This window comes from Phaethon lepturus, unplaced genomic scaffold (genome assembly GCF_000687285.1).
Source record: "Phaethon lepturus isolate BGI_N335 unplaced genomic scaffold, ASM68728v1 scaffold422, whole genome shotgun sequence".
In the NCBI taxonomy this organism is placed as follows: domain Eukaryota; kingdom Metazoa; phylum Chordata; class Aves; order Phaethontiformes; family Phaethontidae; genus Phaethon; species Phaethon lepturus.
Window position 1 is genome coordinate 9,248 of NW_010525299.1, and position 144,179 is coordinate 153,426.

The 144,179-nt window shown below is 36.5% G+C and overlaps 1 protein-coding gene across 2 annotated transcripts; it reads right to left on the bottom strand.

The window, feature by feature from the left end:
- Nucleotides 1-15,628: 15,628 nt before the first annotated feature.
- Nucleotides 15,629-116,193, bottom strand: DOCK9 (dedicator of cytokinesis 9). 2 transcript variants are annotated; one of them, XM_010282684.1, is made up of 55 exons: nucleotides 116,080-116,193; nucleotides 107,048-107,164; nucleotides 103,501-103,590; nucleotides 101,777-101,859; nucleotides 100,623-100,692; nucleotides 96,554-96,649; nucleotides 95,786-95,920; nucleotides 91,291-91,465; nucleotides 89,881-89,948; nucleotides 85,914-85,988; nucleotides 85,676-85,816; nucleotides 85,119-85,319; nucleotides 84,868-84,990; nucleotides 82,324-82,406; nucleotides 81,761-81,883; nucleotides 79,424-79,503; nucleotides 79,155-79,342; nucleotides 78,968-79,033; nucleotides 78,296-78,388; nucleotides 77,890-78,013; nucleotides 77,380-77,501; nucleotides 75,909-75,995; nucleotides 75,168-75,257; nucleotides 70,271-70,386; nucleotides 70,067-70,136; nucleotides 69,803-69,928; nucleotides 69,602-69,673; nucleotides 63,530-63,676; nucleotides 62,746-62,829; nucleotides 62,010-62,121; nucleotides 57,967-58,145; nucleotides 57,046-57,162; nucleotides 55,494-55,614; nucleotides 54,496-54,629; nucleotides 51,116-51,230; nucleotides 49,465-49,531; nucleotides 46,723-46,770; nucleotides 44,753-44,820; nucleotides 40,795-40,910; nucleotides 36,535-36,672; nucleotides 36,039-36,221; nucleotides 35,265-35,378; nucleotides 34,909-35,124; nucleotides 33,153-33,210; nucleotides 31,206-31,312; nucleotides 26,392-26,514; nucleotides 25,926-26,039; nucleotides 25,666-25,671; nucleotides 25,234-25,269; nucleotides 24,278-24,424; nucleotides 22,005-22,215; nucleotides 20,281-20,471; nucleotides 18,984-19,084; nucleotides 18,637-18,775; nucleotides 15,629-15,898 (listed from the first exon to the last, which is right to left on the bottom strand). In XM_010282684.1, exons 1-55 carry the CDS (start codon nucleotides 116,191-116,193, stop codon nucleotides 15,776-15,778), a joined length of 6,243 nt encoding a protein of 2,080 aa, XP_010280986.1. In that variant the 3' UTR covers nucleotides 15,629-15,775. The 2 variants fall into 2 exon arrangements, with proteins under 2 accessions (XP_010280986.1, XP_010280985.1); XM_010282683.1 differs by lacking the exons at nucleotides 25,234-25,269; nucleotides 25,666-25,671 and having other exon boundaries at nucleotides 44,753-44,889.
- Between the last annotated feature and the right edge of the window lie 27,986 nt (nucleotides 116,194-144,179).

A 144,179-nucleotide genomic window follows, 5' to 3' on the forward strand; every position in this document is an offset into this window, starting at 1 on the left:
TAGTTATAGGTACAAGCTCTAAAAAAAGTAGCCTAAAATGGAAGGGCTCATTATTATGGGAAGGCCTTAAGACACTTAGTGTCTTACTTTAGTGTTACTTACTTTAGTAACAGGCTGTAAAATACAAAACCTGGTCTAGTTGAAGATGTCCCTGCTCACTGCAGGGAGGTTGGACGAGATGACCTTAAAAGGTCCCTTTCAGCCCAAAGATTCTATGATTCCATGACTCTAAAATCATCTTCCAGAGAACAAGTGTAGCATAAACCACACAAATCACTTGAACCGGAGTAGTTGAGAATCAGTTTGTGTATCGGAAGTTAATCCGGGTTTATCCCTCCAGCACACAGATGCTTCCGATGAAGCATAGAACAGGGCCCACATTTATCTGTTTCCATATTGGAGTTAAACTTACATATATATAACTTAAAAGTATGCAAGTTAAGCATGTATACTGTTATTAGAAAGCAGTTCTTTATTAATACCAGTTTCTAGTACATTACCTTCCTTTTTATGAATGTAATATTGATCAGAAATGCTTTCTTTACAAAGTCCTGCTACTGCTGCAGTAACCACTGTCTTTTGCTTATGGTAAAAAAGTCAAGCCTGTCCAGGCAGAAAAGTTTTATCTGCATCCCCTCTGTAAGAAACAGGAATACCCGTTTCATTACGCTGTACGTACCGAACAGCTTTGTACTTTGTGATCTCCTCTCTGATAAAATCAAGTTGCTTATTTATTACAACCTCTTTAATACTTATTGGTGTGTCCCGATAAGAGGTATCCACAGCTAGATTCGTCCTCGTATTGAAAAAGATTAATTTTGTTCTCCTTTTGAGAGCATTTTCTAGAAGTGGATGAGAAAACATGGTCGAAGAACAAGGTTATCATCCTCTTGCTCCCACATCCATTCACTCACAGTTCCTGGAGACAACGAGCAGTTCCTGGTTTTGCATCCCACTAAAACGACTTCCTTTGCTTTCTGTTATCAGATAACACAACCTCCTAACGAGGCCTCTCGGCTATAGCTGGTTTTGTTAATATTCACATTGAACTTTCCTTTATGGTTCACTTGGGAACAGCTGACGCCGGGTGTATCTGCATGAGACTTGACATACTCCAACCAGTAACCCTTGGTGAGCTTCTCTGGAGCCCTGCAAGACCTTCCAGAAAAGGTGTCTAATTGCACTCAGCTGAAACCACAGATTTTTCATGGGGCAAACATTGCCTACTGCAGAAAAAATCCAGTATCCTCAGAAAGCTTGTACAGAGACGGGCGCTGCTCCACCAAAGATCCTCAATGACGCTCCACCTTGTTGCGTGGGGTCATTAATGAGCAGGAAGACAGATCTCTGGTGCAAGATGACCCTGGTAAGGATGGATTGAGATGAGATTTAGGATACCATTTTAGCACATGTGCACAGTTCAAAACATTTGTGTCTGGCTCACCTTGAACATGATGAGCTGGACCATGACATGGGAACTACAGACAAGAATTTTTCTGTCTGGTGCTGATCGCAACACTTTTCTGAGCCTGAACACTGCTGATGTGTGCTATGAAAGAGGAGCTGAACACAGTCAAATACTTTGGCTCAATGGCTTATTTGCAGGGAAGACAACTATTTTTTATTTTTTTTTTTCCCAGAACAAGGCCACCAGACCTGAAGAGGATGGAGAATGGCCAAAGAGTTGAGTTCAGAGACTGGGCCTTGCGGGTGGACTGGTGAGGAGAAAGACCAGCGAGCAGTCTCCTAAAGGGAGACCTTCTCTACAGGAAGCTATGGTACAGACAGAACCAAGCACCCACAGTATCTCAGCAGTCAAACAGCTGAAAATTAACTGGCACAAAAGTCAGGTTGAAAGGTGAGTCCTGGCAGGAGGGATATACTGCGTCTGACTTATCTTCTCCCTTCTCACGACCAAACATGTATTTTTCACTCCTGCTGTTATGCAACGCGGTTGTACATTATGAAACCATTGCCACATCCTCCTAACAGGTGTTGCCACATTTTGTATCGGGGTGAAGTTGGAATCATGTAAATTGTCTTTTAAATTGTTTGGAATAGAGAGGTGCTATTTAGCTTGCCATTTAACTTTCATTGGAGTAACCCAATTTTTTTTTTTTTTTCCACAGCAGTCTGACATATTTTGTAATCAGGACAGAGAGAAGGAATAGATGATAAAATGCAGAAAATTTTTTTATTTAGTGGCTCAGTTCTCCTAGTGAAGAGGTTCTCAAGAATCAAGATTTCAGTAAGGGAGAAGCTAGACCTGAGGCAAGGTCAGGAAGTTGGATGACACTGTAACTTAACCCAAGATTTTATCTTCTTAAATCACTAAGAAATAAATAAAATAGCAGTTATTGTCAAATACAGGATCTGAAAAGCGGTTCTGATGACAACTGTACACATAAATTGCATACAATAGATACAAAAAGGGAAAGGACAGTTTAGTGCAGGTTTTGGGCAAGAATTTGTCATCTTCAATGACAATGTAATACATCCTGCTAGGAAAAGAGGGAGATCTGTTCATGTCTTAATTTACACATAGTGCTATAACTAGCTAAGGATAGAGTCAAGCTGATGTGTATTAACATCTTAATTGAAAGGAAACAATTGAATAAAATAGACAAACAAGACAAGTAGATTAAGATTAAGGGGGTTGAAACAGGTCTAACTGAAATGCTTTCTATCAAATATTTAACTGTTTGACCAATAACTCCAATGTAATTTAATCATATGTAGGTGACTTGCTATTTGGTAAAAGGAAAAGGAAAAAAAAAAAGCCAAAAATTAAAGACTTGCAAGCTCCAGGAGGACCACAGCTCCATAAATGATTTTGACATTTGAAAAGGACAACAAAGTATATTGTAGAATTTTTCACATGCTTATTAATTTAAATTAACGCCGTTTTCAGTAGAATCCCAGTCAGACATCTGCAACTTGAGCGAGAATGTTTTTAGTAGAGTCCCAGTCAGACATCTGCAACTTGAGCGAGAAGAGCTGTCAGCCAAGACACGGGAAAAGGTTTAAGCCTGTAGCTGTTCCCAGTGCCTCACCAAACGGCTCTATGAAGTTAGAACAGCCTAAAACTGACAAATTAGGACACATGACATCTTGTGTACGAAATCGGATTGAGGAATTCCAGGTTCTAAGAATTTCAACCCAGGGACTTGTTTCTTTTAACAGGATTAGAAAAAAAATCCAGCTTTCATGCTGCGTGGACCAAATGGCTTAACTGTCTCGGAGAAGCTGATACGGAGCCCCCAAAAGTGAGAGAAAGTAACTTTCTCACTGGTACCTGAAAGGTGGTGGCAGAGGAAAGAACGAGACCGAAGCTCTTGGCCATTCCTACAAGACACCACTCTCTCAAACAAGCATTTCTTCACTCACAAGCATTTCAAATTGCTTCAAACCCGAGAAATATTAGCATGTAATTGCTTGTCAGCTGCTTCACTACTGCTTGCAGTACTGGCTTCTGCTGTGGCTCACGACTGGCTGAAATCCGGCAGCTGAACACAAGGCTTCTGACGAGTAACAACGTGCTGTCCCAAACGAAGACCCAGCTAACAATAAGACCGCTTCCTAAAATTACTGTGTTAGAGACTGCATGCATCTGTTTTTTTTCCAGAATGCTGTTATAAAATAGCCATGAAACAGAACAAGCTAGCAGTAAATCATATTAGCTTAAACCAGCTGATTATTTCACACTGTTTTTCAAATTTTGGCTTCAGCATTTAGACTTAAGAGAGACCTTAGCTCTGAGCTAATGCGCATGGCCTGAGCTTTCTACCCCAGGTTACCTACATGCGAAATAAAGAAGTAATTAACTAAACAACATCTCCGTACTGTAAAGAATATCTGACAGAAAACGCCAAGACCTTTGAAACTCAGCACCAGCAGTAGCGTTCAGTGTAGTGGTTGATGGGGATTAAGAGCCTGATTTGAATTTCCAATCTAAATTTGCCTGGTTTCAGCATCCAATCTCTGTTACGTCTTCCTTAGCGAGATTAAAAACGCCGCGCAGCATCCACTATGCTCTTTGTCGAGATTGGTTTTTTATTTTACACCCCTTCTCGATTTTCTACTTGGTAAGTCGAAGCGCTCTCCCCCAGATCGCCCACCGTATAAGATTTTCCTGTATCCCTCAAATTTGGTTTTTTTTTTTTTTGTAGAACCGAATAATTTATCCAAGGGTCACATTTTAAAACTTTAGCCCCAGCGTCTTCCCAGTAGCAGAGTGTTTTCATAGTGGTTTCACAGGTGCTGTAGGGCAGGGGGTAAAGCCACCACGATAGATAGATCCTGTTGACCCCCACTTGCTGCATTAGTCCTCTTTACCACAGAATTACATTGGGAGTTTGCTTATGGGAAGCTGGATGTTCAGAACAGTCCTTAAATCTTTTTGACTGGTGCTATTTTCCGAGAGACAACGTGTACAATTCATTTTAATTTCCTGTTCCTAGAAGTATGACTTTGTAGGTGGCAACACCAGCATGCTGTGTTTAAAGGTCCTAGTTTGGAGCAGTTTGAATGGGAGAGACCCACCTCTCTCCTAAGTTTTCATGCAATTTAAATCAGCAGAGTTTTTTAAAAATTTGTTTCTGGAATACCAGTGAAAATGTTGAATAGTATCACTATGACACCAATACTTTTGGGAAGTCTTCTAGGAAGCACCTCCATTTGATTTTTGATCAGTGGTCCCTAAAAGCATTTGCCAGGCGGCACTTCAGCACCGGGACGCGTGCTCTATCATGGCGGCCCGCTCGCGTCGAGCTGTTGCGCGGTGCTGCAGGGAGCTGAAGCGCACAGAATCACAGAACCATTAAGGTTGGAAAAGACCTACAAGCTTATCAAGTCCAACCACCAACCCAACACCACCATGACCACTAAACCATGTCCTGAAGTGCCACGTCCACACATTTTTTGAACACCTCCAGTGACGGTGACCCCACCAGCTCCCTGGGCAGCCTGTGCCGATGCCTGACCACTCTCTCAGTAAAGACATTTAGCCTAAGCCTTCCCTAGAGCAGAAACATTAGGACTGGTTTGAATGAAAGATGAGTGGGAATTATTGATGTGGCAGCACGAGCAGCAGCACGGGTTGAAGGAGCAGCGTGAATCGATAACCGAGGACGTGATTAACAGCAACTAAACTGGTAAGCGCCGAGAAATGTGCTGTTTACATCAAGACCAGGAGGCCTGAGCTCCGATACGGCCACAGCAGGATGACTTGACAGCAGAAGACCTGAGCTCCCATCACAGGAGGGTGGCGGCGGGGTTGCACCGGTCCGCTGCTTGTTATCCCAGCAGGAGGAAAGGCTGTAGCCACATGGATACCCTAACGAGGAAACACAGGCAACAGGTAGCAACCTCTCCTACCGTTTATGGGGGATGAGGTAAGCAGGATTAGGATGAAAAAATCACGTTGTAGTAGCTGAAGGATATAGCTGGAGGATTGTTGTGGGTTAACACCAGCCGGCAGCTCAGCCCCACACAGCTGCTTGCTCATCCCCCACCCAGGGGGATGGGGGAGAGAATCAGAAGGGTCAAAGTGTGATAACTTGTGGGCTGAGATAAAGATAGTTTAATAATTAAAATAAACACCCCCCCCCCAAAGAAAGGGGGGGAAAAAAAAAAGATACCTCTCCCCCCCCAAACCAACTAAAACAAGTGATGCCGAAAGCCCAACTACTCACCACCAACCAACTGATGCCCAGCCAGTCCCTGAGCACGTGCTGCCCAGGCCAACCTCCCTCCCTACAAGTTTTATTGCTGAGCATGACATCACATGGTATGACATATCCCTTTGGTCAGTTGGGGTCAGCTGTCCCGGCTGTGTCCCCTCCCAGCTTCTTATATGCCCCCAGGCTGCTCGCTGGTGGGGTGGTGTGAGGGGCAGAAAAGGCCCTGGCTCTGTGTAAGCACTGCTCAGCAACAGCTAAAACATCCCTGTGTTACCAACACTGTTTCCAGCACAAATCCAAAACACAGCACTATACTAGCTACTACGAAGAAAACTAACTCCATCCCAGTTATCCCAAACCAGCACATTGAAAAAGCTCTCTGCGGCCAAGGAAGACCCCCAGTGACACGGCGTTTACTCAAGATCCACCGCTCCTTGTCTTCCATGGGCATCTCCAGCCTGCCTGGCTTCGCTGCTTGGATTTGGGGCTCATGAGCATGTGGGTGTTAGAATATGACTGGGTGGAATCTATGAGAGAGTCAGTGTGAGTGACAGAAATCGGTTTTGTTTAAAATAAATACCACCTTCCCTTTCCTTCTAGGTCTCGACTTGAATTTCGTCACATTAATTTCCTACTGCACGCAATCAATGAGCTACGAAATAAGCCTCTCAATTTATAGTTCCTGCAAAGGAGGATAGCAGTTTGACCAGACCTCTTTTCTGTATAAGCCCATTTTGGTTCTTTGTGATTTAAATCTCACAATACATCTCCCAGAGTGTTGTTTCACACCAGCACCATGGCAACAAGCGTATCATCATCCCACGTGCCTTCTCTGAATATTGGGCCAACATGAACATTATTCCAAAATTTCTGCGCTCTGAGGTCTCTTCTGCAGGAACATTAGCAGGCCAGCGTCTTTTGGTCAACCCTTACTACACCCGGTTTCAATTTTTAGGCCTGTAGATACTGAATATTTGATAGAAATAAACTTCCTGCTGGATTACAAGGGAGCTATGAAATTTAACATTATCTTCATGCAGAAACATGGTTTTGTCACCGTTTCTAAAGATAGAATATAATCACTTCGAACACATCTCCACACTTAACAATTTGACCTTTGACCACCTGCCTAGTAATGAGGGTATATTCATAGAGTCATAGAACCTTTGGGTTGGAAGGGCCCTTTAGTATGTTGTAGCTAGCAAGTATTTCAGCAAAATGCCTTGATATCTTCAGCTGTGTGAGGCAGATTTTTCCACTCAACATCTTAAATGACTTAGCAATTTACTGTACTTTAACTTCTATTTGTTCTTCTTTCCACTTAAATATTTGATTTTTTAAGTGTCAGTATTTCATCACTATCCTCAGTTTGTCAAAAAGCAAAAGCATTTTCTCTCTTGCTGTCATAGCTTTGTATCCATCTGGTCAATTTTTTTTTTTTTTTTTTAAAAAGCTTCTAGTTTTTACCAATTTATTTAACTAGCAAGCTGAACAGGTTTACTTTTTTGGAATAAAATGTAAATCTCATTTTAGGGTTTTCTCTGCCAGTTGGTAACGAATATTGTCAAGTTTTGATCACTGGTTCCTAGACATGCACCCAAATTCGGTACGGTAATTATTTAATTATAATAACCTATAATCCAAACCAGCCGTGTATTGTTAGATGCCATGGTTTTCTACAAGCATATTACAAAAAGCGTATTTTACTACTGGCTGTGAGTCACCTTCCCCCACAGATGTGGGTGGCAAGTTAATCATTTAGTTCTGAGCTTTAACAGCACAGCTCTTTGCCAACACATTGCTGCCTCATGCTTTACCAGTTAAAGTGCATTCCTTCAGTTCTATTTCAGTTCCTATGGGTCTGAGTTATCTGTATCTCCAAAACAGATAACAATTTTAGTGTAGGGTGTCGCCTCCCCTATTTTATCTTTCTCAAGTAAATAAGTGATTAAAAATACCCAACCCCAGTCACATAAGTACTCTAGGCACATTTAAATAAATTGTTTCAAGGCTTTATTATGTATTTTTACAGCCTACTAGCACACTGTAATGAGTAAATATTCAGCTGTTTCAAATTATGGATGCAGAGCAAGAATCCATCACTGGCGGTGATGAAAGAAAAAAGTTCTAAGCAATGTGAACAAAAACCTCAACAGGCTGCTGATGGATGAACAGCAATGTTCTTTTTTGTCACAAGCCTTTTAAAAGTCTAAATAGTTATGTTGACAATTCTTCCATTTTATTAGACCAATTATAAAAGGTGCTTGTCCTCTTACATGCCTTGTAATTGATTAGTATGGTTAAGGTGGCTACTAAAGCTTCACTAAACCAAATACAGCTCTGGACGCGTCTCTCCCCAAGCAATGTTCACAGAGTTCTCAGTTACGGAATGAGCAATGGATTGAATAGTTTTGCTTAACTAAGGTTTTTTTCCTTGCAGTTATCTGTACGCCCTTGCGAACTTCTTATCTCTTCTATTTACAGTTCGGGCCATTGAAAAAAATCACATTACTTAACAGCTCTGTCGGGAGTTTCAGCTCTCTTGGTAGTTGAGCCAATAATGTCAACTAATGCAAAACAATGCAGCCAATTTCTGTTCAGAATTCTTCCAGGCTTCAGATTCCATTTTTTCAAACTCTGAATGCCAGCTCAAACTTACTTATTCATCAGTTATCGGCATTTTCTTGTATGTAGTCTGATAGCTGTTCTAGGCTGGTAGACACCTTTTTTTCCTCATACACTTGAAAAAAATCTGACGTCTCACTTGCATTAATTTGAAAATTATGTCTCTGTTAAGCTGGTTAAACCTTATACCAATTCTTAAAATGGAAACTAAACTTACCTAAAAGAATATTTATTCTAGGACATGAGTCTGTATTAAAGATCTCAGCTGCAGTTCTGTCTATTTTGTTCACAATATTAATGTTCCCCATCTTAATTCGTTCAGTCAAACATTCACATTTTTGGCAGTCTGATATCACAGACATAAAAAGTTTATATAGCCAGAAAAAACACCACCCTAAGAAGCTACATTTGCTGTTCAGGTGTCAATGGATCTTGCAGGAGAGAGACAGACACAAAGTTTAAAAAAAGGAAAAAAAAAAGGGGGGGGGGGCAATTTAAAGCCAAGCGCACATTAGCTGAATTCATGCAGTATTGTATCAAACTGGATGCAGCAAACCTGCAGTCTGGGGCTGCATTATCCAGTATTTGGGGGAAGAAATAATAGAAACGTCATCCCAAGACAGAAGGGAAGATCCTCCACCCAGATGTTAGCTTTAAAAGATCCAGTATCCCTTTAGCTACAGCTGCACAGCATTGAAAGTCATCCAAGCCCTCAAGCTTGATCAAAGTAGAAGTTTAATCAGCCCACACATACAAGAAGAAAGATGCTCTAAGGATTCACAGTGAAAGATTATTTACCTAAATCCCTTCGGAGTCCTCTCTTCTGTCTTTCCAGCTAGCTAATCTTTTATAGCCTAATCCAAAGACCAAAACAGAACTACACAGCTAAACAAAGTTCTCGGTGCTTTTTCATCTTCACAACATGTACCAATTAAACAAGGTGTACCATTCCCCAGGTACTTCACTAATATCAATTACACCTTGTTCTTGCAGAAAAAAAACAATTACAAGTTTTGCATAGAGAGAAGAAATTATAAAACTCCTCCTTAAGCAGGAAATGCCAGCAAAATACCCAGTATCTACTACAGTTAACTTGAAAAGGCAATACTGCTTAATCACTAGATATAATTTAAACTAATTAATTGTGTCAAGACTAAAAGATAAAGTCTAAATGGCTTTTAAATAACTCATTATACATTCAATATAATATTTCAGAAGGAAAAAGCCATCATCAAAATATTTTAAAGGTGCTAAAAATGCTCACTTTTACAAGTATCATAGCGACAACTGAAGTTAGTCATAAGCTGCCTCATGTTTCAGGTTTTTCTGCCCCTTGCCCAAGAAGCGCCAGGACTCCTAGTTTGAGCACAGTGAAATACAGTTTTTCAGTTCACTAAGAAACAGAGAACACTAGTTTTCCCAAACTTCACCAGAGAGCCTTCATGACAGGCAGTGACTTGCATGTCTCCTCTTTACTGAAAATAAGTCTTCTCACAAAGAAAACAAAGATAAAAGAAACTGGGTATTAGAAAAAAGCATTCTTGAATTACTAGACTAGGTGTTTCCATTAAGACCCAGGTTTGTCTAAATACACTGGTTTATTTTAAATCATTCCTTTTGATTAAATACTATTTTAAAAATATTTCTAACATTACGGTTAGGTTTAACATTACGTTTACCATGTCCAGCCTGAGAACTAACTGCAAAGACTTCCAAGACCACATTATTGCTATCACATATGTAACTGGGGCAAACAGCAAAATAAAGCATGCTCAGCATCTTGAAAAAACTACTTTTGTAGCGCGTGTATCGGAGAGGCCAGGTTTCCCAATTTGTCCATACACACCCTCATCTCCCCTTGCCTTAAGCCCAACTTGCCTCCTCAGTCCTGCGACTTTACCTCCTCTCCTCTGCAGTACATGTAGTTTTCCTTCCACAGTACGCTACCTTCCCACAGTACGCTAAGGAGTATATTATCGTCTGGGGAAGGAAGCTATATTATCACTTATTTGGAGTTAAACTGATGCTAACTCACTGGCCACCCTGTGCAGACCGACTGGCCATTAGGAGAGCAAGTCACATTCAGATTGCTGCGCTTCCATAAGCAATATTATCAATGTCAATTTATCACCTCTGCCAGTCAATTTTTTCATTAAGCATGTAGAAACTCTTCAGCCAAATTTGGCAAAGATCAAGACTGGTCAAAAGCTTTAAAACTTACTAGGGAGAACACCAAATTGTTGGATGAATGGAGTGAACTGCATAAAGCGAAATTTTCTTAAGGAATCAGGCTAAAAAGGAAGAAGAATTAAAAATATCCTCACATCTCATGGGTAGGCAAAAACCCTGTATCATAATAATCACCTGAAAAACATCATAGTATCTGCTGGTGAAGTATGCAAGAAAGTTGCCCTCCCCAGATTTTCTGAAACTGTGCCCATATTAAATATCTTGCCTGTACAAAAGTTTAATGCATGTTGACATTTTTAAAACTTCAGGAACCAATGCATTATGATCACCCAGAGTAGCCTAAGTATTTTTAACAAGAAATAACGGAGAAATGGATTAGAATACTGTGATACACAAAGAAGAAAACTATACAATTATTATACCGTATAGACAGAAAAAAAATACAAGAAACCAAGGCAAGGTAGACAAGCAATTGTATTTAGACAGCTTGGCTTTAGCTAATTAATATTTATATCCGTATAAGACACTACAAATGTGTGTTACAGATGTCATATATACACAGATGTCATTCTCTTAGTCTATGGGCCACAGCTGCAAAATGTCTATAAAATGTCCATTGAGTTCATTTAGTCCATGACTGGGCTCCATCTGGTTACGGTGGTCACTCAGGACCTTCTAATTCCTGACTACTGGTCCCAGCATCCCAGCACAGGAGAAAACAGCTGATAATTTGCTCAGCTGGATGATGGCTGGAATCTTTTTGCTGATCTCGCAGCTTGCTTAGTGATCAGGTAGTTTCTGACTTTATGATTTCTGTCTCTTCCCCTTCCCGTTCTTGTGACTGTTCTGCTGCAGAACAGGCTGCCTCTTTTGATTCTCCCTCCTGCTCTCAGGAGAAGCTTCTTCCTCCCTTACTAAATAAGTTGACTTCCACTTCCATTGTTTCTCCTTGACTATCGGGGTGACTGATATGGTCGAGGGCTGGGTCTCTGGTTTAGCCAGGGCTGGCTGTTTGTCTTCAGATCCAGAGACACCCACCCTTCCCCTTGAGGCTGCTGAAGAGTGCGCAGCAGGCATAAGTTGTGTCTAGCACAGCCAAGGCATCCTTTTTTCAAACATTCTATCACTTCATCAAGATCCTGCATTTGTTCAGGGATGAAGTCCCAGACCATCAGAAATGACAACCCTTCTAGGTACATGCCCATAATTCTCACACGTGCCCCGCTACCCATAACCATACTGCCTTGCGACATATCCCTATACGTTATTCCCAAAGAGCTGGTTAACCTTTGGAAAAGCTGGAAACATATTCTTGAAACATGCTAATAGGAGTATTTTGGTTACTCAAGGATGTTCAAGATACTGAAGAGTTATCGTAAAAAGGGAGAAAACATCTACCTGGCAGGAAAAAAAGAGGAAGGTGCCATTCTTCATTCCTTCCACCGACTGGTTCTTGGCGGAGAAAAGGGAAAAAGCGTAATTGTTAATTGTCTTTCATGAGATGGTTCCTGAAGGGAAGGCAACAATGCAGGGGCCAAATATCAGATTAGGCTGAGGGCCAATGCTTTTCTCATAGTTCTCCCACGCAAAACACAACCAAGTGCAATCAGGCTCCCCGACTGCCCAGCAAATGGCAAAAGTCAAATACAGCCTTCAACAAGCTCTCAAATTTGATGTTCAGCAGAAGACAAGGGAGCATGGCATTGATCGAATAAACCAATGCTGAGAACAAGTAAATCAACATTGCAACCAGCAACTGCTAAACACATAATAATTGTAAGTTCCCTCTAACACGCTGTGGTCTGATCTGTTTTCTTAAACCCTTCAAGCCCCACACTGGGTGCCAAAAAGGACTGTAGTGGTTTAACATCATGCAGCCACTCGCTCACTCCCTAGCAGTGGGATAGGGAAAAGAATCAGAAGAGTAGAAGTGAGAAAATGTATGGCTTGAAAGACAGTTTACTATGTAAAAAACAAACAAACAAACAAACAAAAAACAAGAAAAAGAAACAATGCAAAAAAACTCCACCTGCTCACCACCAGCTGACCAATGCCCAGCCAGTCCCTGAGCAACTGCTGCCCTGGCAAACCTCCTTCACAGTTTTATTGCTGAGCATCGAATATCCCTCGGGTCAGTCGGGGTCACTGTCCCAGCTGTGTCCCCTCCCAACTTACTACGTGCACCCCCAGCCTGCTCACTGGTGGGCTGGTGTGAGAAGCAGGAAAGGCCTTGACTGTGTGTAAGCACTGCTCAGCAATACCTTAAACATCCCTGTGTTATCAACACTCTTTTCATCAAATTCAAAACATAACATCATGCCAGCTACTGTGAAGAAAATTAACTCTACCCCTGCCAAACCCAGTACAGAGTCCAAGTCTTTATAAATAAAATAACGCATATTAGATACTTAATTTACATGTTGCAGAAGTTTAACAGCAGAAAAGGGAGGCTGGCACAGAGTGAACTATACAGGACGAACACCCCAACAATTATAATCTTGGCATATCTAAAACCAAAACAATATATTAGAGGGTGTGTTCTCCATAGAAATGCATCATGTAAGATTATAAACAAAATGTCTATGTACTTAGAGTTGAGCACATGCTAATCATTAATACTACCCTACGTAAACCTACAGCAACCATTTGTCAACTACATTGTACTATTTTTCAAAGGCCAATTTTCAGTAAGCAGAACAGTTACACATATACTTAGATCTATAGAAATACACACAGATACGTATTCAATTATGAATATGAATACATTTTACATTTATAGGTTGGTTAGCAGATACAACTCTGACAAATTGAGGTCTCAGTGCAAAAGGTGTTGTACAACTGTAGGAAACTGTCAGTTCTGCTCTGTTGTGAATGAGTGCAAAGGGGAAAAATTCCCCAGGGCAAAGGGGAAATGTGAAAAAGTGGGGTAATTACAAGAAGCCACCATGATGTACACAATTTCTATTAATATATTGATATAGAAACTTCCCAAATGGCAAAACAACTTTACAGGATATTTTCTCCAAATAATAAAATACCCTCTAAGACTAACTACATTGATACGTAACAGAATATTCCTACATCCATTTCCACAAACAAACAAAAAAGTGAAAGCATATAGTATAGAGTGGAGAGCGAAAGAGGGGACTGTCTCTTGTCACAGCATTATAGCTTCACTATCTAGGAGTATTTATCTGGGTTTTGGGGGGGGTCCTCTTTTTTTTTTTAAGGAAAAGAATTGTGTTTCAGAAACACAATTGGAAAAAGCAGAGTTATCCAGCATTTTACTGCCAGGATGAGCTGTTTTGGAAAAACAGTAATGGCAACATATGAGTTTCATGCCATGCTACAGAAAATAACAGTAAACCTTATGTCTTAAGGAAAAGATGATTTCTACTGTCATTTGACATACTGTCAAATGCCCTCACTACAAAAAGGACATTTTGTTGCTGGAGCACGTCCAGAGAAGGTCAACAAAGCTGGTGAGGGGTCTGGAGCTCCAGTCTTATGAGGAGCGGCTGAGGGAACTGGGGTTGTTCAGTCTGGAGAAAAGGAGGCTGAGGGGAGACCTTATCGCTCTCTACAACTACCTAAAAGGAGGTTGTGGTGAGGCGGGTGTTGGTCTCTTCTCCCAAGTAACTAGTGATAGGACAAGAGGAAATGGCCTCAAGTTGCGCCAGGAGAGGTTTAGATTGGACATTAGGAAAAATTTCTTCACTGAGAGAGTGGTCAGGCATTGGCACAGGCTGCCCAGGGAGGTGGTGGAGTCACCATCACTGGAAGTGTTCAAAAAACGTGTAGACGGGGAGCTTCAGGACATGGTTTAGTGGGCTTGGTGGTGTTGGGTTGATGGTTGGACTTGATGATCTTCAAGGTCTTTTCCAACATTAATGATTCTATGATTTGATGAAAAGTTTTGAAGACTTCCTAATATTAACTGTACTGGTGAGTAACAACCTTTAGTTACTCTAACATGCTACTTGAGTCAAACAGGATAGATCCAAAACCAATGTCTTAACTAATAACCTAAAATCCCTTTACTGACAAGGTATATGAAATACACCCTATAAGTGTCTGCATGTAATACTTAAGCTGCAAAAAGCAGGGTTTTTTTTTGATCAAGCTTTCATCTTTGGGGACATATCCAAAATAAAAACCAGAGTACACAGTGAGAAAAGTAACTACTTTTTTCCTTTTAATGTAGATGTAGTACAGAATGTTTAATTACAGCAGGACAGTGCTTCCAGTTAAATAAAATTAAAAACCTTTATTTTCCCCAAATATAAAATTACTAAATTAATGTCTTAAAAGAATAAGAATATGGAAAAAGCTTTAAATTATACCACCATTTACCACAGTAACCATGATCACCAATTACATACTCCATTGCTTTGGCAAAATTTTTTTTTCTTTTAATAACTGCATATAAACCTAACATAGCAAAGACTGTATACATCTTTATATTGCACTTATTTATGTACAGGAATAAATGAACTGGAAAGTCTGCATATACTTGGAATGAACAAATTTTCACAATAAACTGAAAGCAGAAGGATAAGAGCTGGTATGAATATTAAAAAATGCTTAGAAATGTAATACATTTATGTACAGACTGCATGGACTGTATTAACAAACAATATGTACATAACAATTTACTACTATTGATATTTTAGTGTAACTCAGTGTTTATTAATACAGACCTTTGGTTGTATCTAGTTGTTTAATAAGATCTAAGCTCACATACCTCCAAAATACAACAAGGTATAAAATAAAGCACAACAATTTGCCAAATGGTACAAAAACTACTATTGTCAGTTCCATTAAACCCAAAAAACTAGTGTCTCTGTCTAGCCCCAAAATAGTTCTTGTACTTGGAATCAACCTCTATGTGCCATACACAAAAAGAACATCTGAATGTTACGTATCTGCAAAATGACATCCCACAATACTTTTTTGTAATGTGCAATTCATTTTAATAATACTTTCTAATGAAAAAGAGAAATTACCTTCAACTTTATAATTTTCAACATGGACTTCTGCAATGATGTTCTGAATACTTTTAAACGTTACCAGCAAGATTAAAAAAATGTATGTGTGCCTCCCTTACTCTAAAAGACTATTACCAGTAACTGCTAAGTGTGCTCAGACATTTCTATGAATTATGCAGCTTGAACGTGCCCAACATCTAGCTTCAAAATCGTCCTGAGTTTGCACACAATGAAGCAAATCCACATACTTTAAAAAAAAAGAAAAAGAACATACTTTCCTTTACAAAACAATCATGCAACTGAAGAAGAACTGGGCATCCCATGAACTGTTGTGCTTGTTGGTGTTCCACTTATGGCGTTGAAAATGTGTAGTGAATTAGGCATAACACTGGCCTTTTCTTCAACCGGAGTAATCTTAAAATGGAAAACATGTATTTACCAAAATGCTACAAAACGACACAAGCATTTATAAAACAGCTAACCAATTTCATAATGTGCTGCTTATCAAGTCAACTTTTTAGTACTTTCTCATTTGCACAGAACTTCTTTTTGGGGACGGTTGCTCTTTTCAGCCATCCTCTACTAGACTTAGGAGGGCAGTAGTTATTTCTCCAACATCAGTTCTCCTCATTTAAGCATTACGCTGTCCTCTCTAAAGGAAGTTTGAAATTCTCTTGCTAACTTTCTCATTTCTCTTGCTAACTTTCAAAAGGAGTTTCACCAAGACAACAGGCTTGCTTTTTGTCCTTTTTTTGTTTGTTTCCTTTTTTTGACTTAGAGGTATGATTTGAGCATTTCTTATCGAAAGCCTTTGAAGCACCAAAAAGACTTCATTCTTAAAAGCTATAAACTTACTAACGCTAAGATTAGAAATATTGGAAAGAAATATAAAGGTTAGACAAACTAAGCGCAGAAGTAAAGAAAACTAATTACCATCCCATCTGATCATATTGGCAAGCAGCAGAGGAGAAAAAAGAAAAATCTGTTAAGATTCTTTTCTATATTTTTTCATAACAAAATTTTTGCAATTGTTTAAAATCCACACTATTATATGACAGCTAATAGTTATTTTTCAATGACATTAGAACATTGTGAGGAGTTCTTTTTCCAAATACAGTAATAGGCAGGCACACAAAGGTGACATTTAAAGATTTCAGTGAAGAGCCTCATGATTCTAAGTCTTTAGGGGAATGATCAATCTATTTAAAAAAAACCCCAAACAACCCAACAACATAGCATGTTTTTAATTATTTACAACTAATTACATTTATATAAAAAGAACACAGCGGTAGGCTAATAGAACCCACTACTGTACTTTCATATTCTGTTCACACTGTCTTACAGGTATCAGTTGTTTGCCCCTTCTTCTCTTTGTTTACTTTTAGACAACGTGATTTACTCCTGAAGTTTCAATCATTATGTGCGTTTTCTTACCGTCAATCTTTAGAAACTCACAACCCTGAGCATTTTTTTAAACATACATATCGTGCATTGAGTTCAAATTATTTTTTCTTGTGTACATACTGTCATTATATCCTTTTACTTTTTCCTACACCAGGGGAGTATGAATCTTTCATTTATTATCCTTATTAAATAATTTGACCAAAACATTTTCCTGTCTTTTCTGAAGGGGTCTTCTGTATAGCTGTAATTCTCCCATATACCTCATTCACCTTAATCAGCTGTCCAATCAGTTATCCTCCTTTCTGAAACTTTCCACTGCTTTCTCCTTTTCAATACATTACATTGAAATACAGTCAAACTCTCCCATTTTTGTCAGCTAAGCAATATCTTTTCCTGTTCCAAGGACCTTTCAAAACCGTCTTCCTCTACGAGGGTATCTGAAAGACACTTGTTTTGTTTTTTAGAAAACAACACATGGATAGGACAATGGGGAATGGTTTTAAACTAAAATAGGGTAGATTTTGACTAGCTATAAGGAAGAAATTTTTTACCATGAGAGTGATGAAACACTGGACCAAGTTGCCCAGAGAGGTGGCAGATGCCCCATCCCTGGCAACATTCCAGGTCAGGTTGGACGGGGCTCTGAGCGACCTGATCTAGTTGAAGATGTCCAACCCCCCTGCAGTGAGCAGGGACTAGATGAACTTTAAAGATCCCTTCCAACCCAAACTATTCTATGATTCGGACAAAATGGTATCAGTCCCTACAAACCTTGTTTCACAATATTCTCTGTCGCTGGTGGTTAGAAAAAGTTAGTTTTGTGGTAAGCTTTTCCCCGTGACAGTGTAACAAAAGAATAAAAGGACAAAAATAAAGCATATGTGCTTGCTGTATTCTTGTGTTTCACCATAATTACATCATAGCCCAGAGCTACTCACAGCACAGTACCTGAGAAAACCACAGGAGGAAATAACGGAGAGGAAGTAAGCGTGTGAAGTAAGCTTCAGATAATTGACACATTATCAAACAGAAAAAAATCACCATAAAAGTTTTGGATACCATCTAAAGCAAGGATAGAATAAAGGCAAATCTTTCTTAGAAAAGCATACAGGTAAGCTGTTATACTGGCAAGCTGATTAGCTTTTTGAGCAAGTATTTCCTGAGTAATAAGAGAGTAAATTAGAGATGTCAAAAAATAGTAAATGGGTAAAGTCATTGTACATCTAAAGGATGCAATCCTGAAAAAAAGCTGGAAGATTGCAAGAGCATTTAAATGCCAGCTAGACTGAACACCTCAGGTAGGTTTCAAGTTTGATTCTTCCTGATATTTGATTTCTAAGTAAAGCCTGGAGTTTTTGCATGGACAGGAGAAACTCAGAGCTCCTCTTTGTATCAACTGGTTATCCAGACAAGGATGCATTGGTTCCTAGACCAAGAAAAGTTGCTATTATGGTCATATATCTCAGGAAGTCTCAAAGACGTGTATTTGTAATGTATAATATTATCAGAAAACAAAGGTATTTCTTGTGGGCCAGAAGACTTAATTCTGAAGGTCAAGAAAGCATCTACAGAAAATCCACAAAGATGAAGTTCCACAATTTCATTATATTCTTATACTCTAACAGAAAACAAACAAACAAAAAAGAAACAATCCTTTTGTGTAAAGCATTACATACACTTTTCCTAGTGGTTTCACATTACAGCTACATTCTGAATGCTGGTATGTATAATTTAATTTCAGCACATACTTGTTCATGCATTATTTCAGAAAGCTCTTTTGCCATTTCTCTGTAGTTGGCCTTCATTTCTTCTTGATATTCCAACTGATCTTCTTTTATAAGTCGTTCATTTACACCCAGAGCATGCCCGCAAGCTTCAACAAATTGCCTGATTTAGATAAAATAGTAAAAAAAAAAAAAAACAAAATCAAAAACCACAAAACTCAATCAGGAATATAAAATCCAAAAGTTTAATTCAAAATGCCAGCTTAAAGTATTTTTTTAATGCAGTCAGGACACTATAAAAGTTAAAAGTTTTTTTAAAAATTCTTATTATATCAGTCTTGGAAAAAAAATTTTCCATTTTATAAACATACCTAAAAACTTCCTTTAGTAGCTTTACTTTATTGTCTGGATATCTTTTGGTGTTTGTGTCATCTAAGAAAGCTCTTGCGTACGCTAATGGACCAGCATTAACCTAAAAAGAACAAGAATTACACAATAAAGTCAGTTCTCTGACATAGTGTCTTAGCACGTACTAGAGGTGTCTGTCAGATTTACTTTTCTTAGAACACATTGATTGCAAAAAAGCTGGACTTATGAAATAAGAGGACTGCTGGAGTTGGAACATAAGAGCAGGGGAGGTCTGTACAGCACTCTCTATGAACCTGTTGGGGCACAAAGAAATCACTTTGATGACGTGGCAAAGTAACTGCTGATATTGCCCATTTGTCATCTCTGTTAATTAAATTAGGGTGGGAAAATGAGGAAAATAAGCTAAATCTGCTACTGTTTGGTCTGCTTAGCTATTGACAACACAATTCCAAGCTGAAAATTCTGCAATAATTAGCAGAAATTTAATTGTGCTATTATGGCAGCTATATGAAAAATGGATTAAAAGATTTATGACTCATCCCTAATCTTCTTTTATATTAAACAGTAAGAGCTCCTCCCTTCTCATCCCAAATGCTAGCTTGACAACTTGTTGATTCTGGAACCTTGGTTTGTTTTTTTTTCTTGTAATCTTCAACATGACCACAGTTCATTTCAGATGACTGTGTTTATTGTTCCTTTGATTTGAATCAGTTAAAAATAATAAAGCAACACTTAAGAACCTTACCGTATTGATTTGTACATGCTACAACTGCTTTATGTATCCTTTTTTGGTGAATCTGATGGTTTCTTATACATTCAGTTCTTGCTTGCCTTAGGCAAAACAAAATGTTGCACAGTGAGATTTTCTACTATTACCCTCCTCCTATACTTTGGCACTCCATCTCCCTAGGGATCTTGCCAAAATACAAAAGCAGTAATGACCATGTTGAACCTACTGTGAGCAGACCTACATCTAGGTAAAATATGTTCATTCCTCCTCATATGGGAAGTCACTATTTTATGGTAGTTTCAGCTTTACATCAAAACCTGGTGAGGCTCAGACCATCAGATTCCAGAGATGAATCTTAATCCTTTCATGTAACTGTCCATGATCAGTGTTTATATGAAATATTTTTATTGCTTTTCCTATTCTGGAAATAACTGCAAACAGCGAGCGTATTTCTAATTTAGGACATTCTTGAATATACAGAATAGAAACTAATGATAAAATGCTACTTTTATAATTTTTCAGGGACAGAAGCAAGCAAAATGGCTGAATGGCAAAGTATATGGTCTTACCTGAACACTGACACTTCCTTGTAGCTTCAGCTGCAATTTGATCATGTCTACTTCAGCTGAAGAGCAAAGCTGCCTAAGTTCTGCAACTTTTTTACTCATTTCATCAATGGCTACTTCAATGGGGTTTAAATCAGTATGGTGCTGGTACATTACTGGAATGCGCTTTTTCACATATGGGAAACAATGTATAGCTATGGACGGAAACAAGTTTAATATAGTTAGAAAAAGGTTTTTATATAAGGTGTGTTTTGATAGAATTTTATGCTAAAAATCTGATTTTGATATAATTAGTTGCCCAATTTAATAACATACTATATAATTAGAAATACTACCAAATATATTGGGAAACAAAAATACTAAAAATGTATACATGCATGCAAAGAAAATGACAAAGAAAGATCATTGTCATTACTGCTACTATTAATAACCAAGAAATAAACCACTGGAACTTAGTTCATATGAGAACTGTAAAAAGAATTGCTTATCATCCACATATCTCAAAGAGGAGAAGAATCAAAAATAGCAAAGTTGTATTTTCTATTTCCTCACAAGTATTAGCTATGGACAGCTGATGTTATAAAGTCATTTAAATCGTTTTTACCACTATATTAAGACAGCGATACGTCAGCTTGCACTTAACTGAGACAAAGCACCTACTAGTCTTTTTCTAAGAACAAACAAAAATAGGCTGTAGAGTCACAACTCTTGAAGCTTAAGGAAAAAAGACAAAAAAATTATTTGAGGACTATCCCTTGAAGAAACCAATCTGAAAGACTATTTTTTGCTAAAAATATGAAAATTATTTTAGCTGATAGCTATAAAAGCCTTTAAGTAGGTGAAATGGAAAAATCTGTACAGAACAGAATTAGATTACTTCAGTTAATGCTCCAACTTCCAGTCAAAGTGCAACTTGTTATTTCACAAATTCAGATTTACATGCTATGCAGAAACATCACCAAATGCACCATAACTTTTAATTATCTCCCTTAAAAGTGTCATAAAACTTTTTGTATCGCATCTTTAAACTTTGAGCCTATGGAGAGACAGATGGGAACTCCCTCTTCTTTCTAAAGGTAACAAAGGAGGAACTAAAGCAGAATGATTAGTCCAAAGTCACAATGGAACAGAGGCTGGAAATCAAACCAGAAACTGCTTTCAGGCTCTTTTAGCTCCTTTTAGCCAAAAGAACCAATGCTGCATTTAACACATCCAAAGACTGAAAGAATGCTGAAAAACCCCACACCCAAACCAGGAAGCATAATATCACCGTTCTTCAAAGAGAGCTGAGCACAGGGAATGGCGAAGGGAGAAATGCAGACATTCCATTATTAAAAAACAAAAACCCAACAAAATGACTTAGAAGTGAAGGGTAGTTAGAACATAGGCAAAAGTAAGATTTTACTCTCTTTTTCCAACACTTAGGGGTTAAGAAATCACACAATGATATACATATTCTCAGATGGTCCTTTATAAGTCTTTGCATACCACATTTTTTAGTATTATTTTCAAATATGTACTAATCTTAAAACGTTGTTTTGTCTAACAGCATTTTGATATACTTTGTAATTCTCATCGCCTCCAACGGTGATGTGTGAAATCTTCCAAAGGATTTTTTCCTGACAAAATACACAACATCTATAAAAACTTAGTATCGAGAATTAAGTATAAAAAAACAAAATAAAAGACCAGCTTTCTTTTAAAGGAAATTTCCATTCCATCAGTACCTGTCAAAATAGTCCGTCGCTTACACTGTTCTTCTACCCCTCCTTGTCTTTTGCCCGCTTGAGTAAAAGGCATCTCAAACATAAAGCGACGAATGTTATGAGTCCTTTCAAAATCTGTTTTTCTTTCTTGCAACTCCTTTTCTTCAAAGTATGGAATTACATGTGTAACTTGAATATATGCATATTTTGAATCTAAATCCTTAGGATTTACCTTAAAAACATGACAAAAAAAATCTAAATAGCCACATTGCGAATACATTTGATTTAACTGTAGTCATAAAACTTTCAGAAGTTAAATTTGGTCTCTTAACCTGCAAATTACTGAAAACATGGGAAACTAACGCTCTCACAGGGCCTCTCTGCATTCGGTTTTTAAATATTAAGGAGACAACTTAGCTAGATGTATTACAACATGTTGTGGGGTTTGTGTTGTTTTGTTTGTTTGTTTGTTGTTAAACACTCATTACTGATAATTGCTATATGCAGAACTGCAAACAAAAATATAATACAGAGTTATAGCCATGATGAACGCTGGAAGGCACAGATACAGAAAACCAGAAACAAACACTTGTCCTCCGTGACAGCTGATACAACAGTAGATTGGAGACCAAAAATTGCTAGTGATAAAAGGAGTTAATAATTAAAAATAAAACCCTACATTGTAAATAGTTCAGATATCACCTTCACTCCTCCCAATCTATCTGTCTCAACTCTGACACTCTACGAGGGTCCCAAAGAATATACTGGTGGGAGCAGGACAAATTGAAGGCTTCACTATTCAGTTTGTTTTGTTTCTAGAACTGGATGAGTAAAAGCCTCATGGACTGGCAGATCTTTAATTTGGTAAAAGCAGCAACTCGTCTCCAGTACCAATAGATAAGGCCTCCTAAACCTTTGCCCAATAGGGTCCCTAAATGGACCAAGGATTTTTTAATTGTAAATTCCCCCAACAACGGGATAAAGAGGGCACCTTAAACCTGTGGTTCTTTCTAAAAGTTGTTGCTGACAATTTCAGTCCCACGTCAAATATTCATGTTACCTCTGCCTGCCTCCTTTCATTTCTATAAACTAAGTGGGGGAACAATGCAAATACACATATGAAGTCACTGGGTAAGTCCTGGAGCAAACTGAGAACAGAGCTAAGGTCTCCCTGCTGTTATCTGTTTTTATTGCAACATGCTGCTTGATTAATTTTTTTTTTTTTTTAATCTGCAATGTTTTCAAGATTATTGAACTGGAACTTAAGTGCTAATTTATAGACTCATTCTGATACAGCTGATAGAAAATGTTCCCTACAAATGCTGAACACATGCATTATAAATAACTGTAAAGAATTCAGGAAAGTATACTGGAAGAGCTGTGAAAAACTGAGATTACAATATAAATCTCTTGCCTTCCATGGCATGAAATCTAGCCCTTGCATAAGTCATCCTCTCCTTTCAAAGTTCCAATATTGAAAAGCTCACCACTGCTGCCCTTTCAGGCTGAGAAGCACAGAACTTTGTGATCTTACTGGGAGAATCAAGGAACAGAAGAGACAGTAAATTATAATAAGAGAAAATCACCATAAAGTCTGGATCTAAGCAAAAGTTAAAAATTGTCTGAGGAAGGGAATGAAAGGAATGCAGAGAGGCATCTTGTGCAGTATGTGCTGTTCTCAGCGTACAGGATACTGTAGCCCTCTTCAGTTCACCAGTTTTGGAGCCTTCAATTATATGGGAAAGCATTTCCTATGACAAATCTAGATTTAACCAGATGACTTGTGTGAATATTTTTTTTTCTACAGCTTAAACATTTATAAAATTGAACAGGCTCAGAGACATAGGCAAATGATAACAAGAACAACTGACACAGAATTAAAGTGTTATTTACATAAGGTACTTTTCTCAGAAGAGGTGTTTGTATCTTACTTCAGAAGAAAGTTTGGACTCTGCTCTCGAGGTGCAGAAAAAGGAAAAACTTCCAAAGAATGACTCTGCATGAACTGGCAGGAAATATAGCTAAAGATAACATGGATATGATCACAAACCAAGTTTGTTCTAAGATACAATTATTAATTTGAGAGGTAACACTATAGAAATAAAGCTTTCTGGTTGTTCTTAAAAGTAAACTTAGCAGGAGATTATATTTCTCTCATGCCCTTCAACCAGTAGAGTTTTTAGACACATATGTTTGTGTACCAAATGAGTAAAACAGAAAGTGATCCCACAGTAATTCAAGTGGATTAGTGGAAGTAATGTATTAGAATTTTTTAGAGAGAATAAAGATCATACTTTGCCAGAATCCTGAATCATTTTGACATTTTCAGATCCAAATTTGTCAGAGTAGAGTTTCTGGAGTCTTTGAGAAATTTCTGAGAGAGGCGTGAGTTTAGGCTCTTTATAGATATATTCCTTTCCATCTTCATCCTCAAAGAATCCCTGTAAAAAAATGAAATAATAAAAATCTTGGGGAAAAAACCACATAGGACAATGATTAAGATGAACATAATGTGGGTGGTTCAAAGAAAATATAAACATTTAACATCGGGATTCAAGCAAACATAAATAAAAAGAAATTAAAATCTAAGTAAAAAAGGTTTCCTAAGATAATAAAAAACAGAAAAATGTAATTATCTACCACAGAATGAGTGAGAGATAATGGGAACACACAGTTAAAATTTTAAAGGTTTGTTGTAATTTTATGGTGTGCCAAGGCTTTGAGATAACTTTTCTTCACTTTTATTTAAAAGTGAACTTCCAGCACTGTTTCACTTGCCAGAACAGAAATCTTGTTGCCCAACAGGACTCTCTGATTCACAAGTGAGTATTTTGGCAATGGTTTACATAAAACTAATCTGAAAAATTTCTTAATGTAGTAATAACAAAATAATTCCCAAAAATGTGAACTAATTTGTGTAAAAATCTTAATTTTATGTTGTATGATATTGGCATATACTTCTTTATTTTTATTATATAAAGCATTTTTTTTAAAACCATAACTAAATGCAATATAGAGTACATATGGAAAGTGAAACAGGTCATTGGTTTAAAACAACAAGCCATGTCTGAGTTCATGTTTGAAATCAGAAAATAAATATTTTTGTCATAAACAAAACAGACAGAATAGAAAAGCACAACATATCATGTATAAACACAGGCTAGATTGACAAAAATACCCACACCAAACTAAGGTGAAATGCAGTAGTTTTTACTGCATTGCTTGCTTTGTAAGCAGTTACTGTAATTACCTCAACATCTGTTTCACTGTCTGTAAACTGGTATTGCTATAAAGTCATAAAAGACAACAGAATACATGTAAAGTTATACTGCTCAGAGTATTTTACAATTCTCCATGCTCAGCTGAACAATTAGCAACTGGGCTATGCATGTAGGAAGTGTATTACTTGATACTGCGTGATACCATACTGATACATATGCGTTCTAGACATATATTAGAAGATGTGAAGCTGTCCAATACACAGCCAGAACTTTTGTTCAAAGCATGCAATATCGATGCATAGAAAAGAGTGATTTGTTCTCTAAATGGAACTTAATGTTATTTTTGAATTGCAATGGCTATTAATGCATACCAATCTAAGAAGCAGCCTTGCAAACCACACTGTAGCACTACAGACATTAAATCAATACATTGCTAAGAACTGACGTTATAGAAAACTTACCGCTGCCTTAAGGTAGTAAATAAAAGAAGAAAAAGGAAAAAAAAAAGCAAATAATTTACTGAGGAAAATAAGGAAGAATTGTATTGGAATTGATAAATGTTTTAAACTAAATTATTGATGGTGTTTATTTCTTACAAACATTTCTTGTGCTTTTTAGATCATGCTATCAATATAGATTATGAAATAGTATAGCTTGTAAAATAAAATCAGTTTTTTTCTTACTGCATAGAGCAGACAAATGAAAGTTAAATAATACTCACCTGTCCAAAGAATGCTACCCTGAAATAAGTTCCCAGCAGTCTCTTGCCTGTATGCATAACTTCTGTTACTTTACTGTACGCTCGATGAAGAGTGTCATATAAATGAGCAAGCCTCTAAAAATAAAAGAAAACAACCATGGTGTAAAAGAATAATGTAGAACTTTATTATCTTAAAACAACAATGAATGATGTTCTTGTAGTTAATAACTAAAAACACTGTTCTATTAAACAGTACTAATAGGTTTAGCACTTGTATGAGAACGACAATATGCAAGATTAAATAACTATTAATAACTAAAAATTAAAGAAAAACATTTTTAATTACTTAAAATTAAAACAAAAATTTCAACACTGATATTTCAGTTACAATTGTAATACTCCTGTTATATGCAACGTGTCACGCAGTTAGACTAGAAAAATTGGGATTTTGTTTCTTGCTCAAATTTACTTATGATTAATTTAGTACCTCAAAATCTCTGCGTTTTTCATAAATGGGGATTATAAGTTTATATATGTCAGCAATGAGTTCATAGCGTTCTGCCTTCCAGAGCCCATCAGCACACTGCTCCAACAATTCCATCAGCACATCCTAGATTTGAATACACATTTGAAAAAGTAAAACAATTCGGTACTCATGAAAAGCGCAGCAAGTAATTATAGAATTATAAAATAAAGTTCTTCCCAGTGAAAAGGGAGATCCTGCCTCAAAACAAGATTATCTACACATAGCATTTTAAATTATTGTGACAATCAAAAATTGCTAAAAGGAAACAAAACAAAACAGAATGGTCTGAGTGTACACACTCTTTATAGTTAGCATGAACAGCATTTTTCTTTCAGATACTCCTGACCTCTTAAGTCTACAAATGACACCTGTGTGAGGACCCAACCTTGTCTTACCTTCTAACATGTTTTTTTCAAAGTGTTGTTTCTGTGGGGTTTTTTGGTTTTGCACAAAGAACTTTATTTTAAAAAGGCAGCTATACAAACACTTGACTGCAATGGTTCTGAAGGAAACTATCAAATAAATTACATCAAAAATAAAACAAAAAGATATAATACCAAAATCTATACTCAGAAGTTATTAGCAAGGTACAACAGTTGAATTTGGTATACTTGGTCCAGAATGAAGAGACATGTAACTGTTAAAGAAGCTGAGAAATCCTAAAGGGTCAAAACAGAGTCAGAAGCAAGAAACCATCTTGGCTTTACTAGGCTTGATCCTAATAATCTGGTAGCAAAAAAATAGTTATTTAAGATTAAATAACAACTATGCTTACCTATACCTTAAAATAAAAGCATGCATTTTGCATTAGAGGAGTCACATCATAATTATGAAGTCCATTCCTTCAATTTTTCATAATACTTCATTTTCCACAGATTTGATTTCTACTTCAGTAAGCTTAAAACAACTGAGATAACATTACTACTTTGCTCTATTTTTCATAAATTCAAAATTACCTGGCTAATTCCATTAACTAAATTATAACAAATAATGTTACAGATATTATGGAACAGCTGTGATGAAGCTGACATATACTTGGTCATGGTCTGAGTGCGACAGAACCACACATCCACATACCCTAACACATCTCAGTCCTCTTCAAACATGTCTGGAGCTCCAAGAACTTCCCCAAGAATTCAAGGCTGAGACTGAGAGGTGTCAGAAGACATGACATTTCTACTTCCTGAGACCTTCTGGTACCACTCTTGCATCATAGTCATGAAGCCATAAGCTGGGAGTAACTCCTTTTATCCTTAGAAGGGATCCAGTGCTACTCTATTCCCCTCCTCCCTTTGGTAGAGGACTGAGACAGCATAAAGACATCATTAAGAAATCCAACTTTAATACTGAGAGCAAAAACAAGACTGAAAAATGCTACCCTTGCTGCAACGGTCCCTAAAACATCTCCTTTCCCCCAGTCATTATGGGCTCTACAGGCTCCCCAATATCTCTGTCCTCAGCAACCAGGTGGTGAGAACTGAAAGACCAGTATCATTGCTGGACCACAAGGGCTGTCCACTATTTTATGACAAGAATCTTAACTTGGACACCAGAGGGCATCCAAATCCAATGCAGCAAAGCAGCAAAGTTTTGTTTGCACATAGGAAAAAATATAAACAGCAAAAGCTTCCTGTGGGAGAGCTGATAGGAGGGAGGAAAAGAACGCAACGTTTCTGGGCCACCTGTTTCTGTGTTTATCCATCCCATAAGGGAAGAGGTTTTTTCCAGATATTCAGAGTTCTCCTTGTAACCTTTGAGAACGGTCTCTTACTCTTTTATTGTGCACCTCCTCGGAAGAATTGGTATCTGGACTTCTTCCAGTTTTTGATGTTTACCTTGACTTTGGGGGGGCAGCACTGGACTCAAGATTACTGATGGGGAACCATGAATGCCAAGTAGGAGGGGGAAAACCCACATCCCTCCACTTCTTGACTCTATGCTCTTTCTAATACAACCCAGCACGCAGTTGGCCTTTGTTGCCACAAGGCTACACTGCTGATTCCCATTCAACCTCTTGTCCACCAGAACTCCCAGGTCTTTCTGCAGAGCTGCTGCCCAGCCATTCTCCAGCCCGTACTAAGACATCAGGTAATTTTTTTGCAGATGCAAGACTTGGCACTTGTCTTTGTAGAACTTTGAGAGGCTTTTGTGTTCCTTCTGTTTGAGGTCCCTCTAAATGGCAGCCTGCCCCCAGCATATCATTCACTCCTACTCCATTTAGTTTCATCCACAAACTCGAAGATACAATGTATTCCATGACCTAGATTGCTAATGAAGGTGTTACACAATATCAGCCTGAGTACCCCTGAAGAATACCAGCCTTCATCACCACACTTGAAATATCTTGTATGTTTGGGTAAGTACTTATTTCAGTTTTTCATAAAGTGCTTTAATATACTGAATTACAGTGCATGCTGATCACTTACAACAGCTATATACCATCTAAGCTGTGAAGCTCTTTCATTTACCAATCCTCAAATTAGAGTAATTCCTCTCATGGAAAGTCATAGCTAACAAGAGACCAGAAAAAACAAACAGGAAGGTAGGGATTGACTTAGTGTCTGTGGGGGAGCTGTATTCTGGCAGAATTTATTTTGGAAAAAAACAACAAATCTGAATTAAATTGTTTCCAGCCTTAATCGGCATGGAATCTGGCACCTGCCACAGGCCTGTTAGCCACAGCTCAGATCTCTCACTGATGGACTGCTTACAGCAAAGTCTAACACGGAGAGGATATCACGTTCCAGGCTTTTGCCTTCCAATTTTTGACACCCAGAAGATTTTAGTTCTGCAAGGAGAATTTGACTTGTGCTGCTGAATAAGCTGTTTGGGTAAACAACTGTTCTAATGAAATGCACACAATAACTTCATTAAAAACAAACAAACAAACAAACAATAAAATTTTAGGTTTTTTCAACCAGCTAGTTTAGGAAATGAGTCAGGCTAACCCTGGCCTCGGAAAGAATTCTTCTAATATGAGAATTAAATTGAGAATTAAAAGAAAAATTCACTTTTAAAATTAGAAACTACATGGAGACTTAAGATGAATTTCACTTAATTGGGAAGACTATATAAACTGGAGAACTTTTTTCTTAGACTAATACAGTTTTGCTTACATAAGAACATATTGAATCAACACTCCATATATTAACATGTTCCTGTTCTTAAAGCAACCAGACTACCTGTTTTGAAGCACTTCTGTAAAATACTAGTCATCTTAATTTATCCATGATTTTTAGTCTATCAAAACCCAGTTCTCTCTTATTATTATTCTTCCTGGGGTGAACTATAAAATGTTATCTGAAAAATAGTAACATTTTTCAATATTTAATTAGTTAGACTTCCACATGGTTAAGTTTATAAACGGTTGCATGCAGAGAAAAATTAAACTTGGCAAGGTTTGATCCCTTTGCAAGCTCCACAGGCTTCTGATTTCACTCTTGGCTTACTTTCATTCCATGGAAATACTGAGAGATGGAAATAAATTTGGGCAGGGTTCAATGACCCAGAAAAAGTAGTATATTCTTTTTGTAGAGAGTGACTAATCAGAAACAGAATGAAGACATTCCAATTAAAAAAAAATCAGCTCTGACAAATGGTTCGTCAGGTAGACACTTACAAGAGTTTCTAACAAGTTTCCATTAATAGTAGTCACTAGAAACCCAACTCCTGACTTTCTTAAAGCAGCTTACATATTGCTTTAAGTCACATGCTAAATTCCATGCTGGATCACAAGAATCCTTTAAAGACTATAGCACATAAATAAATAAATAAATAAAGCCATCTGCTGTTGGGTGTCTTTGGAACTGAAAAGCACTATATTTCTCATTTCAAGTAATTCCAACTCCTGCCTTCCCGTAAAAAGGCAAGTCAAGAATTTTTGTCTTAAAACTATAGAGCAAAGCAGTACCAGAACTTGGGAGTAAAACACAGGTACCCTAGCTTTAAACCCAGACTTAAACCACTAAATCTTTCATCTGTTCCTCCTAAATGTGCTAGTAGAGACTCAATTTGGACAGTCAAATAATTTTGTCATACACTTTTACCACACACAAACACAATCACAAAAGAAAAACATTTTCTTGTACAATTATGCTTACACATCAGGGATATTTCCAACACAGCTACGGCAAGCAGTGGTCTGTCCCTGCCTTTCCCACCTGGCAAATACATAGTGTAGACGTAGCTCTTTGTGAGCAAGATTATTCACAATCTTTTCATAAAGGTTTCTTAATAGTAAAATTTACCATACAGCCAGCACAGATGGATCAGCAAAGACACAAGCAGTAAACTTAAGCCAGAAAAAAAATATTTATGCAAGACTGGCATCGATAAAACCACTTTCATTGTTATGGTGTATTTGTTTAGGGAAACTCTGTAAACCAGCAAAGAACAGTGAACACATTTTCACAATTGCTGGTGTAGTAACAATCTAAATCAGTTTAAAAACACACAGATCATGTTAAGTCTAACAAGCAAGCCACACTAGTGTTCATCCCATCAACTAACTTAAAAGCACATTTTCCTTATTTGTATTCCAATACTGGTGTTGTGTTGATGTGCTAGTGTTTTATTTAAAACATATGCATATAGTAAATTCTCTAAAGCTGGGACAGCTCACGGAATTTTTTATTTCTGTTTCAGGATAAGAATAGTGGCTAAGAAAACAATTATAATATATGTCATAGCAGTCAGCCTCAGGGTTGAAATGCAAAACTTGGAAAACAATCAGCATTTCAACGTGCATCAATTCTGACACCCTTATGTTTACTTACTTCATTGAAGTGAACATCTTGCATTCCGACATCCTCCATCATTGAAGCCTCTTCATCTATATTAGGTGTGATTACTCTGAAAGCAGTACAACCTTGCCTAAACATCCCTATGATTGAAAAAGAAAAATAGACAAATTTACTTTTCTCCAACAGGATAACATTAGGCCTTTTTGTGATGCTGGATAAGGCAGAAGCCATATTTAAACATACTTGCCAACAAATCAATTAAAAAAAATCCAGCCTCCCAACTGCATGGTTAAAATACTAGAGCTCACATTACTGTTTAAGTATAAATAGATTTTAAAAAACCACAATTTATTACCTGGACTCCTACCCACCAAAATAAGTAGTGTCTGAATCTTCCTATTTTACCTTAAACCTATGTCTAATCTATCCCACACCAAGTGTAACGTAACCAAGGTAACTTTTACAGTATTTAATTAAACTGGTGTGAAGTCATGCTGGAACTGTGGACACAAAGAGGCCCTGGCCACATCAGCGGCCCCAATCTTAACAGTATGAATGGACTTGTATCAACCATAAAAAATGATCAGAGGATGGCAATACAGATTATTCAGCTGTAGATACAGCAAGTCAGTCTACAAGCAAGAAAAAAACAGCAGCAATCTAATTTCCTTTACTGAAATAAATATTGAGCAAAAATGGGATTTAGAATGTTCTAATACGAAACCTACCTCCTTTACCCATTCTGTTTAGTTCTTTTTTATTATATCAGATTGCTGAATTAAGAAATTAGGATTTTTGGCCAGTAACTGTATTAATTAACGCATCAAGAGCAATCAGTAAATACTATAGAAGCACAAGGACTCACACATATTTATTTCACAGCTCATTCCTACAAAGATTCTTTCTGCTCACATGGGATTCTAACCACCAGAGGTTTTATTGAATGATTGCCTCAAATGCATGGTTTTGTTTTGCTCCTGGAAATACCACTGGTGGAAGTCTGACCCTCTATATTACTGACAGGAAATAACTTTTATAGGACAGTGGAGAAAAATAGCAGATCACCCAAAGGAATCCCAAATTAATACAGATTATCACTAGTTATAACCTCGTTGTTATCAGGCTTGCAAGAGGACACAGCAACTTTGACAAGCAACTTAGTTTCAGAGTTGATCTCAGAGAAGCTTCTGAAACCACTGGGGCAGAGGGGATAGCCTATATCTACTCAAGTTATCTGGCAAGAGGCACAAAAGGAACAGAGAAAAGGCACCTTGTAGCCCCATGACTTTGCTTCATTTTGAACTGTCACGCAACGGCAAAGCTAAAAGGCTTGCAAACATGAATTTGTCTGCCTACAAAGAAAAAAAACCAAACCACTAGCTCAACATCATAATTAGTTTTGAAGGGATTTCTGGAGTTTTCTTCTAGAGATCTATTTTTCTTAATAAAGGCCATATAATCTTCTATTTTCTCTAATCCCTAAGAAATCCTCTGATCCGATAGATGAAAGATAGTTTTCTACCCTATCTCAAGGGGGTAGACAGCTGCTAGCACAGAACACCAAGACAGGTGAAGCATTCTGAGCACTATTACCACTGCCTCAGCATCTGAAAATTTGTAGGAATTTATTGTGACTTCTCTGGCAATGCCAGATTTCCCTCTATGCAGTGAGGGACTACTTGTTGAAGGAGAATATTCACTGATAAGTTTGCTTTAGAAGGGGTCTTGTTTCAGCTATTAGCAGCTCTCGTGTAAAATTAAAACTTTTACCTTCCCCAAAATTTTACTTTACCTCCATCTGAAATGCTGTCTCTTAGATATACGAGTATGCTCTTAAATATGTGAGTATGCCATCCGGCTAGGTCAGAATTTTTTCCTTAGTGAACACTGAAAAGCCTGCAACTTCCTCGGGGAAACTACTGCTTTTCCTAAACTAGAATGAAAAATTATAAACATTAAAGTAAGATTTCAAAATGATACCTTTTCGTGTGAGATATTCTGCAACCAGTGCTGCTACATGGACATAGCACATTGCTGCCTAAAAGAGAAATAGTAACAATCTTGTAACAGGTATAATGGAACTACTGAAAAGAAGGTATATAAAAAGAGCCTGAGCTAATTTCTTCGGTTTTCCTTTTTGCTGCTTTGCAGGAGATGCCTCATGACTGGTAAGAATTCTCCACCTCATTTATGCAAAACAGTAACTGTGCAAGAACACATCTTTTTCACCAGAGCATTGAGTAGCATGGACAGCAATCTGAGAGTGACAATGGATCACAAATTACAAGGTAAGAATGCCATGCTGTAATAGACAGACAAATATCTTTTTGGGATGTATTTTAAGTATCATGCAAAACAAAGAACTATTAATCATTCTACTCAACATTTGATGGTTCTTCTTGAGAAGCCGTTTTGTCTGCCTTTTGGCTCCATAGCAAGAAAAATGTAATAAAAACTGGTGACAGACCATTTGAAAGCAGCACAAGAGGAAAGATCTGACCTATGAATGGAATTTGAAGGAATTTGGTTGGTGTAGTCGGAACACAGAACAAAAAGAAGAGGGACAGAGTAGTCTTCAAATATTTGAGATGTTTTATGAAGTTGACACTGATCACTTTTCTCCACAGAAAGGACAAAAAAAGATTCAAGATTCTTCTTTTACTAAAAAGGTTTACGCTTACAGCAAAGTGTTAATTCTAACTGTAATTTGCAATTGAACAGTTCACATATGGAGGCTGCAGAATCTCAGATACTGAAGTTGAAGCAAAAAGGCAAGTATCTGACAAATTCTCTGTAATTCATACTTTGTATTGGGTTGGGCTTGGTGATTTACAGAGGTCCTCATCTAGCTGTATAGTCAAAGATTCCAAGTTTTTAATAAAAAAATTTAAAACAGACCTGAAAAGGACTACAAGAGCTTGTCTTCTAAGAAAGCTGAAGTTGTTCAAAATACAAGCTACCAACAGGGCGTTGTATATGCCTTCTGCATTGCTACCATACAGAAAAAAGAAAATTCTAGTACTAGGACATGAATAAGTAAGATAGGAGCTACTATTTCTTGAAGATATTTACTTACTTACATGATTCAAAGTTTAACAGAAATACTTATTGAAATTCAATGAAGTGATGCAATTTGATTTTACCTTCAGATGGAATAAACTTCCAGGAAGAGACAAAATTTATTCTGTATGCTGAAAAAATACTTACATCAAGACATACAAAAATTCCCACTCCCAACTCTCCCTTTTGCTAAAATTAACTATGTTAACAGCATGGTGAAATCATATAGCTTTCTTTTTCCAAAGAAAAAAATTGCCATTTGTCCACTTTAAGAACATTAGGAGTTTTTTAATAAGCAGTCTGGAATAGAATCAAGCTAATTCTGTAAAGGCAACTGGACAGGAATTCAAGGAGTGCCTTTAAGTGTTTTAGGAACTGATAATGAAGATATTTTTAGGTAGGTGGTCTGTGTCTTCCATGGTTTGCATTAAGCATTCCTGGCTTAGTAGTATGTCAGGTACAGTAGTTAAACATATACCTTACATTAGAATTCAGAAGTTACTTACAGATATACTTAGGTAGCACAAAAAACTTTACCAGCCACTGAAACTAATCTACTAACAATTTGAAATTTATTAAAACTGCTTATTATATTACACACTAACAACTACATACAGTACATGCCATTTCAAGAAAGAGAAGCTTAAGTTTATAACAAAGCTAAAACTAGTTTTACCTCTGAAAGATCTCCATTTTTAACATGGATCCTTGCCATGCTGTCTAACCAAGTCTTCCTTAGTTCAGGTGTACTAGCATAAGACTTTGCCAAACTGTACTGGAGGTCTACTAGCATTTCTGGATCATTCTCATGCTCCTTCATCTGAGCTGTAGCCATCAGTACTGTACGAATCCGTTTTGTTAAATCCTTAACATCAGAAGGGAATGTAGTGTGCTAAAACATGGAAAAGTTAGGTTAACTACTATCTTTTTCTATTCTTTACATAATAAAAAAGTGAAACATAATTGCAAAAGTTGCTATGAAAGAGTTTTCAAGTATTCTTCTACAGTATGGAAAGAAGAATAAGAACAGACCTTTATAATTCTGTCGTTATTGGCACAATTATTGATAATGGAAAGAGACTGCTGAAATCTGGTTCCTCCAATTCCAACAACATCGGCAATTAACTGGCTTACTGAAATAATAACCTTGACAGAAACAAATGTCTTGTTAGTGCATATTTCATTAAATACACTTGAGATGTACCTATGAAGCAATTACAAAGAAAGTTTTGCTCTTTTTAATTGAAAGATTATTCCCGTAAAAAAAAAAAAAAAAAATCAAACATAATTTTCCTTAAGTTACTTGTACAATAACACAGGCAAGAAAAACCAGGATTGTGTAAATTTAATGCCCACACATCCTCTGCTCTAAAGACTGACTGCTAGGTGAATTAGCCAGAGGTCACAGTAGCAGTAAACTATTGTTCCCAGCTTTGTCAGAACACACAATTTTCTATGTATTTGTTTTATTTGAGACTTTTACATGCTGGTAGCTGCATTTTTTTCTCCTTTGGACGCAACAGGGTATGCCATTTAACAATCAAAATAACATCTATAAAAGAGAACATTTGTTACAGACAAAAATTATTTCCTACAAAACATAGGGCCATACAATTGTTTCTAAGTATTTCCTTGTACTAAACATACTTTTACTGCCATCTTCTTACTCTTAGAATACAGTACCAGCCTTGCTCAAACCCAATATAATTTCTTCTACATCTTCATCTGACAGGGCTTGGCACATTGGTATGCAACTGTGCATCTACAAATACAGTATTTAAAAAACAAAAAAGAAAGTATACTAACTTGCAGATGTGTCCTAACAAAAGACTTCTTCCCTGTGTAATCAAAATTATTTCTCATTAAGAAGTACAGTAACTGTGAAGCTTCAGTCCGAATTGAACTCAGTTTGGAATTACAATACTTCAGAATTTCATAGCACAGTGCAGAACACATATCAGCTCTACCTTCATAAAATGTAGAAGGAAACTGAAGAAAAAGTAGAAAAGAAAGAAGTTATTAATTAAAACTAGCTTCAGCTCTTGATAAAATAAGCATGTCAAGAAAAATACGAATACATTAATAATTCCAAACCGTGGAAAAAATAGACTGTTATAGTAGTTCATGACACAAAATGATTTTTACAGCAATTCAAAGGACAAGTATTACACACTGTTGGGATTAGATCAGTCTTTATTCATCAATTTTAATTTGGGATTTCAGTTCTTAAATTTTTCAAAGTATGTTGTTAACTAAAGAACTGGACAGGTACTTTAAGATTAATTATTTTTAAACTTCTTACCTTAAAAATAAGTGCCCTTAAAGCAATGAAGACATTTTTCAATGCTGTTTCAGACTGATTCTTTTGAAGGAAGCAGAGGTATACATCAAATACTTTCTTCATCAGCGGATTATGCCCATGATCAGTCAGTAGTTGAGTCTTTAAAATGATAGTGAGAATTTAGGAGTTTCATACAGTGATACATTTATACTATTCTAAGGACATACACAGATCATCCACAAGCAGGAAATAACAAAAAATAATCTGGATAGTATTACCAAGACATTTAATAATACAAATATATCTGAATTTTAATTAGATATTTCTAACACTTCATTAATCTTGCTTATAAAGTGTTGGCTTCTGAATAGAATTCTAGAACATGATTGTTTTCAACAGCTGTTAGTTAAATCAATTACTATTAATAGTTCTTTGAGAGGCACACTCAAAGTATTAACACACTTTGGTTACACTTTAGCAGCTCAGACACTGGAATTTTCTCATAGCAGTACCTCCTTCTACAATGGTCTCAAAAAAACCTCCCCCCAAACCAAAGCCCCACCCGCTCACCATCTTTCGTTACTGTCCTAGAACTGAAACAGCTCTTAAGGACAAAGATATTGGTTACTTCTCAGAGTTTTACCTGCATCAATATTCAAAAGCTTGTTCTGAGGCATGCAATTACACAGGGTTACTCCTGATTTCTGTATCACCAACAGCTGCCTTCCACCCAAACTTTTTTTTAAATCTGGTCTCCTCAAGTTTCTATAGCACAGGTACTGGCTGTGCATCTACTTTTAACAGTTCATATTGGTTCTGTGTTGCTGCTGTAGGGACCTGTTTTCTCCCTTTGTTCACTGAGCATATACACTAGGTTCCTATGGGACTCCAGGATGAAACGACGAGGTCTCTCCTCTTAAAAACACCAGAATAGGTTAATCAATTCAAGGACTGCTCAGTCCAGTCCAGGGAGTCCAGAACTGAGAGGACCACGTCAAGTATTGCTCCCTCTGACTCCACAGGCCCTTCAACACGATTCTGCTAGGTCTTGCACCTTCTGCAACTCCGCTCTGCACTCCACTCCTCCTTGTCATTACTGTATACAGGCATTCAAACAGTATGCTGCAAGGCAGTTCCATTACTATCTCAAGTAAGTTTTAAGGTAATATAAACTCAAAGAATCTAGTTTAAGAATTTTTTTAAAACTATTTTTGAGGCCCAGTATAGATCTGGGCTCTTGTAGCATACATTAAGCTCTCTCAAACATGGAAGAGGTGTCTAACTACAGATGCTTCCTTTTCTATTCATAGAGACCTAGAAGAAATTCTTCAGGCTAAAGAATTTCAGCATACCCCATGGCATTTTGCGCGTTCCTCAATATTAAAAAATTGAAGGAGGCAGTCCTACATTAAAAGCCATTCTGATAATGTGACTTGCAGACCAGAAGAACTCAGTGTGGTCTGCAAGCTTTGTGGATGAATAGATATAGACGCTTGCAGGAGACCAAAGATCTCCAAATGCTATGCAGTGAAGCCACAGGCAGGCCATTTTTGAGGAAGCTAGACATAAATGGTTGTATACAAGAAAGTCAGTCTATTTGGTCATAGGAAAAAGTTTTATGCCTCAGAACAGTATACGGATCTCTGTAGATGACCCAAACCTAAACAGCTAACTAAGTTCTAAAAGATAGTAAGGGTTACTACCAGATTTATAGCAAAATAATGAAACTTTGCCTTACAAACCCCTATCCTTGTGAGGAATCTGATATAATGTCCTTTCTTCAGATGTCCCAACATCAGAGGTAGGTAGTTCACTAAACCACCTACAGCAGTAGGAATTCACACAGGATCAGTTCAAATTCTACCAAGAAGCTGACATAACTTGTGATTTCCCTGCTGTAATAGCTAACAAGAGATCTGGATCCCCACTAGAGAAAGATGATCTTGAGGAAAAAAAGTTAGCTGGCCCTCTATATAATATGCCAATTATTCCCAAAAGAAGCAGATTGGTATTACTAATCTAGTGGCCTTCTATGTTGAAGTCACTGCCTCAGTGGACAAGGGAAGAGCTACCGATGTCATCTATCTGGACTTCTGTGAGGCCTTTAACACGGTCCCTGAAAACATTCTTGCCACTAAATTGGAAACATGTGGGTTTGATGGATGGACTGTTGGAAGGATAAGGAATTGGCTTGATAGCTGCATCGAAAGTTACTCTCAGTGGCTCAACGTCCAAGTGGAAACCAGTAATGAGTGGTGTCCCTCAGGGGCCTGTACTGGGACCAGTAGTGTTTAATGTCTTCATCAATGACATAGTGAGCCTCAGCAAGCTTGCCGATGACACCAAGCTGAGTGATGCAGATTTGCTAGAGGCCTCCTTGTAGCATGCCATCCAGAGGGACCTTGACAGGCTTGAGATGTGGGCCCATGTGAACGTCATGAAGTTCAACAAGGCCAAGTACAAGGTCCTGCACCTGGGTTGGGGCAATGTCCAGTATCAATATAGACTGGGGGATGAATGGATTGAAAGCAATCCTGCCAAGGACTTGGGGATACTGGTGGTTGAAAAATTGGACATGAGCCAGCAATGTGTGCTTGCAGCCCAGAAAGCTAATTGTATCCTAGACTGGACAATAAGAAGCATGGCCACCAGGTCGAGTGAGGTGATTCTCTTCCTTCTACTCAGCTCTCAAGAGACACCACCTGGCATACTGCATCTACCTCTGTGGCCCCCAGCACAGGAAAAGACATGGACATGTTAGAGTAGGTCCACAGGAGAGTTACAAAAATTATCAGAGGGCTGGAACACATCTCCTATGAGGACAGGCTGAGAGAGCTGGAGTTGTTCGGCCTGGAGAACAGAAGGCTTTGGGAAGGCCTTATTGCAGCCTTTCAATATATAAAGAGTGCTTACACGACAGGTGGAGAGAGACTTTTTACCAAGGCCTACAGTGACAGGACAAGGGGCAACAAATTTAAAGTGAGAAACGGTAGGTTCAGATTGGACATAAGGAGGAATTTTTTTACAATGAGGGCAGTGAGACACTGGCATAGGTTGCCCAAGGAAGTTGTGGATGCCCCATCATTGGAAGTTTTCAAGGTCAGGTTGTAGAGGCTCTGAGCAACTTGATGTAGTTGAAGATGTCCCTGCTCATTGCAGGGTGGTTGGGCTAGATGACCTTTCCAGGTCTCTTCCAACCCAAACCATCCTATGGTTCTATGATTTTATGAATTTTAGTGCGGTTGGTTGAATAGAAGCTCCTGATTCTTCTGTTTTGTTTGGATCTTGTAGACTATTTTGGTATACTTGTACTTACTTTCTCAACATACTACATACACATAACCTTGAAGAACTGTCATTCAAGTGTGATGGGCAGCTGATAACTAAAAGGTTACTGTTCATTCTTCTTCAAATCTTTAAAATTAGGTATCTTCATTTTCAATTCTGTCTGTCATGAAGCCTGTGGACAGAACTGGTTCTAAACTCTATCTAATTAAATTACTAATAAAAGGAATCTCATTATAAATAAGCTCATATTTTCATAACTAGATTAAAGATAAGACACTACATTTAAATCTTCAAGCAAGGATTTGGATACAACGAGTTTCACTGCTCTAATTAGGGGAGAAACAAGATAGAGCTATAATCTCTCTGTTTTATAGCTTTACCTTTAATGTTTGTAAAAGCTCAAAAAAATGGACAGGAGGAGTATGCAAGTGGGCATGCTATAAAAAGATTCCACAGGAGAGCTATAGTAACTTATACAACCAAAAAGAAGTCTTGTAAGTGGACAAATTGAAATAAAGTTACAGAAAAGGAACACACAGAAATTACTGTTAATTAATGAGTGACTTAATAGAAGAAGAAGCTAGGTTCAATATATAAGTCTGACAGTGTCCAATTACGAATTATGGTTTTGTCATACAACAGATCTTTCACCCCACATGGCCTTTAAAAGACAGTTTTATCACTAACATTAGGAAGACACTAAAGTTTCTAGAAATATTTTTAGCAAGTTAGGATGAGGAAGGAGCTTTTCTCACAGATTACTGCTGATCAATAAGGAGCCTGTGTGCAATGTGTAACTGAAGCCAAAGCATTTTGCTGCAAGATGTTATCAGCTTTTACATGACACAATAGTGAAATACAATGCTAGAAATGCTAAAAAGACAATGCTATATTACTAAACTATAAAACATAAATATAATTCTAAAAATATTTTAAAAAATCTTTTTCTGAACGATAATTATGAGAGATGTCAACACCAAGCCAAGAACAAACCTTAAAAGCCATTGTGAATAATGATAGAGTATCCAGAATTGTAAGGCAAACTTCAGTGGCAGTATTTGCTTCAAGTAAAGACTGGTGAAGAACATCTGCATCTGAGTGGCCATAGCCTACAGAAATTTCAAATGAAGGTTAAGTGCTGGATATACTCTTTAAATGTTTCCAAAAGACTTGCTGAACGAGGAAAAGATTAACAAGTAAAAAGCCTGACAGAAGTTAGTATTCAATACAGAAAAAGAATTCATATGCATTTAAATATTTTTCAAATATCTGCATATAATTATTCTAACATAATATATTTTTATGATCTTGTGCAAATTAAGTACAAATGTCAACAATGGAAGCAGTAAATAGCAGTTAAAACAATAAATGTCTCATGTTTTATATATATGCATATGTATGTATACACACGTGTATGTATATAAATGTACACAGTTATATGCATACACATATATATCCTTAAAATAAGTACTGCATTAGGATGGAGTGACAGCTGAAAACATGTATTGGTAATTTAGAGATGTTATAATGATCTCAAAGTGAAATACAAAACACAGAGTTGAAGGAATACAATCAGGTACTTACATGCAGCTAAAGACCCAAGTAATTAATTCTGTTTTGTAGCAATAACATGCAATAACTCCATATTTAATCAAAATATTTTATCACTTCCAGCTCCATACTGTATTTGAATAATTTTCAAAATATATCCTGCTTCATCAGTGGTAATAATATGCTGTTTATGTTCCCTAACATTGACCTTGAAGAACCAGATAGACAAACATGCCCTGGTTGCTTTATAAAAATTTGGTCTGGATCATGTTTATATGTTAGATTTACAGTCAGCTTAGTATCACTATATCAATGGTAAGCATGACAAACTTGTTGAAACCAAGAAAAGAACAGAAGAATTGACATACCCTTTTATAATGTCACCTGGCCACTTCTGTCTGCGCTTTCTTGCTTCCCTGGCTGAACTACACACGCATACCTATAACCACCAGTTTCTTTGGATTTATACCTTCTTTCTGTTAGGAAGTATACATCTCTTCCCTATCATTTTTTGCATTCTCTCTGCCTCCACCTCTTTCTCCTCTCATGTGTTTTCTTTGCGGTTTCAATCCAGCTACATCCTACACCTCTGTAATGACAGAAAGTAACAACTGGCACTTGTAAGAAAGTTTTAACACAACAGCCATTTGCCAAGTATTTTTCTTTTAGTAGAACTGTTCTTTTTCTTAAAGAAATTCAAAGAAAAATCTATTTTCATAGTAATCACCTTTGGGTGACCAGAAATCCTTAATTAGCCTAAGGTAATGTTGAAGATACCAAGAGATGACAACTATTTTGGGAACTGCATTGAGGACAGGGGAAATATTCTTTAAAGAAATAATTTGTTTGCTCTTCCAGATACGAAGAAAGGCGCAAGGTTTATTATAAATACTGAGTAAAAACTATAGTCAAGGGACAGGATTCCAAACTGTTCAAATTTTGTTCTTCACATAAATCATTTAGAACAAATAAATAGGTCACTGATTGATTACTCTGCATTGTTACTAGAGACAGAAGTTTTGGGCAGGATGCAAACTTAAAGGAATACTTAATAGGATTGAGTTAAAAGACTGATTTAGCAGTGCTTTTTCCATATACGTGCTAAAAAAGGTCCCTCTTTCAGTTTGCTATTATTGCTAATTGTATTCTTTAGGTACAGCTAATGTACTGGATTCTATTTTTCACAAGTAACTTAATAAGAAACTATGGAACTACAATTACCACATATAATATGGACATTTACCTGGACACACACATGAACATGCACCCATACATTCACACTACTGCAAAGTAACTGGATTTAAAATCATCGAAGAACACTGAAAATGGGATAAACTCTAATGACAATCAAGCTTGACAATGATCATATACTGCTATTACAGATCAGGGCATATATCTTGTATTTCAGTACATTTGCATGTCATTTTCTACTGAGTGTCCTTCCCTCCTCCAGCCCATACACACATAAATCTATATTCTTGTAGTTTGTATTGAGATGCTTTAGAGATTTGAACAAAGGGCCTAATTTCTTTCATAATTAAGCACAAAACTACACTGAAATTCCTCAGAGATGTGAAATATCCCTTACACCTTTCCTTTGGTTCTATTCCTTGCTTAAATGCTTAGAAAGGGAGAAATTCAGTTTATAATTTACTTTTATAGGCAACTATCTTGCCAAAGAATCATGATTTTAGAAACACAAGTAAAGCAACTATTTCTACCAGATACATCCCATACAGGATACCTACAAGATTTATTCAAGTTCTGAAAAATACTTCGGATATACGATACAGGCAGACTGACAACTAAACAAAACTAAAAGTTAGACAACAAGACCAAAGATAGAAAAATCAATTTCACATTTGATCTGGCTTTTACAGCAACATATTTTCATCTTGTAAAACCTTGGGCAAGACAAGGTGTAATATCCTGATATTGAATAAATGTCCAACATTTAGAGAAAAAAAACCCCTATTACCAGTTTATGCAAAGTTATCTGAATGAGACACCTTCCTTCATAGTTTCCTTCAGATGGAAAAGAACAGAAAGTTTCTTTTTACATAAGCAGGCATTTATTAAAATCTTTCAGCTCACTGTTTCCTAAAAATCGGTACAATTTGCCAAGTTCTGGAAGTAGGAAATCTCTTTGCAGAAGGTCCAGAAATGGCCATGTTAGTTATTTCCTAGATTTTTTTTTTTTTTTTTAAATCAGTCTCTGTCTACAACGCGTTTTACCTTATTGAATGCAGTCAGATAGTGTAAAAGCTCTTTCGTGTATCAAAAAACACCCCAAAATTATCATGATACAGCAGTAGCAGACTGGTTACAAGAAAAACAAAATGTAATTTGCACAGCTATATAGTTTTTTGACATTTTTACAATCAAAGAATTGCATTTCTTATATTTGAACAGGTATGAGACTGCATTTATAAACAATGGGGTTTGGTGGATTTTTTTTTTTCTTTCAGTTTTCCACTATATGTGTTAAGTCTTGTACAATTAGGCTATCTGTTGCTTTATATTAGAGATAACAAGCTAAAAGATTTTAAGGGACAGTTAGATATGCTTTGGGAAATAGAAGGATGAACACAATGAACATACAGTTAACTCAAATAATTGTTTTCTGCACACAATTGTTTTCAGTACCAGTGTTGTATTTTACTGGATTAGTCAACCAGTTTCATTGTTTTTTGAAGTTGAAAATTGAAAAATCGTGTTTCAGAATACTTTACATACAGTATATTTTGCAATTTAAAAGCAGCATGTTTAAAAAGATAGGCCACAAGCAGATTTAGTTTTCAATACAGCAGTCTTATACAAGCTGACTTCAACCTGATTAAATCTTACCATTGTCTACAGAAATTCCAAGAATACTTGATATCTTTCTCACACTGAAAACAGAAAAATCACTTCATTATTGGACGTCTTTTCACTTCCAGTCAAACCAAATCATGGACTTCACAATCTCTGTAGAAATTCTAAGAAACTTACTTCTCCTTAGGGGATGTCAAAACATGGAGATATGGTCCGAGTACATATTTTTACTTTTAGACTAATCATTTATAAGATCAAATGAGGGGAAAAATGAAGCTTAATAAAGCAAATTGAAAAAAAAAGTAAATTTTGTAACTGTGTGCAGCATACAGCTGAAATACATGTAATTAAAAAAATAAAATACAATTTTAAAATATGCCTTAGTTAACCATGCTCCATGTTATGGCATCAGCCAGCATTGATTGTTGTGTTATAAAGCAGGGAACAGACCATCGACTGATTCCAGCTATACGTTTGACCTAGAACAATAAAAGTCATTGAAACGCACTGGTGTGGCCCTAGGACCTGTCTCTGGTGTTGTGGTACTGGTTGAGGATGATGAATGTTATCATGTCATGAGACTTACTGTGGTTAAAAGTGAGAGAGTTATCCAGGCTGCTCAGCTGCTGCAATCTGGCATGCATCATTCCTGTTCTGTTACGGGAAACAGGCAATGTCTGAGATTTTCGATCATGAACTATGGATCCCAACCCCTCCTGGTTCCTGCAAGATGGGTGAAATGGGATAGAAGCAAAAGTTAGACATGTCAAACTGCAGCAAGACAGGAAGCGTTAGTTAAGCACAAGAAGTTTTATAGAAAGAATTCTAATACAACCTATTTACTGTTTTATTTATAAAACAAAAATAGGTAGCTTAAAGAAAGCATCACAGCAAACTCTTTCTTAAAACCTCGAAGCATGAAAGCAAAAGCACACAAGCAGTTGCTCTTGAAGTACTAAATTTACTTCAGAGCTTTTGAAAACATAAATATTTGAGAATATAAATATTCTGAAAATATTCAGAACCCAAAACCAAATCCTCTACACTGATTGCAAATTTTTTAGAAAAAAATTAGAAGGACACACAGTGGTAAAATTAGAAAGCATACATGCAACAGGAGAGCAGGAATTAACTGAGGTATTATCATGTACATCTTACCCAAGCAGGAAGGGAGAAGAGCCATATACTTTGTTAAACTTGCAGCAATCAAGTGAAGAAAACAGAAAAGTGATCTGTGTTAGCAATCAGTACAGGCTAACTTCCTATTGTGTACCACCACCAGAGCTGATGAAAAATGAAAACCAGTGCTTGAATTACAGAATTCCCTGTTCCCTTTCATTCCTGTAATTTGTGTATTTTAAGAGTACGTGCATTGATTGTGATATACTTCAGTGTAATGACAATGTGAAAGACTAGAAAGCTACATTTACTGGGAAAATTCAGTATCTCTGCAGAACACCAGATGATTTCTGTAGCTTAATGTTTTTAGCATTAACATGCAGTACACAGACTAAGTGATCAGTAAACAAAAAGAAGGTGTGGTAGTCTTCTCTACAAACCAGTCAAATGAGTTTGAAGAATTTTTACAGAAAGCCTGAAAATTACAGGCTTCTGTAAATCCAGAGTTTGAAGTACATTTAAACACAAAGGTTACAACCAAATCCTGAATAAAGCCAGATTTATTTTGGCCTTTGAATTTTTAGGGTATGTGGAGAGAGGTGAGATTTTTTTTCTGCAAAATCTCCAAGGAGATAGTCAAGTTTGTTGTTTGTAGAGACAGATTCACATACCATTAAATCTGAATTAAGAACAAAACAGCTAACCTTTTAGTTAGAATGTTTTATCACCCAAATTCAGCAACAACTTTCCTCACTGAGTTCAAGAGGACCAGTATTTCAACTCCATAAGTTTAATTATAACAGTACTACCACGTCAATCACAGTGTAAGGCCTAAGCAAGTTGTTATATTTTACTCTATTGAAAAACTACTTTGCATTAAAACCTGCATTAATGAAAAGATATTAAAATAATTTAGTACATGTTTCCAACTCCCAGAGATTTTCTCCTAAACAGCCTTCAATGGGAACGTACAGGTATCTAACAGTATTTCAGCCTTCAAATTGAAAAACAGCAGTGTTGGAACATTTACTACTCACCTTTCAGTAAAAACACTATACATAGAATTTCTAAAACATTTCAATGGACATAGTTTTATGGCCAGGTGAATAAAAAAAAAAAAATTAAATCATAAAATTTCTTCCCCAAAGACATTATTTCAAGGAAAAAAATGCTGTAAAAGATAGCATTTAAGGGGTGGATTTTAAAGTAATTAATAATAAACACAACACACACACAACATTCTTAAACAGATACCAGACTTTCAGACAGGGTACAGTTATGTTAATATAGTAACCAGTTACTTACTTCAAACTGTTATGTATCATTTCACAATAACTCTTCTACTCATGCAATTTATTTGTAATACAGATTCATGGCATATTGTACACACTATTATTCTTAGTGAACAGACAGCAAAATTCAAATTCCACACAGTACCTGGCTATGTATCGTTTTCCCATGTACTGGAACTGATGTAAGCATACTCTGCAGAGAAGACATAAGTCAGAGAAGCAACCCTTAAAACAATCTCTTCTACATTTATGTACATTGGAATTGTTGAACTATTATTTTTGTTTAACTTTGAACTTTTACACCATAAAACTTCTCTATTTCTCCCACCCTTAAAATTCCCTTCCAGTACCCAAGCCAAGAAAGGTAAACAGGGGTCGTCTTGAAAACCATCCCAAATGGGCAAATTGGGATTAATAGCAAAAGGCACGTAAGGCTGCCTCCAGAGCACACCTATCTCAACACTGAATCAAAACAGCTAGCGTGAGCCTAACAGTGACAAAGTAGAAAGGCCAAACGGTGAAAAAATAACCCACCTTAGAAAACTGTAAACAGTGAGTTCAAGTGCTCCATCTTGTATAGATTTTTAGTATTTATAGAGAAGAAATGTTAAGCCTCAACTGCCACAGACAAAATTTCATTATGTGAAATGAGGCCCACAGTTACAGTTACTTACAAATGAGAAGCAATCCAGGACAAGTAACATGAAGGACAGAAGCAAAGAGGTAACCAGACATTACATATATACACACACTTTTCAAAATGTATATAAGGGTTCAAAATAAGGGCAATACATTTTGCTTTTTTTCCTCTTCACCTGAATTCTCTTGGTTACAGGTTGTGATTTTTGTTTTGTTTCGTTCTTTAAGGTTTCCAGATTCCAAGATAACAACAACAGTGCTTCTGACAGAACTATTTTCTAGAGGGAATCTAATCTGCTTTTACAATAAGATGATGGTAAAGGCAAATCCCCCAAAATAATTTTTCATTAAAAAAAAACCCTATACTTCAATATCATGTTGTATTTTAAAGAATCATAATACTACTGGTTCAGATCCAGCAAGAAAGTGGAAAGTGTAACACACAACACTGATGACAAATAAACTAGAAGTCATGCTTTCAAACCAAGGAAAATGGTGTGAATGGAAGCTGTAATAATGATTTTATTTGACTCTCCCACTGTAAGTAACTGTCCTCATAAGTTAGAACACTGAATGCCACTTCCCTTGTCCCTCAGGTAAGAATATTCTAAAAATTCTTATTTAAAGTGTAAATCCAAACTGAAAGCCAGTTTTCAGGCTTTTTCTTCCATGTGCCAGTTGTGAATGAGGGAGAAGACTGGCAAACAGTCTCTTCAGCTCAGCTCCATTTCATACTCAGACCTTGAGTAGATTAGCTGTCTTCAAACTGCGCAGTCAGAATGGTGTTTGCCTCCCCCAATCTTCTCTATTTGCAAACTAACCTCAATTCCCCTTCTGACACCTTCTTGTCTTTTTCAGATTCGATGTTTTTCAGAAAAAGTTCTTTGCATGGCACGTACCTACCTACCAGAAACACTGTCTCACTGAGGTAATGAGAAACTACTGTAATGACCTGTATTGATACAAAACATCATCAAAACAAACATTACTTGCATTGGCAAAATAGCCTTAGAATTGGAAGAGGTAGACTTTTATGAGCCTTGTTCCTGCTCTAGTTTAAAGAGCTGTGATATCATCCACTGCACAAACAAGATGGAAATTTTATTCTGTATTCCATGTACTGCTATTGTGACAGAAATCGTCTTCGATAATTAGTAATTTGAGATTACCGATTTGATCACAAACCAATTCTATCCAGCCCTTAAATAAGAAGCATCTAAATATTGGCAAAATACTGTTCACCACTGATTCTGTACAGTTTATACCTCAGGCTTCTGAGAGTCTACTAAGGAGGCTCATTTACTTGTTCAGTACTGTCTCTGGTAGAATCAGTATCATGCCAGATGTACTCAAATGATGAGTTAAAATACTGTCTACAGTATATTCCTAAAATATCAAAATATTCAAACAGCAAGGCAAGCGGAACGGCTTCTGTGGTGCACCACTTCAACCAGGCAGTGCTGCATTATGGCCTCAAGCTGCCTCAGGGGAGGTTTAGATTGGATATTAGGAAAAACTTCTTCACCGAGAGGGTGATCAAGCATTGGAACAGGCTGCCCAGGGAGGTGGTGGAGTCACCATCTCTGGAAGTGTTCAAAAAACATGTGGATGTGGCGCTTCAGGACATGGCTTAGAGGACATGGTGGCACTGGATTAATGGTTGGACTTGATGATCTTGAAGGTCCTTCCAACCTTAGTGATTCTGTGATTCACTTTTCCTTAATGTATCAGTCAGTCCTCACTAAGTGTGCACCGGGGAGGAGCGTAGCCATTGATAACAAATACTGGATTCATCCTATTCTTTTCCCTTGCAGAATGGCAGAAGGCACAAGAGGAATGCTAGGAGGACGGTTCATATCCCTTTGTCTCTGAAGTTATACACTTCAATCACTTTTGATCTGCAACTATATAATTTCAGCAGTTCACATTACAAAGATGCATTCTTAATGCAGGCAGGTAACAAGATGGTTGGTGCCGCTTCCATAAGCATCGCAATATTCTGAGCACTACTTGCTGTTTAGGAACTTCCTGATATCACTTCTGTATAGTCTAATTCCAGAAAGCATCATAGAATTGGACAGACATGCAATTGCACACATCAAGTTACGGATAACTTCTAAACAGACAAGATGGCATTATTTTTTCAAACAAATAAATAAAAACATATATACATACTTATATCCACACTCATGTTTTTAACAGCATAGCAAAACGTATGATTTTATGACAAGCTCAACAAAAAGCTTACTCTGTAATTGTGAAAAAGTCCATGAGTTCAGATTTTGTAGCCTTGTTCCAATATGTAAACAATGCGTCTAGGAAAATGAAAAATGTTAAAAACAAGGCAAAGGCAGCAAACACACAAAAATATTAAGTAGAAGAGTTAACGTCAGTTCTTGGTTTTCAGATAACAAGGATTCAGAGAATCTAAAAATGGCTTGTGGGGTACAGATAACTATTGCTATTTAAAGTTTTCCTTGAAACTAATTATACAAATGCACATATCAATTCTCCAAATGAGTTTCTACACTATGCTTTTAATTAATCCATAGTATTCCCATACGATTTCATATTTTAAATAGTAATAATTGTGTAGTCAGTATTGACTACAGTGTTCTAAAAATATAAGACTTCAGGATACTTTGGACTGTTAGTCCTATAACCTGCTTCTTTATAGATTTGTCTCAACATTTTTCAAAATTCAAATTCATTACTTTTTCTTTTAATTTACAATGCTTTACTATGGATAGTTTTTCAGCACTGGTTTCAGATTTTCTTTATTTGCACAGTTTTCAAAAATGGCTATAAATTTTTCACAAAGCTTGTTGTTACATAGCCAAGACCTGGTCTCTTACACCAAAAATACTCAAAATTAGATAAAAAATTCAAAATTATTAAAGATGTGTGGCAAATTTTATTTGACACTTGTTCTTTTCCAGAAGAATTGAGATCAAAAAACCCCCACTGTGCTTATGTAAATTCTAACTTGAATTTCCTAGCAAAACTGACTAATTTTTACATATTTCAAAGTGTAAAATAGTGAAAAATATATTTTTGATTTATTATTCTTTGTAATTAAAATACATAAAATAATATCTATGTAATTACATGAAAATTAACTGTGTGACTGGATATTGAATATTTATTATCCTTTCAATTATGGATTAAGCGGTGTAATAAACTAGAGTTCAAGTACCACACATACTTGATTTTTAGAAATCAACATTAAAATAGGCAGAGAAAATAATTAACTACTTTTGAAATATTTAGCACAGAGAAATTCAATGCTTTTATCAAAAGGGACTTGCCTTCTTTTTAAAATGTTGATCAAGGATAGGAATGATTCTGAGTTTTAAGATCCTACTAAATAATTAAGATTTGCCGTATGCAAATGTAGTATCTCTATACCTCCACAACTTTCTCCAAGATAATATGAGTTTTTAAAAAATTCAGTGGACCATCTCACAAACATCTCAGGAGAACGAAGCACTAATATCCCCATTCCAGAAATGGAAATATACACAGCAATAAAATAATTTGGTTCCCTTTCATACATGAAGTTCTGCAGAATGGAGGAACGGACTAGCCTGAAACTCTTCTACTGATCAATGAACCATTCTTCACCTCCATTTTCTAAATCAGACTGTACAATCACACACAAATATTCACATTCTTACAAAGTCCTTTAGTTAGCCTCACATTTTGAAGGACTAACAAGTATTTAATGCTTACAAGGTTTCAGTCAGAGTTTAATTTGATCAATCACACACATTTGTAAAACACAGCACAACTTCATACCTACACCTAAAATATTCTGCTGATTTTGAAAGGGTATTAAAATCACAGGAATAATCCAATACATGATTTCCAATTTATGAAAAATAGGTGGAATTACCTACCTTCTGACATACTTCTTAAAATATGAAGGAAACACATGAGCAGGCTTTTGATCTCTGCTTGGTCAAGTTTGTCATATCGAACTACAGAACTTCCTATAGCGTTGCTCTGTTGATTCTGAAAAGAAAGCAGACATATTTTGGCTGAAGAGTTCTAAAACTGATAATAAACTACAATGTTTTAAATTGCCTTATTAATTCCTGCAACAGAAAAAGGATCTCAGAACAGAGACAAAAATGTTTCATGTAGAGACAGGTCACTAAAACATACATTACACACATGAAGGACACCAAATTAAGCCTCTTGGCCTTTGTTTATATTTCCTTCTTTCTATGATCCCCGCCCCCCCCCCCCCCCCCCCCAGCGGGAGGGTAAGAGGAAAAATTACCTAACAGTGATTATTAATCAAGTTAATTATACATAGATACCCACATTGTAGAAATCAAGCATGCCCCTTCTGCTTAGATGAAATACTTTGAAAATAAAGCTACTGTTAGGTGATACATATATGCTCCTTTGCTTTTGAAAAGACTTTATGCTGAGTTGTAGACAAACCTGCCTCTACAAAACTCTTTCCATTTAAACATGTAAGAACCCCAAAGAAAACATACATGAATGGCAATATGCATTCTGGAAGATTAACTACCGATAAGTAACTTGCCCTTGCCTCAAAACAAACCAACCAACCAACCCCCAAAAAATCCAGCACAAAAAAATTCATCTTTGTCCCCACTTCATTTGGTTATGCAATTCCTACATTTGTGGGAAGTTAATCAGCAATGCTCAATGCTATAAGTCTGTCTAAAAAGAAAGAAAGAAAGAAACAAACAAAAAACATAACTGATCTTTTAAAATGTCTACCACAAAAAAAGGGAAAAATAAAACTGTGAGAATATATAAATTGAACTTTAGGCAAAGGCTTATCTGTAAAAGAATAATGTCCATACAATCCAGTGTTACAAAATCCTCAGTCTGAGGTTTTTACAGATCTACTATACAAATGTCTGTCTAAAGGATAAGTAATGCCCTTTTTAGTGCCTAATCCTCACTTCCAATATGAGGCCACTTATGCGAATGGAAAATGAACCAGACATTTAATAGGTTTTCTGTCAAGTCAACGGTCTGGTACAATTGATCTGTGTAATTCCTTGGTTTCTACAAGAAAGCTGGATCATCTTGCCTCCACAATCTTTTTAAGGACACACACCAGTGTTGGAAGAAATCCTTCATATCAAAATTAGAAAAAAATAAAAATATAGACTCAAGAGAGAAAAGCACTTGGTTCACAAACACAGCAAGAAGTAACAATACCTCAGAGGTAGAACAACCCTTCCAGGAACATTCCGCACTGAAAGAGGGAGATGTGCTAATCCATGGGGAATAGTTTCACAGGATACACATCAATTGACTACTGAGCCCTCAACACATTCCATGTAAAAGGAAAGAATTGCTGTCCTAAAACGATCTGTGTAAATCTGTCACATACTAGCCACTGAATGGATATCTAGTGAAACCGAATGTGAAACTATGATTAATACTAGCCAGAAGTTACTGCAATTTAGGAAGAAACGGACACTTAATACAAGCCTGATTATTGCAGATTCTAAGGATCTCACATTATCTTTGAAATACCTCTGATGAACAAGGAGGTGCTGTTATACAGCTTTTTGGATACTGAAATAGAGCAGACAATTAATAGGTGGCAGAGCAGAAACAGAATTTGAGTTTCCTAGACTTTCAGATACTGTCCAGAGCACTAGATAATATTCCCTCTAAAATAGTTGAGCATGTACATGGGTAAAACCAGAACTATAGCTACTTTCAAGCTTAATTTAAAATCATGTCAATAACCTATAAAGTATGCACATATTAAAATAGAAACTGATATACTTCCAGCCAATTCTGATTCCCAAGTATAGTTCTACAGGTTATTCTGAAAGAAAATTAGAACAAAAACACGGTTCTTCAGTAACGATATCAAGCAATGAGTAAAAATTCGAAGATAACGTGCACGGAACAACTGATCTACTAGAAAGTTAAGTTTGGAAAGCAATGAATAAGAAGCCAGGATTAAGTATTATTCAGTGAAAAATATTAACAGCATGCAAAACATAAATCCTGTATTTCCTAAATTGGCAGAACAGAGTAGAATTTTCAAAGAATGTTGACTCCTTTGAAAACCCTTTTACTTGGTAAAAACACTACACATCAGTAATTAACAACATGACAACTAAGTAATAGATGACAGCATTGCCATTTAGCAACAGTATATGCACAAGTTATAGCTTTATTTACTTGGTCATGTAAAAGATTTTTTAGTTCTATTTATATTAAAGACCCTAAGACTCAAATTCTGCTGATATTTAAGCTGATTGTATTTTTAGGCTTAAATTAAATAATGTACATGAACTGTTCCAGGTTTGGCATTCAATGGCATTTTACATGCTTACATTGTACATATTTGCCTTGAGATTCAACTGTTGCAAAGAAGTGGCAAAACTACTGATCACACACTTCACTCAGAAGCTTAACTATACCAAGCACAAAAACCAAATACTTCTTGTAACTGAAGAGAGAAAGCGGCATGCAAAATTTTCTCTGGCAAAGCCGGAATTGTCAGAAGTGAAAAATCCATAGTAACACGGTTTTTCTTTGGAGGGTGAGAATTTTCTTCTTCTTCTCCATTTGGGTGCATAGCATGAGCAGAGTGCCTTCTGAGAAGCTTCTCTCTCTGCCACACGAAGGCATGTCAGAGTCAAGGGGAAAAAGTTAACATGTTGTGACTCGCACAACAAGATCTAAGAAAATGAAACGTGGTCAGTATCAACACAAGCTCTAGTAAGACATGACTGAGTACCTCACAGCTACTGCAGCCAGAGCTCCTAATTTGTAATAGCTTTAAAGTGAAATTATTTAGAAAAGTCAAACTAATATAAAAGAAATCACCTAGAGAAAGCACAGCAACTGGTTTTTAAACATTTTAAAAATGCTACATATATTGTATATAGAACAGGATGGAATGAAGGTCTCCACAAATCGAAGAAGCTGTCCTAACTAGAGCTCAATTCTCTCAAGTGAAATTCAATACACTTCATCTAGTGCCTTTCTCTAGCAAAGGAAACAACAACTGCTTGCTTCTACATTGAAAATCTTTTTCTATTTTCTGCAAAACAGCTTAATAAATGCAATGCAAAAAGAGGTCATATGATAATTATTTTGCAAAAGAAAACACTTACGTAAAATTCTGTTTTACAGTTATTCTGGAAAGCCCATTCCCAATGAAGATTACAGAAGTTAACTCTTAGGAGAATTAAGATGAAATTTTAGGAATGCACTTTGGTGTTTTTTTTTTTTTTTTTTTTTTTTTTTTTTTTTTTTTTACCTTGTCAAGGGAATTGCTCTTGTCACTATGTCTTTCTGGAAGACTGCTTCCTGAGTCTGTACTTATAAGCGAGCCTCTTGAGTCAGCGTTCCTCACACTATTAATATTTGGAGTTGATGTGGTGTATGGGGAAGCTACAAGAAAAAAAATCAACAAACCAAACAATATAAAAACCTCAAACAATACACATACTGAAAAAAAAGTCACTCTATACTTTAGTCAGACTTCTAAAACCACCGCATATGTATATATTTTTAAGAAGGCAAACAATTAATTCCACTTAGTTACTTTTAATGAAAACAAACTTACTCTAGAGTTTCAGCAAAGTATATATGTATGTACTTACACAGACTCATGTACAACTACATGCAGACATGCGTAAAGAACATATGTGGCAATACATACACACTTACATGTAGAAGCATGTATATTTAAAAAACTCCCCTTTCCCATTTTTCACCTGGTTTTTTCTTTTTTTTTTTTTTTAAACTGACTAATAAGTGACACAACTAATTACAGCAGACAACAACAAACAGAAAAACACATTAAGAAGACAGACAAGAGGATGCCCACAGGTGTGCACAAGCAGCATTCTGCTTAGAGTTGGTCTCTAACATCACATACAAAATTGTGGATTATGGCACACTTGCCATAAGTGACTAAGGCTAGTCTTGTCTCCTATTTCTCTGCAGGAAGACAAGAACTATCACCTTGGGGTGGGGGGAGAAGCAGCTTTCTCCAGGAAATAGCTTTATTTTCAAATAGAAAGGCAAACCAAAAAAGATCCCAAAAGAAAGATTTCATGTACAAGCTGTGAATTCTGGCCCACGCTGAACAGTTGATTGAATTAGGGTTCTGTTAATGAAAGTAACAATAACATTCAAGTACCTATGCAGAAAGCAACCAAAGTTGGACATAGAACAATTATTTCTGGTAACAAATGAAAAAGCAAACTGGTTCCTTTTAAAATTATATTATTTTATTTTTTAAGTGCTTACCAATGCCAGAGATAACACCAAATAGATCTTTAGGAAGATTGTTATCCAATGTGTTTCCTGATTTTTGTGGTGTTACTAGCTGACTTGCAGTTGGCAAATTAAGTGCATCATCCTTTGCACTCTGTTCGGAAAAGAGGAAAATGTGATTATTGTTCGTCAACATTATGGATTTAGTGAATATGACATAATTCATCTTTAAAAGCACTATTTGCCATGTATTTCTTTCTTAAATTTTAATTTCTCTTAAATATATTCAAAAGGATGGAATGAGATCTTTAGGTATTTGCACTAGCTTGCAATAGCCTAAAACTTAAGATACCTCAGGAAACACTGAAGAAATAATATCCCATTGAATTTTAAAGACTATAAAACGGCTATTTCCAAAAGACCCAAATTACTGTTATTTCAAACACCCAAACGTTTCTTGTTTATTGTGAATTTCTTTCTTAACACCAAATGGAACACAGCAAGATATGGACGAAAATAAAATACATTAATTATTAAATCTTAGATTCAATAAGTGTATGCAACTATAATATATCAATATACAACTTCACAAATTCCATTTGAATTCATCCTCCTGTAGCCCTCTTACACTACAGCTGTTCCAAAAGCACACTCCTTTGAGGTTAAAAATTCTTCTTTAATTTCTAGATAATTAACCTATTGTTCTTCTGGTCCATTTATTTCAGTGTTGGACTGAACTGGAAAATAAGACTAAAAAAACCAAATCTACCATCAATATACAATCTTTTCTGTTGAACAGCAACTACTGGATCTGTTGGGATTTTTAGTGAACATAACTAAATCTCTATGTGTTAGGTGTCAGGGGAGTATCCTCTTGCATAAAAATGAAGTATGTGTGAGTGCCTCCAGTGCCAGGATCTACAAGAATAGAGGCAAACTCTTTATCCAAACTAGCAGGCAGACTAAAGAGAAGTGCCATTTTTGAGTAAAAAAAAAAAAAAAAAAAAGAGACAATTGAATGAAATCTCTCACAGAAAGGGTATCAAAACTGGTTGACAGATACAAAAGGAAGTCCATTAAATTGCCAAAACAACTGGTATTTTTTTCAAGCTGCTTTGGCTGCCCTTCTTAGAACACTCAAAAAGATGCAGCAGGTCCAATGCTGTGTAGTTTACAGTTTGTATCGAAATACAGGCACATGCACCAGAGAGATAGAAAAAGGAAGATGTTATATGGGAGAATAATCCCATGGCAATGGAATGACGCTGTGACAATCTCTGTGGTCTAGCATTCTCCAAAATCTTCAAAGGTTCAAGTAAAGATCAATAAAGGCACTGTAAGCTGTATGTAGGCCCAACTAGCCAATTATCACGTTTGGTGTAATTTAGCTGGACTAGAGAAACTGCAGCCAAAACCATGGAGGTTAACTAAGCTTTTAATCTTATAAAAAGCAAGGAGAACAAACTCGCAGAATTGTGAAGTTTATGAAGCTGCGTTTGCCAGAAGTATGCAGTGTTTCATATATATATTACCAATAAATTATGACAAAAATAATTCTTCATATCAAATAGAAATGGTCACTCACATTGCTGGAAGGGTTAACAGGAAATGGAGACACATCTTTAACATTGATTCGCTGAACATTTTCTATGAGCAGTCCAAAGAGTGGCAAATACATAGTGGCTATTCTTGCTTGATGGCTCTAAACGGAGTTCAACGGTTCATTAACAGATTCATTTTTAATCACCAATTTTTTTTAAGCTATTCACTCTTAAGTTACAAAAAAAGAGCATTTAATAAATATTTGTCAAGCCAGACTCCACATTCATAAGTTAGGCTTATGGCAAAAATTGCTTAATGGCTAAAACAGTGACCATCACTGTATTTCATTCTAATTTACAGAAGATCAGTAACTTTTATTTACTTTTCCAATATAATGCAGAAAAAAAACCCTAAATAATGTGATTTTAGCTAAGACTAACCAAGTAAATTAATATTATGTTAGCTTGATAAATTAATGATATCTTTTACTAAAATTTTATGGCTTCTCCACAGCACAGCTGATGTTAAAAAAAGTCAGGAAAATTAAAAACCACTCAAAATTTACTACCATGACTTGTAGCTTGCTTGTACTCATTTTACAAATAATAGATGATGGAAGGGCAGCTGCCAAATATTAAGAGTTAATATTTAACGAAAATAAGAGCTTTAAAAACATGCATAAAAATCTGATTACTTTAAGAAAAACAGTTGGATTACACCGTGCTAAAGTGTAATAAACACACATAATTATGTTAAAAGGTGCTTTGTGCTTCCATTTGGTAAAAACATAGGATTTGCAAATTCATTTTGATTTAAACCATTTTCATACAGATTTTCATCACAGTCTGAACAGAAATAGCATTGCTGCAAATTAACAACTTCTTTTGTGATAGAAAAAAACTTTCTGTATGTGTGCACACTTAATCTTTTTTATTTAGTACTACTACCACAGAAATACACTTACCCTTGAAGCGTATCTATCATCAAAAGAATGCTTTATCATCAAATTCTTGAGCACACTAATAGCAATCTGCCGCACGTCTCTGAACTCTTGTAATGCATTGCCCACCTCCCTTAAAAGCAGTCCCACTAAGAAGTGATTTTTACAGAACTCATCAGTTAATGAATAGTCCAGGTGAAGGTCTGGAAGTAAAGTATGTAAGGAATAGTATTATTTAAATCAATTTGTCAGTTAATTTAAGGCTGAACTAAAATGTTTCCAACATTATTGACAAATTCATATGTATTTTTATATATATATATAAAAAAATATATAATCATAGTTATTCATATATCCCTAGCCCAATTCACTGCATAATGATGTATTTATTAAACAGGCAATGATGATGTATATTCAATCAACAGAAGCTAGAGAAATCTAAATACATTATTAAAAAAATATTTTAAATACTGTCCAATATTCAAAAGTGTTCCTATTAAATTTACCTTGACCAGCATCTTATAGCTCCAAATTAAAATTTTAAATTTATGTTCAGGCACTGAAAACACACATAGTGCATAAGGTTATGCACATTCTATCTTTCAGGAATTTTGTTGTATGGTAGAAGTAGAATTTAATTTTTAGTCTGTGGTTAAGCCCTAGGTTAGCAAATTTGAAGGACTGCAAGCAAAACATGGATTAAGAAGTTTTAGATTTCTGTACTGCAGTTTTAAGTTCCTTCATTATCTTACACGTTATCTATTATGAATATAGACTATAAAGCCTGCTAACAACTGTGACCTTGGTTAATTGATATTCTCTAAGAAAACAATCCCAAAGATCTGCTGTGTAATGAAGAGGCTGCATTTGCAATACACACGTCCAAATTAAGCAATTTGTTCTCAATATATCAGAACACAAAAGGACACAATAATATTTAAACAAGATAACTTAAATGTGGAGGCAATTTTTCTGCAATGTAGTAAACAATACTACGTTTTCCAGAAATATTTATATATTCAGTGTTAATTGCAATAGAATTGGAATTAAAGAACATTTTATTTGAACATTAGTGCTTAAACCACTGCAATGCCATTTTATTTCATAAAGTATTTCTAGTAGTAACTAACTAAAAATCTATACAAAGTCCCATAGAGAGATTATAGAGACACATGCACACACAAAAACCTGGCACATCTCACACAGCAAAGTCAAACTGCTCCCCTTTAGAAGCATTTTCTGTGTAATAAAATAATCCAGTTCATTTACATACTGAATACATGACAGCTTAAGAGAAACTTTAGCTCGAAGATCTTATTTATTAGAGTGTATGTGTGTTTAAAATTTCAGCTGAGACGGTGTTCAAGAATTTCTCATATTCACTGTCATTGTTCAATACAGTAATCAAAAGACAGATGCTAACCTCAAAGCACTTCATGTTTCAAAGAACTCTCCCGGTAAGGGAAACCATTAAGTCAGAAAGAAACATAGATAAAACAACACAGATGTTCTACAGGCCTTCTTGTAACTCACTTAAGAGCCAGCCATGTCACCTGAGATCTCTTTTGCTCGAGACAGCAACACAGAGCCAGAAACACTTCTGGTAAAGGTCTTTCCTGGCTGAACTCCTAATTCACCAGGGAGCAGCATTTTACACTGTTCTTTATTGTGTAATCAGAAACACTATTTTCTCTAGTTTTGCTCTTAGGACACCTAAACCAACAGCAGATAGTCCCTTTTCTACAGAAATATTTAGGCAGTGTTATTATCCAAGACACCCCTGAAGGCTGAAAAAGCCAAAGACAGAAACAAGTTCTATGCAGCTGTCCAGCTCTTAGTCCCAAATCTTGACTACCACCTTGATGAAAGTTGTAATTAGTTATACTCAAATTGACTAGGCCAGCAGAGTCTACTGAATAAATATTTCAGAAAAAATAACCTAATCTACAAAAACATAAATGTCAGGAAGGTTTGCTTGCTACTTGTAAAAGCACCTTCCTCACCCTGTGCTTACTGATGTCTGCTATAGTTCAATGTCTGGAAGAAATTAATAATGTCTTCAGAGACACAAATGCAATAGCTAACATACTGTTTGTTTTGGCACAAGGCTACATAAGGATGTACCAGGAGCCCAGCTGGGCTAAACAGGGCATTCATGACTGAACTCCAGTGCAAGAAAAAGGATGCATATGAGGTGAAGCAAGAACAAGTTACAAAAGAAGAATACAGAAGCACTGATCAAGTATGCAGGGATATTGCCAGGAAAGCCAAAGCTCAGCTATAGCTGAAACTGGTAACAGAGATTAAGGGCAACAAGAACGGCTACTACCACCACATTAGCATTAAAAGCTTAAATAAGGAAAATGTGAGATATTTGCTGAATGGGGACTGTGATTTAGAGAGACTGGACTTGAGTAAGGTTGAAGTACCCCGTACCTTCATTACCTTATCCTTCACTGCCATGGTTCCCAGGCCTTAAGAGTCTAGAGACTAGCTTCAAGAAAGAGGATTAGCAGTAGTGGATGAGGATCAGGTCAGGGATCTCTCAAGAGACCTCTGGTCATGCAAATCCACAGCACCAGATAAGATGCTGAGAGAGTTAGCTGATATCACTGGAAGACCACTCACTATCACTTTTGTTAAGCCATGGTGATCAGGGGTCTCCTATAATTGGGACCTTGCAATGATTGAAGGTAGGCATTGCACACGTCTTCAGAAAAGGGTGAGAATAATCCCGGGAACGGCAGGCATCACTTTGGTTCTTGGAGAAGTCATGGAGCAAGTCCTCTTGGATGCCGTTTTTCAGCAAGTGAAGGGGAAGAGTGTGATGAGGAATGGCCAGGATACATTTACCCAAGGTAAACCATGCTTGACTAACCTGTCTTCTACAATGAACTCACTAGATCTGTCGACAAGGAGAGAACAGCAGATGTCCACAAGGTCACTGTATCAAAACTGAGACATTACCGTTTAAGTGAAGAGACACCTAAATGTGCAAAAGGCCTAGGTGGATGATAGCGCTCAAAGGTTGGTGCTTAATGGTTTGTACTTTAATTGGAGACCACCTACAAGAGGAGTTTCCCAGGGTCTATCCTACTTAATATTTCATCAATGACATGAAAGAGGAGATGGAGTGCACCCTCATCAATTTTGTGGATGGGGTACAGTCAATATGCTCAACTGCAGGGCTGCATTTCAGAGGAATCTAGATTCTACAAGAATGGGTCAACAGAAATGCTAATTAAGTTCAACACAGAGAAATACAAAATTTTGCACCTGGGATGAATGAACTTCCTGCAATGGTACCAGCTGTGGCGTAACTAGCTTGGGAGCAGCTCTGCTGAAAAACACCTAGAGGTCCAGGTGGACAGTAGATTCACCAGGAGTTAGCACGGCAGCCTGACAACAACAAAGGCTAACAGCATGCTGGGCTTTATCAACAGGATCATAGTCAGTATACCAAGGGAAGTGTTTATTCCCCTTTACTTGGCACTTGTTAGACATATCTGTAATATCATGTGTAGTATTTGGGCCTCCTAGTACAAGGAAGATCTTGAGTGCGTTCAGCAAAGGACCGCCAAGGTAGTTAGAGGGCTGGAGCATGTGCCCTATCAGGAGAAACTGAGGGAACTGAGCTTGTTCCATCTGGAGGTGGGAAGGACTGAGGTGACTTGGGCAGGGAGGTTGGACCACAGACCTACTGAAGTCCCTTCTTAACCTGAATGGGTTTATGGAAAAAAGTAAAAAGTATACCAAAGCCTCACACTGCACACATACCTACAGGAGTATTGCAGGCTTCCACAGCTAGTGAATTAAAAGCTAACTTAATCATGGTGGGAAAAGGAGGCAGAGTCAAGGATGTAGTTTGACTAGATAATTTGGATAGATTACTCTGCTACCTAAACTATTCCTTTAAGTTTAAATGCAAGTATTACAACTTTAGGCTTCCATTTAACAATTTAGAGGTTTCAAACCCCTCATAGACCTGAAGTCACACAGTCTACACATCTAACAATAAAAATATGACATCTAAGAAATATACCATAAATGTCTTTGGAAGAATTTACCTTGGTATCTCTGAACTCTGCCTTTTCCAAACGGCATTGGTAGATTCAAAGGTATGTAGTGCTCATGATTACAGACTACACGGAGAAATTCAAATTTGAATTCAAAAAGAGTCTGCAAAAGTAATTTTCAAGTATAAATTAAACAACTGATGCAGGGATTTGAATAACACATTAAAAACACCTTTCTAGCACAAAAGGGTGATTTCTCTCAGTCTTGCAGTACAACTGTCAATGTTCCCTATGTCAGTATAAAATAATTAATTCCAGCATAATTCATACTTGGCAACTGGATATAGTTCTATTTACTGTTCCCATTGTCCAAAGTTATTTAAGTTTACTAGCATATTATGTATTGATATAAGAAAAGTTTAGACCCACAGAAGAAATTCTTTGGGCATCTGGTACATGCTTTCACCACTACAGAAAACGTACAGAAACTTATCAGATATCAGCTCTTCCAACTTTAGCCTTTCTCACATTCATGATTGAAATTTCTGCTTAGTGTTGCCCCCCCCGTCTTTTGCAACACACATGCTCTAGGGTGGTAAAGTTGCACCTGAAGATGGGAATCAAAATATGAAAAAGTGATTTGACTGGGGAAAAAACATGCTCTAGGCACAGCACGGGGACTTTTAATATAACTGGGAATAAGGCTGAAGAATTAATGCAGGACTCTATCCACACGCATCAAGAAGAGGCAACTCCTAAAAATAGTTTGTTTAAAAACACTGAGTACCTTCGGATCTCCTGGTGCAAAGCAGCTGATGTAGTTATTGATTTGCTTGAAAACAAAGCCTCTATCCATAAAAGTAAAACACCTCTGGGGAAAGCAAGCAAAACCAAGATAGAATTGATGTAGTACTGTCTCAGTGCTCAGTAATTGTATTTCTGTATTTAACAAGTTTATTTTCCAAACACATTATTGATAATTCAGTTTGAATATAAAACCCAATAAAACAAACTACATATATGTATACCTATAAGAATACAAAATTTTCCTTTAGACTGCAGAATGTAAACATGTGGCAAGTAAAAAGCAGTTTGAAGAGAATTCTATCTTCACAGAAATGAAAATGACATGCCACTAGCAGCTTTATCTACCATTTTATTTCCCATCCTTTTTTCTCTCTTCTGGATCTTACTAGCTGAAAAAGGAAAGACACTGAAAGTCTGTCTACATAAAATGCATACAAATAAAACACTACTCAATGTTTGAAGTTTTTGTAGGATTAGAAGGTAATCTAGATGATCTTTTTGAAGAAAAAAAACCCAAACAAATAAATTTTGGATAAAATATAAATTCATTAAAAAAACCACACAAACTTTTGAACAGATGTCTTCGTGATTACAGAAGATGTAAATTATACTTCAATGCATTTTAATTGAGAGATAGAATTATACTTAAAAAGCATTAGGCATATTCAGTTTTATACAAGCTGGCTTTAACATTCTTTAAAATCCATAGAGAAGCCATGCTATTGAAAAAGTAACCACAGAGCCCAAGTCACTTGTGTACCTACTTTTATAAAGGCAGCAAGGCTATGGTTTGCATTTTTTGAAGCTTCTGGATTGTCTCTGTACTTCTGAGTAATGTGTGGCATTAGCATATTAACAACAGTTTCAACTGCATGATGAAAGGAAGCGGAAAATCTCTGGTTTCGCAACAGCTAGAAACAAATTCAGATACAATATTTAATATCATTTATAACACCAAAATGTATCAGAAAACTTACTTTAGATAAGATATAGATAACCTGACAGAGAGACGGCAGACAAGGAAAGTTTTCAAAATTTTCTCATTTGTCATTTAAAGTAACATTTTCTTTAAATTGATGATTTTTCATGAACTTTCTATAGACTGACGGGGAAAAAAGAACATTTGGTGAAAAGAAAGTATTACAACATGCACTAACAATCTGTTACTAAAATTCAAGCAAAGCAGTCTTTGATGACTTCCAGGCTTCAAAATCTTACTCTCCATGTTTTTAAGTTTCCATAATCAGAACTGTTTTCCCTTACTTTTAGGTAGTTTTCCAGTTAGCTTAAAAAATTTCCTCTGCATTCAAATTTCGGCCTTTCCACTCACCATGTACATTATCTTCATCAATGATTTTGTACATTCTGACCAGTATTGGTCAGCAAGTTCTCTTCAGCTTTTTGGCACTGCAGAGCCTCTTTTATTTCTGTACATCCTACCATCTTTAATAAAGAGTCTGTCTATCATCTGAAGGGATTTAATGACAGGTGGTGTGAGGCTGAAGAAGTTGACATTGACAAAAACTGTTTCAACTGTACAGTCATTATGTCTTTTCTTTCTGAAAACTGAAATCAACACAGCCAAGTCCTCCAAATACTTGGTTATTTAACTAGGTTTTTTGAAGTATATTGAATGCAACATTCCTAGGCAGAACAAATCATTGTCAAGGCCCTGCATAAATTGATGATTACACAATTTGCTCCCTCTGTGTTTGAATTGTGTTCCAAAGTCGCTAGTTCCATTAAAAAAGAAAAAAAAAAAGATACTAAGTTTGAAAAAGATCCCTGTAAAATATCAACAGTACTCATTAATGAAATAACAATTAAAAATTAAAAATTCTGTTGGTGGGTATGCCAGTCAGCATCCTACAATATTCTTGTAAGATAGCCTTTGTTGGATAGTAATTAAATATTTGTTAAAATTACACAAAATTCTTGGTATAGAAATAATTTTGCGGAACCCAGAAATGCACCTTTTTGTCAGATCTCCTAAGTAGGAAATACCTGAATGCATGTTCCATTTATTACTTCACTCAGTAAGAGAGAAAAAAGCTAGCAAAATAATTTATTTGATATTTAAGGGACTTGTCAATCAAGAACTGATGTTTAGGAATGAGGATACATGAAAACAGCAAACATATAAGCAGCAAGTTCTGCTCCTTTTTCTTTCATGTCACAGGGAAGAGGACAATGAGCTTAGTTCTAAAAGTGGAAACTTTTTTTTTTTTTTAAAACATGAAATCTGGAGACAACAATCTGTCATAAAAAATTACTCCAGCAGTTTATAAGCTATGAACCTTACTTCATGTTATTGCAGGGGAAGTATGAGAAAGAACAGCAGTTCAAGGTGATACACAGAAAAGTACTAGAATCTAAAGATGCATGTTAAAAGAATTTGTTTTCTTTGTACAACTGAATAGTTCATATCTGGGGGTTGCTTTTGAAGATACGATTAAAAACAAACAAAATATTAACCTGAAATGAATGTGGTTCCTATAAAACAAGTACACCTAGCATGCAAAACACTCTATTGAGTGGGACATCAACAGAAACCAGACACATATTTTTCATTATCAAGCTTAGAGTTTTGGGTGTGGGGTTATCTACCTATTATCCCCCGCCTCCCCCCTTTAGGTAGAATTACTGCATTCTTCTATACCTGTAAGTCCTAACAAAAAACATGGCAACATGTTGGTAGCTTCAATGCTGCATAAGAAAATGTCTGCATGAGCTGTTACCATCTTAGAAAGATTGGCTACAGAATCCACTAAGTCTATAAAAAACATCACTGTGCATCCTTATTTTCTGAAATAAAATGGGTTCTCTTATAGAGTAAAAAGTGCCATCAGTATTTAGATCACATTTTGTGGTTTATCTACTTCTTTCTGGCACCTTGGAATCAGAAATAAAATGCAACTAGCAATTAGTACTTTCTTTGAAGAGTCATGTTCTTTCCATGCTCAGTATTTTCTCAGTCCATCTTCTACAAAATCTGTGCTTACAACCATGCTGTTAAGAGGTAGAGCAAGCATTCATTAAAATTAAATTATATAAATTTTTTACCCTACTTGAAGAATTTTGTAGGGCAGAAAGATTACTTAAAATGAGCCAGACTTTTTCATAATCTGTATGGTCATATAACCCCACATCATAGACAAAATTCGATGCAACAAGTTGATGGTAAAATATCACTTCAAGGGAGGTCATAATTCCTAGACCAACCTTCAGATATATAAACATACATTGAATTGTCTCCTGCCTACATCTTTTGGTACATTTCAATGAAAATGCTAAGCTTACTTATAATAACCCTTAGAAATTGATCTCAGAAGACCACAGTTTGTACAGCATGTAATTTACAGCATATAGTAAATCACAAAATGAACTGTTCAGTCTTTCAAGCAGAGCACACCTGAGGCCATTAGGTCTCAGCTATTGGCTGTTACTACTAAAAATAAATAAATAAATAAATAAATAATCAGCACCTTCTCTTATAGTTACTTAGGTCTTAGGTCATTTAGACATCAAAAAGATGGAGGTCTTTCTGAGTAATAATAATGGTTATGCCTACCCCAGTTCACACCATATTTCCATAACACCAGGTAATAAAATCAGTCTCAGGCATCTGGAACTGACACACTGTTTCTTTAACAACTTTGTTTTCCCTAAAATGAAAGTCTTGTTAAATTGAATTTGTTCCTCAGATGTACGCGCTGGTGCCCTCCAAATATAATTTATTATTAGGATTATATGGGTCAGTAAAGACACATTAGCTTTGAGCAAATGAGTCAGCATAGCACTTGTGGAGGAAAGAAATAATAATAATAAAAAAACACCAACCCCCAAAAAATCAAGAACTAGTAGTAATGTAAATGCTCACCAAAGGTAGAATACTGTACTATACAAGAGAGGCAGATTATATGGGAGAGGATATGAAAAACACAGACAGTGGCTGAGTCAGAGTCATTTTGAAAAGTAAATTGCCTTTTTTTTTTTTTTAAACAGAGATTCATGCTTCAAAGAAGATTATATTCTACTGTACTTATTTTATCCACCATCTGATCTCAATTTAAAAATGTAATTCCTACTGTAAGGAAGTTATAATTAAATTAAGGAAATGGGTTTGCATGACAGTTAGTGGTTTCTTTGAAGTTTTTTTTTTTAAACCAATATGCTGCTTCCAAACTTGTGAGGATTTCTGTAGGTTTGTTAAAATCAGGAAAAATTATAGAAACTGTGTTTAGCCCAGCAAAAACAGCATCCTGTTGTTTTCCTGAGTATCACCTACCAAACCCAACAGAAAACATCCTCAAGCTACGCAAGTTTCACACACACCATGTTTTGAAAACCTTGCCCAGATGCACCGCATTCTGTAGTTAAAAAACAAAACAAAACAAACAATCTTCTCAGAGCTGAATACTGTAAAATAAAAAGTACTGCCAGTACTGTCAGGTAAGTACTGAAACCAACAAAAATTATTTCTGTCTTTTTTAAATATAATTTTTAAATTAGAAAATTTTAATTCAATTACAGAAGTCTCTAGAAAATTTGAGCTTTAAATAAGAATCAGTGTTTTCTGCTTTATAAGATTATACTTTCATATCAATTGAATTGAATAAATTAAATTAATTTAACTGATTATAATAAGTTCAAAAAAGGAATTCCCAAACAGCTCATCAGTTAACACGAGCAAGTCTGACACCTTAAATGCAAAAGGATTAAATGCAAAAATACATGCACAAACCCTTTGTGGATATATTTGCACTCTAAAAACTCCCAAACAAATGGTAGCTGTCACAGTTCTCTAGACAGTTTAAGAAGTTAGTGATAAAACTTGCCCTCTCTCACACTTCAGAAGATACTTAAATCTGTAGCACTTGTACCATGTAAATACTCAACTCCCCGCCCCCTCAAACTAAAGACCTATTTCTAGATTAAAGAGGCTACAAATATCAGGTTAAAGTTTATGTCCCTATATTAGAGTGTATCGGGTTGTCTTTGCACAAAACATACCTTTCCTGACAGCAACTGTTTAACCTGTTCCTAAAAAAATCTCACAATAAAGGTTCCAGCTCCAATTAAAAGCTGAGATTTTACTTAAAAAAAACCAAAATTATTTCATCCTTTCTTTTTAGCAACAGAAAGGAGATCACGCTCTTCTTCATGACATTTTAAATGGAGACAACTCCTTTTCCTTATGTAAAAATGCATTACAGCAGCTAGAATCTCATCACACTACAAGCAAAAACTTGAGGTCCTCTTCAAGTGCAAAATAACAGGATGAAGTCAGATGTTCTTTGCAGGTTTTATCTACTCATGGAAACAAAGTCAGAATAAAACATAGCTGGGCAGACTGAAGTGGGGGAAAGTTAAGCTTAAAACACACAACCTATTTTGCTACTAAGTGAGGAGCCTCATAAATTGATTGAGCTCCTCCTGCATTCCAGAGCAGTGGGTAAAAAATAGTTATACATCTTACAGATTTTTCTCCTTACTTAATTCAGACTATAAAAAAAAAAAAAAACCCACCTCCTACTGTTTCTACAAAGGGTGCAATGCTGAAGCCTGGTATCTTTACTGTGTGATGTATTTCAGTAGAATGCATAGTTCAACTTGAATTCATAAATCATGCTCTTCCTCTCTATTATGATGATATTCTGCAAATTATGTAATTAGTGCTAAAATGAGCCCAGCTGAATACTGTATTAAGGCAGATTTTTCTATTTACTGCTAGATGACAGTCAGTCTGGTGATACAATTTAATTCTTTTAACTAAAAGTAAACCAGTAATGAACAGAAAAATATTTTTATTCTGTATTAGTATTCTAAGAAAAAGTGATGGTTACTAGGATTTGGATGTCAAATACGTTACTTTAGAGAACATCTAATGATGAAAAATTCATTTGACCAATTATCACCTGGGGTTCACATGCTTCTGAAATGAAAAATGAATCAATAACCTCTTTAAAGACAAAATCTATTGACATAGAAAAGTCCAGACACTTAAAGTAAGTTGAACTGGGTCTCAAACTCTACTAATCATACCACAGCAAAACAGTACTCCATAGTTTTTTCCCTGATCATTGTCCAAACAGTTATTCTTCTCCTCCCCTATGTACTTCAGTTTTCCAGTTATGTTCTAAAATACACAGTGAAAATGCTGATAACTATTTCAGATCATTTCTGGTATGTTACTCAGCCAGAACTATTTTGTATACTTGAAACTTTACTTTCAAGACTTGTTTTAATACAGATGTAAACTAAAAATCTGTCATCAGTGTAAGAAAAATACTGCTTATAGGCCAAGCTGGTAGAAAAATGCCTGTTCCAAAACTTCAGCATTCTCCTTCCAGCATAGGAAATAATGCAGAATTAAATATTGATACCTCTTATTGCATATAGAAGGACTATAAACTCCATGATTCACTGTTCTCAGAGTAATTTGATATCACACCTACTGTACTGCCCAATAAAAAGCTCACATATTTTTTGGTAGTATTTACATCAAAGTCCATAGTGATATCTCTTGCTTTCAGCTTCATTGTACCGTAACTATTAAGAAAACTTACTAAAGAGTCTGATTTACACATGCTTCTCTACTGTTGGATTTTAAGGCATTTCTTTTCCTTTTCTAATAATGTTCAATCTAGCCTCGTAGTTTTTTCTATCTAATATTTCAACTGGTTTCTCCTGCTGCTTTGCTTTTTCCCCTCCCTTCCTAACAAATAAAGTTATTTTATATATATAAAACCTTTTCTTCTAATATGTGACTGGAAAAAGAAGAGACTATATAAATTCTCTTCAGAATGGATTTTTTTTTGCAAAAGTTGACATACCTTAACTTTAGAGTTTTCTATCAAATGCTGAGCCATTGATTTTATCAGAACTTCAAAGAAAAACCAAGAATACTGCAGAGAAAAGAAAACATTACGTAAAATTCCCACACACATTCAACAACCATTTCAATACAGTTAGTTCCTATTCTTCAGTTATGATCAGATAAGAACATACAGTAAAAAGTATAGTTCAATATATACCTTAAGTAGCTTGTTGCTTGTAAGAAAGTCAGCAGATGGCTTTAAAATTGTTGTCATGGACTTTGTTAATTCTTCATGTACTGTCTTATATTCAGAAGCAACATAGGGTTCAGCTTTATAAGCATACTGGGGGAAGAAAACCAGAATGTAGTAAGAAACTATGACATAACATGAAACAATCGAAATTAAACACATGCAGCTAAATTTAAATATACTCTTTTTAAAGAAATAAAAAAGGGAAACATTTCCTTTACTTTTACCTACCTTGACATAAGACCTCAGGTAGCTATCCAAGCCTTCTTCATGACACTGAGCAACAATATGGATAATAACCCTAAACAGAAGTCAGAAACCAAGTAAGCCTACAAAGAAAGCTATGATTACAGTAGCAAAAATGCTACTCAGTTATCGTTTTATGCCATAACCTAGTCATCACTTAAACTCTATGAAGCACTTAAAATTCTTTACCTTGTCACATTGACTGCAACTTCCTCTTGAGTTGCTCTAGTGAGAACTCTAAACAACTGGTTTAGAACAGTTGGCAGGAAAGCTATCATCACATGGCCTTCCATAGCATGAAGGCTCTAAAAGAAAGCAGCAATACTGTCATTCCCTTGAAATAATGGCATTTAAGCCACAAGTTCTGAAACCATAAAATTGAATGCAAGTCTTTTTCCAAATATACATACTACTTGCACTATTTGGTGTTAATTACCTGAATTACAACTGCACAGAAAGCAATTGAGAAGCGTTTCCAACATAAATATTTGGCAAATATTTTATACATAAAGATAAAGTAGGTATAAATATTAGGTTTTATTAAAAGGATTTTAGAAGTAGTTATTTGTACTTTTCCATTGAACTGCATACTAGGCAGTGTTTCAATGAAAAGACAACCTGTGTACACCACATTAACCTGACACTGACCCTCTGGTATACCTTGCTATTTCATCCACCAATGCAGATATTTAGCGAACAAAGGTTCCACAAAAACATACAGATTGCTTACCCATGGTAAGTGCAATATTAGTTATATTACTTACTGCAAAACAATAAACTAATATGTTAAATAGAAGGAACTAAAATCCCTAACTACCTAATGCTGGAAATTGGAGACAGTGAATTACTAAACACTCAACTTCTTCAGGATATGCCTTTGTATTCCGTCACACGCAAAAGATATTACAGACATAACCACCCTGACATGAAAGGCAGTTTATGGCATTTCATCTTACATTGTTCTATGCCACAACATTGCCTGGAGTTAAATGAAGCTTGGGGAGAAAAAAAAAAAAAAAAATGTTTGCTGAACATGCATACAGAGAACACATTTCAAACATTTCCATTCAGTGTTAAGTAGTTGTCTTTGAATGTTTGCCTTCCTGTGTGATGTGTGATTTTTCTTGGAATAAGCAGTAATACACTACAGCATCTTTTCTAGAAGTCTTGAATACCAGAGCATTGGATAAACATGCAAATGGAATTTCAGCTCACACTTTTGTCCAGGATGCAGACATTTTTTGGTAAAGGTGCTGTTTTAAGTAGGACTCTGAAGTGGACTCGTAACCGAACTTCTGATGCCTTAGAGTATTCAATGACACAGGCTGCCAGAATTAGTTGTGCTCTTTGATCTCTCAGGCAGCAACGCAGGTAACTACAAGCAGATACCTCAACTTATGAGATGCTAAGTGATGTTTGGGCTCATGAAACATGAAGGAGAGCATACAAACATCTTGAGTCAGGTGAGCCTCAGAAAACTTTTAACTAGAAGTGTCAGATGGTGATTACACGAAATCCTGTTAGGGGGAGCAAGAGCAGATAGAACAAAGAAGAGAACACTTGTCAAGTTCAGTAACTTAAGCTACTCTGCCAGTAGCACACTGACTTCATGGAGGAAAGTAAATTTTAGGTGTTTGTCGTAGTTTAGCCCCAGCCAGCAACTAAGCCCCACGCAGCCGCTCGCTCACTCCCCCACGGTGGGACGGGGGAGAGAATCGGCAGGGGAAAAGGGAGTAAAAGTGAGGAAACTCATGGTTTGAGATAAAGACAGTTTAATAAGTAAAGCAAAAGCTGCACACGCAAGCAAAGCAAGACAAAGAATTCATTCACTACTCCCCATGGGCAGGCAGGTGTTCAGCCATCTCCAAGGAAGCAGGGCTCCGTCACTTGTAATGGTTTCTTGGGAAGACAGACGCCATAACTCCGAACGTCCCTCCACCCCCTCCTCCTTCTTTGTCCCAGCTTTATATACCGAGCATGACATTATATGGTATGGAATATCCCTTTGGCCAGCCTGGGTCAGCTGTCCCAGCTGTGTCCCCTCCCAGCTTCCCGTGCACCCCCAGCCTGCTCGCTGCAGGCCAGCACAAGAAGCTGGACTGTCCTTGCCTACTTAGCAACAACTCAAAACATCAGCACCTTATCAACATTTTCTCATCCCAAATCCAAAACACAGCCTCACGCTAGTTTCTATGAAGAAAATGAACTCTACCCTGGCTGAAACCAGGACAGTGTTTAAATATGTCATTGCCATTATAGCATAGACATTACCTGCAGGAAACTGTCACCACCAAACTGAAAGGTTCATCTTTAAAAAATGTTTAGCCCACAGGCTGGCCAAGTCTGGCACAGGTATGTAGAGTCTGACAATACATAGAAGTAAAAAGTATTTGGGCCCCTGGGAGGCCTAGACAGGAATTTGGCCCAATGGAATTGAGAATAGCCATAATTTATATGTAACACAGAAGTTAGCATTTATTTTCTGTTACCACGAAGTGAGGCGATACAGTCAACATGCTGTGTTAATCTAGTGATGTGGTACATGTTCATATTGTGTGGTGAGAATGTTCTGGTGTCTGACAACATGCAAAGTTATAAAGAGGCTCTGTAGTTGCATTATTCTGTCCCAGGGACTTTGGCAAGACATGGTCTTGTCACTGAACCTAAAGATTTTGCTAATGTGGAATTAATATAAATGTAAATAAATTGTTTAAGCAATGGAATAAGCTACTATGCTATATTACAGCATGTGACATGACTGAAGTAAATTATGTGATTTAGGAGTGATCTTTTGAGCTTTCCCTAAAATGATACTTTAATATCTGATGGTCATTTTGTTCTACCAGACCAACAAGAGTTGTGAATATCAAGATGACAATCAAGCCTTTGATTCCAGTCAAGTGTCATTTTTGATGGTCAGTGGGTAGCAAGATAAATATGAAATTTCCAGGGACTATCATGGCAGAGATTTTGGTTATATCAGATCCAAGTAGAGCTCTGGTAAACTTAAGAAACAGTGGAATTTCTAGAAGTACTGTGAATTCCCAGACCAACTGCTTTATAAAACAGCACCAGAAAGAGTAAATTATGTTTTTTCAAGTGAACTTATCTATGAAGACATTCAATTCCCTGAGGTCCAGTATGGGCAACAATCCTTCCCCTCTTCTTGATACCAGAAAACATCTACCATTTTATCTGGCACTTCCAAGTTGCAGGAAAGTTACATCTCTTAAAAAAAATGACAGAAATTACCCTAAAAACTTTAAAGAGCTCCAATGAGCCATAGGTCAGACTCTAAGACATCTAATTCATGACAAGAGATACTCAGAACATTATCTTTATTATACAGAGAGAAGAAAAGATGGTTAAGTCCAATGATAAAGGTTGAGTGTCCCAGGTGATCTCAAAACTACAACCAGAGGACAAGAAGGAAAAGCTGCACCAATGAGAAAACTGCCTTTTATGACTAGGACTTCTAAAAACCTGGATGGTTCCTTTGTTTGTATTTTGATATAACACAGGAAGACATTGAATACCAGTAACTTTAAACCCCTTGCCAAAAAAGAACAAACAGTAGCACGTGAGAGGTAAAGAGGGTCCCTTCTTCAAACAGAAATCTCAGCAGGACCACAATCTCCCAGAAGGATTACTTGGGGAAAGATGGAATATTCTCCTTGGACTCAAAGCAAGATGAAACACTCTGAAGCAGCATTTTTTTCTCCTCTGCTCTCTCTATTGGAGAGATTTCTTCAGGGCACAAATCACATACAGAGTCTTTTTAACTGTGTGTATTTTGAAAAGTGTCATGATTACAAAGGATATGCAAGTGTTGTATCAGGGAGGAATTCTGTGCATAAGCTGTCTCTAACTCCAGCAGAGACTCTTGATACTGCAGAGTGCTGACTTCAAAAGCCAAAACACTACCAGGCTTAGTGCTAGTGCCATCTAACTGGGGACTATTTGGTACAATTACGGTTGCAGAAAGCAGTAGAAATAAGGATGGCTCCACATTTAAAATTACCAAGGAACTCAAAACAGAAACTTTAAGTGATAAACACCAAGAAATGACATCTTATATTAAAACAAGAATGTCAGTAGCAGAAACCCAAGCGAGAGGCATCTCTATTGACTCATTCTAGGTCATACCATGGGGTATGATGAAGTTCAGCTACACAATTACTTATTCTTTGCCTTATCCCTTTGATGTGAAGCTACCATGACCGGACTCCATTCTAAGCGGTTGTATTACTGTCATATACTTTGCACATTCTGCGATTGCAAAATTTCAGAATGATAAGGACAAATAGAAGACTGAGAAACAGGGAAGTAAAGTCTGTCAGTAAAAAAAAGTAATAAAAAAAAAATTTCCAAATAGACTTTATCCCATCTTCCTGCTGTTAATGTATTGTGTCCTGTTTTGTACTAAAGTTGATCACAGAAGTCTTGGGGCAAGGAAGATGACTCAGAGCCATGGTTTTGATATAACCAAGGTCACAAAGCAAGTCCAGGTCCGAAATGTGCCACATTCAATAATTAAGTTCTCACTTAAATGTCCTGAGTAGACAGTCCAGTTTTGTTGTAATTGAATACCATCAATCAATAATAAACTTTGGTTGTGCCTAAGAAAATCAGGAGTTACTTGTGATACCTTACATAGATTTTAAGGTGACTGAATTTTGGGCTTCATATCAAAAACCTGGCCTACTTGGTTAAGATACAATTGCTATGGAAACCATGCACTCTATTGATCTAAACCTGAAAGAGAACTGTAGACATGACAACGGTGACCTCCTAAGCAAAATTTTAGAACATCATTCCTTCCATTCTCACGTGCAGTTCAATTTGATTATGTTGACAAACTAAGCCATTAGTGTTTCAAAATTATCACTCATAAGGCTGATCAATACTGTCTTCTTATTTCCTCGTGGTTTCCTCTTATACTGCAATTGCAAATTAATCTAGGGCAGGAAATATCTTTTTTTTCTTTTTATACTGTGTATTCCATTCCTAGAATATGTGTGAAGGTCCTAGGTTTTGCAAAAGTATAAATAAATAATACAATCTGTTATTCACTGCCATTTTATACCTTAAGGTATTTTACAAGATCAGTTCCTAGTGCACGAGCTCCAGACTCTGTTTTCTGACAGTACTGAAAAAAATTATGCAAGTGCTGGTCCTGTCAAAGACAAAAAGAACAACAAATTAAACCATATCTAACAATACTATCCATAATCCAAAACAGAACACATTAAAAATATTTAAATACAGAAATCCATATATGTGTCCATAGAGTCAATTTTCAAAAATAATTGAATTGCGCTCCTCCAAAGACTAATTTAGTTTACGTGTAACATTACTTTTTTAACCCACATAAGAATTTGCCAGTGATTTTTCAATAGCTGTTATAGAAAACACCACCTATATTTGCTTCAAACCAACTGACATGCAGTAAATAGCACAGTTAATGTTAGTTATCCCAACCAATCATAATATGTATTTTATGAGCAGCTATAACAGGACTCAGTGCTTTGTAGACATGCCAGTAAATAGCTTTCAGACAACTATGACCTCTCATGTAACAAGAAAATTCAGATTGGAATGGGTGACAATGTTAGATGAAAGGCTCACATTTTGAATAGCTCCCGTTTAACATCTGCTGATTTTCACAGCTGATGTGAAAGACAGATACCATGCAGAGTCTCCAAGAGACAAAAAAGTAAGAGATCAGCACATTGAGTTTAAGAATCTTCCCAAATATTGTATGTACATATAACAAGCATACGTTATTCCTAAAACTTTCTCCAATTCAATTTGTTTTATAACTCACCTGCGTATACACAGTTGACACCAGATGAGTGGATATTTTTAACAGTTGTTTGCCTCCATCTACCCATTTAATTTCAGGACCAGAATGCTGCACACACATATGCAGAGTAAAAGTAAAATAATGCAGTAGTATACTAGAGTAAAACAGTTTCTTTATAGTACCACAAACAACACTTTTTTTTTTTTTTAAACACGTTGACGAAATGTGTGCAATGAATAAAGTCATTAAAAAAGGAAAATTATGCAGGAAATATTACCAACAGCATTTATGAAGCTTAAAATGTTTTTTAAAAGTCCCACACTAGTTTCCTCACTGGCTAACAAAACTGCTTTTCTCTAAGTCACAGACTTCATGCCTCCCTTTCAAATCTGCAAAGAAAGTTCTGACTAGAGAGAAATATCTACTAGTTTTCTGAGATAAATAACACAAGAATTTCCACAGACACTGACACAGTTTAAATCTTAATGTAGGTCACTGATCGGTAGCAGCCAGTGCTTCCTTCCCGTCCCATTTCCAAAGAACTGAGAATGGGAATGCTCAGCTGTCTACCCTGACAACCATTTAGGGAGAGATTTTACTGCTAGATCTACAACTAGTCATATTGGTCCTAACCTCCTATCCATGGGCATGAGCAGAGACAAACAGCAGAGGCAAAAAGAATACACCTACAATGTGAAAAGATGAAGGGTGTGAAGACGACGATGGTTGGAAAGCTTACAGCAGTTTTAAAAAGAAAAGGTGGTAGAATAGGAGGAGAGCAGCACTTCTTGCTCTTGATTTTAGGCTTCTTCCTCCAAAATGAGTTAATTTTGTCTCTGCATTTCATTCTTAGTCAAATCCCCTATAACATTTTACGTTTTGTATCCTCCTCAGTATTATTTTTATTACTCCAATTTTGCAAGCTTTCTGCTTTGAAAAATACAACCATAAGTTTAACTAGTGAAGTATAAAGATCACAAAAGTCAAGATGTAAGAATAAGGCTTTTTCAAGAATAAAGGACTTACTGAGAGGAGACAGCATGAAATGCTAAAAAAAATTTCGTAAAGGACTTCAGATTATTTTCGTATCTTTATAAACTCAAAATAGTTTAATATATTTAAAAATATATATATGTAACTTCTAGCTAATTCTTATTACAAAAATGAAACATAAACATATCCTAAGCACATCAGCTAAATAACAACAGAAATAAGTACTTAACGATTTAAATGAAAAACTGTATCAGGGCATGTTGATTCAAATTCTTGTAGAAGTCAGAATTTAGTCATAAGTTTTGTCTCCCATTTCTGTTTGGGTTGGTTTGTTTTGTCTAAGGCAAATGTCTAACTTTTGCAAAGCACTCCGTTTCAGCTATAAAAGAAAAAAAATTCTACTAGAAAATTACTTAAATCTTATCAGACTGGGGAATTACAACCAAGCCTTCTCTCCACATCTGTTTTTGAAATATTAGACCAATTTTATATAACATACCTTTCCAACCCCCACTTCTTGATAACTAAGATAGCCTGATGGAAGGTTTGCTGACACTGGGATGTGTTGCTCATTGGTCACCACTCTTCCATCTTTTATTAGAGGAAGCCAAGAATACCCAACTATGGAACATGAAAGGCAAGTAATTTAAAATGTTATGAATGTTTACATAAACCCTTACAAAAGTCTTACCGTACACTTCTGATATGTAATTCATAAATCAGAAAATGTTACTTTAAGGGCCAAATGATTTGAACTCAAATGATTAGAAATAATTAAAAAGACAAATAAATTGTCACTGAGTTTGAAAAAAAATCCCCATATATTTGACAGACATTCTAAAACATCTGAAACATTTAAAATGAAAGAAATACCTAATTAAATCTTTCAGTCATTATAATGTACTTAGAAAGCATTATATGGATCACAAAAAAATCACGAGTTACCAGATAAACATATTTTATTAAATCTCCCCAGTAGTTACTAAAAGCAAAGCATTAGCGTACAAACCTTGTGTTTCAACAACATCTTTCTTCTTTGTACTCCCTTTGCTTGAATTATCACAGCTGACATGGTAGAAGGTGAACAACAAATGGTGCTTTTCATGTAACTGAGTGGGCAATTCTATTTTAATCTGAAAGGCAAAGAATCACAACCTTTGTAGAAGCCTTCAGCTAGAGCAGTGACACGCCTTATTGGTTGCACATTTAAAAAGCAATTCCAGGTTATGTGTTATTTGAAGCAAGGTCAAGAATCACACACACAAAACTTACAAAAATTTACTTACAGTGAAAAGGGGGGGCTGATTTAACTGAAATCATTATCAAGAATTTTGCAATCCTGAAATCTTTTCTTGTATTTTTGAAACTTACATAACACCTAAACCGGCAAAAGTTACCTCAGAAAGGTAGCTTACCTCATCATAAAATTCTGGATTTTGGTGGTGATGCAGAACAGCAGCAAATGCACTTCTAGTAAATACTGGTCCACCCGGCCTACCATAGATACACTAATAATAGAAAAAGGAAAAAAAGAACAAAGAAACCCCCTGTGATCTGTTTTCACTCACAGCTTATAATCTGTTTCACCTAGAATTTGAAATATTTTAACTTGTGTTTAACTTGGCTGCTTTGCACAGACAGGAGATTACATGATCTCTAGTTTGCCTGCTGTGCAGTATAGTTGACACTGTGATTTTATCTCAGGATTTCTATAGTTGTTTTTTTTTTAACTTCTTTTCTTCCAGGCACCTCTAATACACTGTGGTAGCTCATAAACACAGAGCTTGGCTCTGCAGTTGATCTAAAGCTTTACTGTTTTAACTTAAAGAATTCCTCCTATGGAGTATGCACAAGCCACTTCTGTTTACAACAAGTTTATTCTTGGAATTTTTGTTGATATAAAGAAATTAATTGCTCTGAGGTTTCTTTAGTAATATTTTATATCAAAACCAAGAAAGTCATCTAGAAGTTACTCATGTCAAATGCATGAAAGCTGCCATCCCAAACTAGATAAATTAATCAAGTATTACTGTGTTACTTAGCTAACTGTTCACTATTTTATCAGTCACAAAAATCAAAAGACTAACCTTCAAAGGCAAAGAATCCTCTTCATCAGAATCCTTGAACTCAATGCATACTGCAATATTTCTAGCCTAAAGCAGTATTTAAACATAAAAACCCAAACAATTAATTGTAAGGATCATCACAGAAATATAATATGTAAAAAGTCTTAAGCAAACTAGAGAAAGAAGAATGTAGTTTTCCTGTACTCACCTTTGCAAAAGACTTTTGACTGTCATATTTCAAGTGCTTTGGATAAACATACAGATGATTGTTGTAGATGGTGAAAGGCTGACTGTGTTTTGGTATACAGGGAACAAATTCCTCTATTTCAAATGTTATTAGTGTCTTTGTACTGCTTTCAAACTGTTTCATAGGAATGTACGATGAGTTGACATAATCTGAAAATACATTTAAAAAACAATAAAAATCTGAAGAGAAAAAGCCCGAATGTCCATTTAACAGCGTTTATTAATACTTACTTGGAAAATCTGGTGACACATTATCAATTGTAACATCCAGATTTCCTAAAATAACAGGAAGTTTGGCCATCTTTTCAGGTCTATAGGAAGGAAAAAAACCTCAAAGTCAGGCTAAATGTAAAACTATCAGATGCCAGAGAAAAGAGATAATAGGAAACAGAGGCAAAAGTAATATCCTGAAATAAGAGTACAAGAGGAAAGGTGGTTTGGGGGTGGATGACTGATCTGGTCTTGCTTTTTGCCTAGATTCACAGTATTCTTCTCCGAATTCTCAAAAAAAAAGTCAGGCTTTAGTCACAAGTGTGGAAAAGGTTAAGAATATGCATGATGTTTTTCTTTCTTTAAATCGAAATGAAAAACTTCGTTAAAGATAGGTTGTGTTTGCCATGTAAAAACTCACTATCATTTGCAGCAAAGAGGGGACCTATAAGTAAGCTTTTTAAATCTCAATAGCCAGTGACAAGCATTTATGGTAATGTGGTAAACTTGGGGGAAGAGCAATGGGGGAGCGAAATCATTAAGTTAACAAATTAATCTTCTACTCAGTGATTTTTTTTTCTACCTCCTCCTTTTTCCAGAGCAATAACTCACCCGGCAAAATGTTTACTATTAACTAGCTGACAATGAATTTCTTAGATGTTATCATGTAGCTAAATAAGAAATATGATTTGAAGTAGGAATATTTTCCATGCTAAAACACCAACACAGAACCCTTTATTAGTAAAGGCTGTCAGCAGAATGATTTTTTTAAATTATTGCAGAGAAAGTGGATGTAAAATTTTCCCAAAATGCAATCCCGTGCTGTGAAACAAACAACTTCTCCTGGTAGGAGTCTGGATTCTAATTCCAATAGCTAAGCCTTAGACATTACAACCTCTTTCTTACTAAAAGTCCTGTGAAATACTGTACATGATTCCACAAACAGAATGCTGGAATAACCAAAAGCATTTCCTTAATTCACAAAGTACAGTGATGTGGCAGGCTAATTTACTGTATTAGTTTCAGTTTCAATAATACTGTTTATGGCAAGGAATATCAGTACACAGCAATTTCAATGCTATGTAAACTTCAATAAAACTTTAAGCAGCTTGCTAAAATGGAATTAAAGTATCTATTACAAACCTCATCTCCTTATCAGATTTGGTAAGCAAGAATAAAATAAAGAAACTGTACCTGAGCCTTTTGCAATTAGCAATTGTTGAAATCAATACAACTCCAGCTAACCGTACCATAACAGAAGTGGAAATGCCTTTGCAAAGCAGCAAAGATAGCTCTATTATTTTACATCCTATTTAATAAGGGGATTAAAACTAGTTTATTAATAGGGTCATCTGTCAGGAGATTCTTAAGCCTTGCACACAAACTGATGCAATCTTTAGCAACGCTTTCAAAAAAAGGGATGACCAATGTTCTGTTTTTTAGGCATGATGAGCCACATGCACTCCCCCAAGGAAGGTGGACTGGATAGTGGCTTAAATCCCTTTCCCTGAGACCTAGCATTCTCTGTCCAAGGTCAGTGAACATACGATTTATGCTTATACTTGTTTTCCTTTGAGAACCAGAAGAGTGCATTGTGAAAGCGTAACTCCTAACACAGAGCTACTTCAGGATATGATGCTTACTGCAAGTTACACACAGCATAATATTTCAGTCCTGCAAAGGAAAGATCTAGAGCTTGCATGTAGGCCTTGACTATATTTATATAACTTCTCTATTTGAAGTGAAAAACATACAAATTTATAAGTCAAAAGATTAGATGCTCCAGTTCAAGACCATAACGACATATGGCTTGGGGCGGGGAGGGAGGAGGCACTTCGGGTATGGTTGGTTAGTTTCTTAAAGTGGGGAAATCATAGAATCTTTGGGTTGGAAGGGACCTTTCAAGGTCGTCTAGGTCACCCCCCCTGCAATAAGCAGGGACATCTTCAACTAGATCACGTTGCTCAAAGCCCTGTCCAACCTGACCTTGAATGTTGCCAATGACAGGGCATCTACCACCTCTCTGGGCCACCTGGGCCAGTGTTTCACCACCCTCACTATCAAAAATGTATTCCTTCTATCTAGTCAAAATCTTCCCTCTTTTAGTTTGAAACCATTACCCCTTGTCCTATTGCAAAAAGCCCTGCTAAAAAGTCTGTCGCCATCTTTCTTAGGAGGCCCCTTTAAGTACTGGAAGGCTGCAATAAAGTCTTCCCAGAGACTTCTCTTCTCAAGGCCAAACAACCCCAACTCTCTCAGCCTTTCTGCATAGGAGAGGTGCTCCATTTAGACTTACTTTTAACTTTTCTTTTACTTACTTTTTTAACTTACATTTAGACTTAGAAAAATTAGACTTACTTCCTGAAATCTGCTAACAATTTCAGCATGTCTTCATTTGAAAGTTTATTACTATCTTGTCTGAAGAGAGGAGAAAATCTTGCATTTTTGTCCAGGGTTCCTGAGGCATCTTTAAACAGCGTCCTGAAAGTCAAAATCTTGCTTTCAGTTGAGTTTATGAAAGTGTTGAAATCCAATTCAGGGAATTTCTTTACTGCAAATTAGAACACACTGCACCATCCTTCATATTAAGCATTTAATACTCTTGTCATTGTAGGTGTGTTAACATATAAATAGCTCAGCCTAACAAATCAAGTGTGAACCATTTCATTCTTAGTAAAATAAAAAATACTAATAATAGAAAACAGTTGGCAATAGTCAATGATTTGAATAATAACATAATGAATGTTTATAACTTTTTTCCTACCACAGAGCTGAAGTGTAAGTTTGTTTGTCTGAAATCTTTGGTTAGTTGAAAGTAAAAAAAGAAATAATTTAAATAGAACATTAAGTTTTACAAGAAGTGAGATGCAGAAAATAAGGAAAGTTAGGAAAAAATAGAGGTTGACAAGATCTGTCCTTACCTAGCTGCCCAGGCAAAAGGCATTCTATATTGACCTAATCTCTGGCATGCCTGCTTAGCGTTCTTCAAAACTTTCTGTGCAACCTGCAAGGGACATAAAAGCTGTCATTAAAAAAAAAAAAAAGCTTTTTTAAAAAGCTACATTTTTTGCACCGATAGGACACAAGGAAAAAAAACACATATGGACACTGATATGAATTGGGAAATCTTCTAAAGAAGATTAATACTAAGTATGTGAGTGAAAGACAAATGAAAATACCTCTTAACAATTAATTTCACATTAAACAGGGCCTGCTGATTACACAGGATTTCATCGGTGAAAACACAGACCCATTCTACACCCTCAATAATACATATTTAATTAAGTGAGAAAAAAATTATTATGTACAAAACTCATACGAAAGCTAGAGCAAAATGCAACTGGTTTTTAGGACACAACTGTGTTCCCAGATAAAAACACACCCCCCTTGCTTCCCTATTCACCACCCACTCTGTACCAGAACACATTCCTGAAGAGTTAACAGTAAAATACGCTGCAATACTTGTAGTACAAGTACACACAGAATACAGGGAGGAGTTGTATCACGATTACATGGACAATTCTACCTATGGACACTGCAACATTGTTTTCATTAAAACTTAAAATTGTTGGGTTTGTTAACTTTTAAGTGAACAAACAAATCCATTATATAGAACCAACATATATAACACTCAGAGCTAGAAACACACTAGTTTGAGTGGGTTTAACACCAAGTTGACCCACTTGAGATAAAGCAGAAGCTCCTGACAGAGCAGTGGGCTTCTCTTTTCCAGAAACCTGCTTCTCATATGTGCCTACACAGAGCAAAATTATTTGCCAGATGCAGAAAAACACAGAGTAAACCTGCCTGAATATTATTCCAGATCTATACTGTTGACACTATGAAAAGCTGTTTCTATTAGTGTGTTGTTTGAACCAACTCTCCATTATCCTTTCCTGTAAAAAGGGGGAAATTACACTCAGAAGCATAGAACCTTTATAAGTAATCATCATTAATCCACTGTATTCAATGTTTAAGGGGCGAACAAGTGATGTCTCTTGGCTATAGAATCTGCTGCTTCCATTTTCCCCTCTCCTTGTCCAGAGTAGTAATTCTGCGGGGAACAGGAATTTGCTCATTGCGCTGACACACATGGAGGCCTACATAGCTTGTACCGTTCTGTTTTGTTTCAAATTAACACAGTGTAATCCCAGAGAACAAAAAAAGAAAAAAATTCAAACTAAGTCTTCAACTATATTATCAAAATTATAAGCAAATGAATACCAGAAATGGACAGCATATGTTAATATAACCATGAATGTTCCTACTGACTACTCTTGCAGTAGAGGGCAACACAAGTCTAGCGCTCAGCATCAAATTTGGGAACATTTGGGCTTACTTAACCTTCCCACGTGGCTCAGGCCCAAGACCACCAAAAGCAGTTACTCAGTTCAGGTTTGTTTTAACGCAGTAGCGGTCAACATACACTTCAAAACCAGACTCCAAAAATACAAAGCTGCTGTTTTCCAATGATAGCTGAAAAAAATCTCAAGTATTCTTGGAAAAGCAAATCAGTAGTCTGATCTATAATAAGACGAAGTGAAAAATACCATTTTTTTTAATGTGTAGCTTAGCCAGCATTAAATCAGTAGGAAAGAACAATGTTCCTCTGCAGAGACTGAAAGTTAACCCTTCCTTTTTCCCTTTCACTAGGTGAAAACAGGAAGAATGTCAACAGTAGCTGAGATTGCTTACAAATAAACTTTTTCTCCTAGTATCTTGGTCCAACTATTTAAGCATAGCTGTAAATCAACAAAATTGAAACTCTTTCTTCAGTGACAGACAGGAAATAGCAATTGACAAAGGTCCTTGTAGATATGTTTTGGAAAACATTACAATGTTATGTCATCCTAGACTCCTGTAAACTTAAGATGTTTCAGTGGTCTATTTCCAAAAGTGATGGGGAGTTCTATCAAATCTGCAAAGCATTTTATACATAAAAACAGAAGCTTAATGAACTTAACGGTTCTGAAGGAAAAAACAGCAAGAGTGCAGATAAAGTTACAGTAAGCTCTGGTCACCATAAAGTGACACAAAGGAAAAGTCAACAACGATATAGTAAATAAGATGCATTAACTAAGAGAGGTATACAGTTAATTTCTGACTTATATTTAATATTTCATTGTTCAACAAGTTTCAACTCAACTTTCACATTGACGTCTAACATTCTTTTGTCAAATCAGTTTATATCAAGCCATTTAAAAAATTATAGATTATATCAAGCCATTTAAAAAATTATAGATTATGTCACAATTATAAAAAGCTAAATAAGTATTTCCCAATATGTTACACTACCTATTTCAATTCATTATAGTTACTAGTAATAACTACAACTTACTAAATCAAATCATCCCATTATCTCAGTTTCCTATAAAAGAACTAAGCTTTTAATTGATATTTCTTAATCTGCAATCAACCTGTCTTGCCTCAGCATTTTTTCCATGCCACATAAAAAGAAAACATACCTTTGAAGAATCTGAACTTTTCATATATGGTTCAGCACAATGTGTAATACTTCCCTGTAATACTTTTTCTATTCTAGCCACGAGGAAAATGTCAGTATGAGGACACGTGACTGAGAATATTCCCTAGGAATAAAACAAGATATAAATATAGCACATTTTACATTACATAATAGAAAACCATCCGAAGCATGTAGGAAAACTCTCTACTTCTATCCAAAATCCTACTAATTCTTTAAGTTACTAGTTCTTACCTGCTTTGGATATTGTAACACTGTTTCATGCATGTCTTGAATTCTGTGTATGCTATCACCACTGCCATTCATCATTTGTTGAGATGTACTGGATAACATGTGCCGTACTGAGGCATGGTTCAAATCAACATGGAAATCTGCTGAAATCTTCCGGTTGTTTTTAATATCAAATAGTGATAATGTGACAAAGAAAGGTTCTACCTAGACAGTTAAAAAAAGAATCAACTGTCATTGCTGGCATCTATATTACTGTAAAAATGTGTATGAAAGGAAGATGAGTAACATTTTCATAAACAGTTACACACAGCCATCACTCTAGAATTTACTCACAAGCTGTAAAAGAAAAATTCCACCTTTTTCAACAAAACAAAAAGATTAGTAGCAAAGCTACTTTTGGTAGGATTTAGGCTCTCATTTTCATATAAAGGAGTAGAAAAACCCCCAGAAAATAAGTTTCTCAATCACAGCAAATAATTCCTGCCATTAAGAACAGCGCCAACAAAATATTAAGACATTCGCTACAATATTAACAGAAAATAAATAGATTAATTATTTACATTTGTTGTTGGTCCTTCTTCATTTTCTGCAACACAGCTTTGCAAATTAAAAGATAAATCGTTACACTTCACAAGAATTTTTTTTCCAAATTTTTCTTCAAATGGCTTCACTTCTGGTTCAATACCAGAAAAGTCAAGTTTCTTTAGAAAGAGAAAAGAAAAATAAGATAAGTTGTTTCTCATCTCAAAAGGATAAACATAAAAGAAAATAACATGCTTCCTCGTAAAAAAGTCTAACCTGTGCATCTGGGTCCAAGGCAAAAAGTTTAACTCTGCTTTCACTTTTCAACTTGATTTCTGCTTCTCTGGTACTCTGTTCAAAATAAGAAAAAAAGTCTTAGTAACACACCATTAAATGAAAGTGGTTTTCAATTTCATTCCTTTTTCTGTGACATTCAAAGCTTTACATGTTTTTAATTCATGCGCACTTCTCTCCCTGAGCTTTGCAACTCCTGAGTTTAAATTGCTCCATCACATCTGAGTAAAAAGTAAGAGAAGGCTACTCTCCTCTAAAGGCTTTTCCAGGCCTCAAAAAACCCCCGTACATCAGCAACATGTAACCTTCCAAACTTGTGGGAAGTATACTCCAGTGTAGCTCATATAGCATTTTGCCTTCTTAAACAATAAATAACTTTCATAACACTATTTTATGAAGAAGAAGAAGAAGAAGAAAAAAAAAAACACAAAAAAGGTATGAATGTAGTTAAAGGTCAGAGCTATCTTAAGACCATAAGATTGCTCAGGAAACAACAGGTTACCTAAATTAAGAAACACCATCAGAGCTCTTTTTCTTTTTTCTTTTTCTTGTGGGTTTTGTGTTTTGTTTTGGGTTTTTTTTTTTTCCTTTTCTTGAGCTCTGCTGCCAAAGAAGTGGTTTTCCTTTGGTTAGATGGAAAAACCCAAAAAACTTCCAAAAGATAAAACCCTCACACTTAGAAGTTACTTTGCAGTTACAGAGTTACACTGTACACTGATCCTGCCTAGGATTTGTGGATACCTACCTATTAACAGTAAAACAAAAGTAAAGTGGAACAAAATAGAATGTGAAAATTGATGGTATACATAGGTTACTTTTTTTAAGAAAGGTATTATTTATAGAATATTCTATGATTTTTAAAGTCACAGGACATGACAAATGGACATATGCATGTGCCAGAATTACCCATGTAGGAGAGTTGCCATTCCCAAAGTAGAAGCTGGCTATGAGATATGTATGAATGAGAGACAAAGTACTACATTACAGGCAGGTGTCTATTTTTGGATCAGTGTGCAGGGGTTAAAAGAAGTTACCAACCTAAAATGCTCAACACTGACCATCAGCTGGAAGTGATCTGCTGTCTACATCTGCTTTGCTGGAGGTTGAATAAACTCCTACTATGTCTCAAGAAAAAGAAAAAACCAAAAACCATCGGCTCTAAGAGATCAAAATCCTATTTTACGTTGATAATAATATTTTTTTTTTAAATGTACTTAAAGGATACATTACAGAAGAGGAAGTTCTGAGGTGTAATTTTGAGTATAGATGCTCTAATGGATTTCATTTACTTTACTTTGTTATCTTTAATACACAGGCGAAAAGACAAAAATTTTTGTGACAGACACTCGATAGCAGCAGAGTATTGGCAGACTTTCCTTGTTCAACAGCCAGTAGGATTGAGAAATACAGGAGTAAACTCTGAAAAAGTTTAAAGATGGCAAGAAGGTTGCATGTATGTTTTGGAAAGCAAATAGCCAGTGGCAAGAACCGAAGAGGATGATCTAGTCATAGGAGCAAGACGAAAACTGTTTCAGCTAACACATCTTGAATAGTTTTAGATTCTTTGGTGTTTCGTGTATTAAAGACAAGACAATATGCATTTCTGATTGACACATAAGGGACAGTCAGTCAGAAGTCAGGAACTGAAAATGTATGTAGTCATCAACCCTGTCTACAGCACAGCAGTGACTCTGTAATTCCATTTCCTCATTTGTAAAACAGGGACAATGTTTTCCTACCTCAAGGAATACTGGGACCTGTAATGGTTAAGGAGGTACTTGGGCACACTGATCATGACAGTCACATAGTTATTCAAGATAGAGGTCTAATTTGTTTTCTCTGAAGATTAAAAAAAAAAATCAACAACAAAAACCCTACATTCACTCTTTGTAATTAAGTTACAGATGAAAGGAACATGAAGTGGGCAGGACAGATTGAGGTATACATGTGCACGTCTGTGCACTGAAGCACACAACACCATCTTATTCATTCATGTTATAAACAGCTGTTGATAGAAAAACAAAGGTTTGGCGATGTACTCACAAGGGTTAAACCTTTCCAAGGAAGACTGTTTTCCCCCTATTGTCAGGTGCTCTACAATCACCCCTGAAGGAATTTCTCTTTCCTCATAAGGATATGAGGTCAGTTATTGTGAAAATCTCCTCCTACAACCAACAAAAATAATAGAGCAACTATAAAGTCTTCTAAAAGAGTGCTCAATGCCTTGTAAGTCCTTCACTGGGGAAAAAAGAACCAAACCCAAACAGCAGCTGAAAAGACAATGCAAGAAAGGATAGAGGACAAAAAAAAAAATCCTCAAAACAAAGAGCACTTATGTAGAGTAATCAAGTTCAGGCTAATGCAAATGGGCAGATTTTTCCCTGTAATTCTCCTCAGGGGAAAAAAGGCTAAAAAAATACTTTAGGGCAAATAATTCTGAAAGGTAGTATTTAGTAAAGATTAACTAGAATGGGAAAACTGAAAAACTTATTTTGAAGGAAACAAAAATTTAAATGGGTTATAACCATGGACAAAAAAAAGTCAGTGCATAAAGAGCTGAGAAAAATAACACTCTAGAAAAATACCTAGCTTAAAGAGCTGCATGATTCCAATCAGAAGGTTATGAAAACAGGAAGCAGCATTTGTAGTACTAAAACAATACGCAGGTGCTGCAGCCCTGAATAAAAGTCCCCTCTGTAAGTCATATGGAACCTAAGCATTCCAGTAACTCTTGACTGTAAAGAAAATTCTCCCATACAATGAGAGCAACTAATTTTATATTTGTTCCTGAAATAAATTTTCACAGCTTCATGGAAGTATGCTGTTTGATGCTTACAGCTCTTCCAAGGAAAACTTGATTGTATGCACCACAATCCAAATTAATTTCTAGAGAGTCGTAGCTGGAGTTAGATTATCACATAATAGCTTTTTGTGTACATGTGTTAAGTTGATTACAAAGCAGTAGCAGAAAGAATTAAGTCAGGCAACCAATTTGGGTGCTAAAAGCCTGTTAATGTATTCTGACTGGATCTTTTGATATGTTAGCTATTGTAATATCTATTAAAATTCTATCTAGAATTTGTTTTACTGATTGTTCTTAGTTAACAAGCTGCACTCCCTTCAGGAGTGGTTACTGGGTCAGACAGATCCTCAGAAAAGAAGAGGAGAGCATGCCAGACCATGGTCAAGCAGAAACGTTTCAAGATTGCAGGCTGTGCCACAGAGAAGAAAGTGTAAGGAAGCCACAGGAAGGCATTTGGATTCTGAAACTTCAACAGAAAAAGGTCACCAGCTCCAGTCCTTAACAAAAATTTCTCCCTTAGAGAAAAACTTACTGCAACACACAAATCACTGCTTTAACTGAAATAAAGTCTGCAAATGGGCTGAGGAAGAGTTGCTGTTATTTTCTATTTATTTTTATTTTATTCTTATTTCTATTTCTACCACACCTCTGGGAGAACAAAATTGAAAAGCAAGAACTATAGCAATACAAGAAGTATCCATGAACTTGCCAGCACATTACAAACACAAGCATCTTAAAATACATTCACATCTTCACTGCTATTTTGCTGCTCTGGACTTCTAACTATAAAAATAAAACTTGACTTTAGTATAACTAGATTTCTATAGAAATACTTTAGCACTTACCTGCATGCAATAAATACGAAATATACAAAATAAACTAGTAAAATAATAAAACATGCTGCTTTTAAACAGCATGTCAAGATTTACATAAGCAACTTTAAGACAGTAGCTAGTTTGCTTCCAAAAAGCAGAAAATGAAGAGGCTCAATAATCGCATCTACTCATGAAAGAGCTTCTAAGCTTTCAAAGCACGACAAACTGACTGGCAGCTAGCAGCCAATACCTTACCTTTACTGAAAGTTCATGTGGCTAACTTAACATTTAGTACTTTATATCCTGAGTTGGCATTTACAATATATGTTACCTTGGCAATTTCAGGATAGTAGTTATCAAAACTACTTGAAGAGCTTTCCATTTTGCTTTGTTCATCATCTGAAATTATAAAACCACATTTAAAAAATTAAAAATAATTAAAAAACAACAACAAAAAAAAATCAAAAAACCCCAAGCTACTCAAAAAACTGTGTAGAAAAGGTATTTCTGATTTTTTTTTAAAAAAAACATTCCTACTCCCTCCAAAAATTACTTTTGTGAACATAAATAGGTTATGGATGACTCCATCATTTCATTTTGAAGCCGTGACTTCTTGGAAGATATAACCAATTACATAAATTGGTAAAGCAACAGTTAGTTACAATCTTACCTAGAAAATAGCTTCAATACCAATTTTGATATCTGCATGGAGAAAGGAGATTCTCAATGCACAAATTTACATTATTCTTTCCACTATGCCTTGTAAATTGATTTCAAAACAAGTTCCCCCTGTTTGTTAGGTTCCCAGCTTTACTCTCCAACAGTTACTAGATTTACAAAGCAATCATTCAGTTAGCTATAAGCATCTTGCAGTTCTAAGGTCAACCGGGGACCACTGACCAAAATGTCTTTCACAGGCGTCTCTTTTTCCAATTTGCTTTTGTTGCATACATCATCTTAAATTCTTGCAATCTTCACCAAAGACTGTGATATCTAATTTTAAAGACTAATGATCCCTTTTGGTATATTGTGCTATTAATAAGCAGAACATCCTTTTATAGTCTCTTCCAGGTTCTTCTGGATATGCATACACTTGGTCTCATACCAGTTGCCCTCCCCATCCACTCTCAAGCGGAAAAATGCATAAGGTGACATCTAGACGATATATCCTTTTGTCACCGAACTATCAACCATACCTACACCACATTCCTTACAGGTATCTGCCTTACCTACTGTTAAAGGGCTCCAACGGAGCTTCTACACCCAAGCAATCTATTTCAGTACTTTAGGGAAATATTTGTGGTCAAGGCAGTTACATCTAAATTTAAAGTCCCTCACTGCAACCACAGTTTCTTATTCTTCTACCTACAGTGACCACTGAACAGATGATTCAATTTTCAGCAGCATTTTACAGATTTCAAAACAAGTACCTCCTAAATTTCCTCTTCTCCTTAAACTGCCTTGGTCCTGATTTTTCATTGTGGGTTCTACTTTTCTAGACTTCTGATCAGTGTCACTATTCTCTTCTAGATTTAACTCAACCAGAACCAAGACAGAACAGTGCTATTTTAATGCCAACAGGTCAAAACTCTCATCAGTTCAAACAGACAGTGAAAAGCCCTATAATTTTTATGACCAAAGAAAACAAAAAAATTTAGCAACAATAAAGCTTTTCTTTCCAAATGTATGTACGCAGATGTTGTTACATAACTGTATTAGCATTGCTAGAAACCCTGCTTACCTTCATGAGACTCCCCATTTCTTTTTTCTTGCATTGCAGCCTCAAAGTTAAGCTGTAGGATTTTGTTCAGAGTGTTTATCCATTCTTCCATTTCAAGTTCACTGTCTGCAGCTAGAAGGTAACTACTCTTGTCTTGCATCTTGAGCTCAAATGCAAAACGTCTGACTTTATTGTTCTATAAGAAAATAAAAGGTCTTTTTAGTATCTTTACATACTGTCTACTCAGAATAAAAGGACGTTACATCTATTTCAGATCTTTCAACAAAAATATGTAGCTTAGTATTTTGAGCAAGTGTATTATAATTACACTTTTTCCTCTCTGACATTTGACCTGTTTGAAGTTATTCGTAGCACTGCAACAAGTGCAATTATGAAAGGTAACAGCCTGTTTTTCAGTTTCCCCTCATGATTATGCTTGTAATAAGTTTTAAAAAACAAAAAATAAATTTCCAAATATCAAGTCTTCATGTACTCAAATGATCTAGAAGTGAAGCTAACTAAGGTCTACTGATTAAAAAAACCATGAAAATATTAATATATGAGTGAGAATCATTTGCACATTGTGATTTTATACCAGGGGTTAAATCATAACCAAACTCAACCCTGAATGCCGCAACATTGCTAGTCTTTTAAATATATGTGAAGTTGGGAATCAATTCCTCTTTTGTTCCTTAACCATTATTGTCATCCTTTTGCACAATTTAAATCAAGGCTTCAAATACCACCTAGCTTGACTCATATTCCAGCAAATGAATTCACAAGTCTTAAATAAAAATTCTGTATTTTCATCAATTTATATATAAAAAATTGATAATCCATTAGATAATCATTAAAACAAACGATAAGACAGACTTAACTGATAGGGGGCTGTTTGTTTATTTTAGGTTAAACTAAATGCCAAATTACATTTTTGTTTCTCTATACCTCAGATTTTTCATTTTTCAGACTAACTACTGGTTGGTAAAACAGTCAGCTTTCTACCAAAGATGAGTTTGTGTTAAGGAGGATACAAACAAATGTAGGGAACCCAGATCTAAGGCAATCTTACCAATTAAAATCAGTACTGAAGTAAATGAAAAAACTTAAGAACTGTAACCTTTAACTTTCACAGTATAAAACCCTGACATAGGTGGTACATACAACACTTCTGTTTTCCCAAATCACTGAATTAGAGCAACCATGCCTATATATATGACTATATGTGGGAATATATACACGGCATATATTATGTGACTGCACCTCTCTGTGATGCAGAAAAGTCTCAATATACTTCAGTATTAAAACAAAACAAAAAAACAACAAAACAAACCAAAACAAACCCCAAAGAGTATTTTGGGAATTTCTGTCTTTTCATTTAATATTAAGTGTTGGGGGAAAAAAACCCCACACATGTACAACAAAACCAAACACCAAAAAAACAAACAAAAGCAAAAACCCCTACTGCATATATTCAGTATTCCTCTTATACAAATACTGATGAAGGAGCATATTCTGTCCTATTCTGCTTTATCTTTAATGTCTGTTAGTGAAGTCATCATTTTTCTCTCTTGTGTATCTACGACCTTTGAAGAATAAGTAAGCATATGTGCTATATGAACTCAAAACAGAAATGAGAAATGTTATACAAATGCAATAGGAACTAGTCCCCCCTCACCAAAAAGACTTACTCTGAAACAAGTAGTTTGATTCTGAGAACAAAAGCTTGTAAGCACTTCTACCTAAGAAGAACAACCATTTCTATGAATTCCAAGTCAGACTACTGCAAAGTACAGTGGATGGGGTCCTGACCATTTTTTAATTTCTTTTCCTCTTCCATTAAATGGAAATGCAATTTCTACTGTGTAGAGACCACTTTTTTCTCGTATGAGTTTCTAGATGCTAATGTAACACCAATAATAAGTAACAGTAAAACAACGAATATAATAAGATCAGCCAGGGGGGATACAGTACATAATATAAAACAATAATACACCTGGAATACAGCCAGTAGGTGTAATATTTCATAGTTCAAAATCTCATTTACTTGCCTCTAACCAACAATTCAAATGAAGAAAACAGCTATTTCCAAACCTCTTTATTCTAGCTATTGAATGACTTCATACTTCAACTTATAATGGCTTCAGAGGTGAGTATTAACTTTGCGTTTTACACCTGATGCTGAGCCGTAACTAGTCTCAAATTTCTACATGCATTCTTAATACTGCAGAATACAGCATTCAAGACACAAGCCAACTATAAACTTTAAGCATTCAAAATATAGTTTTACTTAAAGACTACTGTATCAGCCCGAAACTTTACTTGCAGTAGAACAAAGTAATAAAAAAAATTAAATAAAAAGCTTCTGACAAAGTCTAAGGAAATGTCAGGTTACTTTAATTGAACTGACTGAACAGAAAGTATGGAACAGTACTTCATGAAAACGTCATTTAGAAAAAAAATGGTATTTTCACAATTTAAAAAACCAAAAACATAGAATCACAGAATGGTTAGAAGTTGGAAGGGACCTCTGGAGATCATCCGGTCCAACCCCCCGATCAAGAAAAGCCACCTAGAGCGAGCTGGCTCAGGACCATGTCCAGGCAGCCTTTGGAGTATCTCCAAGGATGAAGACTCCACAGCTTCTCTGGGTAACTCATGCTGGTGCTTGGTCACCCTCACAGTGAAAAGTGCTTCCTGATGTTCAGAGGGAACCTCCTGGGTTTCAGCTTGTGGCCATCGCCTCTGCTCCTGTCACTGGGCACCGCTAAGCAGAGCCTGGCTATGTCCCCTTTGTACCCTCCCTTCAGGTATTTATATACATTAATGAGATCCTCCCAAGCCTTTTCTTCTCCAGGCTGAACAGTCCCAGCTCTCTCAGCCTTTCCTCATAGAAGGGATGCTCCAATCCCTTCATCATCTTTGTGGCCCAGTGCTGGACTCTCTCCAGTATGTCATGTCCACCTCTCTCTTTTACTGGGGAGCCCAGAACAGGACACAAGACTCCAGGTGTGGCCTCACCAGTGCTATTCAGCTGTTCAGAGGGGAAGGATCACCTCCCTCAACCTGCTGACGACACTCCCCCTAATGCAGCCCAGGACACTACTAGCCGCCTTTGCTGCAAGGGCACATGGTTGGCCCATGTTCAACTTGGTGTGCACCAGGACCCCCAGTTCCTTTTCTGCCAGCTGCTTTCCAGCTGGGTGGCCTGTCCAGCATGTACAACAACATTGCCTGAGGTTGCTCTCCCCAGCTGCAGGACTCAGCACTTCCCTTTGCTGCAGTGCCTTTCTTTCATTTGTAACTTCTGAAAATCTCAATGTTTTCTGATGACGTAAACTAATACTGCACTGCCCACAACAGTCTGTACCAGAGCCACAGATTGAGAACTAGAAACAGCCATGGCCTGAAAGTGGGAAACAAAACGGGCCAGAAACAGCCCAGAAAAAGGAGAACTTGTATCATCAGAAAGAGGAGCACCAAAGCAGAGGAAGCTGACGAGCAGAAGGAAAGCTACCTTTTAAGTGCAAAGCAGAGACTACAACTGTGTCTAGGAACCACTTTGTTTGTTGGTTTGTTTTAAAAACACAAATCAAACTCATTTCAGTGGAGTTGGCCAGAATTGTACCCCTAAGGCAAAACAATTTGTGCAAATCTGTATATACAACTTGCAATATGATTAAATGTATTACAGTTATAAGATTTTCTATGCAAAGTATCTATTAGATGTGTATCCAAAAACATTATTACAATATTTGGGAAAAATAATCCTCTGTAAAGCTGTTGTATCTCTCCGCATGAATCTTCAAAAAACTTTATACTAAAAAAAAATATTATTTAAGAAATACATTTTTATTCAACTTTGCCTGTTTCTATCCAAGTTACACAAAACCCTAAAACCCAAGAGTTTTTTCCAGGTATGCTGTGCCTAACAAAACAGTTACATGCTGTACTGTAAATACATAACAAAATCACAAAGAAAAAAAAAATAATCTTTTCTTTGGCACTTGCTACTGACAAACATTTTACCAAAGCCCTTAACTTTTTAAAATAAAGAAAACGACATAAAAGTAACATTATAAAGGTCAGATGAAAGCATCTGGAAGGGCGACTGAGTTTAATACAATTCCCACAACAAAAATCCCGCACAAGAAGCTATGCAAAACATTTTACAGCTCATGTAAGCACAAAATGTAACTGAAATGAACTTTAATTTTATGCTGTCATTACTTTGCCATGATTTAAGGGTGGGGGTTTTTGTGTGTTTGACTTAAAATTTTGTTTGATATTTTGATAAATACTTGACAACAACTAGTAATTTATGTTCTTTTCAGAAAGAATTTTAAAATTCCTGCCATTTAAAATCTCGTTCACTGTTTTTGTAAGATGCAGCATGTCTCATTGTTCCTCTGTATAACAGGTACTTACCTATATCTGACAAGTTTTCTGTATTTTAAAAAAATCCGTTTGCTATCAAATACAGAATTAACTGAAGAACAGGCAGAATAACTATAGTTACCTGAACCACACCCATGCATGAATCTAGAAATATTGATCCTTTAGGTTCTTTTGATATTTTTTCATCCTTATAGAAATTGAGATTATAGGATCCATCACCAAGTTGGATTAAGTGGAAAAATCTTCTTTTAAATGACTAGTGAAAAGAAAGGAGGAAAGAAAAAGAATTACAACACTAGTATTAATTAGTTTCCTATCACAAAACCCATACATACTATTTACACAGTAGGTTATAGAAAAAAGCTTTTATTTACACATAACCTAATCAATATCTTCAGAAAACAAAACATAAATAACTTTTTAAAAAATTAAAAACCTGCAGCAAGATTGTACTGTTTTATTTGGAAGTATTTTTGACCCATTGAAAGGTATTTAAAATGGACTCTACCATATTATACATAATAGATGTTTATTGTGATAACTGTAAAAGTAACTTGTTTGTTTCTAAATAAAGAGGCAATACACATAAAAACTCATACTACATAGTCACTTTTCTACTCATAAGACACCAGAGTCCAGTCAGAAAATTATTTAAAACACTGGACTTAGGCCACAAACTGGATTTTTAATGCATTTTTTCTGATTTAAGTAGAATAAAAGTAAAGTAAGATTTCACAGCTATAAATTACATACAAGCTTCCCTATTTCCTCCCATACTACTTTTTTTTTTTTTCAGAAGTGAACCACATACAAATTGACTTCTCCAAGGCATAGTGATAATTTAATATTGGTGTTCAGTTTTTACCACACGAGACATTTTTAAACTTACTCTCATTGTCACACTGATTGCACTATTCATGTTGCCTTTGTACAGCCATCCTTGCTTTGTTATTCCACCCTTTTGAGACCCAAGAGATGCAGCATCCTGGAGATGAAGAAAGGGAGATGGGGGAAAAAAAAAAAAGTAAAGTTTTGCATCACAGTCTGAAACTGTTATACTTAATAAAAATTTCAGAAGTCATTTTTAAAAGCCGAAATAGCTATGCTCATAATGTAACAGTAATAACGTACTATGAGTCCCTGCTGAAATTCTATAGCTTTCTAATTCCAATTACTTTATTTAAAGACCAGTATTGAGACTAACCTTATCTAACTTTTGATAGGTAACTCCGCCACATATATAGGCCTTCTCTATGGCCAGCTGGATGATCCAACTCCTAGATGGCTAAATATTAGTCAAGATAAATCCCACTGAAACAGGGGAAAGAGAAAAAAAATCTCCTTTGTAAGCTTTTTCCTACATTCTAATCTTCCAGTGCAAGAGTTTTTACCAATTTCTATTACCAAAAAAGAACAATATAAACTCATGCTTACCCAAAACTTCAATTAAGATTTCTCAAACCATTTTGCTTTCTATGTATTACTTCAAAGACATTACTTACTTAAGAATTCTAAGTCTTGAATTGGATCTGCCCTTTTACAGACCAGAATGAAAGCTTTCTAAAGAGAACAAGACCAAACTTGGCAGGAATGGCAAGTTCACGAACAGCAGAACCAATGCATGCATCATACCCACTGCCTGTATACCTCCTCTTCCATCTGCCAGTTGATGGAACTTACTAACTACATCAAAACTCAAAGGATATTAACAACTACCAAAAAGAAGTACTCTACCATCAAAACTGATCAAAATGACAGATATAATTGCCACAGAATAAATATTAAGTCACCAGTTTAAGTAATCTTTTAGAGCAATATCAAGCAGACTTCACCATGGTTTCTGGTTGAGGCAACCCATTTTGACACAACAAAAGCAACGAATTAGATGTGTAGGAAGATTTTCAACCATCTTGAAAATGGAGAATAAATTCTCCTGGTAATTTATTAACCAAACATTCAAAATCAGCTGAGTATCCAGTTGAAAATAAAACCACAAAACTTCCTCAAGTGCCTCAACTACTTGTTTCAAATTCCTTTTGGAACATATAACAAAAAGTGATTACATATGGGGCACAGGGTCATTAGTTCAACAACTGAACATTAAAACCAAATTTTGGAACAATATTAATTATTTCTGGAACTAAATCAAGGAACATTCTGTAAAAAGTTACTGGTTAATTTATTTACAGCTTATTTAGTCTGTCTAGCTTGCATATTCATAGGCGTATGCACACAAGAACTTCAAAAAACAGCAAACAGAAGGCAAAAGATGCATTGATCTGTTCCTTCAAAAATTCTAGTTTGCTTGATACTATGGAAATTAGGTCCAGTAAGGATGACATGGTCACCAACTATCAGAGCATCTGATATAATGCCCCAAAAGCATAGAGCAGAAATACTCAGTAAATTTTCATATGCCCCCATGAGTCTCACTGTCCAAGCAATACAGTCTACTTGTTTCATATTTTCAAGTCATTAGTCCTCACTCCTGTTCTATTACCTAGATAACCAATTTTTCTTGTACAACAGTCAAGATACAGAGACAACAGCTTAAAACACTGCATTTCCAACTATGATTCTCTGCCTCCGCTGGTGGGAGTTATCCCCAAGGAAAGGTTGGTTTAAAACCACTCTTACAAGTCTAAAATGATGAGTAGATGATGAGCTATTGTCAAAACTTGGTACAGAACAACCAAGGCTTTTCTGTAATTTCACAAACCTTACACAGGATTACCTGACACGACAAGAATTCCTTCATTACCCCTGTTAACAAAAATTAAGATTTAGCTCTATTCAGATTCTTTTTCCAATTCCAGTCTCTGAAGTGCACTGTTTCCCCACTGTGTTGAACCGCATGATGTTTCCTAACGATAAAACTGACTGTCATTTGGACTTCTCTAGTTACACCATTCTTTCTGTCAGGCAGAATTCCTGCCAAAAAAATACTGAATCTTTCCAGTTGACCACCTGTTAATACAAAGGAACCCAGAACCCAGTTGTTAACACGCTACTTTTACACTGAAAACATACTTCCTGTTTCCAACTGGTAAGTTAATTTCCTCACTTTTATTATTACTGCTGCACACTGTGCTTCACTTTTTAAAATGATCTTTCCCACAAACTCAGCTCCAAAATTTACTTCAACAGCAACTGTTTCAACAAAAACAATTCCTTATCTCGACCCCATATCCCAGGCTGATTTAAAAATTCCATTTACAAACACCAACCTGATGGTCTGATAGACCAAACTGGTCTTGAAAAAGTAATTCTCTCCTTTTTAATGGTGCGAGATTAAACTAATCTTTATCTGGTTTTCCTCCAATTTTTAGTCACTTGCAGCTTTTTGTTTTCTATCATTCTCTTAATAAATCAGCTTTCTTAAAAGAAACCACAAACAAAAGCGAAACAAAAAGAAGACCAAACAACTTCTAATCTAAGATTTGCATATATGCTTTTTGGCATACAAAGACGTTAATGTTTGAAAGAAAAACCTCTTACATTGATTCTTCCCTTGAGGAAAGAATTTATGGTCCCCTCCACCCTATTCCCATTAAACTCCCTTTTCTTCCTAGCATGCTTTTTTCTCATGTTTATATTTCCAGTTCCTCAACAAAGAGTAACAGACCTCTTCTCCAGTGACTCTACCTCTGAAAGGGCTATGATGTTCCTGCCTGCTCTAAGAGGAAACTGGGCAGAGGAAACAGGAAGTCCTCCCCACTTATACTTCCTAGTAAAAAACATACCACTTGATAATAGCCAAGATATAGTTTTTCAGTGTTTAACTGACTCCAGCCATAAGTGGTTTTCCTAGTAACAACCACAGCCAATTATATATCCTTTTTTTTTTCCATGTTTAACTTACTGTTTTCTAAAACACTTCAGTTGTCAGAAATATATCAAAGTAAATAATGACAAATCTTTTTAAATTTTGTATAATAGAAAACATAATTATTCCCACCTTACAATAGGAAGATTTGGACACAGATGCATGAAGTTATTTGTCCAAATATCACAGTGCAGATTAACAGCAGCACGAGAGAAACAGCATCCTGAGACTATCTGTTCAGGAATCTACCTATTCAGATGCACTCCCTGGACTATCTTTTCACATTTTATCCAGGAAAACTTGTAACAAACTACTTTTATTTTGCATGCAGCTGTTCTGAATACAAGGAATTTAGAAGCAAAGTAATTGTCAAAGGGTAAAAACCACAAAAAAAATATTTTTATTTTATTTTAATTCTTTTCTGAGATGCAAGAGATCAAGTACTTGTAAGAAAAGAAAACACTGGCATTTAAACGCTGTGTTTTGAAACAGGGTGTGGTAAGAATTAAATAACTCACACAAATAACAGAAGCAGTTACTGAAAAAAAGTCTTTGATACTTGAAAATCGCTTGAGGCTATAGATATCTCTGGTTTCTCTAAGCCAATGACAAAAAATAAAATACTCTAGAGTTTCAGCCAATTTTTTCAGTTTTTGTTTCTATGACGGATCTCCAGTTCTTATCCTATACTCAAATTTGTGACAAACTAATTTTAACACACACTGCCATGCATGCTTAAGTCTGTGTATTCTGATGTTGGAACAGATTCACCTACAATTTTACTCAACTTCATGATTAAACTGCATGATATATTTCTCTATATGCCTATCTATACACAAACAGTATAAAATAAGACAGATTGTACGAAAGCTGAAGGATTATACATCACCAAGTATTAAAACTTCAATTTCACCATTTGTCAAAACTTGTTCTACTCTGATGACAGCTCTCAGGAGTACAAGGCTATTTGAAAGGAGACAGGTAAAATAACTACATTTTTTTCCCAATCAGGCTGTACAACCTAATATCTGTTTTCATTTTACTGACTTCAACACTTAACCCAACTTGTAACCTCTCCTCACCCAACATTCTTTATTGAAATCAATAAAGTAAGGAATTACTATTATCTCACCTCATCTTTATCTGCTTCTTCATCCACTTCATATAAATGAACTGGAAGCTTCTCCGATTTTGTTCCTTTACTATGAAAGAAAAAGCTTCTAAAATACTAGAAATTTTGTGATTAGTCACATATTTCATAGTTGCAAAAATTAAGATGTTATTTTCCTAACTGAATAGGAAAAAGCAAAAGAATAGCTGAGAAAAAACGTGTATTTTTCATAAAACTTATTTCTTAGCCAGCAATTTTCCTAATTTTTGTATCTGGCCGCAGTCTTTCTTTTGTTCTGCTTGTCACTGTCCTTACGCATAACCGGAGAAAACCAAATGCCTTCTCATTCACTGCACTCCTAACATCTTAGGAGTAAGAATTCATATACCTGTAACCATTGCCTCCTTTTAGGACAATGTGTTTATTTAAATTCCTATTGACTACTGTGGTTTCTGTTCAGGGCAAGTAAAAACCAGGTACTGACACTTACAAAACCTGTGAGTATTTCAGAACTTCTCACAGGAAAAGAAAGATATTTCTCAACTGATAGATGCAGGAGAATAGGTAGGGAAGACACAGATCTTCCAGAGTTCTGGGACTCAGAGTATTTAGCCACTCTCAGATATTGAAAAAGTTGGAAAAGGTTTCTCTAGCAGATGGTTTAGAAAGTCTGCAATAGATGTGAATTAGGCTTTTACTTTGAATCATTCTGTGAAAACCTGCACTAGTTCAAACACTTGCTCTAACCATCTCGGTTAGGTTCTATTCCCTAAACTCCTAAAGTGAGTTCCAAAAGCTGCCTTTGAAGCTACAAAAACAGGATATCACCATTTTAGTTTCATCTAAACATTAGCCTGTTTTAGATACAATATTTACATTCACATTGTCAACAACACAATTTCTGGTTTTGACCTGCCTATTAATAAGGCAGCGTTATTACGGTATCTTTCCAGAAAATGGCTTAACAAGATTTTATACCTTCAAGTTCATCAATATAAATTCCATCCAAGAAATTTTTATCATCTCTACTGACTATTAAATATTGATATAGCACATTTCAAGTTACATATTACATGTATTAATACATTTCGGTAATAAGTACATTTATATTAAATACAGTTAGAGTTTCTTCACAAATTAAAAATCTGTTTTATACCACTAGATAACATACTTACTTTGGAAGCTGTCGAAACTCTCCTGAGTAATCTTCATATCTATAGTTAACAACATGCCAGTCTGAATTGTAGGTTTTGATGCACTGTTTTAATGAAAATCAAATACCAGTGTTAAATGGAAGAGAATTAACAACATTCCCTAACCACACATACAGAAAAACCTCTTAAGATATAGTTGTTTATGAACTGCTATGGTTACATGTCGTTCTATGAAAACTCTGTACGCTACCCTTCCTTTGCAACACCATCTAGTGCAATACAGCTTTTTGCAACAAGTGATATGTTTCAATAGGACGTTATCATCTGCTAGATGTGTATCTTATAATCAGCATCTGGACTAACCATCTTCAGTTGTCTGAAAAGTTAAAGCAGCATTTCGCTGCAGCTGAAAACATGACTGAGCCTTTAGAAAACTCAGCATTAAAATACAGACACATTATTAAAATAGAATATTCAATTTCACACGTACAGATAGGGAGAAACTAAAAACATATTCCCTTTAAATTTATACTTCTAGTGCAATTCAATTAATATTTAAGTTTAAACTACATGCTTCCAGCTGTTGAAAAGCAATTATGTCATTAAATTCTGGACTAGATCACAGGAAATACCATTTTACTCCACCCATATTGCTACAACGTAGAACTACTGATTTATCTTGGCTTTGACCAAAGTAACAGAAAAACTGAAAAAATCTGTTGCCAGGTACAAAATTTTGTATGTTACATGAATAGACTGACATGTACACAAACATAGCATCTAGTAAGTCAAAAATATTTTCTTTATATTTCAAAATACAAAGTTAATACTTGCCAAGCAATTGTTTTCTGCAGAAACTCATTAAATTTCATTAATTACCTATAATACTCCTCCCTCCTTGTCTACCTTCTGCAAATTTATCTTAGAGCTGTTTAGGTTGGGTATTAAAGATATGTATCACTGTGGAGAAAACACTCTGAGGTAGATTCAGCTATTTGGAGCTCCTTCAGTTTTCTTGGAATTACAATAGACATTTACTTGTTTCAGATGTTAAAATATCAGCTTAAAGTATGTCAGTAGAAAACCAGTAGATAATATAAAAAAGACAAAAATTTTAAACTTTTAATTCCCAAAAGGCTTAAACAAGACACTGAATGAAACACAACATCACAGTCAGAACCAGGGAATGCCAACGTAAGCAAGTAGTTATGAGAAACTTTAGGTCTGAGGATGTTTCTTCTACATATAGCATCCAAACTGAGCAGTCACAATGAATTCTGACCACTACAAGTGTTACAGTTTATGCATACCTCTGTTCCAGAAAACTGTACACAATTATTATGAACAAATTAAGGATGACTGGTGTGAAACACTTTATTAGGAACAAGTCACATTGATGCATTCAGATTTATTACTGCTCCCAGTATTATGTATGGAAACCACCCATGTTCATCTGGGAAAGCCAAAAGCATACAGGTGGGGGAGAAGCAGCTGCAAAAGCCAATGACACCAACAAAATAATGCAAAGCTATCCTGCAATCCTTCTTTTCCAGCCACCAATGGAAAAAAATATTAGGTTTTCCTAGAAATTTTCCCTTTAAATCATTGACAAATAAATGACAATAAAGAATTAATAATTTTTACAGGGCTTTTTTTCCTGTTTTTTAAATGGTAAATGTGGCAGAAGAAAAACAATTCCGGTCTAATATTGCTATCACACACAGCCACACGCATTCCAATATTACCTCAGTTACAAACAAGCTTTGAGCTTCCTTCTCTGCATTTTCAGGAACTGTTGAATGAATGTATCGACTCTGCCGTTTCAATAATGCTGTCTGATAAACAACAAAAACAATTAATGAAACTTGCAATTAAATGAAAGATGACACATTATGGCAACACTCAGTTATATAACCGTAACTAAGACAGAAGCTCAGCAGAAAACATCCTCCAAATACACTGTTTCAGAATAGCCAATTAATGAGAATTTGCTTTCATTCAAAGGTTATCAACATATTCCTTCTTTCACAGCAAGGGCAAGATGGGAATCAGTAAGAAATAGGCGCCGTAAGAAAGAGTAGTGGTTTGAGCTTAGAGCTACTTCTGGCAGCATGTCTGGAGACCAGTCACAGCTGAACAGAAAAAGGTGACTTACTGGGTTTTTTCCTTTCCCTCACCAGGAGGCAAGTAACTTTCATCGGGAGAAAGAAAGGAAAGCAAGCTATACCTGGTCCAGAGAAGTCAGCTGCTGTGCAAGCTTTCTTTTCCAATACAGACTAACAATTAGTTTTCCTTTAATATCTAGCTTCTCTGAGATGGTAAGAGTTACAAAGTCAACATGGCACTGCCCAGACTACAGAGCAAGACATTAAAACATTTGTTACAAAAATCTTGCCACAGAATCCCTGCAAGTATTGTTACTAATTATATGAAAAACACACCTATTAAATTACATTTCAGTTATCTACAGCATTATCTGAAAAAAAAAAAAATTTATACAAAATCCAAATTAAGCACAAACATTCATCTCCAATTCCTCCCAAAGTAATTTCAACTTCAGCACAAATTCAATAGTGGTATCAACCTGCCTGTTTGAAACTACATAGCTTCTCCTGTAATCTACCGAAAATTGTAGAAGTGATATCTAGTGTTGAAAAGTAAGTATTTTCTGTGCCATTTTAAATACTAGTTTTAGGGCCATGCTGATAACAAAATAGCCTTACTCTTAATGTCTTTATAAATTAACAGGGCTTGGCTTCCTTTTTGGGCAAGTGTTTTTCAGATGGTAATCAGTTTAACCTAAGCATGAGGAAAAACTTTGTAAAAATAAAACCTGAATGCTCTAAGAGGAAATGGCTTGAACAGGTTTTTAGACAATGGTAGGAGTTTCCACCTATAAACTGTTCTAAGTATGTATACAGGTAGTTCAAAATACTCTAGTTCACTATTTTAAAGTCACCTTGAGGGATAGGAGGGCAGTATCAAACATTTGAGCCAAAGGTTACCAAGAGCTGCCCACGCATCATGTGACCGCAACAAATTAGGAAAAAAGAATTAAAACAATAAGTGAAGCAGAATGGGAAATACAGAAAATATGCCATTTTTTAAATTATTCAAATTATATTGGCAACCATATCAAGACTAATGGTTTCCAAACTGTAAATATGATTATGCAAAACTGCACAGGGTTAAAAGGTTTAACCTGAAAAAAAAAAAATACTAAGCATATAAGGGATTTCTGTTCTCTTACTCGGTAATGTTTTCCTAATACACTGAATGACAGATTTAAACACATTGAGTTGTTGCTAGATGACCCTCCAATACCACCTTGAGCTATGTATACAATAAAAATATTTTGAGTAAATTTGTGCCAGCAAAACTTAGAAGGAAAAAAAAGTTTGCTGGCATCATAATAAAGTTCGATAGTACAAACCAGTCTTCATATAAATCAAGTATAAAATGAGACTCTGCCAAAGACTATATAGGGGAAATACAGAAAATGTATTCAGGTATTATACTGCTGAGGTATAAAGAAACAGGAAATCTGACTATATTCCAAAATTGTGACTACCCAAAGGAAAACCTCTGATGTAACACACACTTTAATGACTGCCTTGATGAAAATCTGACCATTGAATCCAAACAAAGGATGACAAAAAGGCATTACAGCTTGTGAACAAAATTCAGCCATTCCCTTTAAAGGATCAGAGAGCAATAGACTAGCTTCAGTCATATAGGCCTGAGGTTAAGAATTGCAAAGAGACCACTTGAAACAGCAGTTAAACACTTCCAACATCCCATGGGCAGCTCAAACAAAACACCTGAGGATTTTCTTGATAGGTTTGTTTCTTCTCAATTGATAATTCAGAGCTATTCACCAGAATGTCCCCTGGCAAATAAACTAGTCAATTAGGTAAGAGTATGCTTAGCAGAAGTATCCTTGATTCCTCTGCAACTGATCTGCGATACTGAAGAGCCACACTGTAGGAGGGCATCTGGGCAGTATAATCTACTCACTCTTCAGTCCCAAAGCCAGTACCTGGTGTAAGGCATGGTCATGAGTGATCTAGCATTTGAACGCTAGCATCATTAGATAACGTTCATAAACAGTACAACTGCCTTTCGTAGGAAGTCTTACTTGCAGTCCTTAAAACTTTCACATGTGTCTGAAAACACCTGAAGCCCAAACTACTCTCTAATATCTGTAGCTTGCTAAAACCAAAATTTTTAGCTCGGAGTGGGAAGGCTACAAGTAGAGTTATTCATGTAAGAATCAGTGAAAATGAAACATACAGACTATATTAAAAACAGTGTCCAGGTGCACTCAGGTAAATATTTTAATAGGCCAGAGAGAATTAATGAAAAACACCACGTGTAATTTATGGGACTTTATATGCCCTTCTGTAGAGACACACAAACTCATCACCAACTTTCCCCATCATAAATATAAACTTAGCTTCAATTACTTGGCTGAATAAGGTGCTCAGCCTTTCAGATAGAATTGTTCTGTAAAAACCTAAGGTATTCAACTATGATACAGTCCCTAGAAGTAGCTAATTTACAGACAGTTCAGATGTCTACCTATATTTGAAAAGTGTGCAGACATTTCGACTGCAAGTATGGCATGGGTGGGAGAGACTTTCCTCACTATTTACAACAAATGGTTACCCTAACTGGATCTATAACATGATTCAAAAAAGTGTACTGAAACAAACTATTTATTTAGATAAACACAGTTATTTTATAGAAATATATCAAGATTATCACAAATCTTGGTTAAGTCTGGCTTAATCAAGTCAGAGCCCTGTTATGCAAGAGGGTATTTTGCCGAAACCCAATTTTGGCTGGTAACACATAACTGAGACTAACAGCTTTGATTTGAACAGGTTCATGCCCTTCACTGTTAAGAAGGGGCAGGAGGAATCATCAATTTAAGAATTAAAGCATGACAAAAAGCAGATGCTTTTTTTGAACAAACACCACATGATGTCAGAAATGGGGGGTGAAATATCTAAAGTGACTGATCACCTACTTCAAAAGGCAGTAAAATTGCCACGTTGCAGAAGTAGACCTTATAATCTGAACAGATGAAGAAATTGTGCTATTTCTTCTGTAACCTGACAGAATAAATGGAGCAGTATAAAGAGACTCATGGCAAAGATTTTATTTTTTTTTTAATCGAAAGATAGTTACACACCAAAGAGATGGGAAGTTACCGTCTCATGACTACTACTGCTAAAATCTGTCTTATTTAAAAAAAAACAAAAGGCTGAGGGGGGAACATCAAATTACCTGGAAGTCATCATAAGGGAACAGTAGCATCTCACGTAAACCATCATTCAAAATCTGCGTTTTCCTCTGAACGATGACATTTTCATAGTCTATTGGTTCTATGAGCTTTGGTTTTGCCTAGGGGAAAAAATAAAAGGAAAATAAATTCAGGTATATTAAGGAAAAATTACAGCTGTTGACTCACTTTAAGAAGTTACTCTTTAAAAAGTTAGCAGAATGAGATTTCACCTACATTGAAAACTTACAGTACTCAAAATGCAGGCTTCATGTCACATTATACCATATGGATAACTGCAACTGATAATTACACACCAGCATGCTATTTGCCTCAGAAGGAACACACACAACTATTTCACAAATCACACTAAGTCAGAGCTTATAGGAACAATCATGTATGTATTTTCACTGCAAAAAAATTACGAAGATATTACTAGCTTCTTATGTTGGTGGTTACCTTCGCTTGATACTGCCGAGAAAGGTCTGATGTGGGTTTATCAGGGATTAAAACAATCTCAATTCAAAGCTAAGACTGAGCTTTGTTTTAATTCAGTAGTAACTTGCAGTAGGAGTAGGCTAATTGACATTCCTCCTTCTCTATATTTTTTTCAAAATTCCCATAGGCCATTTACCTCCTCTAAATTGTATGAGTACCTTTCTTCAGTTACTATGCATTGATTCAACATGTAAACCCTATACGGTTGTCAAGGCATTACAGCTGACTGTGTACAATCAGATAGAAAAACCTTCGCCCTGCCAAGCATTCTGTTAAGTGGTCAGATGGCAAAGCAGGTTTAGAGAGAGCTCTCAATAAGGCACTGCCTCGGAGTGTGCAAGCTAATGCAAAACTGGAGTTATAATCTAGCTTGCACTTTCTGCAGCTAAAATTGTGCATCACAGTATCAGACATAAAATTACCATTTTTTTTACAAGTGGAAATTACAAGAGACTTTCCAGTTGATACTTTTGTAAGATCAGTGGTATTAGTTTCAAGGTAAGGCATATTAAACATAACAACAGCAGCAAGGCCAGTTTATACCATCATTATAGGTAATCAGACAAGATGAGATACATATTTTTTGCATAACATATTAATAACCTTTCAAATTCCAGCTGTACTACACAGAAGTATCTTTATTGTCTAGCAGTAACTGCTATTAATCATTAGTGTATTAATAATATTCCTGAGAAACCTTACAGCTGTTTTCTTCATCCAAAAGTGAACGAAAAAAAAATTTTGTACAAGGAATTAGGAGAGCTTTAGTCAGAGAAAGCTACCAAAGTTCTCAGGCTTAGTTCACAGGCTATTCAAAAGTTACTTGAGATTCTCTCTTTTCTACCACATGGCAGTTTTACCGTTAAAAAAAAAGCAAGAACATAATAGAGTGGAACAGCTGAAAAGGCCAAAAAAAGCAAAATCTGGAAAATAAATCTCCCAAAAATGATGAACGAAATGTAGCTTTGTCAACAAAAACAGTTACCATTTACAATCACAATGGAAGGATTTACCAAAAGGTCATAAGCTATATAACAACATGCTCAGCACAGACCAATACAGCTAGGAGCCACAGTGGAAAATGGTAATGTCAAGCTTGCCATCTTTCACCTCAGAGGAGATGGAGAACAGCTGTTCAGTGCACCGTATACTGTACCCCAACATATTTTGACAGCTTAGCACTTGGACTACAGCTACCGCTACATCTTCTCCTCTCATTCATGAACACAGCTTATCACAAAGCCAAGAACTAACACCAGTGTCCATCAGAAAAGGCTTAAATTTATGCTCAATGCATCCACCTGTAGCCAAAGCTCAGAGAAGTGTAAGAGAAGCACTTAAACACAACATAAAAAAAGGTTACATTTTCTCTAAGGTACTAATTATACAAAATATTTTGGTTGCAAGAAAACTTTGTTAAGTTTGCCTTTGAGCATTCAGACTGCTGCAACGAATCCCAAGCTACTGAAATGGTGTGCTCCAAGCTTCCCTAGTAGGCAGAAGGCCAGATACACCTTCTTCACGCAACTATTTGTCACCGTTCCTAGATATAGGCTCTACAAGATTACCCCTTCACAAAATTTCAGGTTGAGCAGCTCCGCTGTGCTAGATTGTTATAACCAGTTCTGATTCCAGAGAAATTCCAGTAACTTCACTTATCCTCTCCAACTCTTCACCAAGGCAATATCTATTCAGTATAAATTTTCTTCCTTACACGAGACAGGGATAACACAAGAGTACGAAGAGCCCTTCAAACTTTACTGCTCTGTAAATGAAGTACACGAGAACACTTATCCAGAAAGCAAGACACCCTTTGCTCATGTTTCTCCCACTTTCAATGTAAGTAACAGGTCTCTCTACTTATCCAGGCAAGCAAGATGCCCATCTGTCAATCACTGAGCTTAAGCTCCTGTGCAATACACTCTTATGTTAAAGCAAGGTTTAGCGACTACCACAGTACTACAGCCAAGTCACTCCATTTGGTCGAGTTGGCCTTTACCATTCCTTCTGAAAAGTTTGTCATGAGAAATGATATGCAATGGGCTGCAGTGACAGGTTGATTTGAGTGCGATGCAGGATGACTGACCTTTAGGAGAAACAAAAATAAATACCCCAAATTAAACTGTGTCTAAAAAATGAGGCGGGAGAAAGACCATTTGAGTTCTGTATACAATCAGTCTCTTCCGTTAGCTAAATATTTGGCTTCACAATTGGCTTAAATTAACTGAAAGGAGGGCTGACACCAGAAGGACCCTCTCTCTCTTGTGGCACGTTCCTGAGCCTTCTCACACTAGTACCAGCAACTGAGCCAGAGCTTTTGAGCCAGATCAGGAGGTGATCTGGCTTTAGAGGGTTCTTCCCAACCAGCAAGCTTTCAGCCAGATTCTCTCTCTGAAATGCTGATCAGATGGCTGCATGTGCCATCTTGTGCCAATAGAAGGGAGCTGATGGGATCCCTTTAGGAGGAGAGATTCAGGTTACGAAACAGAATATGAAACTCTGTCCTTATAAAAAGCTGTTGCAAAAGCATTTTTGAATTCTGCTACTCTGTTTCAGTGCAGCTCACAATTTCCAAAATGTACTTTAAAAAATAAATAATCCATGCCACATTTTAATATACTTACAATGCAATTTGGGAAGCTTTTTAAAGGAAAGAATGAATATATACACGGTCAATATTGTCAGAAAGCTCACATCGCAGGACATCTACTATCTGAACTAGCAAGCAGAGAGATCACAGCACCAATTCCACGAAGTGGTGGAAAGGGAAAGCTGTCACCTAAAATGGGTAATGGATTTTTATGTGGTGCTGCACATAGTCAGCATTTTCATCCATTTCTCCCTGGTGCTGAAGAGCTACACCCATCCTCCTGTTATTTCCCTTGGGAAGGTGGTAGGTGAAGACTGGAAGAAAGCTACATCTGGCTCCTCTCATTTTACCAACAAAAATAGAGAAGGATTATTCTTAAAACCAACATAACTAAAATTATTTCATGGACACGAACACACAAAAAAAATCACTTCTCTAGCACAGCTAATTCAAAAACCAAAGATGCATATCCAATTCATTGCAAATGCGTGTCTCTACCCTACAGCCACCACAACCATAAAATTAATAAAAAAAGAACCTTAGAAGACAATGAGCTTTGCTTACATGCTGGAAACACAAGACTAAAAAAGAATCCTCCCTCATCAGCAGCTTTTAAAGAATCTAAAGCTCTCTGGAGCTGAGGTCCTGAGTATACACCTCTCCACTAAGTCAATGGGACACAGAAGTAGTTAGCGGCACCAGAGAACCACACCATCTTCCTATTTAATCAGTAAAGTACCTGATTTGCAGAAATAGAATTTCTGTAAAAATTCAGGAAGAATTTGCTTCTGGAGGTTTCTCCAAAGTGTTACTCATTTCTTTCTTAGTCATTTGTCAGATTCAAAAGGAAGAGGATGTTTTATCAGTTTGAACCAGATATGAAAAAAGAAAACAATAAACAGCACACTGATGTTGGCATTTACCCAAACCTACAACACCACAAGGAAGCAGATTCTCTCTCAAGCTCTCCTTCAGGGAAAAAAAAATTTCCGGTCTATTATTTCATGTAATATGAAAGAAAAGATGCTGGGTAGGTAAAGTATTGTTGAATATGATTTATGAACCAGCTGACACAGAGAGAACTCAGCCCAGTCAAAACTGCAAACTCAAGTTTACAGGGACTAAAAGTTAGTCTTTCAAACAAGGCTTAATTTTTCCTATTAATTTGCAACAAACAACATTTTTATTTCCATAATCTGAGAAAAACCTAATTCACGGGGTCCAGCACTCGAGCCACCCAATGCCTTATTTGTAGGAAGATAAAACAGCAAAGTATCTGCCGTACCACTTTGTTTCTTGACAGTGTATTATAGGTATGGAAACTTATCAGAAATAAGAAGCGTTTCAAAACAGCAGTCATGACACCCACATGGTAACCATTTTAATCTCCCAGAATATGGTTTATATATTTGGACAAGCAGTGTCAAAAGCCCTCAGATAAAAGGAATTTTAAGCTAGGAGTTCAATGATTGTCTACATTAGATATTACAGAAAAAAAATACAGTACATTTTTTCTTGTATGTTTAAATTGAGATAAACATTATCTTCCTTTTGTCTTCTCACAAAACAAAGGATGGTCAGGTTAAGCACACTGGGTATTGTAAGCATGATGCTACAAAACATCATTTACCTTATAAAAACATATTTAGCACATACGTCTGCAAATTAACAAATCCCCATTAAGAGTAGAATGGAGTTACAAGCACTAGCAGGCAACACAGCATATGAATTGATAAATATATGGTATTATGTATTTCTCAACACTGGCCTGAAGCAAGCCACTGTGGACAAATAATAAGACTATTTAATACTAAACATGGGTAACAGCTCCCTTTATCTTATTGTCCAACAACCACAACAAACTCAAAATAATTTGCCCAGGTTAGATTATTTTTTAATCAACTTTAAAATCCATTCAAAAAATTATACGTATCCTAGAGCTTATTCTTAAATATTACATTACTCACTATTCCCTTTCTTAGGTATGGTAACTACGTGATGTAAACTTTGGGGCAGTGTCAGGGAATAAGGTGTTATAGGTTTATGTGAAAAACTACAGCTATGTATACATTTAAGCAACAATACGCTTTCATTGACAAATTCAAAACTTTTAAGTCTCTAGAACTTGAAAGAATGAAATGCATTAAGTCACCTGCTCTCATGCTTACATAAACAGACCAGAAGTGCTTACCAGGGCTAGAGACACAGAGCCATCCAAATTATAGACAGTTATACAAGCTTTTTTGCAGAGTTTTTTTAAAAAATGATAATTAACTCTCCTCCCTCCCAGTTTAACCTGAAAGCCTGAAAACTCTTGCTCTATTGTTCACCCAACTTCAGGGGGCTGTAACAGAAGAGTGTGGAGGTTTCCAAAATTTAATGAGCACAGTCTAGACTACAAAGCATTGTGCTTTTATTTATAAGAAGCATTTCCTTGATGGTCAAGGAAAACACAAGAACACTTTTCAGAGCTCAAACATTTTGATAAGGCCTTCTGTACTGCCAGTATTTACATCAGGTTGCTAATATGCAGTTCCAGTTTAATTTCTAGCCTCCCCTGTGACTTGCTTTACCTTCGGACACAAAGTAAGCTTGCCATGTCCTATGAAGTTCTCTTATCAGCACAGAAACTTCTAACGCTAGAACCAGACTTGGGCGGTGCTCCGCGGGATGGAAGAGCTCAGATGTCTCACACTGCACACTTCCAGCGTGTTTCCAAGCAGAAACATGGCCTGGAGAAGTTCCAACTTCGCAGAAACATCATCTGATTTGATAAGCTGTTACTACTTCTGACTATCAAAGCGCAACTGGACAGCACATTTACTAATTTGTGATTTCTACAACAGCCAGCACAACAAAAGTTCATCCCAAGTAGGCTTTTGAGCCACCATCTGGAAAATCTAAATGCTTTTTCCATGGGCTCTTCTTGCTCATTAACCTCAAAAGCAAAATTAGGTCACTATCTACTTCAAATCACAGGAAAACAAGAGCGCACACGTACTAACACGCTGGCACTGAAAACAGCAGATGATTCCTCTTGTGAACGTACCCACTTATCCAGGAAGAGTTAATTCAGTCACAGATCTCAATTAAATATTCTTTCAATATCACACAGGATGCTCACAGTTATAAATACTCAGTTCCCTCAATACTCTAGGGGAACTAGAGTACTTATACAGGGAACTCACCCTCTGTGAACTAAATTTAAAAGAATTAAATTAGTATCACAAAAATCTTGTTGCTTCCTTGAGTTCTGCAGTTGATTCTGTCTCATCTTTATAAAGAATACTCAAAAAATTCAAGTGCTAGGTAAATCACATCACAATTGCCCATACAAAAGGAATATATCCACACACCAAAGAATGTTTTAGGCAACAGTCGATGAAAAGTTTTACTTGAGTAAACCAGAAGCCTCCTGTTCCAATTGCTTTTGAGGATTGCTATCTAATACAATTCTAAGGTTTCTAATCCAGAAAACAGGAAGTTCTGCTGTTTACATTTTACTGTACCAACTAGCAACATTATCAGTCCTACTTATTACCTTACTGTACTCTATACCAGTGAGAAAATATCTACTTTCACTGTGGCAATAAAAGTCTACTGCAACATCACAACACAATGAAATAAAAAAATGCACCCAAATGTTGGTGTTAAATGAAACATAGAACCCTACTTTTTCACAAAATCACAGAATCATTAAGGTTGGAAAAGACCTTTAAGATCATCAAGTCCAACCATCAACCCAACACCACCATGCCCACTAAACCATGTCCTGAAGCTCCACGTGTTTTTTGAACACTTCCAATGATGGTGACTCCACCACCTCCCTGGGCAGCCCGTGCCAATGCTTGATCATTCTCTCCGTAAAGAAATTTTTCCTAATATCCAATCTAAACCTCCCCTGGGGCAACTTGAGGCCATTTCCTCTCTTCCTATCGCTAGTTACTTGGGAGAAGAGACCAACACCACAACCCCCTTTCAAGTAGTTGTAGGGAGTGATGAGGTCTCCCCTGAGCCTCCTCTTCTCCAGACTGAACAACCCCAGTTCCCTCAGCTGCTCCTCGTAAGACTTGTTCTCCAGACCCCTCACCAGCTTCATTGACCCTTCTTTGGACACAGTCCAGCAACTCCATGTCCTTGTTGTAGTGAAGGGCCCAAAACTGAACACTGGTGGAGAATGTGCGCATTTCCTTTGTGCCTTGCAGTACACTTGGTGCAAAGTGTCCTTGCACCATTTCATCTAGTTTTCCTCAATGAACTAGACAAAAGCAGAAGCAAAAAGGGATATTATACTATGTATAATTATATGTCATATATACGCTTGTCTATATATGTAACAGATTAAGACCAAAATAGCAACTGAAATGACAGCGAAGACTTTTTATGTGATCTATGAGGAACCTATATGCTCTTCCCTTGAAATATTGACCTTTGTTTTGAACACACCCACTTCATCTGAAGATGAAAAAAGGGAGCACAAACACTGGAGGTATATTAATCCATGAACATTAAATTAAGTAGTACCTGAAAAATTATACAGATGTATTTCATAAATGGTTATAAGTAAACACAGTACTGTTTTTTGGGGTTTTGTTTGTTTGTTTGTTTGTTTTTAAGTAAGTACCTACGTTTGCTGATCAACTGCAGTACTCTGAGTGTCTGCTGAAACACTAATATCCTCTCTGAGTATTCATGAGGGAATAAAAACAGTTCTAAATAAAGTTAAACATTCCGAAGGCAGGAAAGCACACACAAGATTAGCTCATATTGTACTGATGAAAATCTGGACCCGAAATCAGAACACACCCATAGAAAAAAAAAAAGTTTTACTAACAACTGCTATGAATAGAATGAAACTAAAGAAAACAGTGTAAAGGAAATAAAAATTTGTCTTACTAACACACATGTAAGCTTTCAACTATATACAGTAACAATCCCATAAATTTAAGGATGCATATTACTAAATATAGATAGCCAAAATGTTTTAGTTCAATTCTTAAATGCATAGCATTGAGCTCAGATAAGGAGGGGGACACCATAATTTGTGGATCACAGCTCCCACTAACTTCAACGACAGCAAGATAAAGAGCAGACTATCATCCTTTAATTCAGCAATTAAGTATGAGATATTACTAAGTAAAATTGGAATTTTAGTAAGAACTTTCAAAGTACTTCTTTATATAAGTTATTAGTTTAACAATCCTCCTCTGTTATTTGAACATGTTTATTGTCCTAGCTGGAGAGAGTGGTGGTGGATTCATTACAGCTTGCTCATTATGTTCTCTTGCTGTACTATTAAAATTCCATCAGAACTAAGTGTGTAGCCTTATAAAAAAAATGCTCTTATTTGATCACCTCCCTCACATACAGAAATATTCCCTTTTTCCTCACTGGAAGCTACTTTAAAACCTTAAATTCCTAAATAATGTGCATTGAAGGCATTGAAAAATAGATCCTTTAACAGAAGTACACCTGAACTATTTAGACAGTTCTTAGAACATTAAGTAAAATTTAACCATTCCATACAGTCTTTAGAGAGTTCAAATATATTTTAACTGAAAGAGATGCTGGGCAGTTAAAAAATACAGGAGCTAAAGCAGTTAAAAAATACAGGCGCTAGAACAGATTTTAAAGCATAAATAGTTTTCATGCTAGGTTCAAAGAGCTATACAACTATGCTAGATACAACAGACACTGAAAAACATCTATTATGAAAAACAAACTCGAAAGACACACTCAGAGAGAAGCAAAAATTTGGTAAACCAGAACAGCAAAAAATATTTAAAAAGGCAGACAACACACAAAGAATCAAACTCAAATCTTAAACACACCTTCTTCGCAAGTAAGAATGCTGGAACTTCTCATTAGCATCAGATTAAGCAGTTTTTCACTGGCAGACAGAACTGGAATTATTAAAGGCAAGAGACAGCTTGTTTAAACAATTCTTACCAGCACTACCACAGGACTCTCCACTTCTACTTCACAAGGACCTGCATCCTTGCACTGCTGCGGAGACTCTATAATAAGCTCTTTTTTAGGATTTCTGTTTGTTCTTGCCTGCATGCTTTGATTGAAAGTATAAACAGCAGCAAAAACGTATGCTTTTTGGCATCAAAATAATCAACATGCCAGTGATCCAGTGAAAACAATAGCTTTTTCCCCAGCACAAGCAGCAGAAAGTACAAACTACTCGAACTTCTCAGCTGCAGTTTGCTAAATCTGTTATGGTGGGAATGGATGACAGACAAAGGCCAGCCCCTAAGCATGTTGTATTCCTCTGCGGGGTGGGGGGGGGAAGGTGGATCCATTTTAAAGCCTTAAGGTTACCAGTCAAACACAAAAGGGAATGTGCATTTCTAAATGCCCATGTAAAACAGTCCATCTTTGTAACACTTAAAATCCCAGCTTCAATATTTTGAAATATTTTTATTGTAAATTTTAGCCACTTACCGACAACCCAGCCTCTTTACAAGTATAAAACTGTAAGTGTTACTTTTTTTTTTTTTTTAACATTAGCATCACTTCATCACTTAGGTAAGCCACTAACCAAGTACATTCTCCAGGACCAATGCCCCAAGCAGATATGCTGCTCTTTTCTGGGGGTAGGGTGGAGATACACCTTTTAATCTTAGTGATAAGTTAAAAATTTACCGTAACATCAAATTGTCTTCACAGTAAAAATCTTATATACTCTACGAAGATACTAAGTCAAAAATAAAGTAAATTTTAAAAGTCTTTATACCTGCAACTTCTAAGTACTTAACTCTTCAAGTAAACCACCAGTCTCCCTCAGCTCTTTCCTTGCTTGAGCCAGTTCTTACTTCTGTCTTGCACGATGTTAGTGCTCTCACCTCATTCCTGTCTCCTCAGAACCCTCCAGCATTGCAGATGTCCATCACTGATCACCCTCCAAAAAAACACCAAGAAGACAACAGAACAAAATCTTCACACATCTTGAGTGAAGTCATTTGACAAAACCTTAGCTCTCCAGCCACGAAGACCACCCAGCCATCACTCACTGCCTTTGGCTTCCATAGGATTTTCTTTCTGCTGACAGTACAAATCACTGGGCAAGGGGTGTGTGTCTTCCCTGCCTTGTGAACAGTTTTCAGAAGCATCTTTTGGCCTCATGATTCAATGCTACAGAGTGCTCAGGAGTCAGTAACTTCCATCCCTGTCCTTAACCGCAACATAAACTCAAGTCGTGCTTCAGCTTTGCCTTTGTAACACAATTTACTATATTGTTACTTACAGACACTGTTCAGTGTACGTACTGAAAATAAGAGGCAGCAATTTTTATTGGGATCATTTCTGTACAATTCTTTAGTGCAGTACAAAGCAATTTTGTATGCAACCTAGTTGACATTTTTGGTAATTTTGAAGGTTTGACTAACCTAGCTCCCCCATGCAGCAGTATTAGCATACGACTGTATACCAAATTCCTCATGACAAAAGTGAACTATGACAAGCAGTTTTCTCCAGGTTTTGAGTGGGGTATTTTGGTTTTCCCTTCGTTTCTTTTCAACACTAATGAGTTGCAACCTCCAAGTGCACAAGCCTCAATGGCTGTATTTACCAAGCAAAAATATATCTGAGAGAAAATTCAACTCCACAGAGAAGCACATCCCTATTTTAGACTCCCTGTCCGCAGCAACCAGACAGCTGTGAAAACTAAGCCACCACCTTCATTCAATTCTCAACTCTGCTCCACTTCTTTGGACAGTTAATTATCTCACTCCAATATAACTGACATCCTAAATTTAACTTGACATCAATTTTTATCTATTCTCTAATAGAAAAGAAAGTCACCTTAATCTGCAGAAAGCATGTGAAGTTATGGAGCAGCTCAAATATCCTCTTTTATCGCTAATATTTTTAAGAAGGCACAACTTCAGGCACAGGTTTCTTACCCTTCAGATCCAACATAAGATGTTAATATCCCTCCCTCTCCCCGTTCTCTCTGCTCACACCTGTACAACAGATTGTTACTTCAGCTTACTGCAATCGTGAAATCAAGTCTGACCAAGAGTTTGTGCATCTTGTCCACAATGCAAGCACATTTCTAATGAGTGGACTGAAAGAAACAATAAAATTAACTATTAGTCAAGACAATAATGATTAATTATGCTTCTGTCTTCTTCTCTAGGAAAAAGAAGTTCAATGCGTGCACTTTTTAAGCAGTCTCTCTAATATATAGACACCAAATTTCAGAAAACAATACTCTACACAGCTTCTTGAAGAGCTAAGAAGGAAACTAGCAGTTTAGTCAAATTTACAAAAACAGATCTTCCTGTGTAAATCAAGGTAGACAATAGTTCAAGAACATTTAGTTACATTTTTATTTTGCACCAGCCCCTTTTGTTTTCAGAAAAAGGAAGTACAGAACAACTTAGACTAAATTATACCATTACTTGAGGATGCAGCTGCCAAACAGGAATTTGTTTCATTGAGATGGACTGCAATTATACCCAGCTGCAACCGTATTATGCTCAGGGCACTTGCAAACACTCACACTAATAAAGACTTTAAAATATTATATACTTTAAATAGTATTTCTTCCGGCTAATTTAGCAAAGGACTACTTTTGAACTACAACATTGTTTTATCCTGCCCAGGAACTTCTCTTGAATGCATCTCTACTACTCTAATTCAGTATAAATGTGACTTGCTTTCCCCATCATTCTCCTCCTTCTTCTCAAAAGATGATGAAAGACAACAAGCAAGCCAAAAGCCAACATTTTTATAATATCAGTTTTAAAATACAGAAGTTATTTTTTCCTACTGAATGGTTAATGTAATTTCTAGCTTGCATTTTATTAACACACATACACCATTAGAGGAGGTTTGTCTATTTAACAACAAAAGCATGAAGCAGTACCTCTGGAGCTATATCCTGCATGAAATAGACCTTAGTTGCTAAATTGATGTGCATTTCCAACATTTATTTTCTGCTGAGGACTTAGTGATTATCTCAGTAATTTAATTCACACAGAAATACTTAGAGGGGGGAAAAAAAAGACATACTGCTCACCCAGGCACTACACAGTCAAAATATGTAAGTTACTTTATTAAAGAGGTATATTAAGAAATTTGACCAACAACACATTATGACTCAAAAAGTGAAAGATGAAAAACAGGACTTTGACATGCTGAAAATGTATCAACTTGTTGTTGATACATTTTAAATTTAAACTGTTTTAAACTGTTAACTGCAATTAAAAAAAAAAAAAAGATACTACTCAATTTGTTGTATCAGGCAGCTACCTGAACCAAAAGAGAATCCAGGAAAAAAAATGCATGTACAAAAAGAATGCCACTGTACAAAAGTTATCTGACTACATTTCCAACACGGCACCCAAAATTACAGGAAATTACAAGCTAAATAGAGACCTACCTGCAAAATAACTCAGATTATTACGGAAACAATGGATTTCATCTTCTTACAGAGTGGCCTGAAGGACTTCCCATGGTACTTTTAACAACATTACTTTTCATATTACTTCCAATGGCCAAATAGTTGGCTCCCTTCTTGCATCATATACCCTTAAGGAATTACCTGTGTAATTACAAAATTACATGGGTAAAAAAGGTTCTCAGTATTCCCAGCATAACTCGGTGATTCATCCAGCAAATTTGCTGCCCAAAAGACAAGTTCCCCACATACACCCTCTTATTCCTTCAAATCACTTTTCACTCCAAGAACTTGCTTCCCTAATACACAATACTGCACAATAAAGAGTAAGTGATAGCAAGGGAACCGGCAGCATATGAGAATTTCCTCCAAATTTCCCTGGAAGAAAGGATGACTACCCAGCCTCACTGTAGGAACAGGCTAAAACCTGAGCAGTTTAGTTTAACGGCATTTCTTTTGCTCCAAGTGCCACTTGCAATCTGCATCAAGATCACTAAACTCTGTTGAGCAGCAAATATCAGCATTCACTAAATCTACCAGCTCTAATTACAGCCATCAAACTTGTCTTTAGCTGTTCTAGGGAAAGAACTGGTGCTTAACCTGTAGCAACTGGGGGGGAAGGAGGGGAGGAAGGAATAATCCTGCTGTAGCTTTGCATGTCCTATATAAGTAAAAACAGAAGTATTTGACAACATCATTTACTAAAAGCCTACATCTGTTCTCTACTCCTTTGTGGCTCTTCAAATTCCCTGGCAACTCACAAAATCTCTTAACAAACAACTTTCAAAAATGAGGAGGATGGATGACTGGAAGGGTTTTGATGCTCTGTTTTGTTGGGGTTTTTTTAGTTGGTTGGTTGGTTTTTGGGTTGGATTGGGTTTTCAAGGCAGTAGCTTATATGAAAATACAGACCCACTTTAGCAGAATCACAAGCACCATTAAAAGCCAATACTTCTTGCTCTCATCTGTATTAGTAAGAGATATTGCAGCACTGCCCTCCCACACTTGGCAGCCTGCCTTGCAGCTGTATTAAAGGCATAACATTTCATATGTCAGTGGAAGAGTCAGTACTGCAGCTATCCACATGTTAATATTGCCGAGTTTCATCAACAGATATTCGCTTGCCCTGGAAGAATATATTTACAAGTTTAAGAGAAAGGCTCAGGCAGCTGATAGCAGATGGAATACAGCATGCAATTCACCTGGCAATTCGCTGCCACACACTTTACATTCAGATGAAATAAAAGAAGTCACAAGAAAGTCAGTTAAGAAGACTCATTCCTCCTATGGCAAATACTGCAAACGTGTAACTTGCAGTCACACCAGGGAGTACATTCTCTAGCAAGAAAATCATAAGAGAGGGGAAGAGGAGCGAAGAAAAAAAATAAAGAAAAAGGGGAAAAAAAAGAAAAAAGCTAAAAGCATAAGACACAGATACGAGTGTGCTAGATAGTATGTAACTTCTCATGTTGTCAACGTTGTATCTAAAATACTCCCATTTCAGTGACTTGCCTTGGTAAAGAAAGAATTAAGCCCACACTGGAATAAGTAGAATCACAATCCTTCTTTGGAGGCGCATCTCTTTATACCAAAATGAATCATACATATCTCAAATTTTGGATTACAGTTAAAACTACTCTCAACACATTATTATTAGGGAGAGAGTCAAGTAGCCTGGACAGGACAAAGATGCTGAGATGCCACATAAAAGAGGTCTCTAGCATAAACAGGTTGCACTGATGAAAAAAGATAACACCAATGTACAGTATTTTTTTTATTACTTTTATTACTACTACTATTTATTGTATTACTACTCAAGAAGCTGGAATAAAAAATTGATCTGCGTGTTTTAGTGGCAGCATAAAGTTAAAGGATTCTCACAGTCAGTGCCTCTATTGGGTCCATAGTGTTTTGATACAATGCATTTTGTAAAAGCTCTTTATGTAATGGAACAAGAATTTGGCTAAAGTTGTTAATACCAACATGGCATATCTCACTAATATCCCTCAGCTTGACATTACTATTTGTCAGATAAGATACATTACCTTAGTTTGGACACTCCTACTCTGTGAAAAATACACACTAAAATAAGTTTAAAATCACAGCAGAGCTAAGCAAAATACAGATTAACTTAAGTCTTGCCCATGTCACACTTTGGCATACTGTTATCTGTGAAGTATCAACTTAAGGTGCACTTTCTTGACTTACAAGTGACTGATTCATTTCACACCATCTTAGTAGGTATCTTCCTGCTTTCAGGGAAAACCTGAATTCCTTATGGTCCCAGGCAAAACAAAAAAGTCAGCTGGATTTAGTCAGGATAGGAGACCAACATTAAAACCGTACTTCTACTAAAGGATTTAACTATTGTTCTGACATACCTCCTTATAGATAGGACATGTACAAGCAGACTGACTGTGAGAACAGTATTGGACAAAAGATGGCTTTTTCCTACCTGGACAGTACCTTAAAATTATCAGAAACTACTAGGACAGCACAGACACCAAACCAAAGATGAAAAGCAAGTCAAAAATCCAAGTCTGAAGATCTTTTAAACTGTAGTGGTTCTGTGCCCAGCAAGCCTGAGGTAGGGGTCTTCCCACTGTGTAACACCAAGCTTAAGATTTTTTCCAGGAGCAATTTGCTCCTTGAGGAAATTGTTAATTCACTTCTGTCCTTGGGATGAAGTAAGAGTGCATCTTGGTTTGTCTCTAATCTGAAATACAAACCTGTCTTCAACTTCACAACGTAGAGTTCTAAGAAACAAGAACATTGCGAGAGTTAGCAGTTGGCTCCCAGCTTTACTTTTAATTGCATTTAATTTCATGCCAGAATACGACACTTGCACCCGTAGATGATTCAAATGAGCATTTCAGGCTGTTCCTAAAGCAGGTGGAAGGAAGTATTAATCAGGAAGGACGAGCAGAGAAGTAAACTCCTTTCTGTGTGTTCACCAAGTCTAGACTCTAGTCTTGAAAGCACCACCCACCACCATACAGGTCTTCTTCCCATTCCTGAAGATGGTATAAGGCTTTAAAGTTGCTTGCCTGGTGGTTTGGTTTTTGGGGTTTTTTTCTGCTTGTTTTTAAACACCACACACCTTGCTTTCAAAGCAGGATATCCTGCTCCCACATTCAAAGTGAACATGTTTTCTACCTAGAAGCAACCTAATGCTGTATTCTTTGGCCCAGATATCTTTCTGCGCTAGTCCAACCTATCTTGTCACGGATGAGCAACGGCTCATGCATACTGGCTTGACCAACTATCCTCAGATTTCATCCTTAAGTCTTAAATAATTTTTCCTGAAGATACAATGTTTAATCTTATCTTTTACATGCCAGTGCACTGAATGTCTGCCATCCTATGTCTGATGATCTTCTCATGTGCATCTTTCAAAGAAGTTTATTTGCTGCACAAACTCCATGTTACTGAATTTGTGCTTCAATTTCCCCTGCCAAGAAAGCAAAGGGATACCAGAGATGGACATTTGAGCGTTCTTCCCAAAGGAGTCTAATGAAAGGTCAAAACAAAAACATTCTACAGAAACCATTGGGAGATTTAGCCAAAACTACAAGCCAGCACATAAGACAACAGGTTTTTAATTCACCCAAAGCAGTAAGATGAAAGGGGATAAAAGAAGTGCTCTCATGTAAATGACCCATGAAAAAGTATGCAACAGTTAGATGCTATACTCAAACATGACTGTTTCTTCCTTATTAAGAAGCCCAATGAGGTCTAATGCTCCAGTTGCTGATGAAAGACACTTGTAATACAGTTACAAGTTTAAGCAAGTTATGAGAGGGAAATAACAGACCAAGCCATACAAATTATCTGCACACCATTAGAGAGTTGCTGTATAAGCTACTTAAGCCCTTCAAAAAAACCCAACAACTTCCACTTACTCAGCAGAATGACTTCCTTAGAACTTTCTCTATATATTTCTACTTAATTTCTAGTCAACTTTTCTACTTTAAATAAGCAAGTTGATACTAATTTGTTAATTCAGACGCAAGGACAGGCCTTAATATAAGCCCTTTTAATAAATAAATGTTTTAAGGTTTACTTTAAACCCATCGCATGTTAAATCAAGAAAAGAGGCATCTTTGAAAATCATACCCATATCATTTAAAATGATTCTGCAATCGAAATACTTGCAACTTGGATGTCTACTGTGGAGTTATTTCCAGAATGGCATAACTCAGTGCTGTCATTAATCAATCTTCCCACATGCACAGGCTCTGGTATATCTTAAAGATGTCACTGTTTATTTATAAACCACATTACTCAGGAGCAGCTCAGAAAGAGCAGTCACACAAAAACTCAGTAACACCTAATGATGGTGTTAGTGTCAAGTCAACAGGTTACATGGACTAACAAACAGCAGTTACTAAAATATAAGGTTGGTGGTTCTGTTTCCAGCAAATACCTAGATCTATCCTATTAAAAACAGGGCATACATTATTTCAAAATACCCTCTATATCTTCTTGGAAACTGTGTAAGCACAAATTAAGTAACAGTCACTCAATTTCCCACATCAACCTTAATAAAAGACTACTTAAAATTATTAGGCCACATCTTGCACATGCTACAGCTACTAAACTACCTGAAGTAGCTTTACCAAACCACAAGGTTCTAAAGTTTAATGAGAGAAACAGCAGTGCTGAATAGGCCACAAGAAGCAAACTGAGCAAAAACATTTCAAGCATGGGAAAAAAGCATGTTGCTTTCTGCAATTTTCAGACAAATACAAAGAAAGAAAAAAAGTTAGTATCCTTCAGCCCACTCTGTCTCACTTTAGAAGTTTCTAGCTCCTCCATCAGCCTTGCTATTTCACTCACCTAGGCTCTTCCTTCACTCAGTATTTCAACTGGCTTATTAGCAAAACCCAAACTTTTAACATCTCAGTAGTTTTATTGTCACCACACCATTCTCCTTTGTTCGTTTTCCATCTTTGTCTACCATCTGAAACAGCTGTTTAGGCCCTAAACTGTACAGTAATACTTCACTCTTAGATAGTCATTGGTTATACAATGATTACCAATAAAATGGCATTTGAATACAAAAATAATGGCCATTAAAAAAAAAAACTCCTAACTCTAAGACACTCTAAGACACTGCAACACAGCAGAAATAACATGTAACATCATGCTGAGAATGGATTTTTTAAAAAATCATAGGAAAATCGAAACGAACTAAGTAATGTAGTTGGAGCATACAAGCTAATATTTTGAAACTGTATCCTTCAACTTACTACAAAGCTTAGCAAATTAGAATGTTTTCTCAATATCTGAAGAAAACAAATATGCCCTAGGTGGACATTTGGGGAAAACATGTTTTCATTAATTTTGATGCAACTTCCAATAGCATCTCAAACTAAATTTATAATCTTTTAATAAAATATTCATTTTTACCCATGTGGACCTAAAGAACATGTTTTATCATGTTCTAGCAAGGTAAAGTGTATGAGACAGGCTAGAAATGTTCCTTTCCCAAAGACAAGAAATAGCATTTTCATTGCAAGTTTGAAGACATCAGATGGATAGAAATAAACTGTACTCCTGGGAAGACAATTCTCACCCAGGCTTCATTTTATCTTTTATTTCCCTCATGCAAAAGAGCAGACCTGATTAAGCTAAAACTTTAATTAGATTTAGTAAGACTTTAGATCCTGAGCTCTGCATTACAGGTTAAATAAGAAAAACGTATGCTAAATCAACGACTACTGCTTCCTTATTCCTTCACAGAACAGGATACTTTTCCTTCAAGGACAACTGCTTCCCAAGAGCTTTCTGTTCACAGGAAATTTTCACAGATATTTCACTGGGTTTGCAAGAGAATCAACATGTTCTTCAATTAAAGGACTCCTGAAATTAACTGGTGTTCTGCTCTATAACAGTTCTATATCAGGAGATATTGGCTTCAAAACAGCTAAATAGATCAAATAGCAGGTAAAGCCAAAAAGGCAGAGGTAAGAAATTGCAGCTCAAATATGTGTTACAGTACAGACAAACAAACAGGTGAAGCCATAAACCCACGCTTGCATCTGTTGCAACACCCACCAAAATAAAAGAAAACGCAGGGAAGTGGCACACTGCCGCTCTCGTTTGGTCTTGGCCATACAGCTTCTCGTCAGAGGAAGAGGATCCCGGCAGTCTTCACCTCCCTGCATGGCTTCTCAGTGAGAAGCAAGGTAATTTCTCCTCCTGAAAGCCACCCTTCACAGCAGGAAGAACTGGCCAAATTAGCTTTTATAGCAAAGACTACAACAATCATGTAATTTAAGAGTTCTCTGTATATACCTAGACAAGTTTCATACAATCACTTCTCATTGTTGCCAGGACTGCAGTATCTTTCCCACTCTTCAGAGAATCCTGCTTTCCACTCTTCAGGGGTAAATCAGTAGCAACTACTCCCCAGCCTCAAACGTCTCAGAAAGTGATAGACAGTGCCAGCTCTGACTATCAAGAGTGTGACCTTTTAATGAATTCCCATTTTTTTTTTTCTTGTAAATTCTGACTTTTGTTCTTACAGACTACGCTAGTCCAGTACAATGAGCAGGAAGTCATTCTGATCCCTCCGTTCTGCACACTCTTCCACGCTAACCATCAGGTATTTATCCCAGGAAGAAACTTATCTTGACCCACTACTTCCAGTTAAACCAAGCTGACAAAGCCATACAGGAACATCCAAAAAACCCAGTATCATAATTTAAAAGCATCTAGAAATTTTGGAGGGGGGGGGAACAACAAACCCAAAAAACAACACAGAAAACACACCACCAAAATGACAGATGTGGAACTTCCCTTGTAAACAGAAAACTAAGCATAATTTGTGCTTAATTTTGCCAGTTTTCAAATAAATTCTGTAGGGCTAAATTAAAAAGAAATTACTCCTGGAACAATACCATATGAAACAAAGGAGGAGGAAAAAAAAAAAAAATTTTCACTGCAACCTCCAAGTTGTAATAATTCATATTACATTTAAAGAAAGTATTTCTTCATTCACTCATCTAACTATACGTAGAATTTAAGGCCAGTAAAGGTGTTAGGTCTTCAATTCAATGGAGTACAAAAGTTATTGAAAGTATTCATTGTCCAGAGTTCAACAAATGTCTAATAACCATCTGTATGAGGCTAACTTAAAAATGGCTAACAGTGTAAAAAGGCTTCTAATACCTAGAGGAAGCCATTTTATTTTTAATATCAAACCATATTAAGAATTTATAAAATGCAATACTACCATGAAGGGTAATACACATACTGTAAGTTATTTTAAGCATCTGAAGACAGTACAGATTATTCTGTATTCTTTCCTGGAAGCTTATGTGTATGTATTCATGTATATAAATATATCTCTGTGTGTGTGTGTGTGTGTGTGTGTGCATATATTTATACATGTACAGATACATACACACACACATTTTTCTTATATTTGAGTTTAGCAAGAAAGGACCTGAACAGCACAAAGACAACAAAGCTTTGTGAAATTTCTAAGGGCTTTCTATAACGACAATTGCACACTGTGGGTATGCCAGCAGGCACTACAAGCTTGTCAAAATCTGTCCAGTTATTTCAGTGTACCACACCCCTCTTATTCCAACTATCCAGCCAGTGACAAAGCAATTTAACAAGTAACCCCAAATTATTTAAAATAAATATTTAAATCCTTAACTAGACCAATTTTGAAGCAAGCAGTGCACATTAGCTATTGCAATTCCACCCCCTCAAGCCTAAATGCAATACATCTGACGTGCAAATGCGTCATTAGCCTGGGGGGTACAAAGAAGACAGTCTCACTTTAAAGCCTGTTTTCTTTGCATCAGGCAACACCTAAAAAAGCCTCTGAGAGCAAAGCAGGTTCAGAAAACAGTTCTTATTCCCTTTAACCATTTTTTTTTTTTCTAGAATGCTCCTGTATCCCTCTCAGTAAGTTAAACAGGAACAGAATAGTTTCAGAGAAAAAAAAAAGAAAAAAAATGTACTCGAATCCATCTGAAAAAAATAAACCTTAAATCCTGGGTTACTTATTTCCCAACAATGCATTCCTTAGTTTTTCTAAATAACATAATCATCTGTTGTTCTTCAGTTGAAGTGCCAAATACATTCCAAGAGTATGTTTAGAAAGATCTAACAGCAACCAGTCTTCTATAACAATCCTGTTTATGGAGTGCAAATTCTTCAGACCTATCAATACAAGTCTAAATGATATACTGAATATGAATCCTGAGCTTTAACATTATAGCTGCATGCACACATGCATTACATGTCACATACATGCACTAACATCCTACAGTATCAGGACAAGGTATATTCTTATCTATACATAGCAGATGTTAAATAAACATGGTATCCTGGTTTTAGTTTAGCTTTCTCCTAGCAGATAAAAAACATTAATGAAACAAGTTGTATTTACCAGAGAAGAATGAATCAATATTCCTGAATCTTCATTTGGCAAGCTGAATGCTGTGTATTCAAGGGCATTGTTTTCCCCTTGCTGTTTGCAAATATAACCACAGTTTCTCTCAAAAACTGTACGAATGCCTTTAAAGAGAACCACACTTGTAGTGCAACCCATTCCAGATCTGTTGAATTTTGCATTTCTAGCAGCCCTGATTGCATTTGCAGAATGTCTTCTTTCTTTGCTCGACTCGAATAATTTTCCTGTGCTTCGCAGAAATGTTTCTTTGTACAATCTTCATTGCGTTCGACATTCAGTATGTTCCTCGACTAGAAACCATCAGCTACTGAAATGTAATCCTATTTGCTTAAGCCAAACACTGCCAAAAATTCAGCTGCAGAAGACAAAAATCAGAGGGTGATGAAAAGCAAAGGATATCTCAACTGTAGAAGGGACGAGGCTTTCAGCATGTGCTGTACTCCGCAACAGACATGAAAAGATATTCCAGAGGGGCAGGGAAAGAGCTCCTGTATTTTAGAGATCCTTAGAACATAATCAAAGATGAAAGGAAACTGCAAAGATACTGCTGCAGTTTCTGCTGCCAGCCACAAAGAATCCTCATCTGCTGCAAGAAAGCACTCTCCCAGAATGCTCAGCACAGAGTTCGTACTGGCAAACATTTCTTTGCTTGACCTATATGTGCTTTTTAGTGTTAAAAACAGAAAACTTCAAAATAAGAAATGCAAAATGCAAGGGGAAAATTCTTAAATCACTACTATGGTAAAAAAGGTGTTACATAAACCTAGTTCAATCAAATCTGTATGTTATCAGTATGCTGTTATCAGTTCAGGCAAACCACAAGGGAGGTGAAGGCTGTCTTTACTTTTTCCTCTATTCTTCACATGTAAAGTGATCCCACCTGCCAGAAACTGACTTTATCTAGTCCTTGACTGCAAACAGCCAGTAGTCATTAAAAAAAAAAAACCACACAAACCCAACTGACTATCTAGTTCAGATGAACATCCACATATAAAACAAAAATACAGAATGAAATTTAAAATACATAAATTTCTTGGGTTTATAGTGAATTACACCTGTATTGATTGAATTTATCACTACAGGATTCTACTCCACATACTGCACTGATATCTGTCATGCAAGTATGCAAATATCTTTAACTGACACTCAGAAATGTTACATTTTTTAAACTACTTTTAAAGGCAAGGAATTTGTAAAAAGTAATTGTCTCAATCCATACTGGAACAGTACCAATCACCCTGTCAGAGATCACAGATTAGCTTTATATTTCTGCTAAACTGAAAGCACTGAGATGTATTTACTTACCAAACTGCAAAACCAGATGAAAGAGCAAACTTACAAACTCAAAATTGTTGCAATGGAGTTAAAACAAGCTAAATTAAAAGGACTTAAGTGAAGCATTAAAGGAGGGAATAAACAGATTAATGATATCAGCTACAGATTTGCCCCCATACAAATTAACTTATCTCAAGGAAATACCTGCATGCTATATTCAGAGGAAATATTTAAGATTTATTCGCATTTTTGCCTAACATCTGGCTAGTTAATACAGTTCAGGATGTTTCCCATTGTGTTTCTAACCTAGATACACCATAATAACATGCAGACACATTGATTTAAAAAAAATAAAAATCAATATTTGACAGTGGTCCAAGTAGTTCCTGCCAGTCCCATATTCTCAAAGGCAGCAGTTAGCACATTCCACATATTGTAAGAAATAAAATTGTGTTAAGGCAGTTTTGTTAATAAGGAATAGCTTTTTGTCGGGGGGAGAGTAAGAAGGTAAGGGTCAAGAATTTGGCATAAATTCTATTCTGAAGGGCAAAGATACATCACACGTAACCATGAACCTTGCACAGCAATGTCTCTGCAACCTTCTCTCTGCCGACCCTACCCTGTTCAAAATCAAGAAGTAGGACAGTGAGGGAAATGCTCTGTTCCATTCACTAAGGTTGGATAAAGACATCGCTGCAAACGCATGAGGAAAAGAAGTCATGGGTATTACCATGGAAGGCACCTCCCAAAAATACACAAGTTAACTGTTTCTAGTGCAGATACCCAGTTCATTCCCATCTGGAATGTAGGATTACAGAGACCTGACAAAGTTCAGCTTCCAAAAGTGCTATCACAAGAGTTCATTAAAAGAAAGCACTGTTTAGAGGGTTGTTCCATGCAATTTTACCAAAAAGTAGAAAATGTATCTCATGACTTAAGAAAATCATCATGCAGTAGATAGTTCCTTCAAATGCCTAGAAAATGACCTCATTTTTAAAGCAGTAGGTAGGATGTGGAGAAACAGGAAGACAAAAAGATTTCATTTGGAAAGACAAACAGATGACAGAATCGTAGACTAATGCAGGTTGGAAGTGACCCTGGGATGTGTTCTAATTCAAAACCAATTAAGAGTAAATTTAATTCCAACTATATCTTGAATAAATTTAGCATCATGTTTCTACACTATTTTAGAAAAGGCAACTGAAATTGACTTGAATCAACACAGTGGTACTAACAATGACATAAGAAGCATTTCAAACAGAGCTTGAAAGGGAAATAAATATGGGCATGCAAGGGGTGGGAAGAAATAACAGGGAGAAGGAGCTTGACCAGAGGCTTAGATAGTTGTATTACAAGAAATCTGAACAGTACGCAATGTAAAGCAGACTGCCAACAAGCAAACCTTCCTAAGACATTAACTTGGTGCACAGTGGAAGTTTCCAGCTTCACTAAGGAGATTCCTGCAGTTGTAATGAGCAACCACGCTGTACAAGCAGTGAACATCCAGGCAGAAATGTGACACAACATAATACTATCCATTACAGTATTACATCTCAAAGTGAAACAGGAGGCTGGAACAATTCTTGTAAAGGTCTGACAGAACTTCCTCTACCACCTGAAGAGAGCTAAAGGACAGCCTAAGGTAGGTAGAAGTCTTAATCCAATGGTAAAAAACAGAACAAAAAAAATCAACATATGAACAAGCCCAAACTGTACACCATATGAGCAGCATGCTAGATGTTGCAAACTGACTTTAGCTGAGCTAAGGTTATGAAAAGGTCTCCTTCCTTAAGGAAAGGGAAGGAAGGTTGAAGGTCCCCTCCCATAAGGAAGAGTGGAGGGGAAGAAAGGAAGGTTGTAGAGGAGACATCACTAATGTCTGTCTTCTCTTGGTTTGTGACAAAGGGTCTGCACCAGAAAGCATGCAGGCTTATGAATTTATATGAGTTAGTATATATTGCAAATATTATATCCCTATGGCAAATCGCCTGTTTATATGGGAGGCAACAAGCTCCTCCTTGCTATACACTATGTTGAATCTGTATGGATGGCTGTACTGACTGCACTATGACATTCCCAAACACAAAAAGATTAATTACTTGTGTTAGCTCCAAGTTGTCCACAATCGTATCTTTCTGAGACGTGCTCTCTTGGACAGGTAATAAAGAAATAGCTCTAGCTCCTCTCCAAAAAATTCCTGGGAACTGTTTAACAGTACAGTTACACAATTGCTTTAAGGGTCTAACCACCAGTCCTCCTTGAATTACAGTAAATGCCTAATAATCACTTTTCACTTGGGAACTGAAAGACTTCAGATCAACATGTTAAGCAACCCTCTGGCAACCAAATGAGTTCCAGCAAGCATAATCATACAGGTACAAAGTAAACATGGGTGCTAGGCATCAGAGAGTTCTAACCAATGTTTACAAGTTTCAGTTTGACATTGGTTAGTACAAAGGTAGAAGTCTTTAGGAAATAATTACCTGGGTTGATTTAAAATCTACAGATAAAAATCTCATTAACAAAATGAGAACTTATTAGAGGCTCCTAGATGGAAATTGAACAGTTGAGAGAATACAGATCAAACTAGGGAGACCTTCCAATCAAATGTGTTACTGCAAAACAACACGGACATTCTATCTTCAGACATGCCATCACTATGGCAAAGCATTTCATAAAGTCACAGGCCCATATCTGCAAGAGAACATAATTCAGGCAGGATTCAAGCATCTAAGTCCTGGCATAAGAGCCACAAAAATATCTTCAATCTCTTAAAACTTTAGACATCAGTACTTACATTTTTACCTACAAAGTTGTCCTTGACATTTAACATGCCCAAACTGATAACTTGACAGGAGTGAACATCTGGTTCCTTAATCTTAACACATCCTGACTGAACTCAGCTTTTCACAAAACATGACAGTATCTGTAGGTGGGGTACTACCTTCCATCTGGCAGCTCCCTGTATATTGGCTCAGAATGCAAGAGATGTGGGCCTAAAGCCTCCTCAGCCCAAAGAGATTAAACCCAACATCACTTATCACTCTTTGGAGTGCCTTAACAACAGATGATAGTATATCAAAGCCAACGTACCCACTTCTGCCTGATAAAGCTATGCTGCAGGAAAGAACTGAAGATCCAATAGCCCTGCAAGAGGGAAGTGTATGTACAACAGGTCATACTTACTAGGAATGTTCCTAGAGGAGAGGAAGAAAGAAATTCACGTTCTGGTTCCTGCTGCAAGGATTGTTTCTGCAATGACTGCTTCATGCAAATTTCACAGAAGAGCTTTGTCAAGTAATTCTCTTCAAGAACTCATGTTTCTTCAGAAAGAAAGAACTGTGCCAAAAGCTGCTTTGTGGCCAAAACAGTGACTTTTACTCTGTCTTAACAGTAAAAGTCTTAAGCACCTGATTCGTCAAAACTTGTGCGGAGTGTCTGCCTGAATATGGGCTATTTTTAGTAACCCTCATATCCACTTTCCAGAATGGCAAGAAGGAGCATACGGGGAACAACAGGCTGGTCAGATTCACTCCAGTCTCCAGGAAAATTATGACACAAACCCTCCTGGAAGCTATTTCCAGACATGTAAAAATGAGAGGGTAGTTCCAAGTAGACAACGTGGATTTACCAGGGACAAATTATGCCTGACCAACCTGTTTGCCTTCTGCGATGAGATGGCTGGCTCTGTGGACACGGAGATAGCAGTAGACATTGAATGTTAGTAAAACAAGGCTTCTGACACAGTCTCCCATAGCATCCTTGCAGACAAAGTAGGCAAACGTGGTCTGAATGAGTGGATAATAAGGATGATATCCTGTTGAACAGCAAGCTGAACATGCTGAGCAGGCTTCTCAGTACAAGAAAGATATTGACATATTGGACTAAGTCTAATGGAGGGCCATCATGATGTTTTAGGGACTGCAGCATATGATGTATCCAAAAAAAAAAAAAATCTAAGAAACCTTGGACATTTCAGCCATAAGTGAAGGCTAAAGGGAGATCTTATTGCTGTTTGCAACTACCTAACGGGAAGGTAGATAGAGGATAGAGCCAGACTCTTCTTGAAGGTACAGTCATAGGGCAACAGGCAACAGAGACAGAATATTCCATTTGCATAAAAGAATTTTTTTTTTTTTAACCATGAGCATTGTCAAGTACTGGAGTTAAAGAATTTCCATCTTTGTGGACATTAACACCAGATTGGCATAGCCTCTGAGCAACCTGCTCTAACCAGACCTGTTTTGAGCAGGGGATTGTACTAGGTGACTTGCAGAGATTTTCCTTTCAACCTGTACTTTTCCATAATTCTACGGCATTATGCTGGGTAGCTGCACACTAACCACGGAGAAAGAGAAAAAGTCCAAGGGAATTCCATCCTTCAAAAGACAGCCAGTATGATTACTCCAGGAGGTAGTCTTGAGAATAGCATGCTTGGACTCCCAAGTAATTTTGACCAAGAATCTGCACACCCAGCAAGGCCCTAAGAAGAGATTTGCACACAATGTAGTTCTGTCCTAGCTAGTCATGGAAGCTGTCATAGCTGGCTAATATCACAAGTTTATTTTAATTGACAAACAAGGGAATGCTTGTGTCTATTACGTCTTTTATACATTTAGAGAAGTAGGAAGGAGGCATAAACAATGTAACACAAAAAATGCTATTGCAGAGATTTTAATCTTGCATCCATGGAGAGATGGACACAAATTTAAAACCCTTTTAGTTACAAAACGCTAAATTTCTTAGCTAATAGTTTTAGGTCACATAGTTGAGAGCTGCAGAAAGGTCAGTCTTCTCACAAATCCATTCTTACATGAAAAACAACACATTTTCATCCACAGATAACCACTGGGAGTTGCCAGTAAAGCCTTAAGTTCAAACTTAACTCAACTATGCCTTGAGGATGGACATACCAAGAACAACCCAAAGACCTTTATGACATTGTCTAAGTCAATCTAAACTCAACAAATGAACATTTATTCTTAAGCGTGAGACACAAAACACCTAGCCCTTTTAACTGTTTTATATTTCAAGCCATAACACAGCATTTCTAGTATTGAAATATGCTCACTGGACGCCATCTAGTGGTCACATGAGTTTCAGCTTTCTGAAGTTTCAGTGATTATTCTGGGCTCTTGAACTGATAAGATAACCACAACAGAAATTATTATTATTAAAGAGCTACAGAACAAGTCACTAACTATAGGATATTATTTTCAGAAACACTGATGAAACCATGCCAGAATAAATAATGGTCAACAGGATAGCTGACTAGGAAAAAAGCATACAAATGTTAAAACCCAGTTTTTGAGCAACTTTACTGTGTTCAGCAAAGAGTAGCAGAAACTTCAGGGCTCATACATCCTTTTATACTTTTAATCCCTTTATGGAGATTATTCAGATTCAGGTCTTTCTCCTTCCCTTTGTTCCTGGTTCAGTCAGGAACAAGTTCCAGCTTCCCCTCTGGCAGATCATTAGCTGCCGAAATATTATGCTGGAAGTATTGTTTCTTCAACTGTACCAGCAAGACTGCGTACAGCAGGTTTGTTTTTTTTTTTCTCCTCTTAGAAACCTCGTATTTCATGTGCGGAAAAACTTACTGGATCATGCTGTACACTCTGGCTGGGAAGAAATTAATACACAACATTACTGGGCCATCTAAGGCCATACACAATACCAGGCAAATAACTCCAAGGTGGTAACAAGCCTGGCAAGCAAGAATCCCAAGACAATTTCTGAAGGAAACTAGAACAGCATCCTTCAAATAATTATGATGTGTGTCATCTCTTCATTAACCTGAATGCTCTTTTTAAACTCACTGACGTTTGAGGTCCAACGTGAATTTAAAATCCCTCTTGGACTAGCAAACAGTAAGAGTGAAGCCTCCCTGAACATTCTTAAAGGCAAACATACTACCATGATTTTTCAGCTAAACTACCTACTACATCAGATGACATTACACTACACAGGTGTTACTGCCAGTGCAAGTGGGTGCAGATATGCCTGGCAGAAAGAGGTCTGAAATACCACTTGTCATCATCACTGCTGGAGCAGGGGAAGAGTGTAAGGAGACCTCCCCCTGAGAAGGAAGGAGCGGCAGAGACAACGTGTGATGAACTGACCACAACCTCCATTCCCCATACCCCTGCGCCGCTCAGGGGGAAGAGGTAGAGAAAAATTGGGAGTGAGGTTGAGCCTGGGAAGAAGGGAGGGGTGGGGGGAAGGTTTTTTAAGATTTGGGTTTATTTCTCATTATCCTACTCTGATTTGATTTGCAATAAATTAAATTCATTTTCCCCAAGTCAAGTCCGTTTTGCCCATGATAGTAATTGGTGAATGATCTCTCCCTGTCCTTACCTCAACCCATGAGCCCTTTGTAATACTTCCTCTCTCCTGTCCAGCTGAGGAGGGGAGTGATAGAGCAGCTTTGGTGGGCACCTGGCACCCAGCCAGGATCAACCCACCACACTACCTCTCCATCACTTTAAAACCAAAGCCTCTTTTATATATGTTAATAGCCACAATGCTAGCTAGCATTGCCATTTGACTTTTGATTTCTTCACAAACCTGTTAAAATGAGACAGAGCGCTATCTTACTAGCCTTTGCCTCTCCCACTGAAAACACTCCAGTCTTTCTGCGGAGCTTCTATTTTTCTTATTCATGTATGTTGCAGTACTCCCTTCAGCATATGAAGGGCAGCTGTGCCTTGGGTAACCTATAAGATAGCAAGCTCATATCTCTCAATGTCAAAGCACAAGCATCCAGAGGCAGTGGATGCTCTGGACTTGCAAGCTGAAACCAAATTAAATGTCTACAAACTCATGTACATCAGATTCCAGGCCCCTGAAATCAAGTACATTTCACTTATGATAACACAAAATTTGCAATATATTACATCCTGCCCTGATGTAACCAGATATTTAAATGCTTTCTCGACTTAAAATTATACAAGCATTATCCATTCCGAGTATAACATATAGTCACTCTTTGTTGGGGGGTTAATTTTACAGTAGTAAAAACATACGCCCCATCTTATCTGTGAATTCACCAAACAACTCCTTCCCATCCACAGAGGACCTGGTAGTACTAAAAGCAGTTTAATCTGCGCCTCAAATTTCCAAACCTATATCAGTATCTGTCAACATGCTATCTCTTTTTAAGTCAATGGCTACACCTGAGTATCAAAAAGCACCCAGAAGTACACAAAGCAGCAGCTAAGGATTATTTATTTACACTGATGGATCTGTATTACAGGCTTCCCTGTATTCTAGCAGCTCTGGATCAGCATTAGTCCCCCTCAACCTCTGTGTGCTAAACATAAATTTTTACTTTTTTCTTTTTTTTTTTTTTTAATAGTTTCGAGGGGGCCTGGAGTTGTTTTTCTTGTTTCCTTTGCATTTAGGGGAGGGTTATGTTTTTAAGCATATTTGGGTTGTTTAGTTAATTTTATGTAAGGTCACTTGATAGTTCCACTGCATAAACAGCTATGTTTCCTAGTAGAAGAAACTCCAAAAGGGAGTATTGATTTCAACTTGTAGGGACTGTAACATTGTTTATGCACAAACTCATTCATCCCTAAAAATTTCAAACAAATTCAGAGGACTGAGGTATCAATTTGAAAAGTGAACAGTTCTGTTGATTTACTGTCCCATATTTTTTGATTTCTAGTATTCTTTCCTAAAATCATCACTAGAAGAAACTTCTCAAGAGTACTACAAAAGCAGTTAGGAGAAAGAAAAAAGCCAGTCTGAATAATGTTTGCTTGATTTGCTCAGAATTATAAAGTTGACATTTCTTCCAGAACTACTGGCATTGACAATATTGTACATAACAAGATCTACTTTACATTTAACCTTTCCACAGAAATCCCGTGAATCAGATTTTTCAGACAATGTTCACCCTTAACTGATTTATTTCTTCCTCTTCATTGTCTCAAGATACAAAAATGATCCAGAACTTTCACGTTCTTTTTTGACACAACAATTCCAGAGGCTGAATAATAAATTTCCTTCTTAAGCTACCCGACATCCTTTCCTCCAGCCGGTGAGCAGAAAGAAATTCTAGCTGGTCCTCTAATGGGAATGGGCCTTTTTATTCAGAGAGGGCCCCAAACCAAAGCTTGGCCTGGGCCCAGAGGCTTAAAACTAGAACTTCAGGTAAGGCCTCAATTTATACTGACACCAACAAGCACTCCAGTCTGAATCAGCCTGCGACCTGCTTGCTTCTTCAGCACACAGAGCTAAGATTACTTGATTCTTAAAAAGCAAACTAACACCTTACATAACAAGCACACGAGAGTCCAGTTCTAGACTCCCCAGCACAAGAGAGTCATGGGAGTACTGGAGAGAGTCCAGCAATGGGCTGCAAAGATGAAGAAGGGACTGGAGCATCTCTCCTATGAGGAAAGGCTGAGAGAGCTGGGACTGCAGCCTGGAGAAGGCTCAGGGGGATCTTATCAAAGGTACATAAATACCTGAAGGGAGCGTGCAAAGAAGACAGAGCCAGGCTCTGCTCAGACAGGACCAGAGGCAATGGGCACAAATTGAAAACCCAGGAGGTGCCCTCTGAACATCACGAGAGACATTTTCACTGTGAGGTTGACTGAGCACCAGCACAGGTTGCCCAGGGAGGTTGCACAGCCTCCATCCTTAGCAATACTCAAAAGTCATCTGGACATGGCCCTGGGCAACCAGCTCTAGGTGGCCCAGCTTGACCAAATCACTTCCAAAGGTCCCTTCCAGCCTCACCCAGACTGTGATTGTGTGAAAGAATCACAGCACCCCTTCACACCACATCCCTTGGTGAGATCTTTGATGCTGCTGTAGGGTTTTTTTTATATTCTGGATATTTACCAGTAGCCTCAAGGCAACACCACTACCTTAAATACAGCACTACTCACAGAATGGAGTGGTTAGTTTCATCAGTCCAAGGTGCCGGATCCAGACAGAGTTTTCAACAAAGGCTCTTGATTTCTTCTTTCTCATTTGTTCCTCACTTGAACTGCCTGAGCCTCCAAACCAGACAGCAACCTCTGGACACAGCAGGAGAATGCAGAAGATAGTATCTGGATTCTCCATTCCTTCTCTTGTAACTGATTCACTGGGCACAGATGAGGAGATGACAAACTGTTTTAACAGATGCAGTAATTCACCCCTATGCCAGAAAGAATCCCACCCCCCACCCCTGCAGTCAGATTAAGATTTTTATTTTCTTAATGTTTCTGCAGCAAAGGTGCTATTTCTCTCAACCAGTCACAATGGAGGTGTAGTAGAGGGCAACCTCAGCTACAGATGTTGGACTTCTCTGACCAAACCTCTGCACTCCAGAACAGCTTTCTTCATAAAACCCCCTTCAGAGCTTCCGCTGAACTTTCTGAAGACTTTTAGACATCTAATAAACTCTTTTCCAAAGCAGAGTCCATTGTACCAATGAAATTCTGGCCCTTAGTACAATAAATCTTGTCCATAACATTAACCAGGTTGGTTTTTAAGGCCTCTAAGACTGTTAATTTATTTTAATATTACAGGAAGTCTCTATTTTGAGGTAATATATGCTCACTTTCATTCTCACAAAAAGAACTTTAAGGACCCTTACAGAAAAATAAAAGAAAAGAAATCCCATAGCTTTTTCATCATGTGTTACCTACTGCTGTTTCATAGATTATTAAATTTATGATACTAAGTACATGAGTGCCTCTGGACTAAGAGAGAATTGTAAGCCTCCCTTCACAAGCCTATCTATCCTCTAAATTATGGTCTAAAATAAGTTACATGGTCAGAATTATTGGAGCATCTTCTTTAGATATAAAAGTTATTTCAAAAATATTTCAATGAGAAAGGCATTGTGTAATACACGGACTACTTGTGCAACTTTATGCCCTTTCTGCCTTGCATAATTAATGCTCTTCATGGGCATAGATAACCTAAGGGGGGCGAGGGAGAATGAATTTGTCTTTACCGTGTTCCAAATGAAGGAGTTTTGCCTTCAGCATTTAAGTCAACTGAAGCAGTTGAGATCATTCAACCTCAAAATCAAAATAAACACTAGCTAAGGAAGGAAGTTTTATGTACATTTCGACTGTATAGTTTTTTGGAGGTTTTTAAGATCACTGTGCTAGGTAAGTTCTTCAACCGCCATCAGAAATTTCAGGTCTAAATAAGAGCTTCCTGGACACCAGCACTGAAGATGTTACACCTTTTCTTTATCTCCATGAAGAGCCACTGGCACCAAATCACCTCTAACAGTTACAGAAATTCTTAAATAAAAGCAATATAGGCAATACATTTCTCAGAAGGACACAATCAAGCTTCTTGCTATCTGGAAAACTGAATTCCCCTTATTTGCTTCAATGACTTACCAGTAATTTTTTGTTACTATTTTCAAAGGAAAAACACGCGAATTTGGCAGAATCTTAAAGTCAACTCAAAAACACAAATATCTGGTTAAATTGCCAAATTCACAAATTGTTGAGCTTGCATATACATGCGTATATCTGACGGTTATCTAATCTCAGACACACACTACAAGTGACCACTCAGTCCAATAACCACATATGCTTAAAAGTAACTTGAACATCTACATCTATGCAATAGAAAAAAACAGTTGACATTAAAGGTCTAGTTTTCAAAATGAGTAATTACAGATCCTTTTGAAACATTTGCATGGAAGCACAATGCAGCATAACCAAATGACTTTAAGTGGAGTATAGTTTTAAGTTTTTTGCACAAGATCCTCAATGTGGGGGGAAAAAAATAATTATGGAGGTGTGAAATTCCCAACTTTAAATTCAGGTGTAATGAGTTCTACTTCCATTGAGATACAAATATGTGATCCTGATTAAAGGGCATGAGCAGGAGGAAGAGAGGAAAGAGAGGTCATGCTGTGGTATTACATGCTTCATGAGAGCTGCTGCCACCACAGACTGAAAACCCAATCCACCATCACCCTACATCTGACATTTGCTGTATTACACACAACTATTTTTAAAGCATTTACTCCTCTATTTTAAACATAATTATCCTAGTGAGACAGAAAAAGCTCCAGAAAATAATAAAGAAATAAGGTGCAGCTAACAAGAAGGATCTAATGTTGTTGAATAGTTAAATATGTTTTCATTCAAACAGAAATTCAGCTCTCCTGTATTTTTCCCCCTCACATTTCCTTTCTGAACAGAAGTCTACTGACATTTAAAATTCAAATAAGTTTAATGGTATTTATTAATAGAAACTTCAGTGCTATAGCCTCTGAATCTTCACAACCAAAGAAATGAAATGTCTATCATACTCAGTACATCGTCTCAGGAGTATCAGACTTGCCAGAAGTAACACATTTTCTTACTAATGTTTTGTAACCAATCAAGGTTTTTACATGCACTTTGCTGAAATAAAATTAGCACCCTTATCAAAAACATCTTATTCTCTTCCAAATTTTATTTCCTTTAGGAAAGGTAAGTAGTACATACCATAAACTAAAATAACTTCTTCAGGGTTGAGTATCAGGTTTTTTCCCCCCACAACAAAAAAGAAAGTTCAATAGTTCAGGGACTGGCTGAATAAACAATACCATTCGCATCGAGTTCCTCCAAGATGAGATGTGTTAGGATGACATTCATTGTCAGCCATGATTTTTCCTTTAAAATCTTGAGTGCCAGTTCTCATCTCCCTGCTTTCACTTATCCATTCATAACAACTTGCTTCTCCCAAATTCCTTACATATACAATTTCACATTCCTTAACAGAAAGCTCAAGCCTTACCCAGCTTTTCTGTACCCATCAGCTCTAAAAGATCCCAGTCCTCACTCATCCATTCAGCACTACGTATCACTTTTTAATTCCTATTTTCCTGAAGAAAGCCATCAACTATCTCTTTCTACACAAACACTGCAACCGAAATCTCGCAGTTAATGAGGTTCCAAATTCTCCATTCATCATACACAGAGAAGCTGCTTTCAGAAAAGCACACAAGCCCTCTGTGCACAGGGCATACAAAAGGATACACAAATCAGAAAGGAAAATACCACACCAAAATTAATACTACATAATCCTCCCAGTAACTGTGTTCTTGGAAAAACACTATGTTAAAAACATTGTAATAATAGAGCGTAGAGTCCACCTATCCATCTTTTTGATGGAGTTGAGATTCACAGAAAGCAGAGATGAGGATTGAAAAGACAAAGCTGACATCATGTTAAAATCAAGAATAAGTAGTCTTAAAAAAAAAAAGGACAAAACATCGATGAGATTGACATCAAAGACTCTTTAGGAGATTCAAGTTTTGTCTTTATATATACTGATTTTCCTCTACACCTGAAAAGCTCAATTTCTGCAAGTTTTAGAACTCAAGAGCTCTACCAGGTACCTGAAGTTAACAGATAAAGCCCAAGACTATATTAAGATTTGATTATTTCAGCCTTCAAATACTCAAACCTATTTTATACATACAAAACAAAAAGAACTGCACAGAACAATCTGGGAATCAATCCAATTTTATCCTGTTTTCCCGTATCTCCAGTTTCTTCTAAACAATGTTAGTTTCAACACAGGGAAACAACTTTTGCTGCATTATTTGGTATATTTAAACATTTTCATCATCTGCATATTTGATAAGGGCATTTTACTGACAGCTAGGCAAGAACAGACCCAATCTGGCATGCCAAACATTCTCTTAATTGCTTATTATCCTTAAGTGTCAGTTTAATTTAATATAGGGTAGAACGCCTTGTTGTGTCACCGAGATAATTTATCATTAACATATCATTGAACAAGACACCACATAGCCCTCCAGCAGTGCTACTGATCTGTATACACCATGCATTGGGTAACTCATCACCACTTAAAGAGACCGCTTCCAGTTATGCAGAATACTAAAACTGCATTGAAGACTGCTCTTGGTGAGATTACTGGCTTAAGAGACAGACTTGTCATCCCCATAGTCTTACTCCCCAGACGTAAATGTATTTGTGTGGTCAGAGGCATCACATTAAGTCATGCGCCTAGTCTGAAGTCAGAACAACATTAACAATGCACAAGACCATATTCAGCAAGAATGCTACTGTCAAGCAGAAACCAGCAAAAACTAGATCTAAATAATCAAGATATGTATTATGTGCCTTATACCACAGTGAAAAGGTGATTGCCAAAGAAGTTTTCAGTTCAGCCAACCAAACTGTACTTGTTGCTTCTGCAAACTGAATCAAACAGAAAGAACGTACGAGATGTGAAATGCTGACAAGATAGCTTGCTTCATTTTGTGATGAAAACTAGCTTGGCGAACCGCATCTGCTTAATGTTGTTTTACTACTCAGCCAAGCTATTTAGTCTTGTCAGTTGCCTGAACTGACTTCTAGTTCCAATAAAGAGCAATCCAAAAATTTAAGATATACCATGCTATCCTACTGACATGCTGTTTTCAGTCCTCTTTCATCAGTGTGATCCTAAGAAAATTTATAAAGCAGAAAAGACAAGCATATTTCAGAAATATGACCGAATAAACCTCATTTAAAGATGGGAAATGGTTGGGGGGGAGGGGTTGTGTTTTATTCTTTTAAGTCTAGCAGTAGATTGTTAATGGTAAAAATGGATGGAACTATTAAACAGTAGCCACCATAGTAAGTTAGAGAATCTATACAACCCTGGAGGTATTAGCAGTTCGCTTTTATCTGCTATTGCAAGTAACATGTGGATGATTTGCATCACTGCTCAGTACATTCTGCTTCAGAGACGTACAGTCAGAAGCAATATTTGGTTGTACATATCTGTACAGATCACCCACCAAGAACTGCTAGTTTTAATTCATTCTTTCCTATCTCCAGGTTCTACACTGCAAGCCAAGCCAATGGAAAACAGCTTCAGTATTTTTTCAGTATTGGAAAATTGCAGTATTTGTTCATGACCAAGTGATGACAGTAAGATCACATTAGTTACCACTGCTGAATTATGTTTTAAGCAAGACATTTTGTTGACAACCCAGTTCAAAAAATCCTGGCTGGGTGCTCTATCAAAGAGCATTGAGAAGCAGCTTAGGAAAGAAAGTGGGTCTTCTTTAAAGTCACACATCTGAATAGATTATTTCACAGCTACTATAATACTGGTAAGAATCCTACGTTCACCAGGTCAGCCTAAGAGATTTTTCAGATTAATAAAGCCCAGAAACTCCAATAGCTAAGAAACAGGTCAACCTGTCAAACTTAGAAAAGTAAATAGTTTTTAAAAGTCTTTTATAGCAAAAAAAAAAAATACTATCCCACCTAAACTCCTCCTTTTTCATAAAAAAAAGAAGAGTAAGATTTCATTCCATATGTCACAATGCTCAACAAAATGAGTTACAGTACATTCAAAGGAGGAAGAAAAGGTAAAAAGGTAAAGGTAAACCTGCAAACACTAGCCTTTTATTTCGATTTAAACAGAGTGTGAGCAGGAACATAGGATTTCAGAGATAAAATGAACAGCATTTATGACAGTAGGAAAGACATAAGAGCAGGGGTGAAATACAGCTGAAACAGAAAGATGAACTTCAGCACAAGATTGTATGGGAGAGAGATGGGGATTTTGCTCCATGCATCAAGCTAACAGAAAAGGATCACAAACCTGACATGAATGTTAAGTCACCATGAATAGTAAGTCACTATTTTTGCTTTCTAAAATAGTGATGGAAGAACTTATCCGGAATAAGATTGAGCCAGTACACCATTTCACACCACCACTTCTTTCACCTCCTTAAAATTCTGCAGAACATGCTGTTGTGGCAAAAATACCTGGAACATTAGTGAATACCATCCTATTATGTATTTGGGTCAACCTGAACAACTTAAAGAATCAGATAAATATTTTCCAACTCATCTCAATGACACTAGTCATAACTGTATTAAGAAAAAAAACCCTCTAAAGGGAAGCAGGGGAGGGCAGGGTTGCCGATTACTGCAAAAG

What these genes read in the sequence shown, in the direction of transcription:
- DOCK9 (XM_010282683.1), bottom strand. Translation starts at nt 116,193, where the DNA reads ATGCAGGCAAGAACAAACAGAAATCCTAAAAAAGAGCTTATTATAGAG. An exon ending in AGGATTCTTTGCCTTTGAAG is followed by an intron (nt 78,389 to 78,967) that starts GTTAGTCTTTTG and finishes TTCTATTATTAG; the next exon opens with TGTATCTATGGTAGGCCGGG. An exon ending in AGATGTTGTTGAAACACAAG is followed by an intron (nt 77,502 to 77,889) that starts GTTTGTACGCTA and finishes CATGTTCCATAG; the next exon opens with TTGGGTATTCTTGGCTTCCT.